General features: G+C 49.7%; 11 protein-coding genes, 4 long non-coding RNA genes and 1 pseudogene across 31 annotated transcripts in view; 5 read left to right on the plus strand and 11 right to left on the minus strand.

Annotated features, from left to right (window-relative positions):
* Positions 1-2,352: 2,352 nt before the first annotated feature.
* ETFB (electron transfer flavoprotein subunit beta) lies at positions 2,353-14,971 on the minus strand. Its single transcript, XM_019980042.2, has 6 exons — positions 14,815-14,971; positions 9,098-9,256; positions 8,777-8,935; positions 7,981-8,043; positions 6,176-6,334; positions 2,353-2,566 (listed from the first exon to the last, which is right to left on the minus strand). The coding sequence occupies exons 1-6, from the start codon at positions 14,869-14,871 to the stop codon at positions 2,396-2,398; spliced, it is 768 nt and encodes a 255-aa protein (XP_019835601.1). The 5' UTR covers positions 14,872-14,971; the 3' UTR covers positions 2,353-2,395.
* A 624-nt stretch (positions 14,972-15,595) lies between these two features.
* On the minus strand, positions 15,596-18,915 carry CLDND2 (claudin domain containing 2). Of its 4 annotated transcripts, XM_070771522.1 has the most exons (5): positions 17,209-18,915; positions 16,754-16,951; positions 16,259-16,396; positions 15,927-16,046; positions 15,596-15,714 (listed from the first exon to the last, which is right to left on the minus strand). In XM_070771522.1, the coding sequence occupies exons 1-5, from the start codon at positions 17,324-17,326 to the stop codon at positions 15,641-15,643; spliced, it is 648 nt and encodes a 215-aa protein (XP_070627623.1). In that variant the 5' UTR covers positions 17,327-18,915; the 3' UTR covers positions 15,596-15,640. The 4 variants fall into 4 exon arrangements, with proteins under 4 accessions (XP_070627623.1, XP_070627624.1, XP_070627621.1 ...); XM_070771523.1 differs by lacking the exon at positions 15,927-16,046; XM_070771520.1 differs by having other exon boundaries at positions 15,596-16,046.
* Positions 18,916-19,047: 132 nt separating this feature from the next.
* Positions 19,048-21,702, minus strand: NKG7 (natural killer cell granule protein 7). Its single transcript, XM_019980195.2, has 5 exons — positions 21,510-21,702; positions 20,312-20,494; positions 20,088-20,234; positions 19,851-19,985; positions 19,048-19,683 (listed from the first exon to the last, which is right to left on the minus strand). The coding sequence occupies exons 2-5, from the start codon at positions 20,466-20,468 to the stop codon at positions 19,625-19,627; spliced, it is 498 nt and encodes a 165-aa protein (XP_019835754.2). The 5' UTR covers positions 20,469-20,494; positions 21,510-21,702; the 3' UTR covers positions 19,048-19,624.
* Positions 20,768-27,033, plus strand: LOC139177170 (uncharacterized). Its single transcript, XR_011561652.1, has 3 exons — positions 20,768-20,905; positions 21,528-26,324; positions 26,460-27,033. It is a non-coding gene; the product is annotated as an uncharacterized lncRNA (long non-coding RNA).
* On the minus strand, positions 26,286-32,623 carry LIM2 (lens intrinsic membrane protein 2). The gene is given in 4 exon segments (XM_070771524.1): positions 26,286-26,347; positions 26,579-26,713; positions 28,036-28,221; positions 32,320-32,623. Coding segments are annotated over 4 exon segments (681 nt in total). The 5' UTR covers positions 32,618-32,623.
* Positions 32,624-33,427: 804 nt separating this feature from the next.
* On the minus strand, positions 33,428-35,635 carry C18H19orf84 (chromosome 18 C19orf84 homolog). Its single transcript, XM_070771528.1, has 2 exons — positions 35,347-35,635; positions 33,428-34,658 (listed from the first exon to the last, which is right to left on the minus strand). Exons 1-2 carry the CDS (start codon positions 35,379-35,381, stop codon positions 33,959-33,961), a joined length of 735 nt encoding a protein of 244 aa, XP_070627629.1. The 5' UTR covers positions 35,382-35,635; the 3' UTR covers positions 33,428-33,958.
* A 6,144-nt stretch (positions 35,636-41,779) lies between these two features.
* On the minus strand, positions 41,780-49,418 carry SIGLEC10 (sialic acid binding Ig like lectin 10). Of its 4 annotated transcripts, none has more exons than XM_070771525.1 (11): positions 49,326-49,418; positions 48,616-48,990; positions 48,167-48,451; positions 47,472-47,519; positions 47,124-47,387; positions 45,727-45,774; positions 45,338-45,595; positions 44,968-45,252; positions 44,366-44,459; positions 44,093-44,240; positions 41,780-42,657 (listed from the first exon to the last, which is right to left on the minus strand). In XM_070771525.1, the coding sequence occupies exons 1-11, from the start codon at positions 49,390-49,392 to the stop codon at positions 42,430-42,432; spliced, it is 2,100 nt and encodes a 699-aa protein (XP_070627626.1). In that variant the 5' UTR covers positions 49,393-49,418; the 3' UTR covers positions 41,780-42,429. The 4 variants fall into 4 exon arrangements, with proteins under 4 accessions (XP_070627626.1, XP_019835682.2, XP_019835683.2 ...); XM_019980123.2 differs by having other exon boundaries at positions 41,780-42,690; positions 49,326-49,414; XM_019980124.2 differs by lacking the exon at positions 49,326-49,418 and adding an exon at positions 49,083-49,212 and having other exon boundaries at positions 41,780-42,690.
* On the plus strand, positions 47,384-53,858 carry LOC139177171 (uncharacterized). Of its 2 annotated transcripts, none has more exons than XR_011561653.1 (2): positions 47,384-48,231; positions 48,687-53,858. It is a non-coding gene; the product is annotated as an uncharacterized lncRNA (long non-coding RNA). The 2 variants fall into 2 exon arrangements; XR_011561654.1 differs by having other exon boundaries at positions 48,710-53,858.
* A 7,025-nt stretch (positions 53,859-60,883) lies between these two features.
* On the minus strand, positions 60,884-64,946 carry LOC109571801 (sialic acid-binding Ig-like lectin 14). The gene is made up of 9 exons (XM_070770236.1): positions 64,864-64,946; positions 64,659-64,698; positions 64,386-64,446; positions 64,215-64,322; positions 63,470-63,748; positions 63,238-63,285; positions 61,686-61,943; positions 61,185-61,320; positions 60,884-60,938 (listed from the first exon to the last, which is right to left on the minus strand). The coding sequence occupies exons 1-9, from the start codon at positions 64,944-64,946 to the stop codon at positions 60,884-60,886; spliced, it is 1,068 nt and encodes a 355-aa protein (XP_070626337.1).
* Positions 64,947-67,716: 2,770 nt separating this feature from the next.
* Positions 67,717-74,055, minus strand: LOC109573089 (sialic acid-binding Ig-like lectin 8). Of its 2 annotated transcripts, none has more exons than XM_019980312.2 (7): positions 73,499-74,055; positions 73,019-73,297; positions 72,742-72,789; positions 69,367-69,624; positions 69,045-69,138; positions 68,688-68,769; positions 67,717-68,372 (listed from the first exon to the last, which is right to left on the minus strand). In XM_019980312.2, the coding sequence occupies exons 1-7, from the start codon at positions 73,932-73,934 to the stop codon at positions 68,340-68,342; spliced, it is 1,230 nt and encodes a 409-aa protein (XP_019835871.1). In that variant the 5' UTR covers positions 73,935-74,055; the 3' UTR covers positions 67,717-68,339. The 2 variants fall into 2 exon arrangements, with proteins under 2 accessions (XP_019835871.1, XP_019835872.1); XM_019980313.2 differs by having other exon boundaries at positions 67,717-68,377; positions 73,499-74,054.
* A 1,492-nt stretch (positions 74,056-75,547) lies between these two features.
* LOC109573060 (sialic acid-binding Ig-like lectin 6) lies at positions 75,548-88,173 on the minus strand. 9 transcript variants are annotated; one of them, XM_019980277.2, is made up of 10 exons: positions 88,036-88,156; positions 86,366-86,454; positions 85,882-86,241; positions 85,468-85,746; positions 85,236-85,283; positions 83,887-84,144; positions 83,518-83,802; positions 82,060-82,153; positions 81,637-81,712; positions 75,548-77,994 (listed from the first exon to the last, which is right to left on the minus strand). In XM_019980277.2, exons 2-10 carry the CDS (start codon positions 86,406-86,408, stop codon positions 77,815-77,817), a joined length of 1,623 nt encoding a protein of 540 aa, XP_019835836.2. In that variant the 5' UTR covers positions 86,409-86,454; positions 88,036-88,156; the 3' UTR covers positions 75,548-77,814. The 9 variants fall into 9 exon arrangements, with proteins under 9 accessions (XP_019835836.2, XP_070627639.1, XP_070627640.1 ...); XM_070771538.1 differs by having other exon boundaries at positions 75,548-77,331; positions 77,770-77,994; positions 85,468-86,241; XM_070771539.1 differs by having other exon boundaries at positions 85,468-86,165; positions 88,036-88,173.
* On the plus strand, positions 86,534-92,578 carry LOC139177174 (uncharacterized). Its single transcript, XR_011561660.1, has 3 exons — positions 86,534-87,626; positions 87,959-88,391; positions 88,865-92,578. It is a non-coding gene; the product is annotated as an uncharacterized lncRNA (long non-coding RNA).
* Positions 92,579-101,234: 8,656 nt separating this feature from the next.
* LOC139177433 (U6 spliceosomal RNA) lies at positions 101,235-101,334 on the minus strand (annotated as a pseudogene).
* A 5,646-nt stretch (positions 101,335-106,980) lies between these two features.
* On the plus strand, positions 106,981-118,056 carry ZNF175 (zinc finger protein 175). The gene is made up of 5 exons (XM_019978739.2): positions 106,981-107,126; positions 108,886-109,147; positions 110,542-110,668; positions 111,059-111,154; positions 115,310-118,056. The coding sequence occupies exons 1-5, from the start codon at positions 107,119-107,121 to the stop codon at positions 117,121-117,123; spliced, it is 2,307 nt and encodes a 768-aa protein (XP_019834298.2). The 5' UTR covers positions 106,981-107,118; the 3' UTR covers positions 117,124-118,056.
* A 12,410-nt stretch (positions 118,057-130,466) lies between these two features.
* On the minus strand, positions 130,467-133,986 carry LOC139177182 (uncharacterized). The gene is made up of 3 exons (XR_011561662.1): positions 133,873-133,986; positions 132,796-132,883; positions 130,467-132,195 (listed from the first exon to the last, which is right to left on the minus strand). It is a non-coding gene; the product is annotated as an uncharacterized lncRNA (long non-coding RNA).
* LOC109571802 (cytoplasmic tRNA 2-thiolation protein 1-like) overlaps positions 132,052-136,256 on the plus strand; it is a 5,035-nt gene continuing 830 nt past the window's right edge. Inside the window, exons 1-3 of the mRNA XM_070771559.1 lie at positions 132,052-132,167; positions 133,495-134,039; positions 135,769-136,256. The exon at positions 135,769-136,256 is cut by the window's right edge and continues 830 nt beyond it. Coding sequence (XP_070627660.1) covers positions 132,052-132,167; positions 133,495-134,039; positions 135,769-136,256 — 1,149 coding nt within the window. The remainder of the gene's footprint in view (positions 132,168-133,494; positions 134,040-135,768) is intronic.

Below are 136,256 nucleotides of genomic sequence, written 5' to 3' on the forward strand. Positions count from 1 at the left end.
GCCTCAAATACTCCTGTCTGATCCTGCTCCTCCTCTGCTCTCTATGGTCCCTTTTTGCCCTCAGGGCTGTTTTGAGTGGCTGTCTTCCACCCAATCAAATCTCCTGAGACCCAGAGCTGTGTCTCCTTGACCCCTAGAACGGCATACACCCTCTGTCCCACTAAACTTAGGATCTTTCCTCTAACCCCACCCTCAGGCATTCTCCATCTCCAATCAGCTCCACCTTCTAGAGGGATGCTGGAAGCCTTTCTCCTGCCTCTCTTCCCCTCACTGCTGTCAATCTCCAGATCCCATACCACCTCCTTGGCCCCCTGAATCTCTCTGCTCCATCTCTTCCTCTCTTTCTACTGGTATGACCCCAGCACAGGCCCTGACTCCTCTCTCTATCCCCTTGCCTAGCCTCCTCCCTCCAGGCCATGGATCCCCAGATGGTCCAAGAGTCTTTCTAACCCCAGAGCTGCTCCCCCACCCGGCCAACCCACACAGCCCTCTATGGCTCCCCAGCACCTGCCCTGGGAAGACAACCAAGTTCCTCATCCGAACATCCAGGTCCTGCATCACGTAGAGCCAGTCCTTTTCCCCTCCAGCACTTACTCTTTGAACACCCCACCATTCTTCAGCCCATCTCTCCCCTCCCAGCCTTGGCCGGGACAGTTTCCTCTGCCTGGAATGTTCTGGCTCACTCCCCTACCCGCTCCCACCTAGCTAAACCACAACTTGTCCTTCAAGTCTCACCTTATTAGGAACCAAAATAATAATTACCCACTTATCATGGACCAGGAACTGTGCAAAATGCTTCTCTGGCATTACCGGCCAGAGCCCCTTCTAAACGCTCTATGAGCTGAGTGTTTACGAACCAGGATACTGTGGCTCAGAGATGTCAAGGGACCTGCTGGAGATTGCCCAGGCAGAGGGAAGAGCTTAGTCTGTGACAGTCAGGCTGCTCACTCCTCCTGAGAGCTTCCCCCCAACCCCATGCTGATGATAATAATGGTCATAATACAGAGTGAGCATTTTCTGCATATCAGGTATGGTTCTGAAGGTGCTATTGTAATTAACCCTTCAAAATCCCATGGGGTAGGTTTTGTAGCTTTAAAATGGCAACAAATGCCACACTTCTTCTATTAAGAAATAGGGTCTATGCCCCGTTTCCTTGGATCTGGGTGGGCTCTGGGACTGTTGGACCAAGAAGGGGTGCAGCACAAGTGGCCCTGTGCGTTTCTGTATCTAGGCCTTGAGAGACTGGCACTGTCCACTCTCTGTACTGTGGGGCACTCCCTCTTGGGAGCCAGCCGCCATGCTGAGAGGAAGCTCAATCACCCCCATAGAGAGGTATGGTGGCCCCTGGCCAACAGCCAGCTCAAGTCAACAGCCCCAGCCAGCTTGCCAGGCATGTGACTGGGGCATCTAGGAGTTCCCATTAGAGCCACCCAAACAAATGCTGCGTGAAGAGGCAAGCTGTCCCTGCTAAACCCTGCCCAAACTTCAGATTTATGAGCAAAGTAATTGTAGGTTTACACCACCACGTTTTAGAGAGGTTTGCTATGCTGTGATGGGTTTCCCTGGTGTCTCAGTGGCAAAGAATCCGCCTGCAATGCAGGAAACTTGGGTTCAATCCCTGGGTCGAGATCCCCTGGAGGAGGGCATGGCAACCCACGCTAGTATTCTTGCCTGGGAAATCCCATGGACAGAGGAGCCTGGCGGGCTACAGTCCATGGGGTTGCAAAGAGTCAGACAATACTGAAGCGACTTAGCACGCACCTTATACCATAACAAACAAGCAGAAAACAGGTATCATTACTGACTCCACTTGATGGAGGAAGAAGCCCAGGCTCAGAGAATAGGAGTCTGCCAAAGGTCCTCCCAGAGCCAGGGACTGGCCAGGCTGGGAGCTGAACCTGGGTTAACCAGGCCCTTAACCACTGTACCAAGCTCTTCCTGTTTCGATCCTCCACATGAAGAAACTGAACATCAGAGACAGGAAGTAACTCACTCAAGATCTCACAACTGGTAAGTATGAGAGTGAGGCTCTAAAATCACTGTCTCTGACTCCAGGGCCCAGCTCTTCATACCCACCCTAGGTTTGGATTGTCTGTTGCTTGTCTGTCTGCCCAACCAGGACCAGAGCTTCCGGCATCATTCCCTCTTGTGTCCCAAGTCTCAGCAAAGGCCGGGCACCCATGTCTGTCCCTCCTTCAACACGGAAGGTCCTCATAGGCAGGGACCTGACATGACTCACTTGGGTCCCCAGTGTCGCCCAGCACAGGACCTGGTACATGGGAGACTTGAGTAAATGTTCGTTGAATGAATCAAAGAATGGATTCCCGGGGAATGAGTTAATGGAGACAGACGTCAGAAGAGTCATGGCTTTATTGCTGGGTTTCAGGGAAGGGGCTCAGATGCGCCCAATCTCCTTCAGTTTGGCCACCAGGTCCTCTGTGGTCTCCACCTTGACACCGGCTGTGCGCTGGGGCGGGTCTTCCACGCTAATCACGGAGAGCTTGGAGGTCAGGTCCACGCCCAGGTCCCCTGCCTTAATCACCTCGATCTTCTTCTTCTTGGCTTTCTGCGCTCGGGAGGCCACGATTTCACAGGGCTGCCCCAGCCCCTGCCCACCCTCTTGCAGCCCCTTTCCATGCGAGCCACACCTGCAGAACCACTCCCGTTGGCTGAACCCTTTTGGATCTGCCCACTGGCCAGGGTACATGTGACCTCTTACAGGGCCACACTTGGTGTGGACAATTCCTGCTGGCTGGGGTGCCCTGGGGAGCCCTCCTATTGTGGAAGCCCCCCTTTAGTTAACCACCGTGGGAAGTCCTTCACTGGCTGGAAAGGGCTGGAAAAGTCATCCTCTGGCAATAATAACTCAATGGACCTTTGGCCAAGATGACCAATTGTACTCTCCTTGTTGGGATGACTCAGTGAACCCTCCCTGTTACATGAAATGACCTACTAAACACTCCCTATTGGCTGGGATGACACATTAAAATTCTATTGGCTGAGATGACTCACTGAACCTTCCCTAGTGGCTGGGATGACACACTGATACCTTCCTATTGGCTGAGATAACTCACTGAACTCACCCATTGGCTATGATGACTCAATGAACTTTCCTTGTTGGATAAATGACAAACTGAATGCTCCTTATGACTTGAAATGACATGCTAAATTCTCCTGTTTGGCTGAGAAAACACAATGAACTCTCCCTATTGGCTGAGATGGTTCACTGAACGTACCCTATTGGCTGAGATGGCCCATGATGTTCTCCATATTGTCTGAGACAACACACTAAACCCTCCCTATTGGCTGAGATGACAGAATGAACCCATGCTAGAATCTAGATGAACAGTGATTTCACCATGTTTGCCAAGAGACCCCATGAACTCTTCCTAGTTAGGCCTAGATGGCCTAAATGATTCTTTCCTGTTGGTAATGATTACCAGCGGAGCCCTCCCTGATGAACCAAGATGATCTAATTGGCTAAGATTACACAATCAACTTTTCCCATATGTTGGAATGACGGGTAACCCTTCCTATTGGCCAGTGAAGCCTTTCTGTTGGCTGAGGTGACCAGAAAACCTGACCCATTCACCAAAACAGTACCCTCTCCCGGAACTCTCACTATTGGCAGAAATGATTCAGTGAACCCTCTGTCTAAGGGCAGGAATCCCTTAGAAGAAATGGAGTAGCCATCATGGTCAACAAAGAAATGCAGTACTTGGATGCAATCTCAAAAATGACAGAATGATCTCTGTTCGTTTCCAAGGCAAACCATTCAATATCACAGTAATCTAAGTCTATGCCCCAACCAGTAACGCTGAAGAAGCTGAAGTTGAATGGTTCTATGAAGACCTACAAGACCTTTTAGAACTAACACCCAAAAAAGATGTCCTTTTCATTATAGGGGACTGGAATGCAAAAGTAGGAAGTCAAGAAACACCTGGAGTTTCAAACTCCAAACTTCAAACAGGCAAATTTGGCCTTGGAATACGGAATGAAGCAGGGCAAAGGCTAATAGAGTTTTGCCAAGAGAACACACTGGTCACAGCAAACACCATCTTCCAAAAACACAAGAGAAGACTCTACACATGGACATCACCAGATGGTCAATACCGAAATCAGATTGATTCTATTCTTTGCAGCCAAAGATGGAGAAGCTCTATACAGTTAGCAAAAACAAGACCGGGAGCTGACTGTGGCTCAGATCATGAACTCCTTATTGCCAAATTCAGACTTAAATTGAAGAAAGTAGGGAAAACCACTAGACCATTCAGGTATGACCTAAATCAAATCCCTTATGATTATACAGTGGAAGTGAGAAATAGATTTAAGGGCCTAGATCTGATAGATAGAGTGCCTGATGAACTATGGAATGAGGTTTGTGACATTGTACTGGAGACAGGGATCAAGACCATCCCCGTGGAAAAGAAATGCAAAAAAGCAAAATGGCTGTCTGGGGAGGCCTTGCAAATGGCTGTGAAAAGAAGAGAAGCGAAAAGCAAAGGAGCAAAGTAAAGATATAAGCATCTGAATGCAGAGTTCCAAAGAATAGCAAGAAGAGATAAGAAAGCCTTCCTCAGGGATCAATGCAAAGAAATAGGGGAAAACAACAGAATGGGAAAGACTAGAGATCTCTTCAAGAAAATCAGAGCTACCAAGGGAACATTTCATGCAAAGATGGGCTCGATAAAGGACAGAAATGGTATGGACCTAACAGAAGCAGAAGATATTAAGAAGAGGTGGCAAGAATACACAGAACTGTACAAAAAAGATCTTCACGACCCAGATAATCATGATGGTGTGATCACTTACCTAGAGCCAGACATCCTGGAATGTGAAGTCAAGTGGGCCTTAGAAAGCATCACTACGAACAAAGCTAGTGGAGGTGATGGAATTCCAGTTGAGCTATTTCAAATCCTGGAAGATGATGCTGTGAAAGGGCTGCACTCAATATGCCAGCAAATTTGGAAAACTCAGCAGTGGCCACAGGACTGGAAAAGGTCAGTTTTCATTCCAATCCCAAAGAAAGGCAATGCCAAAGAATGCTCAAGCTACCGCACAATTGCACTCATCTCACACGCTAGTAAAAGTAATGCTCAATATTTTCCAAGCCAGGCTCCAGCAATATGTGAACCGTGAACTTCCAGATGTTCAAGCTGGTTTTAGAAAAGGCAGAGGAACCAGAGATCAAATTGCCAACATCCGCTGGATCATGGAAAAAGCAAGAGAGTTCCAGAAAAACATCTACTTTTGCTTTATTGACAAGGCCAAAGCCTTTGACTGTGTGGATCACAATAAACTGTGGAAAATTCTGAAAGAGATGGGAATACCAGACCACCTGACCTGCCTCTTGAGAAACCTGTATACAGGTCAGGAAGCAACAGTTAGAACTGGACATGGAACAACAGATTGGTTCCAAATCAGGAAAGGAGTGTCTCAAGGCTGTATACTGTCACCCTGCTTATTTAACTTCTATGCAGAGTACATCATGAGAAACGCTGGGCTGGAAGAAGCACAAGCTGGAATCAAGATTGCAGAGACATTACTTTGCCAACAAAGGTCCGTCTACTCAAGGCTATGGTTTTTTCAGTGGTCATGTATGGATGTGAGAGTTGGACTGTGAAGAAAGCTGAGAGCCGAAGAATTGATGCTTTTGAACTGTGGTGTTGGAGAAGACTCTTGAGAGTCCCTTGGACTGCAAGGAGATCCAACCAGTCCATTCTAAAGGAGATCAGTCCTCGGTGTTCTTTGGAAGGAATGATGCTAAAGCTGAAACTCCAGTACTTTGGCCACCTCATGTGAAGAGTTGACTCACTGGAAAAGACTCTGATGCTGGGAGGGATTGGGGGCAGGAGGAAGAGGGGACAACAGAGGATGAGATGGCTGGATGGCATCACCGACTCGATGGACATGAGTTTGAGTGAACTCTGGGAGTTGGTGATGGAGAGGGAGGCCTGGCGTGCTGCAATTCATGGGGTCGCAAAGAGTCGGACACAACTGAGCAACTGAACTGAACTGAACTGAACCCTCTGTCAGCCAGACTCACCAGGTGGCCCCTTCCTTTGGAGACATCCCTTGGGTCTGCTCTCCTCCCACCTGACCACCAGTAAGGCATTGGGGCCTGCAGCACCCGCCCCTTCCCAGCCCCTCAGTGGCCCCTCTGCCAAGTACTCACCATGATATTGGGCAACGTTGCATAGCGGGGCTCATTGAGCCGCAGGTCAGCGGTCACCACAGCAGGCAGCTTCAGGCGCAGAGTCTCCAGGCCCCCATCAATCTCCCGTTCCACTTTGATCTTGTCCCCTTCCAGTGTCACCTGGGAGGCGAATGTGCCCTGGGGAGGGACAGCATGGGGGGACACAGGGGAGATTAACTAAGGAAGTCCCAGAGGAATCTCAAAAATCCAGGGGAGGGTGTCTTTCTTGGGACTCAGGGTATACAGTTCCTAATATCCTAAACCTACCCACTGGATCTCCCTTTCTTAATGATAATGAACACGTGTTGAGTATGGGACACTGTTCCAAGTGACTGAAATGTACCAAGTCACCATATCCTCCTAGGAACTCTATGAGGGAAGTGCTATTATCCCACTTTACAGATGAGGAAAACTGAGGCAGAGAGAGGCTCAAAAAGATGTCCAGGCTGGTTCAAGGCTCGTGTCATGGCTCATTTACCCATCTTTCTGTCCCCAAGAGCTCCTTTGAGGCCTCTTGACAACAGAACCTCAAGTGTACCTGGATCCTCAAAACATCGTCTGGGGCCCCACCTTCTTCATATAGTGCCCACCCTCTGGCCCAAGGCTCTTGGGTCCTTCAGTCCTGAATCAGCATTTCCAGATGTGACCTACACCCTCTGTCTAAGCAATCTGTTCTCTCTATTGTGTCACTTATTCACTGGACACATCTTTCAGGTCTCACCCAGAATGCCCCATGAGCCTGCTCTTGGATATACACTGTGAACACAACTGATAAGGTTCCAGCTTTGGGGCATTTATCCCGCAGTGAAGACCGCCAATAACCAAGTAAATGCACAGTGGCCACTGGCCACAGGTGGCTTCCGAGCCCATGAAATGTGGTTAGTTCCACTGAGGTGTGGATGGAATTTTTCATTTTATTTCGTTAATTTAGATTTTAAAACCAATAAGCAAGATCCATTATCATAACTGTGGGGATGATTTCACGGGTGTGTAATATATGTGTAACACGTATCAAAGTTCACTTAACTATACACTTTATGTATGTGCAGGATATTTGATGGTTATTTAAGCCTGTTTGGAACAACTTGGGCGTGTGAATCTACTTTTTCAACAATGAGTTTTAGGAATCTAAATATTTCTGATAGAAACTGAGCATCTGAATTGAAATACTCTGTAAAAATAAAATACACACTGGATTTCAAAAACCTCATACAAAAAACCAAAAGAATGTAAAATAGCCCAATATTTTTTCTCTGTGACATGTTAAAATAATATTTTTGATATATTATGTGAACTAAAATAAGATTGAAATAAATTTGGCCTTTTTTACTTTTTGAAAGTGGCTGTGAAAAATTTTAAATGACTCCTGTCATTTGCATTTCAGTTAGGCAGGAATGGGGCTCATGGGGTTGGAGAGGGGACGTATTTCATAGACTGTGGGCAAGGTAGGCCTCTCTGAAGAGGTGAAACCTGAGGAGAAACCTGGAGGTAAGTGAAAAGCCTTGAGGTGATCTGAGAGAACCCTGTTCCAGGCTGAGGAAATAGCAGGTGCAAAGGCCCTGGGGCAGGGCTGAGCTGGGTGTGGCTGAGGGGCAGCAGGATGGGGAAGGGGCACGTGAAGGCCCAGAGGAGGCCTGGAGTCTTGCATATGCGACCCCACTTCTGCCCACTGGAGCAGGCGTCCAGCTTCACACCTGCCTCCCTCCAGAAGGGCAGAGATTGGGTGGCTGTGTTCTGAGCACCCAGGCCTGGCCTTCAGCAGATGGTCCCCACTCTGGCCTCACCTGTGGCCAGTCCAGAAATCCAGCTGTCATCTGCCCTGTTTGGTTACAATCATCATCGATGGCCTGAGTGGAGAAGAGAGAAGATTGTACAATGATGGGGTTTCTCAGGTACCATTTGGGCTTTTGTTCTAGAAAGGAGGCTGGCAGACGTTTCTATAACAGGCCAGGTAAAAAATAAAAACACTCTTACGATCACTCAGCTTTGCTCCTATAGAGGACAAGCAGGCATAGACAATAGGTGTCTACATAAACAAATGTGGTAGCATTTCAGTAAAACTTTATTTATAAAATCAGTGGTGGCCATGGACCAATTTGCTGACTCCTGGTCCACAATGCTCCCGTCCCCTCACTTAGGCCCCGAGAGAGGCAGTCACTTTTTGAGGAGCACATGAGGGGCCCTGGTATGTCTTTGCCCCTTCTCTAATATTCCAGCGATGTCACTCTAGGCATACCCGTTCTGGTCACACAGAGCAACCACATGGATGGCATCTGGGCCAGTGGGAACGCTTTATCTCTGACCCCAGTGATTAATTCAAGGATGGGCATGTGACTCCAGCTGGACCAATGAAGAGTCAGCTCTGAAAGTTTTGCTGGAGTCCTTGTGATAGAGGTTCCTGTCTTTCTGCTGGGGCTCTCAGGCTGCTGGGATGTGAGCCTGGAGCTACAGAGAGTAAAGCCAACACAGAGTTACCGACGGTATAGCATGTGGGTCAAGCTGTGCCTGAAGCTTCCTTACATGAACTAATAAATTTGCTTTTTGGCTTCAGCCAGTTTGAATCATGATTCTGCCACCTACCTGCTTTCCCAGCAGCACCAGGTCCACCTTCTCCTTCTCTGCCAGCTTGGCCAGGACCCGAGCCACCTGCAGGGGACCCAGGTGATTCGCTTCTGCAGCAGGCACCTCCACGTGGATGCCCCGGTCTGCACCCATGGCCAGAGCGGTGCGGATTGTCTCCTGTCGGGCAAAGAAGGGGCTTGACTTGGCTTCTAGCCTGAGGGGGACCCAGGAGCACAGGCCCCCAGCCCCTCCTCCCTCAGACCCGGGGGTCCAGCCCCCGGCCCCTCCTCCCTCTGACGCAGGATGTGGGAACCCAGCCCCTCCGCAGGCCCAGAGCACCTGGCACTGGGCAGGCCCACAGCTGACGGCAATGATTTCCTTCACCAACTTCTTCTCCTTGAGTCGCACGGCCTCCTCCACGGCGATCTCACAGAAGGGGTTCATGGAATGCTTCACGCCATCTGTGACCACACCCGTCTTGTCGGGCTTCACCCGGATCTGCTCAGCCAGGAGGAGAAGGGGCAAAGTCAGCAGGTAAGGAGGCAGGGGCTGAGACACCAAGCTCTACCCAGGCTGGATGGGGACCTCGTGTGTGTGTGCTAAGTCGCTTCGGTCTTGTCCAACTCTTTTCGACCCTATGGCCTGTAGCCCACCAGGCTCCTTTGTCCGTGGGATTCTCCAGGCAAGAATACTGGAGGGGGCTGCCGTTTCCTTCTCCAGGGGATCTTCCCAATCCAGGGATTGAACCTGTGTCTCCTGCTTGGCAGGCGGATTCTTTACCCTGAGCCACCAGCGAAGGCCCCGAATGGAAGTAACTGTCCCACAGTCACATGGTCAGTCGGCAGTGCCCTGGGCCCCAAGCACTCTAGTCTCCTTCGGTACCACCTGACAATCCTAGAGGAGGAGTCAGGAGCTATAAGACAGGATGAGGGGGGCCCCGCCCAGTCTGATGTTGGAGGCTATCAGAGGAGGATTCCCTGAGGCAGTGGCAGTTAAGCTGAACCTGAAAGGGAACTGGCATTGAGGAAGTAAAGTGTGTGGGAAAGTGTCAGGGGTGGGGGGAGCAAGTGCAAAGGCCCTGGGGTTTGAGGAGTCCCAGGGGGCTGGTGCGGCCAGGGGAACGCAGTGTGCTGTTGCAGAGGCTGGCAAGGCCTGGACTGGCGTGATCCTCAAGATGCCCACATCCTAACGCTTGGAAACTGTGACTGTCGCCTGCATGGTGACTGTAGCCTACGTAGTAAAAGGGACTTATGCAAAAGTGCTTACATTCAGGATTCTGAGAGAGGTTACCTGGGATGAACCAGGTGGGCCCAAACGAGTCACAACGTTCCTTATAAGTGAAAGAGGGAGGGGAGAGAGTGTCAGGGTCCAAGAGAGAGACTGAAAATGCTACACTGCTGACTGAAGACAGAGGAAGGGGCCACAAGCCAAGGGATGCAGGGGGCCTCCAGGAGCTGGCAAAGCCAAGAGACAGATTCTCTCCTGGAGCCTCTGGAAGGCACACAGCCCTGCTGACACCTTGAAATTAATCCAGTAGACTCACTGCAGACATCTGACCTCCAGAACTGGAAGAGAAGGAATCTGGGTTGTTGGGAGTCACACAAGTTTATGGTAACTAGTTTCAGAAGCAACAGGAAAGTAATACGACTGTCCAGGGCCCAGCAGGTAGAAGGGCCTTGATCCAAAGAACAGCATAAAGAGGTGAGTGCATCCAACTTGAGTTTGCACAAGGTCATTCTGGATCCTTGGTGGAGAAAACTGGAAAAATGGCAAGAGCAGAAGTGGGGACTGCGTGGCTGTCGGTCACTGAAATCTGAAATGACTGCTTTGGACAGCCGTGACAGTGGTGATGGGGAACTGGATGGACTGGAGGTCTTTGGAGGTGAAACTGACGGGGTGCTGGGGTTGGGGAGGGGGAGCGGTGAGAGGGAGGAGTCGAGTGGACTCTTGGGTTTCCAGTGGGTACATTAGCACAGAGAGGGGGACGCTGAATTGGGCTCCAGCCTGAGAGAGAGATGCCCAGAGGAGCTTGGCTTGGGAGCCGACATAACCTGGCTCAGGACCTCCCTCTCTTTTCCTTGAACAGAGCAGATCCAGGGTGACAGCATGGCCCAGCGGGGGACACTGGGATTCTCTCTCTTATATTTCCCTGCACCGGTTTCTCTGGGCCTGGGGGGTGGGGGAGATGTGGCTGTTCCTCCCATCCACAGGACAGAACTGAGATGGGAGTGTGGGATTTGGGGAGGGGTCTCCCAGTCTGCCTGTGCCTCAGGGACTGGTAACATTAAGAGGAGGAGGGGGAGAAAGAGAAAAAGAACAACCCTATCCCAGTTCTGGAAGAGTCATCTTGGCACCAACAATAGGGCACAGACTCTAGAACTTACTCAATTAACTTTACAGAAAAAGCCATGGAGCAAACACCATGCACTGAGTCCATGTTTTGCTTTTCTTTTCCTACTAGAACCTCTACAGGGTGGATCACACAGGATTTCCCCAGACATACCCTTGGCTCCATCCCTCACCTCCTTCTGCCTTCCCTGGCCTCTTCCTCAAACTGCAATCCTCTCAACTCTGTCTCATCTTTCTCTGTCTCTTTCCATCACAATGCCCAACCATCTGCCACATGACATATGTCAGAACTGTCTTCTCCCCAGCAAAATGTCAACTCCACGAAGACAGGAATTTATGTGCGTTTTGGTCATGACCACATCCCCTGGGCCTAGCACAGCGCCTGGCACGTGGTGGGCGCATTGTAAGTATTTGTCGGATGACTAAATGACAGCCTGCTCACAAGGGCGCCTGTCCGCTGATCAGTCACTTACTAAACAGCATGGAAACGAAAACACCAAAGCCCTTTCCTTCATTAAAAAAAAACAAACAAAATTCAACATAGGAGCCTCCCCTTTATAAACAGGAAAGTGGCCCCCCTAATCAGTACAAGGCCTCACTGGGGGCAGTCAGCGGAGGCCAAGGGAGCGTCCCAGCCTGTTCCAGCCCTGGCAGGACGCCCAGCCACGGACTCCTGACTCCCAGGGAGAAAGAGATGAGTTCTCTGGTAGCGAGGACCCGTGCCAGCTCATCTCCAGGGAAGACCTTTGAAGCTTGAGTTGTTTCCAGGCTTCAGAAACACAGCTTACTTAAATTACTTAAGTCAGGAAACAATGGTTGGCCTGCAAACTCAGTATGGTCTTTTTTTGAATAAAGATGTTTTTATAAATTGAGGGAGATGATTCAATGAAGCTTCCAGGCTTTCTTTTTAAGGTGCAACAAATTAACCCTCAACAGAAACAGGCAGGGAAAGCCTCCAAGGGCTTTATAAGCCTTAACTCGTTTAACTATCCAAAGAACGCAGGAGGCTGGTTACTGCCACTGCCATCCCCACTTGCTAGATGGGGCAACCAAAGCACACAGAGGCGGAGCAGGTGACCACGGAAGGCCTCAGAGGCTAGGTGACGCTGAGTTGAGTCTGGACAGAAGTGAGGAAGCGATGCTGGAAACACAGAGTTGGGTCAGGCCTTGCACACGCCCCGCCACCCACCCCCCGGCAAAAGCTGCCAATCTGGGGGCAGGGGGTGGACATCTGGGCAAACAGAGGATCTTAATTAATCCAGTGTGGGAAGGGCTGAGACCAAGCCCAAGGGGCTGCGGGAGGGCCCAAGGACACATCAGAGTAGCCTAAAGGGATGAGGCGGTGGGGGAGGGGGATTTCCGGGAGGTGGTGATGTCATAGAATCCCTTAGCCCTATTGCAATCCATGAGATGGGAATCAGGCAGGACAAGGGAGGGATAAGAAGCAGAGGTGGGAGGGTGGAGCTGGAAAGGCACCCAAGCAGAAGGCACAGCAGGGGCAAAGGCACAAGGCAAGCAGCAGTCTGGTCTGTTGGGAAAGTCTGAGCAGCTTGGAGCTGCAGAGGCACCGAGGAGGGGTGACGGAAGGCCAGGGAGCCAGGGCTGGACCACAGAGAGGCCTGAGCACCAGGCTGAGGGACTGGGACTTTGTCCTGCGGGAGCTGGGGAAAAACAGGATGATGGTGGGGGCACAGGGTCAGCCCTGGGTGTAGGAAGCCCCCTCCAACTCCAAGGCTGGGAAGGGATGAACTGGAAGGGAGAGACTGGGGAACTGGGGAGGAGACGACACTGAGGGTTCAGGTAGAAGAGGAGGCCTGAACCGCTGGAGAAGAGGGAGCAGGGCAGAGAGATGGAGAGGGCAGAAGGCACTGGGCTGAGAAATGACAGGCTGCGGAGGTGAAGGAAGGAAGCTGGGGTGGTGCTCCAGGTTTGGCCCGGTGCTTAGGGAGCTGGCACTGTTTGAATCACTTTTTTTCTGAACTAGTAACAGTAACAAACACATCCAGGGAGACACCCTGGGGCACTGTGGGAGGGGAAAAGGACAGGAATTCATATAAGGAGGAATTCACACTTCCGCATTCGGCACAAACACCAGAGGCTCCCATGTGTCAGGTCCTGTGCTGGGCAATGCTGGGACCTAAGAAAACATTAGTCACTCAGTCGTGTCCGACTCTTGGCAACCGCATGGACTGTAGCCTGCCAGGCTCCTCTGTCCATGGAATTCTCCAGGCAAGAATACTGGAGAGGTAGCCATTCCCTTCTCCAGGGGATCTTCCCAACTCAGGGATCGAAAACGGGTCTCTAGCACTGCAGACAGATTCTTCACCGCCTGAGCCACCAGGGAAGCCCAAGCTGAAACTAGAGCTGAGTCAAATGTGAGCCTGTCTGATTGGTGAGACAGGCATCTCAGGCCAGGGTCTAGGACTAGCACTGAGGAAGGCTATGGGAGCCCAAAGGGACAGTCAGAGGGGAGAGGACACGAGGAGAACTGGGTTGCAGGACCCCAAAACAAGCTTGCCCCCCAAATGTTGGGGGCAACTCCCCTGTCACATGGTGCCAGAGCTGTTATTAGGCCAAATGGCTGTCAGGTAGAAATGAGAGGAGGCCCTGGCTACCTTTTGATCCTGACTGCTGCTGCCCTGATGGGTGATCCGACAACCAACAGAACCTCCAAGGGCCTCAGTGTCCTTACCTGTCCAATGGGATTCATATCTAGATGGTATTGAAAGGACTGAATCAATTCATCTCTGTCAAGAACTAAGAACCCTGTCTAGTGCATAGCAAGGACCCACTTAACATGAGCTGTCAACAATCAATGAGGTTTTCATGTGCAGACAGGCTTCCAGGCCCTGTGTTGGGCAATGCTGGGGACACAGAGGTGTACTCAGGTGTACTGACAGGGGTGGGGAGGTGGGGACAGACATGGACGGACAGTCACTGCCTTCAGTCTGGTTCAAGCCAACTATTGAGACAAAGTGGCTTTTGTCTGAGGGAGTCTGTCTGATTTACCTCTGTCCAGACCAGCTTCCCTGCGGACAAGCCCGGTCCTCAGGGACCCTGCCCTCCACCCCATCTCGTGGAGGCTGTAAGCTATTTCCATCAGCTTGTCAGACTGGCTTTCATCTTTAGCAAACCTTTCTCCTTCAGAGCTAGAGCCTCCTTGCTCTCCCTGGGGCTGGATAGCTTCTGGGTTCCCAGAGGACTTCCATTATAGCACATTGCCTGTGCCCAACAGTCCTTTGAGTGTGCAACGCAGCCGAGTGAGTGAAATCCTGGTTCATGTTCAAAGGCACTAATTGGGGTGAGGAGTCAGCGGGACCTGGCTAGGAATCCCGGCTCGGCCCCTTCTCAGCCGAGTGGCCTCTCTGTGACTCGGTTTCTTCGTGCGTTAGAGGCCACGGCTCTTCCAGCAGGTAAGAAACAGAGACGTTAACTCGGCCCACATGCAGTTCTCAAGACACTGAGTATAGAACTGGCGGAAGGGGGACGGAGTCATGACCCCAGAAAGGCTGGCTTTAAATGAACCAGGACGGGAACCTCAGAACCTCTCCGTTCGGTGATCTCCGCCCTCAGATGTGACTCGGACGTTTGGGAGAGCGGCAGACACGAGAGGTACCAGAAGACCCTTATACGGTGGGCGCTCGTGACCCCGGAAGTACACGACCGCAGGGTTCAGGGAGGAGGGAGAGGAGAGGGGAGTCGGTCACCTTCACTGCGAAGTCGATGACCCTCTTGACAGCCACGAGGGCGCGCAGCTCCGCCATCTTCCTGCCGCGGCGACCCGCCGGGTCCGAACTCACCTTCTGCTTCCCTGACCGCTCGCCCCGCCCCCCTGCCCTCCTCTGCGCCTGCGCCCCGCGCAGCCAGTCAGCCAACCGCTGCGGCGCCCGCCTCCCCAGCAGACGCGGGCCAGTGGGAAGCGGCCCCTGAGGAGGGAGGCGGAACCCGGAGAAGAAGGGACAGGAGCTTTGGGAAGGGGGCGTGGCCGGGAACTGGGGGAAAGGTCTTGCAGGGGCGGGACGCATCCCAAACTTTTTTTCCCCGAAGCCTTCGGGGGTCGGTCCCTTCCCCGAGATCCCCACCTCTTACTCTCCCTCTCGAGAGTGGTGAGAGCGGAAGTGCTTGTGTCTCCGAGCTCTGAGTCCGCAGGCCCCTCCGTTCTCTCCACGCTCGTATTCCTCATCCCCTGCACGATCGCACCTCTGCGTACCCTCCGGTCCGTCCTCCCCCTCCTCCGCCTCCACTTTCCCCGCAAGTCTGCGTCCCTACCTCCTCTCCACGCGCCCCCTTGTCCCCTTCTGATTCCACAAGCTCCGTGTCCCTGTTCTCATCAAAACCCATGTCCTTGGTCCAACCCACATCGGAATCTCTCTGCGTCCCCCATGTCTCCACTTCCCCTGTAGTTTCGCGTCCTTAGTTCCTCCCTGAGCTTCCAAGTACCCCCGTGTGCGCATCCTCGGGTCCCCCAGAAAGTCATGTGAGGCCGGCTGGCAGTGGGAGCCAATCCTTTATTCTGCCCCCAGGCAGCTGCGGTCATAAGCACACGGGGAATCCACTGATGGCATCCGTGCTCTGCATGATCATGTCCGCCAGCAGAAAGCAGAAGCCTGGTGGGAAGGGGAACGGAAGGCGGGTGGAGCAGGGTGGGTCCTGGCGCAGATGACAAGGAGGGCCCCGGGGACTGGGGTTTGGGGTTCCAAGGGCCCAGAGTGGAGGGTGTTAGGAAGTCCCTGGGAGGGCAGCTGGGAAGTCTCTGCAAGGAGCGGGGTGGGGCCCTCGGGGAAGTCTCCTCTCCACCCTCTTCCGCTGTCCAGGTTACCCGCGAGAATAGAGAAGGGTAAAGCCAGCCACCCCAAAAAATAGGACCAGGAATAGAAGACATCGTCTTTCCATGCATTCTTCACTGTGTAGACTGTCAGGGCGATCAGCAGAAGCAGGCCTGGGCCCCACCCGGCCGCTAGGTGAGCGTGGCCGGGGGGCACCCAGGCCCCACCCTGACCGCGCCCACCGCCCTGGCCACGCCCTTCTCGCCCACCTTCAGGCCCCCTTCTTCCCGCCCCCGCCCCTGACCCCTCCCCCTCGAAGCCTGTCCTCCGGAGCCCCGCCCCGCTCCTGGGCTCTCTCTTCCAGGCCCACCTTATGCCATCTCACCCGAGATAAAGAATACGGCACACGTGGTCTGACCCCGCGAGTAGCCCTCGCTGCACAGAAGCCGCAGCCCCATCACCAAGCCCATGATGCCGCAACCCGCCGCCAGCACCATGCACGCCCGGGTCACCGCCAGCGTGCCTGGGGAAAGCGGACCGCGTCAACAACCTCTGCTGGCGCCGCTCCTGCCCATCACCCCAACCCGTCGGTTCCGGGCTGGGAGCAGAGTCAGGGGTTTGGATGGGGACTCGGAAGTTACATCATGAGGGGAGGTTAATGTTGCAACTGGGAAGCAGGTCCCAGAGTGGGGGTTCGTGGTGGCCTCGGTCACGGAGGGGCCGAAGTGGAAAGAGCAGGGGGGTGGGGGCGCTGCAGGATGTGGTGTCAGGTGAGGGGGCAGCTGTGGTCAGTGCTGGGGGCTGTCTGTTCACGGGGAGGTGGGGGGACGGGGGGGGGGACGGGGGGCGGGGATCTGAAAGCTGGGCCGCAGGGCCTCACTATCGCAGGGGATGTTGGAGCAGATGCCCTCGTTACACTCCTGCCAAAGGCCACTGTGGCCCCCGGAGTAGCGGATCCAGTAGTTGGAGGCAGTGGACAGAACGATGAAGGAGTTGGCCAAGAAGCCCAGCATGGTGCCCCCGCTCTGAAGGCTCCGCTTCACCCCCATGCCAGGGGGACTGCTGCCAAGGATCACGCCTGCAAGACTGACCCATGCCCTGCTCAACCCCAGGTCCCTGGGACCCCCTCCTGCATGCCCCTCCATATCCCAGATGACTACTCCTTCACCCCTGCCTGGGGCTTCTACTTCTGGGGACCCCTCTCAGGCCCCACCCAGACCTAAGACTGACCACCTTCCCCTCAGGCACCACAGCTTAGGAACCTCCCTTCTGTCCAGAGACCTGTGTCCCCTAGTGGGTGTCCCTTCCTAACACCCCACCTCTGTGCACACTCACCTATATGACTCACCCCCAGTTCCCCAGGGTTCTTGGACAGGGCCCAGAGGTGTGAGAGAAGGGAGACTATGTCTCTATGAGGCAGAATTCCAGAACCCCCCCCTCTCCTAGCAGCCATTTAAAGAGATAACCACTCACCCAGATATACACACACACACAGGGGCAGCTCTTCTGGCAAAGTGACAGAGTCAGTGTTAGGTGGCAAGTCCGGGGGAGTCTGAGGGCCTTGACACAGTAGCCCATGTCCTTCTAGAAACTTCCCTTCCCTTGACCCCCATAAGCTCTCCTGGTCCCCAGCTCTTTGTGCCCTCCCAAGCCCCCAGGCAGCCTCCTGCCCCTCCTCCTCCCTCTGCTTCTCCTGGAGAACTCCATTCTGCATCTTCTTACCAGGTGAGCTCCAGGGACGTCTGATGCTTTGAGAGCATCCCAAACCCTATCTCCAGTCTAGGTCCTCATCTGCTTCCAACCATCTCTCAGACCCTGACCCTCAACCACATCCCCACTGAGCTTGGCGTGTGACCATGCTGTGGCTCAGTCCTATCTGACTCTCTGTGACTGTGTGGACTCTAGCCCATCAGGCTCCTTTGTCCGTGGGACTTTCCAGGCAAGAATACTGGAGTGGGTTGCCATTTCCTCCTCCAGGGGATCTTCCCCACCCAGGGATAGAACCAGAGTGTCCTGCATGTCCTGCACTGGCAGGCAGATTTTATTTTATTTTATGTTTTTTTTTTTTTAACCACTGAGCAACCTGGGAAGCCCCATTGAGCTCAGCATCTTCCACCAAACCAGGGAGGCCCCTGGGATCCCACCCAGTTAGTTGGACCACACCCTTGGGCACTCTCCTTGTCCCCTTCCTGCTCCTTGCCCTACAAAGTCCTTGGGTCCCTGAGTCCAGTTCCTCCTGCCCCCCCTCCGAATCTTTTTTTTTAATAATTTTATTTATTTATTTACTTCTCTGTTGCACTGGGTCTTTGTTGCTGTGCTTAGGCTTTCTCTAGTTGCCGCAAGCAGGGGCTACTCTTTGATGCAGTGTCCTGGCTTCTCATTGCGGTGATTTCTCTTGTAGCAGAGCACAGATTCTAAGCACACGGCTTCAGTAGTTACAGAGTGTAGGCTCAGTAGTTGTGGCTCGTGGGCCCAGTTGCTCCAAAGCACGTAGAATCTTCCTGGACCAGGGATCGAACCTGTGTCCCCTGTATTGGCAGGCGGGTTCCTGTCCACTTCTCCACCAGGGAAGTCCCTCCCCCCGCCCCGAATCTTTCTGGCTCCTCCTTTCCTTCTTGTGCCCTGGCCCCAGTGCAACCTTGTCCTGTCTCATGTCCCTCCTGTTGGATTGCCAGTCTTTTTTCTCTCCCCTTCTGGCCTCCAGAGTTGGGGGGAAGGGTGCAGAGTAGGGGGCTTTCTGGCACCCAGACCAGATGCTGTCCCTCCCCTGCTCCACCCTTAGCTCCCCATCACCCTCAAGAGAGTCAACTGTGGGGTTAAAGGTGCTACTTCTCACCCATCCTCATTTCCTGTCACCCCCTCACATTCGACAGTGGACCACAAAGTGCTGTTGCCCATCTTCTGAAAACTCCCAGCCTCTCCATGCCTCCACTTTGGGGTCCCTCTGCCTGCATTACCTTCCCTCGGCCCTGGAGAAGTTCCTAAACACAGTCTCCCCAGAAAGCTCACCCCCACACCCCACCTCTCCCCTAAACACAGCCAGTCCTCCTGCCATACCGGCCCTGGGCTCTGCCTGCCCCCGTGGGACTTGGAGCCCCTGGCAGGCAGGGCCCAGTCTGAGTCACCTCGGCATCCACGGTGGAAGGCGCAGCAGAAAGGATGCGCTCAGGAAAAGCCAGCTGAAGGAGTGAATTTATTAATGAAATGAACAAGGACTAAGGATGAACGGCAGGGTGACTAAATCAGAGAGGGAACCGAAAGAAAAGAACTAAAAAGAGGAAGATACAGGAAAGACTTCCCTGTTGGCCCAGGGGTTAAGACTCTGTGCTTCCACTCCAGGGGGAGCAGGTTCAATCCCTGGTCCAGGAAGTTTGCATGCCATGCAGCCAAAAAGAAAAAAAAAAAGACACAGGGAAGAAAAGAGATGGAAGGACAAAGAAGAGAGACAGCAAGGGCCCTGGGGCCATGCCCGAGCCTAGACTGGTCCCCACACTGGGTAGGAGCTCCTGGAGGGCAGGGCAGGTGGCAGGACTGACTCCCCTCTGGGTGCCCGGCGTCACCCACCATGGAGCTGGCATGTCATCGGTTTATGTCGCAGCTGCATGACCCTTTGAATAACCAGATCCTGGCAAATTTTTGTTGAATGAATGAAGCCACAAAGGAAGAAGCCTGTGCAGGCTGGGAGTCAGGGCAGGCTGGCTGGAAGGAGAGCCAGCTGTTGCTTAACAGAGCTCTAAGGCCATCCTTCGGTTCACACGGCCTCGTAGTCGGGCCGGTGGGTCGTGCAGTGAGCGCCCAGACTCAGGCCACCTGGGGTAGCAGAGAAAAGTTAGATACTTGCTCCTCGCCTGCTCCCTCAGAGCCCCCAGCCAGCCCCATCCCCAGCCTGCTCTCCCCACCCCCCAGCCAGCCCCCACTCCACCCCAGCCAGCCCCTCAAGCCAGCCCCAGAACTCCCCAGGCAGCAATCACAATCACCTGTACAGAGAAAGAGGAGAGTTGAAACCCAGCCCAGGTAGAAGGACCATGAGAAGAAGCTCTGGACCTGGGGGTTTGCAGGCTGGTTCCACCGCTCAATGGTGTAGACCGTCATGGCCACTATCAAGGACAGGGCTGGGGATGGAGACATGAAGGTCGGCTCAGCCCCCCTGCAGCAGCTCCCCCTCCTCAGCACCCCTACCTCCCCATCCCCCAAGCCCAGCACTGAGTCCTCACCTCCAGCAAAGCCCATGAAGGTGGAGACAATGGGGCCGCGTCCAGGGGCAGACAGTGAAGGGATGCAAGACATGACCAGAAAGGCCGTGGAGATCAGGCCCCACAGGATGGCCAGGATGCAGAAGCTCTGCGTCACGTGGATGTAGCCTGTTCGGAGATGGCACCCCTGACTGCCCGTCCCCGCAGGCCTTTCCCTGCACCAAGACCACCCCGCCAGCCCTTACCTGCTACTGAGACTTGATCCTTGCTGGGCCAGAGGCCCGAGTGAGATGAAAACCCGGGCCCCCGGGCCGCAAACCAGAAATTCGTGCTCACGGCCACTAAGAGGGACACCAGGCCCAGGGAGCTGGTGAGGAGGGCCAAGGACCGGCAGGGCTCCATGGGGGTGAAGTCTGGGTTCCTGGGTCCTGGGTGAGAACGACGAAGCTGGTGATCTAGCCTCCTGGGTGTCTGAGAGAGGAGGAAGTCTGTTCCCCCTCCGCCCCAGACTCCTGGGTCCTCTGGTCTCAAGAAAGAGAAACCAGCAAGCGCTAGGGGTGGCTGGGGGGTGGTCTTTGCTCCTCAACGTCAGGCCCGTCCGGTCTCAGCCTGTCCCAGGCAGCTGCTCTGTGTGATACACCCTGCCTTCCTGGCTTGCATCGACACCCGTCCCCCCAACCCCGCCCCTCTCTGAGGTTTCCCTTGCCCTGGACGGTGGTGGCAGGGGTTGGCCTTGAAGATATCGCATTGTCACTGGTTTGGAACTTGTCTGTCTCCACAGAAGCCTCTCTACCTGCTGCCCTTGGGGGCCTCCACACCAGAGGGGCTTCCTGGAAAAGGTGAGAGAGAGAGATGGGGGGTGGGTAGAGGGGTGAGCAGAGGGGGCATGCGGTGAGTGAGGCTGGGGTGTGAGTTAGATGGGAGGGGAGGTGTGACTAGAGGGAGACAGTTGGGGGAATGCATCATGCTTTCCTGTGATTCTGCAATTTTCCGTTCTGGGAGGTGGGGGCCCCCAATTCTAGGGTCTCTGCAAAAAGAGAGGGGGCAGTTGGCAAGGATGCTGGGAGCTGTAAGAGGAAGGTGCTAGAAGCCTAGACTCTAGGTGCTGAACTCAGACTCCCGGCTTCTTGCTTGGAGCTTGTGCTGTGGGGGAAGATAGACAGTGACCACAGTCTGAAAGTTCGCAGAGGGGAAGACATGCCCACATCCTGATACAAATGAGTTCACAAACAGCTCGGCCAAGAGTAAGGCGTTCAGCCTGGTGGGCTTCGTCACCGGGATCGGGGTTTCTGTGGTCCGGGGGAGGAGGGGGGATGGGTAAAGGATGTCAGGGCAAGACTTTCCGGCCCTCCCTGCCTCAACCAGCGTCAGGCCCTGGGCCCCACCTCAGGCATAAGGGGAAGGTGTCATGGCCCCAGGGGGTGGGGAGGCGTAGACCCTAACCTTATCTCTGTGAAGCAGGAGTGACCTGGAACAGGACTGCTGTCCTGAAGAGGAACTGAGCCGACAGTCCCAGGACAGCTATCGAAGGGGAGAATGAGAGTGACTGCAGGAGGCCGGTCCTCTTCCTTAGCTGGAGGGTCCAGTTTGCAGAGTTTGGCCCCCATCTAGATCCTCACCACCTGGGCAACTGGTCACTCCTGAGAACACGCTCCGGAGGCTCCTGGAAGGAGATCCCGGTCATGGGCAGCTGCGGCACCATCTCGAAAGCGGTGATGGACCCGGCTTCTGTGAGGAGCAGCTGGACAGGCTTCAGGAAGTCTGGCCTGAGGGCATGTGATGATCACATGCTCAGAACCCATCTGTGATCTTCTGTTTTTCCTCTTTTTCTCCCCACCACGTCTCTCCCATTTTCTCTTTTGGCCTTACTCAGTGGTTTGTGGGATCTTAGTTCCCCAATCAGGGACTGAACCCGGGCTCCTGGCAGCGAGAGCAGAGTCCTAACCACTGGACCACCAGGGAAATATCCTCCTCTGTGATCTCGACCCCATCCCAAGCCCAACCTCATCCTAACCCCAGCTCCAATCCCATTTTGAGCCCCATTCCTATCCTCCAACCCCATTCTCATTCCCAAACCCAACCCCAAACTCAATCCCATCTTTTCTTTTTGGCTGCACCCTGAGGTTTGCAGGATCTTAGTTCCCTCACCAGGGACTGAACCCAGGTCCCCAAATCCTAACCACTGGACCACCAGGAAATTCTCTCAATCCCATCCTTAACCCCAGTTTCAATCCCAAACTTCCACTCCAACCCCAAACTCAACCCCATCTCAAACCCCAAACATAACCCCATTCTCATTCCCAAACCCAACTCTATCCTCAGCCTGATGCCCAAACACAACCCATATAAAACTCCTGAGTTTAACCCCAACCCTCTCCTCCCACCTAACTGCTTTCTTAATCCCAACCCAACCCCAATCTAAACCCCATCCCCAAACCCAAATCCATCCTCACATTTAACCCTCTTCTCATTTCTATACCTACACCAGTTCTACCCCTACTTCCTTCTTCATGCCTCTCCCCACCCCAGTAATTCCTACCTCAATCCACACACCTCTCCATTTTTACCTTCATCCTACCTCCAGGTCCAAGCCACTGGAGGACTTAGAGCAGAAGGGGGACAAGATATGAATCATGTTTTAATAAAAATTCTTTTAAAAGTCTAAAAACAAAGCGGCAGAAGGTGCAGAGAAAAAGGAACCCTCTTACACTGTTGGTGGGAATGTAAATTGGTACACCCACTATGGAGAACAGTGGAGGTTCCTCAAAAGACTAAAAATAGGACTTCCCTGGTGGCACAGTGAATGGGAATCCACCTGCCACTGGTGGGTGGTGGGGGATGTGAGTTCTATCCCTGGTCTGGGAAGATCCCACATGCCACGGACCAACTAAGTCCATGTGTATTGAGCCTGCACTCATTTAGGAAGATGTTGGTAAGAGCAGATGTGGGGTGTGAGAGAGATCAGGAGCTCAGCTTTAGACTGACATGTGAAAATTGAGATGCTTCTTCGAGTGGGAATGTTGAGCAACTAGTAGTTGAAGCTGTAAGTCTGAAATTATAACATTATTGTTATTACTAGAGTCATTGTTGTTCAGTTGCTAACTCATGTCCAGCTCTTTGTGACCCCATGAACTGCTGCACACCAGGCTTCCCTGTCCATCGCCAACTCCCGGAGTTTACTCAAACTCATGTCCATTGAGTCAGTGATGCCATCTAACCATCTCATCCACTGTTTCCCCCCTTCTCCTTTTGCCCTCAATCTTTCCCAGCATCAGGATCTTTTCCAATAAGTCAGCTCTTCGAATTAGGTGGCCAGAGTATTGGAGCTTCAGCTTCATCATCAGTCCTTTGAATGAATATTCAGGGTTGATTTCCTTTAGGATGGACTGATTTGATCTTGCAGTCCAAGGGACTCTCAAGAGCCTTTTCCAGCTCCACAGTGGGAAAGCATCAATTCTTTGGCGCTTATTCTTCTTTCTGGTCCAGCTCTCACATCCGTACACAACTATTGGAAAAACCATAGCTTTCAGCCCCTATAAATTCCTGGAGTAAGTCTCAGTAAATATTTCTACTTAAATAGGCTTCAATAAATTATAATTAAAGAAGACTTTGTGCTTGCTTTGGCAGCATATATTCTAAAGAGGAAAAGAGGAAGACTTCAATTGCTATAATTACTAGAGGAAGCCTCTATAAATACAGTATTATTGTTATTTGAGGAGGGCCTAATAAATATGTCTAGAGAGTAAGCCTCTATTAATATAACAGTTCCTAACATAGGCTGCAATAAATATTCTTATTATTGGAACTAGCTTTCTAAACAGTCTTATTGTTTTATGATAAGCATTAGTAAATCTCATGGCAGTAGGCATGAGTTTGTTGAATGAACTAACAAATGAGTGAATGAAGAGAAGGTCAAGGTCATGAATGGTGGATGAAGAGGCAGCTGCAGGAGGAGGTGCAGGTCAGACTTCTAGTGTTTATTCTTGGAGGGGCTCATCCATGGAGGGACAGGAAGTTGGGAGAACCAACTGGAGATGGCATGAGTAGGCAAGGAAATTGTTTTTTTCACAGGTTTTTTTTTTTTCCGGCTATGCTATGCAGCACGTGGGATCTTAATTCCCCCACCAGGGATTGAACTCAGGCCCCCTGCATTGGAAGCTCAGAGTCTTAACCATTGGACCACCAGGAAAGTCCCACAGATGTTGTCATCTATCCTATTATCCTCTTGTGATATTGTGATGTATAATAAGTATATTTTGGTCTTTGTCCCCACTTCCGGCATCTAGAAAAAAGAAGTAAGTTCTGGTGGCTCAGATGGTAAAGAATCTGCCTGCAAGGCGGGAGACCTGGGTTCAACCTCTGGGTTGGGAAGATTCCCTGGAGAAGCAAATGGCTACCCACTCCTGTATTCTTGCCTGGGAAATCCCATGGATAGAGGAGTCTGGCTAGCTACAGTCCATGGGATCACAAAGAGTCGAACACCACTGAGTGACTAACATTTTCACTTTCAACTTTCTGGCATTCAGATCCTTAAAGCCTAAAATTTCCTAAATTGTGAGGGCAATCAAGGTGTCTCGTGTTATATTAGTGTGCTGACTGGGACCACCCCTCCTTAACCAAAGGGAGGGGGCTGGTTGCCAGGGGGACCAAGCACTCCATTAGAGGGTCAGAACTTGCAGTCCCAACACCTGGCCTCCTGGGAGGAAAGAGAAGTTGGAAATTGAACTCAGTCACCAATGACCAATGATGTTCTCAATCATAATTGAGTAATGCAGCCTCCATAACAGCCCAAAAGGAGAGGGTTCCGAGAGCTTCTGAGGTTGGTGAACTTGTGCTTTCGGTGGGAAGAGTGACCTACTTGGAGAGAGCATGGAAGTTGCAGGCCCCTTCCCGCTTACCTTACCCTGGGCATCCCTTCCATCTGGATGTTCTGAGTTAGATTCTTTTATAACACACTGGTGACCTAGTAAGTACAACGTTTCTCTGAGTTCTGTGAGCTGCAAATGAATCGAACCCCCTCAGGGGGTCGTGGGGATCTCTCATCTCTTGCTAGCCCTTCAGAAGCACAGGTGGCAACCTGGACGTGTGACAGGTGTCTGTCGTGGGGGGTGGTCTTACAGGGCTGTCTTTAACCTGTGTGATCTGTCAGTTTCTTCAGGTAGATTGTATCTGAATTGAGTTAATTGCTTGGTGATGTGGGGAAAACACACACACAGAACATACGGGGACCTCTCTAGTGGTCCAGTGGCGAAGACTCCATGCTCCCAATGCAGGGAGCCCAGGTTCCATCCCTGGGGAGGGAACTAGACCCAGCATGCCGCCGCAACTAAGACCTGGTGCAGCCAAAAAAAAAAAGAATTGGACTTACATACATCAGCTTCCTAGCAGTTGTGAGTGAGCCTAGGAAATTCCCTGGCAGTCACCCTGTGGTTAGAACTCTATGCTTCCACTGCAGGGGGCCTGGGTTCCATGCCTGGTTGGGGAACTAAGACCCACAAGCTGCCCTCGTGCCTATGTGCTAAGTCATTTCAGTCGTGTCCTACTCTTTTCGACCCTATGGACTGTAGCCCACCAGACTCCTCTGTCTGTGGGATTTTCCAGACAAGAATACTGGCATGGGTTGCCATGCCCTCCTCCAGGGGATCTTCCCAACCCAGGGATCAAACCTGCGTCTCCTAGGTCTCCTGCATTGGCAGGTGGATTCTTTCCCACTAATGCCACCTGGGAAGCTACTACAAGCTGCATGATGTGGCCCCCCAAAAAAAATAAAGAAGAAGTGGAACCTAGTAGCAGGGGCCTGTGTGGTTTATTCTGGTGCCCACCCCTACAGGAATCAAACAGCTTGGGCTACTATAATACAACCACTCCTGCCCCAGTCACCACAATCACCCCTCTTTCTCTCTACCCCAAGCCCTCAGGGACCACATTTCAGTAGTTTCAACCAGTTTTATTAGACTCCAAAAAGCCGCTCTAATGGATATCCCATTTCTCTAACAACCCCCCAGCGGGTGGGGTTGTAGGTCTTCTCAACTGCCTCCCCCAGGCCCCAGTCTTGCTCCCTTCCCCTTGGGACACAGGAGTCAGGGGTCCCCACCCAGCGTCCGGGACCAAGCCCCCTCACGCCCCCTAGGAACCAGGACTTCAGGCCTCTAGGCCCTTCCCCTCCTCTTCAGTGACCAGACTTCTACTTCCAGGTGCAGTCGGGGCACACATTTGGGCTCAGCGGGGAGTGGACAGGCGCCGACATTCATGCATCCGGTAGGCACACATGTAGAAAATTCCTGCATGAGAAGAGACCCCAGTGGACCCCGCCCTAAGCCCTCCCAACCCTCCATCTCCCCAGCCAGCCCAAGATCCCAACACAGTATTCCCTTTCTCCCTGATTGTCTGCAGGGATTGGAGTCTGCTTTCTGGCTCAGTGCTGGGCGCCCTGTCTGGGACTCCCCATCATTTTGCCCTCCTGGGTGCTGCTGGCTGGGACACAGACACTGACCCACCCCCAAACCTGGTACCTGCAAAGAAGGTCATGAGCAGGGCTACCCAGCCCAGGATGTAGGACCAGGAAAAGCGCCAGTCCCCGAAGCGGCGACCCAGAAAGCTGACGGTGACTCCAGTGTAAATGGCCAAGGCCAGCAGGACGAAAAAGGCTGGAGAGGGCGGGAGATGGGGGTGTGTGTGGGAATGGGGTTGAGTTTAGAGATGGGGCTTCCCTGGTGACTCAGAAGACAAAGAATCTGCCTGCCATGCAGGAGACCCAGGTTCGATTCCTGGGTCAGGAAGATCCCCCAGAGGAGGGAATGGCTACCCACTCCAGTATTCTTGCCAGGAGAATCCCATGGACAGATGAGCCTGGCAGGCTACAGTTCCATGGAGTCACAAAGAGTCGGACATAACTTTTCGCTTTTAGAGATGGGAGTTGGAATGAGATTGAGAAGGGGGTATGGATGCAGAGAGGGATAAGGATGAGGATGGGGGCTGAGTTGAAAGTAGGAGTAAAAATGAATGGGGAGTAGGGTTAAGGGCAGGCATGGGGTGGGGTCATGTTGCGTCATAAAGAGTCTGACTAGTCTTCGTCTCTGGTTTCTGGGAGGGAAACTCTAAATCCTTGGAACTTTCTGAGTAATAGGAGTGTCTTTGTTTCTCTTGAGCCTCTCGAATCACACCTGAGTTTATATTGACGAGCAGAGATGACTCAGGGTGAGAGCTGGTCACCAGAAAAACCAACCGTAGGATGGAGGGTTGGGACTTGGAGCCACCTGGGATCACTCCAACCTCTGGGGAGGAGAAAGGAGCTGGAGACTGAGCTCAATCAGGTGGCCCATGATGCAATGAAACCAAAAGAAATGTAGGCCACTGCTGCTCACTGGGGCTTCCTGGTTGGTGAACATGTGGATGTGCTGGGGTTGGAGGGTAGGGTGATGAGCCCCAACTCTGTAGGGAGAGGGCATGGGAACTGTGTGTTGAGGACTCTCTCCAGCTTCACCCTATGCATTTCTTTAGTTGGCTGGTCTTGAGCTGTATTCTTGGTAATAAAACTGAAATGTTTAAGTATTATGCTTTCCTGGGTTCTGTGAGTTGTTCCAGCAAATTTTTGAACCTGAGTGGATCCTGGGAACCCCTGAATCTGTAGCTGAAGATCAAAAGTGCAAGTGGGCTGGGGACCCCACTTGCAGCTGAAGTAGGGGCAGTCTTGTTGGGAACTGTGCCTTTAAGCCTGTGGGGTCTGATGCCAGCTCCAGGTGACGAGTGCCAGAATGGAATGGCAGTACACTTAGGTGGTATAGGAATCAATGAGCGTTAGAAATAGTCATGAAGTTGTTGTTCGGAGTGGAGGTGGGATTCCTGTGCAGGTGGAGTTGAGAGTGAGGAGCAGTGGGGAATGGAAGCAGTGTTGGGGTGGGCATGGGTGGGGGTTGGAGCTGGGCAGGGAGTCAGGGAGAGGGGTAGGTGTAGGGTGCGGTTCACTCACTGGAGGCGAAAAACATGATGCCTGCAGAGAAGGGCCGGGAGAGGCGGGTGAAGGTGGGCTGCTGAGCGAAGGCCACGATGCCCATGATGATGCCGGAGGTGGCACAGAGGGAGGACAGGATCATGAAGGCCCGGGTGGCATTCCAGTATGCTGTAAGAGCACCCCACGGTCATTGCTGTGCTGCCCCTGCCCTCAGAGGGAAGGCTGCTACCTCTGAGGGCAGGAATGCCTTCCCCCTCTCCATATCCCTGACCCAACTCTTCCTTCACTGCTCTTCAAATGGCCCCCTCTTCACCTAGCAAACTCCTATTCATCCTCCAAAGCCCACCTCCCAGATCCCCTCCTCTAGGAAGCACTCCCTCACCCCTCAGGCACCATCGACACTCCCTCCTCTGGTTTGAGACTCTCTTTGTCTATCTCCCTCTCCAGCCTGATTGCTCCCTGAAGACAAGTACCTGGTTGATTCTACATCACAAACATGCCCAGCAGAGGCTTGTCTGAACAGGAGTCTGGAGAAATGTTTGTTGGATGAATGAATGAGTTAATGAATGAATACCAATTTCCCATATCCCCCTGCTACTCACTGTCTACCCTCTCTCTCATGTTCCCTTTCCCTTCCCTCATACCACTTGCCCATATCTAAAAATGTCCCACTTGTTTATTTCTAACTTGTTTATGATGTCTAACTCTCTGCACTGAGTTTTCGGCTCTGTAGGGACAAGGGTCTGGCTTTCTCATTCACTGCTGTATCCCCAGCATCTAGTGCCTGGCATGTAGTAGGTGTTCAGTAAACATGTTGAATGAATGGAGATCCCTGAGAACAGTCTTCATGATCTCAACTTCCACTTGGCAACTATCAAGTATGGACCAGGCTCTCTTTTCCTGTATGACCCTATTTATTCCTTTCAAGAGTCCTATGCTGTGTTTTCCTGCCCATTTTTTTTCAAGTGAAGGAAGGAATAGAGGCTCAGAGAGGCTCAGTGTTTTGCCCAAGGTTCCACCATTAGCAGAGAAACTAGAGTTGAAAGTCAAGCTCAAAACTCTCAGTCTTAACTACTTGGGGCCACCTGCTGGTCATACCCAGCTGACCATGAATCCAGAGAAGGCTTGAAAACCGGAATTTTCAACAAGAGCTGGAGGTCCAGATTTTAATGTAAAATCTCCAGATTTTTTAACACTGGCGTATTATAAAACAAAGACATCTCTTTGCCGACAAAGGTCTATATAGTCAAAGCTATGGTTTTTCCAGTAGTTGTATGTGGATGTGAGAACTGGACCATAAAGAAGGTTGAGCGCTGAAGAATTGATGCCTTTGAATTGTGGTGTTGGAGAAGACTCTTGAGAGTCCCTTGGACTGCAAGGAGATTAAACCAGTCAGTCCTGAAGGAAATCAACCCTGAATATTCACTGGAAGGACTGATGCCAAAGCTGAAGCTCCAATACTTCGGCCACCTGATGCAAAAAGCCAACTCACTGGAAAAGACCCTGAGGCTGGGAAAGACTGAAGGCAAAAGAAGGGGGTGGCAGAGGATGAGATGGTTATATAGCGTCACTGCACTGACTCAGTGGACATGAATGTGAGCAAACTCCAGGAGATAGTGAAGTACAAGGAAGCCTGGTGTGCTGCAGTCAACGGGGTCACAAAGAGTCAGACACAACTTAGCGACTGAACAATGATGACGACTTTGGAAACTTTAAAAATGTTATGAATACACGTCTAAGGTTGGGTTTGGCCCTGGGGAAGCACGCTCAGAACTCCTGCTCTAATTTTGGTGATTGGAGTACATCAGTCATACAATGAAAGAACAAGTTAAACCAGTTGTTTGGACAAATACTCAAAAATCTATTGGGGTGAGGTTGTCCCTGAGCCCCTCAGTCTCAGGGTCATGAAGGTGTCAAATGAACCGAAGACCTCCATCCAGCCTCCCTCTCTCCCTTCCCCGGCAAAGATAAGACAGAGAAGAAACTCAGAGCATCCCAGGGCGGGGGGTGGGGTGGGGTGGTTCCCAGTCTGAATCAGGAGGAATTGTAGAAGTGTGACAATGGATGCAGCCAGAAATGAAAAAGATACATGAGCCTTTTTCCCATGAGATACATGTCCCATGAGCCATCTCCCATGAGATACATGGGATCCTAAAAAGACACATGATTGGCAGATGGGGCTCTGAAACCAGTAGCCCAGGGCAAGTTTTTCCACTCCTCCCGCCTCAGTTTGCCGCTCTAGTGAATGGGCAGGTTTGGTGAGATGGGGTAGATGAAATCTCCTGCCACAAGCCTGTCACATCACAGGGCTCAGGGAAGGTGGGCTCCTCCTCCCAACCCCCTCCCCTTGCAGAAGAATTGGTTTTTCAAGGTCATGTATTCTGTCTTATTCATAGACACAAAGGAACTGCCTTCTTAGTGTTGTTGGGACAACTAAGGGAGTTAATCCAGGCAAAGTACTTAGTATAGCATGTAAGGCACAGTAACAATATGTGCCAGTTATTATCCAGTACTGCCATCACTGGATACATATAATATAGAACATTTGATACACTGTATATCATTAATATATTACATAACACATATTATATATGTGAGGTAATATAGTATATATCTCTATGTATCTCTCTCTCCAGGTATGAGATTCCCAGGTGGCGCAGTGGTAGAGAGCCAGCCTGCCAATGCAGGCGATGCAAGAGATTCCGGTTCAATCCCTGGGTTGGGAAGATCCCCTGGAGAAGGCAATGGCAACCCACTGCAGTATTCTTGCCTGGAGAATCCCTGGGACAGAGGAGCCTGGTGGGCTGCAGTCCACGGGGTCCTAAAGAGTTGAACATGACTGAGCACTCACAACTTCCATATATATGTGTATATATACACTTGACCCTTGAACAGCACAGGTTTGAACTGTGCAGGTCCACTTACACACAGATTTTTTTCCAATAAATACATACAGTACTACACGATCTGGGGTTGAATCCGCAGATGCAGAATTGTGGCTATGGACCCATGGCTGTGGAATAGCAGATACAGAGAGCTGACTATGTGACTTGAGTATCCAGGGGTTTGGGTATCTACTACGGGTCCTGGAACCAATTCTCTGAGTATGCTGAGGGACTGAGGGATGACTGTACATACATACAAATATATACAGATAGGGAAAGAGGTACACAGAGATACATAGTACATTATAATAATTTATCAGAGAAGGCAATGGCACCCCACTCCAGTACTCTTGCCTGGAAAATCCCATGGATGGAGGAGCCTGGTAGGCTGCAGTCCATGGGGTGTCGAAGAGTCGGACATGACTGAGCAACTTCACTTTCACTTTTCACTTTCATGCATTGGAGAAGGAAATGGCAACCTACTCCAGTGTTCTTGCCTGGGGAATCCCAGGGACGGGGGAGCCTGGTGGGCTGCTGTCTATGGGGCTGCACAGAGTCGGACACAACTGAAGTGACTTAGCAGTAGCAGCAGCAGCAATGCTTGAGACTGGGTTCAGTCCATGAGCCAGGAAGATCCCCTGGAGAAAGGAATGGCTACCCACCCCAGTATTCTTGCCTGGGAAATCTCACGGACAGAGGAGCCTGTTGGGCTATGGTCCATGGGGTAGCAAAGAGTTGGACCCAACTGAACAACTGAGCACGCGTGCACATTAGTCCATCTACTGTAAGAACTATTTTTATCCCATTTTTGCAATATATAGTGTAATACATACACTATATGGGCTTCCCAGGTGCACTAGTGGTAAAGAACCTGCTGCCAAGGCAGGAGACATAAGAAATGCAGGTTCTGTCTCTGGGTTGGGAAGATTCCCTGGAGAAGGGCATGGCAACCCATGCCAGTATTCTTGCCTGGGAAATCCCATGGACGAGGAGCCTGGTGGGCTACAGACCATAGTGTCACAAAGAGTCAGACATGACTGAAGCGACTTAGCAGCAACATATACACTATATATCTATATACACATATATACACACACACGTATACATATACACATATGTGTTACATGGCTTGGCTCATAACAAATATTAAAAAATACCTCATCTAGCATAGCAAATTTAGGGTCTCTATTGCTTCTGCATCCTCCTAGTACTGAACAGAGTTCTTGACACATAATATTTAGAAAATGCTCTTTTGTCAGCCCCAGCCCCAACTGCTGTTACCTGACCTCTATTTCATGCCAGAAAATGTCACCTTCCTCCTTAACTTCTAAATCAGTACATCCTGTAATTGTACCAGAAAAGAAATACTGGAATCCCAACTCTGTCCCTTCCCTGCTGTGTGACCCTTGGGCTGGACCCTTTCCCTCTCTGAACCACAAGGTTCTCCATCTGCAAAACGGGGGGCCCTTCTGCTATAAGGTTCTGCCCTGAGGGAGGCTCTGGTCCCACGCAGAGCCCAGACCCCATCCCGGAGCCTCACCAATGCTCTCCGTTTGCAGATAGCACTTGGTACCCAGGCAGTATCGCCACAGGCCCTGGTGGGCAAAGGCCCCTGACAGCCGGTACTGCATCCAGTGGTCTGTCGCCGTGGCCACCACCAGGAGGATGGTCCCCACCCAGGCACAGAAGAGGCCGCCTCCCATGAAGCTGTACATGGTGACCTGTGGGTGAGGAGAGAAATAGGGTCATGAGCTGGACTCCCGGGTCCTGGGGGAGGTGAGGGCTGGGGGATCTGAGTCCTGGTTTGAAGGAGGAGGACCTGGGGACCTAGACTTCCAAATCCTAGGGTGGGGAGAGGGGGTGGGGGCTGGGACATCAGGTCCCAGTGGGAGCAAAGAACTGGGCACCTGGACCCCTGGCTCTGGGGGAGGAGAGCTTGAGGACTTAGACCTATGTGTCCTAGGGGAGACCAAGGCTGGGGGCCTAGACATCCCAGTCCTAAACTGGGAAGGGGCTAGACACTCCCTGCCCCTTGGGGCACCAAGTCTCTGGGGGGAAGGAGAGGGCTGGGGCCTGAACTCCCAGATTCGAGGTAGAAGGGGGCTAGGCTAGGACCCACCAAGTCCCAGGGAAAGAAAGGAGTCCCAGCCACCTATGTTTGGGGGGAGGAGGGGGCCACGCCTAGTCCTTACCTGAGTAGCAGATTCTGCCGAGCCCTCCGTCTGCCTCAGCCCCTCTGAGCAGACTGAGCCTGGCCAGGTCGCTAGCCTCTCGGCTCCCCGGGTCCCCCCAAATCCCTTAAGCCTCCCCACACAATGGCCCCGCAGCCCAGCAGCTTCCAGCAGGCAGAGGCCCCCAGATGGAATTCGCTGAGGCAGGAATCCAGGCCCTGCCTCTCCGCAGCCCCTGGCCCCACTGGCCTCTCTCCGTGACCCTCCCAGCCACCCTGGCAGCCTTTCACAGGCCTGGCTCCCGGCACCCACTGGGTTAGCCCGAGCTGCGTAAGCACACACAGACACAAGACATAGGGACACTCAGCCATTTATTGTGCAAGCCAGTCCCCCTCTCTCAAGGGCAGAAAATGGGGTGGGAGCTGCAGGTGCCTGGATATGTTGGGACAACGGGGTTTTCTGCAAGTAGGGTCACAGAGCATGTCACCTGGGGGGCTGGGACAGGAAGGGGGTTAAGGATGAGGCGGCGCTGGCTGGGGTTGAGGACACGGCTGCGTTGGGGGCTGGAGCTTCAGTGAAATGAAGGATGATGGGGTCGGGCTGGCCTTTAGGAAGAAGGGGATGAGGGAGCTGGGAATGAGACTACGAGGGTGGGTCAGGGCAGAGATGGGAGCAGGAAGGGGGATGAATGGCTGGGGCCATGGGGTGGGGCTGGCGAGAATGGCTCTGGGGTTAGGAAGGGGGCTGGAGATGTCCGGGGGAGCCCCGGAGGGGTTGGGAGAGAAGCGCAGGTTGGCACTGTAGTTAGGGATACTGTCAGAGATGGGAAAGGGCTTGGGTTTGGGCATGAGGTTCAGGGTTGTTTCCCTGGCTTGGGATCCGAAGTCAGGTCCCGGTGTCACCAGCTGACTCGCAGGAGCCCCTCCTGAGGCTGTGGTTTTCAGGGAAGAGGGATGGGAGTGCGATGTTCCCTGGGTATTCTCTAGCAGGGCTGGGGTCACCCCGGGCTCCAAGAAAACTCTCCTGGTGACCTCCAAGGCTCTCTCCAGAATCTGGGATTGCGGGATCCTCAGGGTCCTGGTACTCGGCCTCCCAGTCCTCAGCAGGTGGCGGCTCCACGGGTGGCTCCGGACCCTGGGTGTCCTTCTTCCCATCCTCAGCAGGAGGTGCTGGTGATGGTGGCGTCACCGGCGGGGTCTTGGGGCCAGCCCCACGGCCCCTGGCCCAGCTCCTCTCTGCCTGTTGAGCCCTCCCAAGTCCCCATCTCCGGTGGCCCCGGCCTGGCCTGCGCGGGAGGTCCCAGCCCCCGCGTCCCTTGGGTGGCCTCTTGGCAGTGCCCGGCTGGGTGCAGCATGCCTGGGGGACACAGGGGCAGGAGGGCAAGGACTGCTGAAGCGAGTAGGCCCCCATCAGGGCGCTATGCAGGAGGTAGGAGAGGGCATCCAGGCGGACGGGGACGGTCACAGAGGCCAGGCTCTTGGGGAGCCCCAGGTGGGCTGGATCTGGGGTACCCAGGAAAGAAGTGGGCAGAGCTGGGAAAGATGGAGGCGGCCACGACCCAGTCCCGGGGGATGGCAGATTGTTCCTAGAACGACAAGAGGACAGGTCAGGCGGGGGATGTCCCCGGTCTACACATGCCTTTCCTTTCCGTAGCCTCGCTGCTTCCTGACTTCTCCCAGGCTTTCATTTCTCACCCTCAGGACGGTTTGCCTCTGACTTCTGGCCCCTTACTTTCTCTCTTTCTCTGTTCCTTCCTCTCTCTCTTTACAGACAGGCGGATCGCTCAGCTGGAGCTTCAGCGTCCCATCGAGCATGGTTCCCATTCCAGGCTGCCCTCCTCACCCATGTGTCTGGGAGAAACATTTCCCGCTTCCGAAACTTAAGTTTTCATACCAAGAGAGAACTTCTGGTGGTATCAAAGGTGCCTCTGAAAGGGCTGGGTCTGGGAAGTGTTCAATATCTGGGGTCAATTATTCTTATTATTTCTCCAGACAATTATTAGTATCTTCAATTCTCCTGGTTCCCGCTAGAAACTTCTCTTTCTTCCATTAATATCTGCTTCTAGCTCTCTCCCTATTTATCAGTACTCTCGCTCAGCTCTGTCGCTAAGATCCTCAAAGATTCTGTTTGTGTGAGATGATACTATAGGCTTCCCCCGCCCCCGCCCCGCTCCCGGTACCCTCTCTGGGTCTGCTCAACTCTCTCTCCGATTTTCTCTGTCCCTCCTCATTCTGGGTCACTGTCCTTCCCGCGGGGAGTCTCGTGTCTCTCACCCCTCAGGCCCAGTCTCTTCCTTTCGCTGTTCCATCTTTACGAGGGTGTTTCAAGCCTTTTCTAGCACCTTCACCTCGATTTCTCCAGCGCTCAGAGAAAGGGGAAGGGTCTGGGAGAAGGTGGACGGGACTTTGTTGGGAAGGGGCGTGGCTTGCGGGCGTGCGGGCGAGGCGTGCGGGCGTGCGGGGTCGCGGCTTGCGGGGCGTGCGGGGGCGAGGCGTGCGGGCGTGACTTGCGGGCGGGCGGGGGCCGGTCGCGCGGGTAGTGCTGAGCAGCGCGGAAGCGTGCGAGGTTTGGATTCTGCCGGTTCTAGATGCTTCCAACCGCACGTCTCTCAGGTCTCAGTTCCCACCTCCCAAGTGCAGGCCCCAGCCCCTTCCTTCCTCAGGTCTAGAAGACTCTAGCCTCCTCTTCATCTGTATTCCTGGACCGCGTCCTGGAGGGAGTTGGGGTGGGGCCAATGGTGTTCTCTAGGACTAAAGGGGCATTTAAGGGAATCTGAACATTGGATGTTCCCAGGGGCAGAGGGGTTAGTAGCTGGACTGCGAATCTTCGAGGCTGAATTTCGTTCTAAGCTCTGTCTCTGACTTACTGTGTGATCATAAACCCTTCTAGTCGCTGTTTTTTGAGAAACGGAGTTAATACTACCTTCTAGGATCTCGTGAGGTTTAAAGGCTATATCGCATGTGTAAAGTAGTCAACACGCGATCCGGACTAAAATTCATCTCAACCAATGAGCCTTTCTTATTGTTATTGCTGGTGACCATGGTAGTATTTTATTGAGAAGCAATGGGATTCTTGTATCTATTTATCTAAGAAATATTATTCAGTGCCTGCTATACTCTAGGCGCCAGGTTGGGCGCCCGACAAAACAGATGCACGCTTATGAAACTTACATGCTGGGCGAGCAACACACAAGGCACAGATGGTACATTTCGTACATGAAAGAGGGCTTTGGAAGTGTAAAGACAGGACAAGGGATACGAAGGCACAGGGGATTATTTTAGATAAGATGGTTAGAGAAGACTACTTGTGGGATGGTAGAGAGACCAGCAGGTGCAGAGGTCCTTCAGGGTGAAACAAACAGTGATTGAGGGACTGGGAAGCAATAAGCTAGGAGATGAACAGGTCTATTTTTCAAAAAACATTTTTTAAAATTTGGGAATACCTTCACATTTACAGAAAAGTTACAAAGATAACTTTGTAACTCACCCTGCTTCCACTCTTGTTATTTCCTTACGTGGTCGTGGAACATTTGTTACAGCTAAGAAATCAGCATAGCTCTTAAAAAAGTATTTATTTTAGTTATTTATTTGACTGCACTGGGTCTTAGGGATCTAGTTCCCTGACCAGGGATCGAACCAGGGTCCCCTGCATTGGGAGTTCAGAGTCCTAGCCACTGGACCACAAGGGAAATTCCCTTACATGACTCTTAACTAAAACTCCAGACTTGATTTGGATTTCCCCAGTTTTTACACGAACATCTCTTTTTTTACTGTTCAGAATCCAGTGCAGGGTCTCACTGAATCATCACATCTCAGTCGCCTCTGATCTGCAGCCATTTCTGTCTTTCCTTGTTTTTCACAACTTTGACAGCTTGGAGGTTTTTTCCTTTTAATAAAACAGAAAGTGAAAGTGAAGTCGCTCAGTCATGTCCAACTCTGCGACCCCATGGACGGTAGCCTACCACGCTCCTCTGTCCATGGGATTTTCCAGGCGAGAGTACTGGAGTAGGTTGCCATTTCCTTCTCCAGAGGATCTTCCCAATCCTGGGATTGAGCCTGGGTCTCCCGCATTGTAGGTAGACGCTTTACTGTCCGAGCTGCTGCTACCAGGGAAGTAATAACACAGGTCTCTTTTAATTAATAATTCCAACTTATTAGTCTTCATTTCACAGAGGTTCAAACTGGGCCTCAGAGAGGCTAAGTAAGTTACTCAAGGTCACAGAGCAGGTAAATAGCACAACTGGGATTTGAACCCTACCTCCAGAGTCTGCTTTTAATGGAGACACAAGTAGAAGCTAAATTGTATAATACCTTATAGGCTGCATTGAAGACTATGGAATTTTTAAAATTTAATTCTGGAACATTGAGATGACTTTGAACTTGTGCAGGCAGAGGTGTGACATAATTTATGTTTTAAGAAGAGCTCTATGCCTGCAGTTTGGGGAGTAGATTGTGGTGGGGCATAAGACTGGAAGCAGGAAGCCTAGGGAGAATGCTGTTATCCTCTAGGCAAGGGTGGTGATGACCCCAAGGAGGGTGCGGTTAATGGGAAGGGGAAGATGTGAGTGTATTTACAATGTATTTTGAAAGGAGAACCATCAGGATTTGCTGTAGGGCTGCTGGAGGTGAGGAATGGGGAATCAAGGATGATGCAAAGTTTTCAACCTGAGTGGCTTTCAATATGAATTTTCTTATAAAAGCTCACAACATCCCACTATAAGGATGAGAAATCGGAGAGTAACTCATTTTCCGAGTTCTCTTGAGCTAACTCTACACCATGCTGGGGACTCAGAGTAGATGCAGAACCAATAGCTGCTCTTCAAGGGCTCTCAAGGTTTGGGGGGATGAAATCCATGGTAGCATTCTGGGGCGATGGAAGCTGGGACACTGGCAGGGACAGGACAGTGAGAGCCGGAAGTGGGTTAAATGTAGCCTGGAGGCCAGGAGGTGGAGGGTCAAGTCGGGGGCCAGGAAAACAGTTGCTCGCTCGCTAGAGGCTGGAGAAGAAGGTAGGAGAGGGTTTTTTGTTTGCTTGTTTTTACAGGAGGGGCCTTTGGGCTAGGTCTGGGGTGAATGGATGTAGAAAAAATGGTGCGAGCAAAGGCCAAGTGGCTGGAATCAAAAAGATTTTATCAAGAAACCTGGGTTTCTTTTCTGGCAGCTATGATTAGCATTCAGGTCTCATTAATCCGGTTACTGTCTATCCCAAAGAAGAAGCTTTTGTTGAACAGGGCTCCGAAATGATGGTTTGAATTCTCACTCTGCTTCTTACTAGCTCTTGCCCTAGGACAGGCTAAGTCTGTTTTTTTTTGCAACATAAAACTCAATCCCAGCATAACGGCACTGCTTCTAGTTTTGTTCCGTAACGGGTCCTCCTATTTCTGCGATCAGGGTCCGACCTTGTCACTTATCAAGTTAGTCAGTTCATTCGCTCAGTTGTTTCCAACTCTTCGTGACCCCATGAACCACAGCACGCCAGGCCTCCTTGTCCACCACCAACTCCTGGAGTTTACTCAAACTCATGTCCACTGAGTCAGTGATGCCATCCAACCATCTCATCCTCTGTCGTCCACTTCTCCTCCCGCCTTCAATCTTTGCCAGCATCAGGGTCTTTTCAAATGAGTCAGCTCTTCACATCAGGTGGCCAAAGTATTGGAGTTTCAGCTTCAATATCAATCCTTCCAATGAATATTCAGGACTAATTTCCTTTAGGATTGACTGGTTGGATCTCCTTGCAGTCCAAGGGACTCTCAAGAGTTCTCCAACACCATAGTTCAAAAGCGTCAATTCTTCGGCTCTGAGCTTTCTTTATAGTCCAACTGTCACATCCATACATGACTACTGGAAAAACCATTGCCTTGACTAGACGGACCTTTGTTGGCAAAGTAATGTCTCTGCTTTGTACTCTTGCCTGGAAAATTCCATGGACGGAGGAGCCTGGTAGGCTGCAGTCCATGGGGTCCAGAAGACTTGGACACGACTGAGCGACTTCACTTTCACTTTTCCCTTTCATGCATTGGAGAAGGAAATGGCAACCCACTCCAGTGTTCTTGCCTGGAGAATCCCAGGGACGGGGGAGCCTGGTGGGCTGCCGTCTATGGGGTCGCAGAGAGTCGGACACGACTGAAGTGACTTAGCCGCAGCAGCAGCAGTTTGGTCATAACGTCTCTCCCAAGGAGTAAGCGTCTTCTAATTTCATGGCTGCAATCACCATCTGCAGTGATTTTGGAGGCCAAGAAAATAAAGTCTACCACTGTTTCCACTGTTTCTCCATCTATTTGCCATGAAGTGATGGGACCAGATGCCATGATCTTAGTTTTCTGAATGTTGAGCTTTAAGCCAACTTTTTCACTCTCCTCTTTCACTTTCATCAAGAGGCTCTTCAGTTCTTCTTCAGTTTCTGCCATAAGGGTGGTGTCATCTGCATATCTGAGGTTATTGATAGTTCTCCCGGCAGTCTTACCAAGTATCTGGCCCTTTAAGGCCCTCCCCCGGAGCTAGGAGGGCGGAGGCGGGCTTTTGAGTTTCTAAGGAAATGCGCTTCGTCCAGCTTCCAAAATTGACAGGCAAGTTCTGAAAAGTGACCAATCAACTCCTGCATCGGGTGGGAAGGACGTTTCCGATTTGTTGGGGGAAAGGGCAGTCATCGGCTTGAGCTCCGTCCACTCCTTGTTGCATAGGACAGCGCGAGGCGCCATCCTCAGCTCTGATTGGCGGGTGAACTCGCATTGCTTCCGGGCCCGCTCCCTCCAGCTGTCAGATCCAGGTGGGGCTCGGAAGCAGTGCGAGGCTAGCACCCCAGGAGGGTAGCACCCTCATTCTTTGATTGGCTACGTTTCTGAGCACAAGTCTCTCTCTCGCCCTCTGATTGGCTGTTTCCTTTCAGCGCCAGGGCTGTAACTGAAAGTTTTTCCCTAGTCTTTAGCGGTGTCTCTTGTCTGCTTCTCGGCGCGGTGGCAGCCTAGACCAGGAGATGCTGAGCGAAGCTAGAAAGAGAGAGGGGTCTTCAGGCTGAGGGGAGTCTTGGTCTTCTAGAGAAGCTCATTGGACTTTCCTGATGGCTCAAGTGGGTTAGCACACTTGCCAACACAGGAGCCATGGATTCAATCCCTGGCTCCAGAAGATCCCCTGGAGGAGGAACTGGCAACCCACTCCAGTATTCTTGCCTGAAAAATCCCTTGGATAGTGGAGCATGGCGGGCTAGTGCTTGGGGTCGCAAAGAGTCGGACAGGACTGGGCAACTAAGCACGCTTCCAGTCTTAGGACGAATCTCTTCCTTCTACTGCCCCCTAGAGGCCTCCGACTGTCAAAGTCCCAAGATTCGATCTTCAGAGACTTCTGGCCCACAGGACTCAAGGATTCCCTTAAATTCCTTCAGTCCCCTTCCCTGCAGGAGACCCTTGGGTGCCTTCTTCTCTCCCTTGAGCCTTACCCACTCGTTCAACACCTCCAGCTTAAGAGCCCTTCCGGTCTTGGGGTTTTCCACTATTCTCAGAAATGGTCGGGATGCTTTGGCAAGAGGTTACTGGAGACTGAGTTTAAAAGTTCAGATTTGTGGGCTGAAGTCTGTGCTGGAATGAGTGCCCCTGGGTTTACGTGGCTCTCATGATTGCTTTTTTGCCCCCTAAGATTTTTAAATATTGTTATTTAAAAAAATTATTTGGCTGTGCTGGGTCTTAGTTGTGGTGTTTGGGATCTTTGGTGCAGCATATGGGTTCTAGTTCTCTGACCAGGGATGGAACCTAGGCCCCTTGCATTGGGAGGGTGGAGGTTTAGCCACTGGACCACCAGATAAATCTCCATGATTGCTTTTTAGAGTGCTTGGTAGTCAGGGTTTGCTAGAAAAGTCCGCTAAAATGGCAGTGGGAGTCTGGAGGTGAAGGGCCCCAGAAAGGGAGATCACTGAGATACTTGCATTAAATCATTTAAATTCTCACAATCTTTTAAAAAGTGCTCAAAATATTTTGCATTTGTATTATTTACCTTCTTTCAAGTACAGTAAAATTCACTCTTTTTGGTGTGCAGTTCCGAGTTTTGACAGATGTATAGAGCTGTGTAACTGTCACTGCTAACAAGATCCAGGGTGTTTTTATCATTCCTCCAAATTCTCTTGTGCTGCCTCTTTGTCATAATAACCTTTTTTAAAAAAGTTTTCATCAGTTATTTATTGAAAATTCACTAAAAACTTAACACCAGAATCATACTCTATGTTGGAGGAGTTTATTTTATATAGGTTATAATCATGCTTACTTGAAGGTCTATATGAACTTGACCTTATAGATTTCATGTAAAAGTTTAGTTACTCCAAGTCCTCTTATTGTCTTTAGAAAGTCTTTTTTTAATTTTATTCAAATATAGTTCATTTATAATGTTGTGTTTAATTTCTGCTGTACAACAAAGTGACTCATACATATATGTATCCTTTTTCATATTCTTTTCCATATATATATATATATATGACTGAATCACTGTGATCTACACCTGAAACTAACACAACATTGTAAACCAACTATACTGTAATTTTTTAAATTTTTGTTTAAAGGTGCCTACCATTCCAAAAGAAGAAGCAGAAGAACCAGGAAAGCTACTAAACAACAACAACAAACTTTTCCTAACTGAAGGCTAGCTTTCTTAGGCTTAGCAAGGCAACAACTCCATTCTTCCTGAAATCAGTCATAGGCAATACAGAAAAAAAAATGGGCATGACTGCGCTTCAATAAAGCTTTAATTAGGGACACTGAAATTTGAATCTCAAGTCATTTCCATGCATCATAAAACATCCTTCTTTTGATTTTTTTTTCCCCCGAACCATTTAAAATGTAAAAAACACTCTCGGCTCACAGGTGCCATCAAAGCTGACAGCTTGACCCGTGAGGTTGTCTGGGTGACCTCACAAACAGGCATGCTTCATCCTCTCTAAAGGCTCCCCCAACCGTTGAGAAACTGAGACTGTGAGTAATCAGCTGGGCCGGGGCCTGGGTTTCTCCGAGAAAAAGCTTTTCCTTGCTCAGAAGAGTGTATTTGGAGAAATGAGGGCAGGAGGAGAAGGGGGCAACAGAGGATGAGATGATTGGATGGCATCACCGACTCAATGGACATGAGTCCGAGAAAACTCCAGGAGATGGTGAAGGACAAGGAAGCCTGGAGGGCTACAGTTCACGGGGTCGCAAAGAGTCGGACACGACTGAGCAACTGAACAACTCTGGAGACATTCATCAAGCTGCTCCAGGGTCTGGGATGGGATGACCCATCCTCGGAGGATTAAAAAGAGAGAGAGACAGACCACACTCTGTTCTCATCCCAATTGCTCTGCCTCTCTCCCTGGCTTGCATCCGAGTCCTGTGGCCCAGCAGACCCTCAGTGGAACTGGATTTCAGCGTACTCTGGGTGCGTGCCCTCGGGTCTTTGGGTCTCCCATGGTCTAAGGCCTGGGAAGTTGAGGACAGCGTAATGGAGCTCCTCTTGGTTGTTCTCTGCTTCTGAGGCTTGTAGGGATGACTTGGGTCCTGGACAGTTGTGGGAGACGGGATGGAGCTCCTTCTGATTCTTTCTGGCTTCCAGGGAGTGACCATCTGCAGGAGGAGGCTGGGAAGGACTGCTTGGTTTGGCTTTCTGTTTCTGAGCATAAGAGGGGGGAAAAAACTGACCATCCTGCCTTCCTTCATTCAACAAATACTTGAGCGCCTGCCCAGTAAGTGCCAGGTACTAAGTAAGGAACTGGAGTTACATTAGGCAGTGAAACAAAGACTCTGCCCTCCCTGAGCTCGCCTCTTGTCTCGGGACAGGAACAAACTATAAACAGAAGTCTGTTGTTTAAGCCTCCATCCTGTGGCTCTTTGCTATGGCCGCCCTAGTGAACTGACTAATGCAGGTAGATTGGTGTGAGGACCACCACAAAACACAGAAGGGCTCCATCAACACATACATCTCCCTCCCATATCCATAACCTCCCTTCTCATCTCCTCCCATCCCGGAGCCCTCACAACTACTAACCTGTCCTCTATCTCTACAATCGTAACATTGGGGAGTGTTTTACACAGGGGATCCCGTGTAGGTGATCATTTGAAATTGGCTTTTTTTTTTTTTTCTTGGTCTCTAAGCTCTATCCAACCGAAGTGGGGAGAAGTGGTTTGGATGGATTTGGGAAGAGATGTGCTGATGGATTGATTGTGGGAGGATAAAAAAGAGAAGAGTAAGAAGTGACTTTAAGGCTGGAGGCTTGAGCAGTTGGGCCAATGTGGGCTCTTTGCTGAGATGCAGAGGGTGGAGGAGAAGGGATTTAAGTGGTACTTAGTCACAAGTTTGATTTTGGACAGGCAAAGTTTGAGATGACTGTTAGACATCCTAATAGAGATGCAGCTTAGAGAGTTGGCTGTGAGTCTAGAGTTGAGGAATGAGTCTGGGAAATGTAAATTTTGGAGTCATCAGCATCTACATGTTCACTCCTGAAAACATCCAGCATTTAACCCAACACTTATTAGGTGCCTGGTACTCAATGTTTTATGGGTAGAAAATGAGCCTATCAAATACCCAGAATGAGCCTACATGGTCTGTACTACTATTATCCCCTTTTTAACAGTTAAATCGAGGTACAGAGAAGTTAAGTGACTCATCCCAGAATACACAGCATGGAAAGCAGGAAGGAACCCCACAGCCTGACTTCAAAGCCCTGCCCTTAATCATTACTAGGACATACGGACCCTCAGTGATATTAATCATTGTGGCATCATTAATTATACATAGTCATGTCGTTGGTAGCCGTGATGGTGAAATAGCTGCCATCTATTAAGCAATAACAGGTGCTGTAATCCTCAAACCGGCTCTCAAGGAGGAAGCAACAGAGGCTCAGCAGGAAGGAGGGATATGGTCAAGGTCTCCTAGAAGCTATGTGTCAGAATCAGGGTTTGAATCCAATACCCGGGCCTTTTCCACTGTGAGGAAAATCGGGGACGGGGCTGAAGAGGAGCGCATACAGGAGTCAGAGAAGGGGACCAAGAGGCAGCGGGTTGGGAGCACTCACCAGGGGGCCGGCCTTAGGGATCACGTTGATGTAATCCAGGATCGTGCTCCTGCGTGAGAACCTGGACCGCGGAGCCTCTCCGGGGGCCGGGGCCGGGGCCGGCGCCGGGACCTTTGCCTGGGTCCACTTCTTCCTCAGAGTCCTCACTCTGAGGAAACACCCCACCGCCGCCTTGGTGTGCGCCCGGGTCCCGCCCCCTTTCCCGGGGTGCCCCCAGATTCCACGCCCCATCCCTCGCTGCCCCACCCCCACACACCCCCGCTCCTAACTCACAAGATAAAGATGAAGCAGAGGAAGAGGAGGGTGGTGACGCCAATCCCTAGAGAGATTCCGCTGGCGAAAGCCCCGGAGGCGAGTCCCTTCTCGTCTGCACGGAAAAGGTCAGCCGTCTCTGAGCCCGTCCCATTCACGTGGGTCCTCACGTCCGCCCGCCACTAGGCGCTCAGTCTTCCGGCTCCCATGCCAGAGGTTTTCCCCTGCAGCCCCTTCCCATCGACTTCTTGGAAATTCCACTACACCCCAAGCCCAGATATCAGGCTTTCCGATTTAAATTCCCCCTCTGCATCCCAAGGGGCTTCCCTGGTGGCTCAGACGGTAAAGAATCCGCCTGCAATGCTGGAGACCTGGGTTCGATCTCTGGGTAGGGAAGATCCCCTGGAGAAATGGCAACCCACTCCAGTATTCGTGCCTGGAGAATCCCATGGACAGACGAGCCTGGTGGGCTATACATTCCATGGGGTTGCAGAGTTGGACGGGACTGAGGGGCTAACGCGCCGGCGTGTCCCCGCCCTCCCCCAGCTCCTGATCCAACCACAAGACCCAGTCCCGGTCCCTCTCAGCCCCCGCCTCCACGGGGTGTCCAGTTGACCCCTGACCTGGCAGCAGCAGGACAGACCCGCTCTGGGCCCCGTGGCCGTTCAGGGCCTCGCAGCTGAGTCTGAGGCCGGAGCTGAGCCCCTCGCGGAGGCTCAGCGAACTGTTGGCCCAGGGCCCGGCGGAGCTGGAGGCGACCTCAAAGGAGGCGTTGCTGAGCTCCCCCTCCAGCAGCCTCTCCCCGAGCCGCCAGCGCAGGGAGGGGGCCGGCCGGGCTCTGGAGGAGCAGCTACAGCGCAGACCCTCGTCCTCCTGGGAGCAGGAGGGGCCCAGCAGCTGCGGGGGCGCTGTGGGGAGAGATGGGAGGGATCAGGGGCGCCCCTCCCCTCCCTGGAACCCCGGCCTCCTGTCCCCAGGAGACCCCACACTCACAGACCACGAAGAGGCTCAGGGAGTTATTTTGGGAGCCCAGCGGGTTCTGAGCCCGGCAGGTGAACTCCCCTTCCTGCTCTGTTTGTATCTGAGGCAGCTCCAGGACCCCGGGATCTGAGGGCTGGGAGGGGCTCACAGTCCGTCCCAGTCGGGCCCAGCTCAGCTGGGCAGGGGGGTTGCTGTGAGCGACACAGAGGAGACGCAGGCTTTGGCCCTCCAGGACCCGAAGAGATGCGCCACTCTCCAGGTTTTCCAGGGCTAGGGGGAGAAGAGGCAGGATGGATGAAGAGAGGAGGAGGGCACAGGAACCCTCCTGCCTGCTGATATGCCAGACGTCCGTGCCGCAGTGTGGGACCCAGAAGCCTGGCTCCTCTGATGCCCTTCCCTACCTGTGCGGTTTGCTTGCGAGACCATCACTTTCAGGTTCTCCGGGGCATCTGAAACAGAGACGGGGCGCTTGGCTGTAAACAAGGCAGGGGTTTCCTTCTGGGCCAAGTGAACGTCCCCAGGGATGAAGGGCTCCGAGGGGGGAGGAGGGTTGAATCACCCTCTGAGTGATTCTCCGAAGAGGAACCCAAGGGACCTGACTGGTAAGAAGGGCAGGTCCCTAAGATACAGTGCTACGTAACAGAAATAGGTCTCTGGTCTTCGTCCCTACTCCACACACAGAGCTTCTAAAACTCCTGGATTTCCTGAATGGTAAGCATGATAAAGGTGCCTTGTTATTTATAACAAACCCCTTTCCACCATCCCTGAGTATACCATTATTGAAGTGACTTTTGGAAGTGCCCGAGGCTGAGGGCTTGTTGCCCGGGGAACCGACCACTTGATTTGAGGGTTGAAACTTCCAGTCCCACCCCCTGACCTCTGAGGAGGGGAAAGAAAGGGGACTGGAGATTGAGTTTAATCACGAATGGCTGATTTAATCAAAAGTGACTATGTAACAGGGGCTTCCCAGGTGACTCAGTGGTAAAGAATCTGTCTGCTAATGCAGGAGACCCAAGTTCGATCCCTGGGTCGGGAAGATCCCCTGGAGGAGAAAGTGGCAACTCACCCTAGTATTCTTGCCTGAGAAATCCCAGGGACAGAGGAGCCTGGCCAGTTACTGTCTATGGGGTCGCAAAGAGTCAGATGCGACTGAGCACACACACATGCATATGTAACGAAGCCTCCGTAACCACCTCCCCAAATGGGTGAACAGATGGAGATTTGGGGAACATGGTGCCCAGGAAGAGGGCATGGAAGGTAGGTGCCGCTTCCCCATACCTTGCCCTAAGCATCGCTTTCATCTGGCTGTTGGTGAGTTAGAGTCTGTTATAATAAACTGGTAATCTAGTGAGCAAACTATTTCTCTGGGCAGCTCAAGCAAATTCATGGAACCCAAGGAGGAGATCATGGGACCCTGCAATCTATTACTGGTGGGTCGGAAGCACAGGTGACACCCTGGACTTGTCATTGGCAGCTGAGGTGGGGGTGGGGCCAGCCTGGTGGGCCCCATCCCTTAACCTGCGGGGATCTGACAGACGCTCTCTCCAGGTAGACAGGATCAGAACCGAGTTGAGCTGTAGGACAGCCCGCTGATGTGGGAGAATTGCTTGGTGGTGTGGGGAAAATCCCGCCCCCTCCACTCACCCCCCACCCCCGCTCCTCCCATTAGAGCTAGAAGCAGAATCTTTGGTTCCGTTGGCCTGGGGTTCCAGGTCCCCGTGGAGCTCTAGGACTCTGCCCCCAGCCCCCTTGCCTCCTCCCCAGCCCCCCAACCCAGGCCCCTACCAGTCACACTCACACTGCACTGAGAGGTCCAGGCTGCGGCTCAAGAAGCCAAGCCTGTTCTCAGCCCGGCAGGTATAGCGACCCGCATCCTCGGCCTTCACCCTGGGCAGCGCCAGCTCCAGAGCTGTGGAGCCCAAGGGGTGGGACCAAGAGAGGACTCTGTCCTGCAGGGTCCAGCTCAGCGTGGCCAGCGGCAAACTGTCCGCGGTACAGAGCAGCCGCAGGGACTGGCCTTTCTGGACTTCCAGGTGTGGGCTGTCTCCCCTGGGCTCCAGAGCTGCAGAGAGAGAAAGAGAGACAGCAAGAGAAGGACCGCAGTGGGAAACGCCACTCCCCCTGCCCTCCTGACACCCCCAAGTACCTGGCTCATCGGTGTAGGAGATGCTGATAACCAGGTCTTTGGGGGCATCTGTTAACAGGATTGGGAGTTGGCTTTGGGGAAAGTGAAAGTTGCTCAGTCGTGTCCGACTCTTTGCAATCCCATGGACTATACAGTCCGTGGAATTCTCCAGGCCACAATACTGGAGTGGGTAGCCTTTCCCTTCTCTGGAGAATCTTCCCAACCCAGGGATCAAACCCAGGACTCCCGCATCGCAGGCGGATTCTATCCCAGCTGAGCCACAAGGGAAGCCGAAGAATATTGGTGTGGTTAGCCTATCTATCCCTTCTCCAGCGGATCCTCCGGACCCAGGAATCCAACCGTCCAACCGGGGTCTCCTGCATTGCAGGTGGATTCTTTACCAGCTGAGCTGTCAGGGAAGCCCGGCTTTGGAGAGGAATGATACATTCCCCACCGCCAGAGAGCACTTCCTCAGGGAAAAGAAAGTGTGACAGTCCCCCGGGAAGACAGGCGACGCATGAGTGCCCAAGATGCGCTTGCGGATAGAGGACCATATGTCAGCCGCGTTCCCCTCCCAGGGCCGAGCCCAGCATCGCGAGACTCCTCGCCTTCCTCCCCGAGGGCCGCCAAGAGCTGTCGGTCATCGCCCAGCTGCCTCTCTCCACCTCCCCATCCCTCGAGCCTGGAGCCACAGTCCTTCCCGCCCCCAGACTCACACGCCACGCTAAGCCGGACAGTGTTCTCCGTGCTCACACCCTCTCTGGAGAAGTCCACTCTGCAGGTGAGCTCAGTGTTGTGGTCCTGGGGTCTGGGTGTGAAGGTGAGCTCTGAGAAGTAGGAAGTTCTCGAGCTGGCCTCGTTGGGGGAGACGGTGTTCCCGATCCAGGAGAGAGTAGGGACAGGACATTCGTCAAAGATCCAGTTAAATGCACAGAAGAGTGTCACCTGGTGCCCGGGCTGCAGGATCTCAGGGACGTAGATCTCCGGCTTCTGTGTCAGGGCTGGGATGGACCGAGAGAGGGTGGGATGCCAGCCCCGGATTGGGGGGTACCCTAGTGGGGGTCACACATGGTCCATTCTTTACAGCCCCTCCCCAGTATGAGAAGGTGGGGGAGGGGGTCCCCCCCACCCCCGCGCCCCATTCCGGCTCCAGCCAGTTCCATACCTGTCACTTCCAAATAGAACTTGTATTCCATGAAATTATATTTCACATAATCGCCTCTCTCGAACCGGAAGAAGTACACTGCGCTGTCCTCCAGGTGTGCCTCTCTGATGAGCAAGGAGCAGCTCTCACTGGGATCGCCAAGGAGCTGGAATCGGCCCTGGGTGCTTGTGTCCACGTCCTGATCTGGCTTGTTGGTGGCCACTGGCAGACTGGGCTTGGGAGTCTGGTCTCTGAACCAGAAGCCGTAAGCTGGGGTGGTGGGACTCCATCCTCTGGAGGGGTAGAAGATGGAGCAGGGCACGACCATGCACAGGCCTTCTTGCACCATCACGAACTCCTGCACCTGCAGCTTGAATGAGTCCAGAGCCTGCGACCCTATGGGGGAGACAGAGGTTCAAGCTGCAAGCCCAGCCCGGACCCCAACACCCTAGCCCCCGGGCTCCTCCTGGACACCCCCATCCACTCACCGCCCCACAGCATGGCCAAGAACAGCGGCAGGAACATCTCAGGCACTTGGACCTTCCTGGGACACACTCATTCCCCAGACGCTTTGAAGGGCAGTGGGTAAGGGCAGAAGGCGGAAGCTGAGCCCTGGGGGACTGATGCATGAAATGTGCTTCTGGTGCACAGACCCGCACGACTCTTTTTCCTTTTCTGGACTCTCCCCACCACCACCTGGCACCCACTTGAACTCACTCTGGGGAGCTCACCTGGTGTCTGGGCTCCCTGAGCTGGTCGCCTTTCCCAGTCATCTCTGGGGGAGGGGCTGGAGAGCATGTGTCTAACCTTGGGGCCTGGCTTTGGGTGGGTGTAAGCTAGGGGCTCTCCCATTTGACCCTGAGTCGTTAGGGAAGCAGAAGTGAAAGTCCCCAGTAAGCCCTTTCAGGGTGACCGTGGTGATTTCTGGGGCAGAGGGTGGTGGTGGTGCAGGGCTGGTCTTGCCAGATAAAAGGTAGAATGCCCAGTTAAAATTGGCTTTCAGATAAATAATATTTTTCTTTAGTATAAGTATGTCTCAGAAGTATAAGCATGAGATATTCATGCGTGCGTGCTCAGTCGCTTCAGTCGTGCCTGACTCTTTGCGACCCTACGGACTGTGGCCCACCAGGCTCCTCCGTCCGTGGGATTTCCCAGGCAAGAACACTGGAGTGGGTTGCCATGCCCTCCTCCAGAGGATCTTCCCAACACAGGGATCAAACCCCGAGTCTCTTATGTCTCCTGCATTGCAGGCAGATTCTTTACCGCTGAGCTACCGGGGAAGCCCATGCATGAGATACGCTTCTACTAAAATTATTCACTGTTTAGATCTGAAATTCACCTTTAACTGAGCACTTTGCATTTTTCTTGGCTATATCTGGCAATCCCAGGCTGGTCTCTGTCCCTACCCCTTCACCCTCCCTGATGGGCTCACTGGAGCCTGTCCCCTAAGATCTCTGTCTGCTTCCCAATCTTCCCTTCTGTCCCACAGTTGGATGACATACATTTGTAACACCTGCTGTGAAAAAAAACTCAGGATCCCTGGTGGCTCAGTGGTAAAGAATCTGCTTGCAAGGCAGAAGACTCAGGTTCAATCCCTGTGTTGGGAAGATCCCCTGGAAAAGGAAATGGCAACCCACCCCAGTATTCTTGCCTGGAGAATTCCATGGACAGAGGAGCCTGGCGGGCTATAGCCCATGGGACTACAAGAGTTGAATTTGACTTAGAGACTAAACCACCACCCCAGCCATGGTGATGCCAATGGTGGCATCTTTGGCAGTGTAAGAGGCATGGGAGCTGTGCAATGAGTCAGTGTAACTGCCCCAGATCTTGACTGTTGTTCCCTTCACCTTGAAACTGATTCTCTGTTTTGGTCACATAGAGATGCCATGTTTGTCCTCTTGACCTCCACTCCCTGGGACCTTGTGTGTGGCAGGTGCCCTGCTGTGAAGGGGGGAGGGGGAACACACATAGGTAAATCAGATAGTGTCTGACCTCGGGGGATCCCAGCTTGGTAAACGAAGAGCCTTAGAAACGGAAAAGCATGCTGAAGTGTTCATAAAGGCTCCGCCCCACACGCTGAGACAGATGTCCCAGCCTGGCCCTGGGGAGAGGGTGTTCACTTCCTCCTGGCAGAGTCAGGAGGGGCTTCCTGGAGAGAGTGACATGTTAGCTATCCCTGTCTTTGGATCCGCTTAATCGGCCATGATAAAACCACACAGAATGAGTGGCTTAAACAACAGAGATGTATTTCCTCACTGTTCTGGAGGCTGCAAGTTCAAGGCCAAGGTGTCAGTAGGGTTGATTTCTTCCAAGGTCTCTTTCCTTGACTTGGAGACGGCCATCTTCTCTTCGAGTCTTCAGCTGGTCTTTCTTCTGTGTGTGTCCTTCATAAGGACAGCAGTCATATTGGACTGGGACTCTGCCCTGTGACTTCATTTCAACTGAATTAGTTATTTAAAGATTCTATCTCCAGTTGTATATTCTGAGACACTGGGGGTTAAGGCGTCAACGTATGGACTTGGAGGCCGAGGGAGCGCAATTCAGCTCATAACATCCACCCTCCTCTTCATCTGCTTCCAAGTCCCCACTGCCCATCCTGGGCTTTCTCTAGGGATGCCCTTGCGTCCAGGGACAGAGGGGGAAGGGCCTCCCAGAGGGAGGAGTGAGAAGGAGAGAAGAAGCCTGGGTCCTGCTGGGGGCTTGCCCTGAAGGAGCCGAGAACTGAAGTGCCCCACCCTCAAAGCTTAGATCCAGTCTTGCCCCCGCCTTGGAGCATCTCCATGCCTCTCTGAGGCTAATGGGAGCAGGAACCAGGAGGGTGGCAACATCTCAGGCCTTCCGTGGGTTTCTCCACACTATTCCGTGCTGCTCCGTCAGCCCGAAAAGGGAGAGAGAGAGGACCCTCTGCTACCCTGGAGCCAAAAAGATACCAATCTGTGGCTACCCTGTTCCTCTGAACCAACCCAGAGGTCTCCCATTCTCCCGTCAATGAACATGGGCCATCCATGGGGTTACATATGCCTTCGAACCTCAGCGCTGATCCCTGAGATATGGAGGTGAGGAGGCCTCCTGTACCAGGCTAGGTAATCTGGGCAGCTTTTCATCTGTAGCCAGGTGGGCAGAGGCAGGTGGAAACTGAGAGGGGCCAAGGGACCCTTCAGTGACTCTGCTTGCGGACTAACCCATCCCCTTCTGCAGGCAGCTGCCAAGAGGTTCCTGGAGGCGGTTCTGAGACCTCAGCTCCCCTCCTCCGCTTTCCTGGAAACACCGAGGGTCCACTCTTCTCATCACAGGAAAAGTATTTCCATCACAGGCCCTGCCCTTTCTTTCCTGCCCATCCTGCTTTTCCTGGTCCCATCTTGCCTCCATCCTCACGTCACTCAAACTCTTCCTCTCAAGATCACCGAAGACCTCAAACACTTAAAAGCCCTAGGTAAATTATGTTCTCATCTCACTTGGATGCTGCCCACCCAGCAGCATTTGATGTGCTCGGTGGCCCCCTGCCCGCCTGCTTCTTGAAGCACTGGCTCAGTCTGGCCTCTGTGTCCCCTGGAGCTGTCATCTGAAGGTACCCGCTGGAGCTGGGCTGCATGTAGCAAGCAGAAAACACCATTGTTGTTGTTGTGTTAGTTGCTCAGTTGTGTCTGACTCTTTGTGACCCCGTGGACTGTATGCCCCTCTGTCCATGGAATTCTCCTGGGAAGAATACTGGAGTGGGGTGCCGTTTCCTTCTCCTGGGGGATCTTCCCAACCCTGGGATCGAGCCCAGGTCCATACTTCCCAGGTTTTCCTCCGACCTTTCTAGACACTCTTCCTCATCTTTAATAGTTCTGCCTCTTCCCCTGACTCCTAAATCTTAGAATGTATCAGGATCGCTCTCCCAAGATGTCCTATTTCCTCCATGACCTTAAAAACCTTTGCTATGTGTTTTGTGACTTGCAGTAAATACATATTTTGGTCTTTGTTCATGGTTCCTGGCCCACAGTTCCCCAAACTCTTGGAATTTCCTGAGTGAGAAGAGCAATAGGAGCATCTTTTGTTAAAAAAAAAATTTGGTCTCTTGTCCTCAATTCCTGAAAACACTTTGGAGCTAGAAATGGGTGTCTTGTTATTCTTAACAAACCCCTATCCACCATACCAGAGTTTTTGTTAATGGCGTGACTTTTGGAAACCACAAACAGATGAGGGCTGGTTGTCAGGGGAATGAACCCTGTGATTAGAAGGTTAGAATTTTCCGTTCAACCCCTGACCTAGCAGGAGGGGAGAGGAGCTGGAAATTGAATCAGTCCCCATGGCCACTTATCTAATCAACTGTGCCTATGGAATAAAGCCTCCACTGGGGGAAAAAAACAAATGAAGTATGGGGTTCAGAAGGCTTTCAGGTCAGGGAATATGTGAAGACTCTGGGAGAGTGGTACATGTCCCCAAAGAGAAGGCATGGAAGCCCTGAGCCCTCTCCCCATACTTTGCCCTGTGCACCTTTTCCATCTGACTATTCTGAGTTACATGTCCTTTTATAATAAGCCAGTAATCTCGAAATAGCCTGCTTCTCTTAGCTCTTCTGCTTTTCAGGGGTCCAAAGGTCATGGTTTCTGGTACCAACATCTGCCCATATCCTAGCATCATCCTGATGTCTTTGCCTCAGCCCCATGCACGATCTATCTGCATGACCTATCAGTTCAACTTAAGAAAAATAATAATTTTGTTTCTTTTTGGCTGCACTGGGCCTTCGTTGCTGCGTGGGCTTTTCTCTAGCTGCAGTGAGCGGGGCCTACCCTCTAGTTGCAGCGTGCGGGCTTCTCATTGCAGCGGCTTCTCTAGACACAGAGCACAGGCTCTCGGGCACCTAGGCATCAGTAGTGGCGTCTCCCGGCTCTAGAGCACAGGCTCAATAGTTTGGCGCTCAGTCTTAGTTGCTTCAAAGCATGTGGGATTTTCCCAGACCAGGGATCGAACCTGTGTCTCCTGCGTTGCCAAGTGAATTCTTTACCACTGAGCCCCACCAGGGAAGCCCTCAACTTTGTAAATATTAAAAAAAAAAAAAATGTACTCCCTTATCCCCCTCCCCACTTTCATTCGTTACCCTAGTCTTAGGGGAACACAATTGACATTTTGAGTCAGATAGTCCTTGGTGAGTAGAAGCTGCCCTGCACGTTGTATAGAGTATTGAGGAGCATTCCTGGCCTCCCTACTCACTACTCTTTACTCCCCGCCTTCCCATCCCAGGTTCGACAATAAAAACGTCTCCATGCATTGTCACCTGTCGACAAAATCACCCTTGATTGAGAATGACTATCTAGGTCCTAGTCACCACTACCACTCATCTACAGGACAAAAATCTATCAATGATTCTCCTTGCTTCCTTTTAAAAAAAATTATTGACGTATAGTCGATTTATACTGTGTTAATTTCTGCTGTGTGGCAAAGTGAGTCTGTCGTACACATATGCGCATTCTTTTTTCAGATTATTTTCCGTTATGGTTTATCACCGGATACTGACTATGGTTCCCTGCTTCCATTTTTACTCCCTCCCTAATGCTGTTTCAACACAGCAACCAGAGTTACTGTTAAAATAGAGATTAGGTCATGTCACCCTCTTACTCAAACATTTCAATGGCATTTCATTCTATTTAGGAGAAAAATCTAATCACCTCAACCCACCGAACTTGACCAGGTGTAACCCCCAGTGATCCCTACAAACTCGTTTTGAATCCACTTCACTTTACATCCCGCATTCTCTCCAATGATACCTACCCCTTTGTTTCTCACATTTACCAAATTTGTTTCCACCTCAAGAACATGATGCTAGCTGTCCCCTCTTCCAGGAATGCTCTTCCTGCGGCTGGCGCCCTTTTTCACCATTTTCAGCTCAGAGGCCATCTCTTCCGAAATGTTTTTCCTGAACTTACAATGAAGTTGCCCCAACATTTCCCCACCCATACGCTTTTTTTCCCCCACCCGCATATTTCTGGTGATTCCTTGGACCTCCTCTGAGCTTTCCACCTCTCCTCTGTGTGACCAGAGCATCTCCCCTCTCTACTTTGCAGTTGCCTTCTCATCCAAGCCACCCTTCCCCAACCCTTGGCCAGACAGCAGATGAAGGGTTACCCAAGTCTGGAAGAACCTTTTTTCAGTCATCCTTGTATCTGTCTTCTCTGCCTAAGAATGTTCAGATTGTCTCTGAGTCTAGTCCTTAAAAAAAACAAAAAACACTCTGCAAGCTTCTGGTTTCCTTCTCAAATTCAATAGATGTTGAGCACCTGCTGTCTGCCCCTGAGGTCACAAGGGCAAAGACAGATACTGAGGGGAAGTGAGAGGTGGGTGGGTGGGTAGGTATGGGGTTGGGGAGGTTGAGGAGGAAGAAGAGAGGTCCGTAGGTGTGTGTGTACATGTGGGTAGGTGGGTAGGCAGCTTAAGATTCTGTCCTAGGAAGGATGCTGTGTGTGGGTCTGAGGACTGGACTCAGGATGGATGAATGAAACGGATGTAGGGAAGCATTCCAGGGTGAATGGAGAATCCAAGTCTGGCTATATTTTGAGTTCCTGGGGGTGCTGAGGAGCCTTGGTTGGGAGAAAGGGACTATCTTAGGCAACCCTTTTGTGATCAGTTGGGTCAGACTCTTTGCGGCTCCGTGGACTGTAGTCCACCAGGCTCCTCTGCCCATGGAATTTCCAGACAAGAATACTGAAGCGGGTTGCCATTTCCTCCTCCAGGGGATCTTCCCGACCCAGGGATTGAACCAGCGTCTCTGGCATCTCCTGCATCAACAGGCAGATTGTTTACCTACTGCACCACCTGGGAAGCTGTTGTTGTGCTTAGTCATGCAGTCGTTTCCCACTCTTTGCGACCCTGTGGACTGTAGCCTGCCAGGCTTCTGTGTTCATGTGGGATTCTTCAGGCAAGAATACTGGACTGGGTTGCCATGCCCTTCTTCAGGGGATCTTCCCAACCCAGGGATCAAACCGAGGTCTCCTGCACTGCAGGCAGATTCTTTACCGTCTGAGCCACCAGAGAAGCCCGCACCAGGGAAGCTAGCCCAGGGAAGCTAGACACCCCCTACCTGGTATCTTGGTCTCATTCGGATACACCTGTCTGTCTCAGTTCCCACCCATAGCGCTTGTGCTGCAGTTCATAATGCTGTCCCCAGAGGGCGCTCCACTTCCCCTGGCGCAGAGGAACCCCGTGCCCCAGTCACCAGGATCTGTGCTGTCCAGAGTCCTGAAGAACTGCAGCGCCCTCGGGAATGTTTCCCAGGTTCTGGACACATTCGCAAATGATGCTTGTCCAAAAAGGCTGCATTCAAACTCACTGAACCCAGGAACAAGGAGTCTGCTCCTCTCACTGTGCCTCAGTACAGCCGAGTCTCTGCTGAAAGGAGCATATCAAAGCAAGCACTTAGTTAGCACAACCACCCCACTACCCTTCCTGAAATTTAAAATACCTCAATATCTACCCCCACACACACTTTCACAGTGTCATTCTCAAATGACTTCCACTGAGACACATCAAACCTGTGATGTCTACACAAGAAAATGTTCCTGTGGTGTTTCAGTCTGTTCCTGCTGCTGTATTAGACATACCAAAAGCAAGATCTGAAACCACGAAACTCTTAGAAGAAAATATAGGCAGTAGTCTCTTTGACATTGGTCTTAAAGACATCTCTTTGTCTCCTCAGGCAAGGGAAACAAAAGCAAGAATAAATCAACGAGTTTCTAAATCTTAGAAACTCTAAGAAACTAAAAAGCTTTTCCACAGTGAAGGACAAAACAAAAACACAGCCTACTACATGGGAGAAGATATTTGCAAACAGTATATCTGATAAGAGGTTAATATTCAAAATATACAAAAGCCTCATGTGACTCAACATCAAGAAGAAAAAAAAAAGCACTCTGAATAAACATAGGCAGAGGACATGAGTAGACATTTTTCCAAAGAAGACAAACACATGGCCAAGAGACACAAGAAAAGATGCTCTGTACCACTCATCTTTGAGGAATGCACATCAAAACCAGAATGAGCTACCACCTCACACCTGTCAGAATAGCTGTTATAAAAAAAGACAACAAATAACAAAGATGTGGACAAAAGGGAACCTTTGTGCATTTTGTTGGAATTGTAAATTGGTGCAGCTGTTGTGGGGAACAATACAGAGGTCCCTCAAAAAATTAAAAATAGAATTGCCATATGATCCAGCAATTTCACTTTGGGGTATTTACTCAAAGAAAACAAAAACAATAAGTTGACAATATATATGCACACCAATGTTCACTGCAGCATTATTTACAATAGTCAAGATATGAAAGCAGCCTAATGGTCCATGGACAGATGAATGAGTACATAATATACGTATGACATTACAATATACTCAGATATAAAAAATGAAATCTTGCCATTTTTGACAATTTGGATGAATCTACAGAATATTAAGGGGGCTTCTCTGGTGGCTCAGAGGGTAAAGAGTCTGCCTTCAATGCAGGAGACTCAGGTTTGATCCCTGAATCAGGAAGACCCCCTAGAGAAGGGTATGGCAACTCAGTGCAGTATTCTTGCCTGGAGAATCCCATGGACAGAGGAGCCCGGTGGGTGATGATCCATAGGACTGCAAAGAGTTGGACATGACTGAAGTGACTTAGCACACATGCATGCAGGGCATATTATGCTAAGTGGAATAAGTCAGGTACAGAAATACAAATACCATATGATCCTGTACATGGAATCTAAAAAATAAAGCATACAGACAAAACAAAATGAAAACAGACTCATAGAAAACAAATGGGTGGTTGCTGGAGGGGAGGAAGTGGTGGTGGTGAGGCCAAACAGGCAAAGGAGATTAAGTGCAAACCACCACTTATAAAAACAATAAGCCATAAGGATGCAATAAACAACATAAGGAATATGGTCAATGATACTGTCCTAACTTTGTGTTGGGACCAGTGGTTACTAGACTCGCCATGGTGATCAGTTCATAATGTATGCAAATGTCAAATCACTATGTAGTACACCTGAAACTAACACAATATTGTACATCAATGCTATTTCAATAAAAATTAAAGAGCCCTTAAAATATTGACCCAACATGCAAATAACTTAACTGCCATCAAGAAAAAGACTAGTATTATTTAAAGAAATACAAGACCACGTCATCAACCACATAAAATTGACAATGTCCAGCAATCAGTGAAAAATTACTAGACATAAAGAAGTAGGAGCATATGACACTTAATGAAAGAAAAATGACTCAGTGAGACATGACAGAGGAAACAGATGTAGCAGACAGATACATTAAAGCATTTATTACAAATATGATACACATACTCAAGGACATAAAGGAAAACATTAACACAATAAAAGAAGAAATATGAGATTAAAAACTAAGGAACTTCTGGAGATGAAAATAAATGATCTGAGATGAGAGTTTCACTGAATGAGACTAAGAGCTGATTCAACATTGTGGAAGAATAAGCAGTAAACTTGAAGATATAGAACAGATCCTATTCAAACTGAAGAGTATAGAGAAAAAAGACTGGAAATGGTGAACAGATGCTCAGGGCCAATAATGAGATCGTATTGGGCAATACCACATATGTAAAATTGGAGATGCACAGGAGAATAGGAGAATAGAGACCGGAAGACTAGAAATACATACATATATATATAAAATAATAGAAATATATGTATAATAAAATATATATAAACATTGACTTCAATTTCACAAATTTGATCACAAGTATAAAATTTCATATTCAAGATACTTAACACACTCCAAATAGGATAATCTCTGTCTGTCTCCCTCTCACTCACACACAGATACATACACATTTACACACCAAGGCACATATTAATTAAATTATTTAATTTATTTTTAAACCATGCCTCATGGCTTGTGGGATCTTAGTTCCCCAACTAGGGATTGAACCCATGCCCTTGGCAATGAAAGTGGAGAGTCCTAACCCCTGGATGGCCAGAGAACTCCCTTAATCAAATTTTTTAAACCCAATGAAAAAGAGAAAATGTTAAAACCAGCCAGAGAAAGATATAAACTACAAAGAAAGATGAAAGTAACAGCAGAATTCTCATAAGAAACTAAGCAAGCCAAAATAATTTGAACAACAGAAAGGAGGAAAATTTAACCTAGAATTCCTAATCCAATAAAAGTGTCTTAGGCAAAAACTGATAGGCAAACAATGGCTGAGAGAATTCATTACCAACATACCTACACTACAAAAATATAGGAAAAGACCTTCAGGTAAAAGGAAAATGATACTATAGAGAAAATATTTGGTTTTTGTTTAGTTGCTAAGTCGTGTTTGACTCTTTTGTGACCCCATGAACTGTAGCCCGTCAGGCTCCTCTGTCCATGGGGATTCTTCAGGCAAGAATACTGGAGTGGGTTGCCATTTCCTTCTCCAGAGCCTCTTCCTGACCCAGGAATCAAACCCACATCTCCTGTGTCGGGCAGGAGGACTCTTTATCACTGAACCACCTGGGAAGCCCAGAGAAACCATACTCTTGTCTTAAATTACAAATAAATCTGAGAAACGAGGCTGCTGCTGCTGCTGCTAAGTCGCTTCAGTCGTGTCCAACTCTGTGCGACCCCATGGACTGCAGCCTACCAGGCTTCTCCGTCCATGGGATTCTCCAGGCAAGAACACTGGAGCGGGTTGCCATTTCCTTCTCCAATGCATGAAAGTGGAAAGTGAAAGTGAAGTCGCTCAGTCGTGTCTGACTCTTAGCGACCCCATGGACTGCAGCCCATCAAGCTCCTCCATCCATGGGATTTTCCGGGCAACAGTACTGGAGTGGGGTGCCATTGCCTTCTCCAGAGCCTCTTCCTGACCCAGGAATCAAACCCGCATCTCCTGTGTCAGGCAGGAGGATTCTTTACCACTGAGCCACCTGGGAAGCCCAGAGAAACTATACTCTCGTCTTAAATTACAAATAAATCTGAGAAACGAGGCAGGGTTACCTTAAAGCGAAAGGGCAGCTTTATTGTTCACAAGGTTTGCAAACCAGGGATAAGAAGCCTTTGGCTGTTACCAAAAGTATGTTCCTTGGAGGTGAAGAGGTGAGGGACTCCGAAAAGCACAAACCATGGAAGCAATAGGACTTGCAAAAAGAGACCGGATGGCCCCGGCAGACGGACCACAAGTCCTTGCTGGCTGACCTGTAGTTTCCGATGATGGCTGTCATCAGAGCATGTCCTGAGCGGTTTTTCTAGTAAAAATCTTAGCACAATCAGAAATTCTTACAGTTTTTGTTTGTGGTTTTTCTAAGAACACAGTGTACGTGATTGAACCCTATGTCTGTCATGACTGCCTGGCTCCAGTTTATTTGGGGTCCCTGTTAGCCACAGTGGGTCCATTTTCCATGTTCTCTCCACAGGAAAAGCCTCTTATGTTTTTCCTTGTGTGAAAGTGTTAGTGGCTCGATCGTGTCCAACTCTTTGCGACCCCATGGACTGTAGCCTGCCAGGCTCCTCTGTCCACTGGATTCTCCAGGCAAAAATACTGCAGTGGGTTGCTATTCCCTTCTCCAGGGGACCTGCCTGACCCAGAGGTCAAACCTGCACCTCTTGTGTCTCCTGCATTGGTAGGTGGATTCTTTACCACTGAGCCACCTGGGAAGCCCCCTTAGGGCATGTTGTTTTTACAATAAAATAATGAAGAGCAGCTGAAATTATTCATATATGCCTAAACATATAATAGTTAAAATTTCTAATTAAAAAAAAATCTCCTTTGGGACTTCCTTCATGGGCTAGTGGTTAAGAGTTCACCTTCCAATGCAGAGGGTGTGGGTTGGATCCCTGGTCAGTAAGCTGAGATCTCACTTGCCTCACGGCCAAAAATCAGAAAACAGGAACAAGGGGGCTTCACTGGTGGCTCAGTTGGTATAGAACCCGCCTGCAAATGCAGGAGACCCAGGTTCGATCCTTGGATTGGGAAGATCCCCTGGAGGAGGGAATGGCTACCCGCTCCAGTATTCTTGCCTGGGAAATCCCATGGACAGAGGAGCCTGGCGGGCTACAGCCCATACGATTGCAAAGAATTGGACATGACTGAGCAACTAACACTTTCACACATCATGTTTTTACGGGTCGCATTATGGGCATATCAAACCACTCCAAGGTAAGCACTATTGGAAGTAAGCACTTCTTGTAAGCACAAGAAGAAAAACTATTACGTGTGGCATAGTCCAATTTTGTAATAAGAACATCTATTTCCTCCTTGCCCTCCCAACCATTCCTGTAGAACTATCAGCAAGACACCTGGAGACCAGATGTGATGAGGTGTTATTCCTGGGTAAGGCTTGGGGCCAGGTCCTTTAGCACCTCCTTGTCCACAGACCTCTGGAGCACCCCCAGGGAGGACCAGGCTTACTCACACCTCCTAACCCTACTCCCCCGTGACCTTCTGAACCTGTAAGCGAAACACAGATCAGAAATAAGAGGTCGGTTTGTTGGTTTCTTCACCGGATGTGTTGGAGTCAGTTTCATGGAGGGTTTGCTCTGGAAAGGACAAGACAGAAGGCCACAGGAGGTGTCCCTTCTCCCCCTCCCTCAAATCCAGGGACACCTTGAAAGTGCTTCTCACCTGCTGTAGTAGATCCAGCTGAGGCCACAGGTAAGAAGGAAACCAGCTCCCATCAGGGCGCCCCTAAGCAGGGTGAGGACCAGGGGCCAGGAGCCCTGATTCTCCCCAAAGTCTTGGGGGCAGAAAGAGGAGACACCTACAGGAGGAAGAGAGGAAGAAGGTAGAGGTGAGGTGTGAGTTCACACCTTAGCCCCGCTTACGGCCCCAGCTCTGAAAGAGAAGCATCTGGATGTCCCTGGTGGTTCAGTGGTTAAGACTCCACCTGCCAATGCAGGGGACACCCATTCCATCCCTGGTCCGGGAGGATCTCACTTGCTGCAAAGCAACTAAGCCCGTGTGCCACAACTACTGAGCCCACGCGCATAGAGCCTGTGCTCCACAACTAGAGAACCCACCACAATAAGAAGCCCAAGCAAAGCAACCAGAGAAAGATCTTACACAGCAGTGAAAACCCAGCACAGCCAAAAAATAGAGAACAGGGGCATCATTGCTTCTACTCACCCAGTACAACTAGGTTTAAGGACACGAGGCTGGAGCCGCTCGGGTGCTGAGCTCTGCGGGTGACCTCTCCTCCATCCCCTAAGACCACCCGGGGCAGCTCTAGGACCCCAGGATCCAAAGGCTGGGAGGGGCTCAGGGTCAGGCTTCCCCGGGACCAGCTTACATTGGCGGGGGGGTTGCTGTCGATGACACAGACCAGGCGCAGGGACTGGCCCTCCCAGACTCTCAGGGAGGTGGCATTGCCCAGGATCTTGGGGACTGGGAAGACAGAGAGAGCAGGAAGTGCAGGGCTGAGGGGCCCTTCTCCCCTCTCTGTCCTCCCAGATATAGGACAGTGGCCCTGAGATTTCATCACAGGCAAGGGCAAGTAGGGGTGAAGGCCCCCCAACCCTGGAGGTCAGGGGCGGGGGCAGGAGAGGCAACTCAGTGAACCCAGGACAGGGGGATGGATGTTAGAAGAAGATGTTATCTCAACCTGGGAGATAATATCCAAGGAGGTGGCCTCTGATGTGTGACCACGTGCCGGGCATGGACACATGTGGGTCTGGCCACATGCAGGCCTCACACAGGTGATGAAGGAGAAGGGAGATGGAGGGAAGGAGGAGGGTCAGCTCTGGGCCTGCAGACACCCCTTCGTGGCCCCAGTTATGGCAGGCTGGACAAGGCACGACTAGAGGCTGACAGGCCAGAGGGGAGGCTGCTCCAAGTCCAGGTGAGAGAGAGAATGCGGGCCTGAGCTGAGGCTGTGGTCATGGAGGTGGAGAAGGGGAAGACGTGAGGCATTTTCAGGAAGACAAGCTTGCAAACTAAGTCTTGGGGAGGGTTGGGTGAGACACAGTCTAAAGGAATTTCTGAGATGTAGACTCTGATTACTCAGATCAGAGGCTCCCAACCAAGGGGAAGTGGAGGACACTCAGGACAGAGCTTTGTGAGGGGCTTCAGTGTGGAGGCTAGAAAACTCCAGGGTGAATGAACTTGACCTTGCCCTCCTGCAGAAATGGGCAGGAACCTGCTGTTAGTTAGTGTTAGTCACCCAGTCATGTCTGACTCTTTGAAACTCCATGGACGGTAGCCTGCCAGGCTCCTCTGTCCGTGGAAGTCTCCAGGTGAGAATACTGGAGTGGGTAGCCATTCCCTTCTCCAGAGGATCTTCCTGACCCAGGGATCGAACCTGGGTCTCCTGCATTGCAGGTGGATTCTTTACCATCTGAGCCACGAGGGAAGACCAGGAGCCTGGTACCCAGCTTGGGAATTCAGACTCCTGGCAGGTGGAGATGGCACAGTCAAGAAACTGACAGAGAATCAGGGAAAGGATGGCATGGGAAAGTGAGGGGTGAGGAGAGGTGGGAAGAGAGGGAACAAGGGGAAATGACAGCAAATAGTCACCTAGGAGTCCACAGTGGCCCAGAGAGAGTCCTGCCAGGGGACAGAGTGGGGGACAGGGGAGGGGAGACGCAGGAGCCGAGAGGGGATGAGTGGTGAGGGGCCTGATTCTGTTCAGTCTTCACAGCATCCCCCGATCTGACCTCCATGCTGCCCAGGGATCTCACACCTGTGCTGTTTTCCCAGAAGACCCGAATATCCAGGTTCTGCAGGGAGTCTGGAAGAGAAAGGAATAAAACTCCTGCTGCATTGTGATGGGGGGTCAGGAGTAAGGGGTGAGGCAGAAGTCTCCATCTTCACCCCAGCTTGTCTCCAAGAAGAGTCCCTGAGTATCCCACCCAGGACCCTTCATCTCCTTCCCCTGCATCCTCCAGGACCCAGGCTCTTGGCTCCCCACTCACAGGACACATTGAGCCTGATGGTCACGTATGTGCTCACACCAGCTCCGGGGAAGGACACACGACACGTGAGGTTGGTGCCGTGGTCCTGGGGCTGCAGGGTGAGGGTGAGCACTGAGGAGTGGGGACTCTCGGGGTGCAGGGAGGTGAGGGCGACCCCGGTCCAGGAGAAGGTGGGGGGCGTCCCCCTCTCACAGGCCCATGGCACCGCACAGGTGAGGTTGGTGGGGCGGCCGAATGCTAGGGTCCCCTGGACGTGGATGTCAGGTGTGTCTGTCAGAGCTGGAGAGGCGGAGACGCAGACCCAGGACTGGAGGGGGGACCCCTGTGTGCCCCTCAGAGCAGTTGTTCCCCAGCATCCTGTACCCCTGGGTCCCCCCCAGGATGAGAAGACAGGGTTCCCCTCCCACCCTGCCCTGGGGACCCTCAGGACCCCTGTATGTATGCCCTCCACTTGGCCCCATCCTTACCCGTCACATGGACCGAGAGCAGATGCCATTTATAATTATATTTCACAGTAGGCCCTCTCTCCAACCTAAAGAAGTATACTCCTGTGTCCCTCCTCTGGGCCTCTCTGATGTCCAGGGAGCAGTCTTTGGTCCGGGGGTCTCCAAGGAGGAGGAATCGGCCCTGGGTCTCGCTGAGCACTGCATGCGCTGGGTTGTTTGTGGCCACCACCGCGGATCTCCATCGGTATCCACCCCTTCTAGGAACCAGTAGCCATGAGCTGCGTCGGAGTCTTTCCAGCCTTCCCTGGGATAGTAGATGGAGCAGGGCACGCGGATACACAAGCCCTCCTGCACCGACACGGACGGCTGCACGTCCAGCCAGTATCTCGAATTATAAGCCAGGGACCCTGCGGGGAATTGAGGATCAGCCGAGCCCCCGCCCCGCGACCCCTGCCCCGCCGTCCACTCACCCGCCCACAGCAGCGGCAGCAGCAGTGGCTGCATGTCTGAGCCAGAGGGTGTCTGGGCGTCCTTGTGTGAAAAGAGAAGGGAAGGGAGAGGGAGGTATGGCTGCGGGGAGACCCATGGGAAGCTGGGGAGGAGCAAGAAACTGTTCACAGAAGAGGAACTTCAGAGCCGGAGCTCCTCCCCCTCCACGCACAGCAGACAGGACACCCCTGGGCCCAGAGACCCCGGAGACCTGCCCAGAGAGGAGCAGACAAGCAGGGGCCCCCTGTCCTGACCCCCATCTGGGGCTCGTCCCTCCAGCACCAGAGCTCGGACCTGTGAGGGCACGGAGGGCTGGGACTCAGGCGGCCTTCTAAGGTTCTCCCATCTGAGCTCCACTGTCTACACCAGGGCGCTGCTCAACTCCACTCTTGACCTGGAGAGTCACAGCCTCACGGAGACCCTTGGGTGGTAATTCCTGTGAGATGCAGGGCTCTTTACGGTCTGTGGGAGTGTCTGGAGCAGAAGACAAGAAGGGGCTCCTGGGTGGAGTGAAGGCAGCAGCCAGCCACCCATTCACGCATCCCCCCAGCAGTGAGCGTCTCTGGGTGGTGACCTGGAGACCAGAAGGGATACGACTCACCTGGTCCCGGCTGGAGAGATGCCCCCTACCCGGGGCCCTCACTTTCTCCCCCGACACACAGCACTGCTCTGAGACGTGTCACAGGTGATATTGCTGTGTGTCCCAGCAGCATTTTGGGAAGTTTTTTTTTTTTTAATGAGTACCTGCCTTCTGAGAAATCTGTATGTAGGTCAACAAGCAACAGTTAGGACCTGAAATGGAAAAAGGGACTGGTTCCGAATTGGGAAAGGAGTACATCAAGGCTGTATATTGTCACCCTGCTTATTTACCTTCTATGCAGAGTACATCATTCAAACGAAATGCCAGGCTGGGTGAAGCATGAGCTGGAATCAAGATTGCTGGGGAAAATATCAATAACCTCAAATATGCAGATGACACTACCTTTATGGCAGAAATCGAAGAGGAACTAAAGAGATTGTTGATGAAAGTGAAAGAGGAGAGTGAAAAAGCTGACTTAAAACTCAACATTCAAAAAACTGAGATCATGGCATCTGGTCCCATCACTTCTCAGCAAATAGATGGGGAAACAATGGGAACAGTGAGAGACTTTGTTTTCTTGGGCTCCAAAATTAATTCAGATGGTGACTGCAGCCATGAAATTAAAAGACACTTGACCCTTGGAAGAAAAGCTATGGCCAACCTAGACAGCATATTAAATAGCAGAGACATTACTTTGCTGACAAAGGTCCATCTAGTCAAAGCTATGGTTTTTCCAGTAGTCATGTATGGATGTGAGAGTTGGACCATAAAGAAATCTGAGCACCAAAGAATTCATGCTTTTGAACTGTGGTGTTAGAGAAAACGTGTTGAGGTGTAGAGAGTCCCTTGTACTTCAAAGAGATCAATCCAGTCAATCGTAAAGGAAATCAGTCCTGAATATTCATTGGAAGGACTGATGCTGAAGCTGAAGCTACAATACTTTGGCCACCTGATGCAAAGAACTGACTCACAGGAAGAGATCCTGATGCTGGGAAAAATTGAGGGCAGGAGGAGAAGGGGACAACAGAGGATGAGGTGGTTGGATGGCATCACTGACTCAATGGACATGAGTCTGAGCAAGCTCCGGGACTTGATGATGGACAGGGAAGCCTGGTGTGCTGCAGTCCATGGGATTGCAAAGAGCTCAAATGACTGAGCAATTGAATTGAACTGATGGTTTTATTTTTTAATCCAGTGATAAAGAAAGATAACTGTTTTGAAGATGAAAACGTCGAAACTCTAAATACCAAATCCAGATTCCTTTTTCCTCACATCTCCTGGCGACCACAGTTTTATTTTCTATCTCTAGGAATTTGACTACATTAGGTACCTTGTGTAAGCGGAATCATATATGGTTATCCAACTTACATAATTTCCTTAGTTCATCCGTGTGCTAGCATGTATCAGAAATTCCTTCGCTTTTCAGGCTGAGTAACATTCCATGATTTTGTCTGTCTGTTCAACTGTTGATGGGCACTTGGGTCACTTACATCACTTGGCTATTGTGAACATGCCAGTATCTCTGAGACCTATGTGCAAATGTCTCTGAGAGCCCCTGATCCCAGTTCTCTTTGATGGATATCAGAAGTAAAATTAATGAATCAGATGTTCATTCCATTTTTAATTTTTGAGGAGTACTGTTCCCTTATCATTCCACCAACCCACACCCCCTTTTCCTTTTATCTCATCTGTGATCATCTTATCTTAACTATACATTTGAAGGTCTCTGTCTTGGAGCCCTCTCCTGATCTCCAGACATTCCTGTCCAGCTCACTCCCTGGCATCACAGGTGCATATCAAGGGGCTTCTCAGAAAAAAAACATTGCATTTCGAATCCCTACTCTCTGAAGTCTTATACAGTCCATGGAATTCTCCAGGCCAGAATACTGGAGTGGGTAGCCTTCCCCTTCTCCAGGGGATCTTCCCAACCCAGGGATCGAACCCAGGTCTCCCGCACTGCAGGCAGATTCTTTACCAGCTGAGCCACAAAGGAAGTCCAAGAATACTGGAATGGGTAGCCTATCCCTTCTCCAGCGGATCTTCCCGACCCAGGAATCGAGCCAGGGTCTTCTGCATTGCAGGTGGATTTTTTTACCAACTGAGCTACCAGGGAAGCCCCTGAAGCCCTCGACATAACACAATTCCACCTGCCCAGTTGTTCAGGAGAAACATTTCAACATCATCTTCACTCCTCTTTTCCCCTCACTTACCACCACTAAAATATTTACCTCCACTAAAAAATTTCAGGTACTTCCCTGGTGGTCCAGTGGCTAAGACTCCCTGCTCCCTAGGCAGGAGGCCTGGTTCAATACCCCAGTCAGGGAACTAGATCCCACAGGCTGTAACTAAGAGTCACATGCTGTCACTGAAGATCCCACATGCTGCAACTAAGATCTGGCTGGGCAAATAAATAAATAAGCATGGTAAAATAAAAAAGAAATTAGCTTGACTTTCACAACAGATCCAAATATACCCTCCCTGTCTACACGGCCTCCTTGGTCCATCGCAGCATCACCTTCTGCCTGGAGTACCCAGCAGTCTTGTCACTTCTCTTTTTTGCTGCCCTGGATCCTCTCTGGCTAATTCTGAGCTAAACAGCCATTCAGATCCTGCACCTTTCCTTGTGTGATTTTCCTCCAAACATGTGTGATTAGCTGATGCGCTCTAATTTTATTCATAATATATTTTTAAAACTTCTTGTCCACATAATGACAGCACCATGAAGACGGAAGTGTTCCTCATTCCTTTTGCTTTATTTCAGTAAAATACTCATAAAATAAAAATCATTTTTAACATTGTATACAGTACACTTTAGGGCTTCCCAGGTAGCTCAATGGTAAAGAATCTGCCTGCCAAGCAGGAAACTCAGGTTCAGTTTCTGGGTGGGGACGATCCCCTGGAGAAGGACATGGCAACCCACTGCAGCATTCTTGGCTGGGGAAAACCCATGGGCTGAGGAGCCTGGCGGGCTACAATCCATGGCGTTGAAGAAAATGGACATGACTCAGCAACTAAATAACCATGTGTTACACCTGAGTGGCAGTAAGTACATCACCATGTTAGTGAAACCATCACCACTGTCCATTTCCAGAATGCTTTCATCATCCCAGACAGAAACTCTGGGTGGAGAGTCAGCAGGGCAGAGCCCGCCAGGACTTAGAATCCAGCCTGTGGTGTGGGCCGCTCCATCCCCTGCGTGGGGAGGAAACAGAGCTGCTCCGACTGTGCGGGCAGTGGACGGAACCGTCTCTGGTGAGTCCTCTGACCCGAGGGCCGTGCTTCCCAGCGAGAGGAAGCAGGAGATGCATGGGTTCAGCGACTCAGGGAAGAGATGAGGCTGCTGGAAGGACCAGGGTCAGGACCGGGAGGAGATGGGCTTCAAGATGAGCTGTGCTTAGGGGGAAAGTCGGGGAGCCTTTAGTAATTTGCTGGATCCATAGAAGGGGGCGGGGATTAAAGGCGGGCAATTTCGCCTAACACCCTGGCCCGCCTTGCCCTCTCACCCCTCACCCACCTTGCGCCCCATCCCCTTCTGGCCTTCAGATGGGGGCTGTCATCGACGGGACAAGAAACCCAGTAGAGCAACGGGTTTGAGAAGGAAAATGGCAGCTGAGTTTTGGCCGCCCCGAATGTAGCAATCCCAGGAGCCATCCCAGCGGAGGTGTGCACTGGGATGTCGGTGGTGAGATGCCCCATCACTCACCTGAGGGGTTAAAGGGGGGGTTTCCTTTGCCTCTGACACGCCCCCTGCTGGCCTGGCTGAAGTCCTTGTGCAGCACCTCACTCTGCAGGACAGACCAGGCTCTTGGCAGTCTTTTCCGATTGGGATTCAACCGGGAGGCGGACTCACCCCCCGCCCCCCAGCCGTGGTTCAGGGACAGAAGGGGTGGGACAGGGCGGTTGGCCCCACAGCAGGGACCTCTATCCCTGACAGTGGGCTGGGGGGGCGGCGGTGTGAAGCCGGTCCCCAAGCGGAATCCCCAGGTGCCCCTGGGGAGGGGCCTCCTTCCCCTCAGCCTCCTGCCCTCCCCTCAGCCTCCTCTCCCGGGGCAGTACTCACAGGAGGCCCAGGAGAAAGAGGAGGAGGAGCAGGGTCTTGACAGCCACTTCCCAGATGGCTACCAGGACCGCCTCTGCCGGGCGCGCTGACCGCCCTGCGGGAGAGTGGACGAAGCCCCGTCACCCGCTGGTCCTCAGCCTTGTCCTCCCGCTCCCAGGTGGACTGCGGTCCCTGGCCTTCCAGGCTCCCCTCACTCACCGGATGGAGGACCCCACGTGCCCGCATCCCCCCACCCCGCCACCTGTCCTCCCAGCAGTTGTCGGGGGCACTCGTTTGCCTGTGGGCGGGGGTGGGCCTCCGCGGGCAGCCCCCGGACACCCACTCTGCAGCGAGAGCCTCAGGGAGACGTGCTGGGAGCCGAGGGCGTGCTGAGCTCGGCAGGTGAACTCCCCTTCGTCTCCTGTGAGCACCCGCGGCAGCTCCAGCATCTCTGGGTGGCTGGGCGGCGAGGCGCTGAGGGTCAGGCTCCCCCGGGCCCAGCTGATCCTGGCGGGGGGGTTGCTGTCAACGACGCAGACCAGGCGCAGGGACTGGCCCTCCGAGACTGAAAGAGAGGATCCGTTCTCCTGGGCTTTGGATGCTAGAGAAAAGGAGACCGAGAGTCAGAGACCCAGAGACTGGGAGGAAGAGGAAGATATACTTGGAAGCCGGCTGAGAGGGAGCAGCCCACAGACAGTGACTGGGAGAATCACAGACTCTGTGAGAGGGATCCAGAGAGACAGAGTGAGCGTGGTCCCTCAGCACCGCTGTGTGCTCAGTCGGCGCTAATGGGCTCTGCCTGGTGGATCCAGTCCCCACGAAGCAAACAGGGAGGCTCTTGGCCTACACAGGACATCCCTAAGTGCTGTCAGCCCTGCCGTTAATTCCACATGCCCTTCATTTAGAACCCACATTGACTCTGAAAACTCTTATCCCTTATTCATGGTTTCACTTGACACCAATTTACTGATTTAACAAGCTGTCTCCAAGTAGGCTCAGGCTTCCCTGGTGGCTCAGTGGTAAAGAACCTGCCTGCCAGTGCAGGAGATGCAGTTTCAATCCCTGGGTTGGGAAGATCCCCTGGAGGAGGAAATGGCAACCCACTCAAGTATTCTTTCCTGGAGAATCCCATGGACAGTGGAGCCTGGTGGGCTAAAGTCCATGGGGTCACAAAAGACTTAAGACATGACTTAGCGATAGGAACTAAACAAGGAGGCTCACTCTTAGAAACAGTCTGGTGAGGAACTCGGGCCCAGGAACAGGGGCTCACAACACCACATATTACTTATGGTGGCAGTGACTCTGGGTGGCAAGAGCCCCTGGGTATGGCAATGTGAATGCTACTGTCAGCTCCAGGAGGGCGTCCTGGAGAAGGTAACATCTGCAGTCAAGTGTAAAAAGGAAAGCAGGGACGGCAAGATGATGATGAAGGGTTGGAAGGGCATTAAGGGAAGGAGGAACAGAGCTTGCAAAGATGACCAAGGCCTGTGCATATCGGAAAAGCACAAAGACTTGCAAGGCTGGAGGGAAGGGGTTGGGGTGGGTGGGGGGGGGCTTTCAGAAATGAGGCCACAGGACGAATAGTGGCATTTGTTTTTTTAAACTCAAAGTGGGAGAAGCAAATGTGATTGATAAATGTAGCTGCGGGTATGCACACATGCTAAGTCACTTCAGTCGTGTCCAACTCTTTGCGACTCTATGGATTAGCCAACCAGGTTCCTCTCTCCATGGGATTCTCCAGGCAAGAATACTGGAGTGGGTTGCCATACTCTCCTCCAGGGGTCTTCCCAATCCAGGGATTGATCCCAGGTCTCCCATATTGCAGGCAGATTCCTTGCCATCTGAGCCACCAGGGAAGCCCAAGAATACTGGAATGGGTAGCCTGTCCGTCTAAGCACTGTGAAAATCACTGTGTATGTATGCTCAGTCGCTCAGTCATGTTGGACTCTTTGTGACCCCATGGACTGTAGCCTGCCAGGTTCCTCTGTCCATGGAGATTCTCTAGGCAAGAATACTGAAGTAGGTTGGCATTCCCTCCTCCAGGGCATCTTCCCAACCCAGGGATCGAACTCAGGCCTTCCACATTGCAGGTGGACTCTTTACCATCTGAGCCACCAGAGAAGCCCACTATATTCAATATCCCATGATAAAGCATAATGGAAAGAATATAAAAGAATATTACAATAGTTACAAGATAACTTGTGCAGTGTTTCGGTTAGTAGAATAAAAGGAACACCACAATTTCCCACTGATAGATGCACAGGAACTCAGAATTCATCTATGCACTGGAGCATTCCACAGTCCTGAAGAAGAATAGGGATGTCTGAACTACTGCTATCAAAGGATGCCTAAGGTGCTTTAGGCAAGCAAACCAAGGCTCAGAGCAGCTCATGGACACAGGTAACTTCCCACGAGGGGACTGGGTGTCTGAAGACAGACTCTGCTGAACATTTTGAATTTTTGATTCTGTGAAATACATATGACAAGCCTAGACAGCATATTAAAAAGCAGAGACATCACTTTGCTGACAAAGGTCCATATAGTCAAAGCTATGGTGTCTCCACGAGTCATGTACAGATGTGAGAGTTGGACCATAAAGAAGGCTGAGCACTGAAGAATTGATGCTTTCGAACTGTGGTGCTGGAGAAGACTCTTGAGAATCCTTTAGACTGCAAGGAGATCAAACCAGTCAATCCTAAAGGAAACCAACACTGAGTGTTCACTGGAAGGACTGATGCTGAAGCTGAAGCTCCAATACTTTTGCCACCTGATGCGAAGAGCCGACTCAATGGAAAAGGCAGCAGGAGAAGGGGGCGACAGAGGATGAGATGGTTGGATGGCATCACTGACTCAATAGACATGAGTTTGCGAAAACTCCAGGAGATAGTGAAGAACAGGGAAGCCTGGCGTGCTGCAGTTCTTAGGGTTGCAAAGAGTTGGACATGACTGAGTGACAGAACAACAATACATAACCTGTCAAAATAGACGTAAATTACAAACTATTGGGAGAGGACTCCCCTGGTGGTCCAGCAGTAAAGAATCCACCCGCCAACGCAGGAAACATGAGTTTGATACCTGGTCTGGGAGGATCCCACACGCTACAGGGCAACTAAGCCCGTGTGCTACAACTACTGAGCCTGTGCTCTAGAGCCCAGGAGCCACAACTACTGAGCCCACACACCGCAACTACTGCAGCCTGCACACCTAGAATCCGTGCTCTGCAACAAGAGAAGCCACCGCAGTGAGAACCCCTACAGCGAAAGCAGAGTGTAGCCCCTGCTTGCCACAACTAGAGAAAAGCCTGTGCAGCAATGAAGACCCAGTGCAGCCAAAAATAAAATGTTAAATGTAAAACTATTTAAATAAAAAATGTTTTTAAATGTAAAACTATTGGGAGGAAATAAACAGCAGAGCTGAAGGAGTCAGGTCGTGGGTGGTGAGGGGCTTTGAGGGGTGGGCTCTGCCCTGTGGATGTCGCCCTGCTCTTGGGGAGCGGAGGAGGAACTGGACAAGTCCCAGGGGAGTGAGGGGAGGTGGGGACAGCTGGGCACAGCGGCCACGGGGACAGAGGAGGGGCAGGGACCACTGGGTTCACCCACTAGGGGGCTCTGGTCACTGGGGTGGGTCCAGAGTGAGTCAGGGACCAGCAGAGACCAGCCCAGCCCTGAGCCGGAAGCAGCCTCGCTCCCGACAGCCCAGGAGGGGACCTCCTTCCTACCTGTGCTGTTTCCTTGGAAGACAGTCACAGTCAAGTTCTGTGGAGGGTCTGGGACAGAGAGACATGGTGGATCCACGTCACTGGCGAGGCCTTGGTGGATCTGGGCCCAGTGTCCCCAGGAGCTGCAGAAACGGGGAAAGGGTGGGGGTGGGGGCGGGCGTCCTCCTGACCCCCTCCCAGCCTGGATTCCAGAACCCGGTGTCTGAGGCCCTGGTGCCCCCTTCCCCTCTGCCCTCCAGCCCCATCAGGGACCCGGGCGTCCTGGTCCAGATCTCACAGGACACGTTGAGGTGGACGACCGTCGCTGTGGTCACTTCAGCTCCAGGCAAGGTCACCTGACAGGTGAGCTTGGTGCCGTGGTCCTGGGGCCGTGGAGTTAGGGTGAGCACCGACGAGAGGGCTGTTGTGACAACCTGGGAAGAGACGGTGGCCCCCTTCCAGGAGAAGATGGGGGGCGTGCCCCGCTTACAGGCCCAGGGCACAGAGCAGGTCAGGTTCCCGGGGCGGCCGGACACCAGGGTCCCCGAAATGAGGATGGCAGGTGTGTGGGTGAGGGCTGGTGAGAGGAGGGGGGAGACAGGGGATCAGGAGGAGGGTTTGGGGTGTGGCCCCCGAGAAGCCTCAGGCTTCGGTCCAGCCTCTCCCCCTGGGCTGCCACTTTACCCCAGACGCCCTCCCAGGAGGGGCTCCCATCCCAGCCCTGCCCTGGAACCCTCCCTGCGACCTCTCCTGGACCTCCCCCCACAGCCCGCCTTACCTGTCACATGCAAGGAGAGCTGGTTAGACATATAATTGTTTTTCACACTTCCTCGTTCCATCCGAAAAAAGTATGAACCATTGTCCCTCCTCCTGGCATCTCTGATCTCCAAGGAGCAGTTGTAGGCCCGGGTATCCCCGAGGAGATGGAATCGTCCCTGGGTCTCCTCCTGTACTTCTCTGTCTGGGTTGTTTGTGGCCACAGGAGCATCCTTGGATGTTGCAGCCCCTTCCCGAAACCAGTAGCCCAGAGTTGAGGTAAAGATGGCCCAGACATCCCAGGGGTAGGAGAAGGAGCAGGGCACGTGGACACACAGGCCCTCCTCCACCGTCACCAGCTCCGGCACCTGCAGCTTGTAATTCTCCCCAGGCCCCATCTGGCCCTCGGCTCCCTCCCTCCGCCAGAGCAGGGCCACCAGCAGTGGCAGTAGCAGCATGTCTGTAGTCGGCGGTGGCAGATTCCCTCAGGGCAAGCCTCTTTCTTAAGTCGCAGGAAATGGAAGTGGAAGTTGCGAGATCTAGAGGAGGCACCAGCAGGAAGACGAGGGTGAGGTCAGAAGAAACCTCTGTTGGAGGAGGAACTTCACACCAGAGAACACTGGCAGCGGAAGAGCCCTGAGGGATCCACCACCCACCCACCACCTCACGTCCACTCCTGGGGACACTGGGCCAAGGAAGGTGAGAGACTTGCACAGAGTCACATCCCGCGCTGGGCCAGAGCCCCACCTCCCGCCTCCCTGTCAATGCCCTTCCCCTCGGGGATCATTTTCTGCAAAAAGACAGAGTCCCTTCTGGCCAGACCCCCTGAGTCACAGCTTGTAGGTGTTTGTGAAGATCGGTCCAGCCAGGGTGGGACCTAAGGACATGGGAGGTGGGGGGCGAGGAGGTCAACTGTACACCCTCCCTCAGTGTCACACACCCTTGAAGCACCGTCCAGTGGAGAGCCAGTAAGTGTCCCAGCATTTGGAGCTCCCTGTGAAGAGGAATTGTAATTCTGTGAATATTTGTTTTATGGATTTTGAGGCTCCATTTGTAGATGCATACATGTTTAGAATTTTATATTTGAAGGGAAGAGTGAATTAAACCTTTGCTCTTTATGAAGTGCTCCTTCTTAATGCCTTTGGCATCAAAAACTCACCCAGGGAATTCCTTGGTGGTCCAGTGGTTAGGACTATCACTGCCCAGGACTAGGGTTCAATCCCTGGTTGGGAAACTAAGATCCCTGCAAGCTGCACAGCACGGCTAAAACAAAACAAACGAACCAACGACAACAGCAAAAAGCCTTCTCCATTTTATGTTGGGATAACAACATCAGCTTCTCATGCTTAGTACTTGCACCATGTATCTTCTGACATCTCGTTTCAAACTTTCTGAATCCATAAGTTCTAGTAATGTTTCCTGTAAATATGGGGAGACAGATTACCTTCATTTGTCCTGTCCTGCATTCCTCGAAAAGCACAGAGATGTACTCTGCATGCTCCTGAGAGGAGAGAGCAAGGTGAACTTGACACACCAAGACTTTCTCCTCACCCGCCAGCAGGGAGCTGGGCGGGGCATCAGGAACCTAGAAACCTAGGAGTTGGCAGGAGAGGTGTGACCAGGAGCCTCAGAGTGGGAGGTCACGGGAAGTAAGTGGGATACTGCGCTTAACCCAGCAGAGTGTCTAGAATATGGTGAGGCCTTGGAGGTGGCTCTGATTGTTTTTGTGGGTTGGGGTTGTAGGGTTACCACAGTGACCCCATGCTTCCGTGACTGGTTGCCACATAGCCCTTCCCCCTTTCCCCAGAGTTACTTCCTCTCACTGTTCCAGTACATGACAGGCTCTGTCCTGCCTCTTGGGCTTTGCTCATGCAAACCCCTCTGCTGGGGGGCTCTGGTGCTCAGGACACATAGAATTAGGACTGCCAGGCTGGGAACCACCCACCACTGGGAACCATCAGGATCTGCCGGGCGAGAGTCTTGCTCCTGAACACGGGGAAGAGTGTTCCTCTTGTGTAGCTGGTGGGTGTGGAGGAAGTGGTGGGAAAGAAGGACAGGCACTGGAGAGGAGGCTCATTAAATAGGTTTATTGTTGGTTTCCATAACGTCCTGGACATTCCCATTGTTTGCTTTCTTTATTTTTCTGAAACACATTGCTTTGTCTTGAGTTTAAAATGCACGATCCTTTCCTTAGATACAGTCTTTTTATCCCCTCTGCCATTTTCCAAGATCCTTCTCTATTCCCTTCTCCCCAAGCCAACCGTACTCCTTTCCATGAACTGCTCTTCTTAACTACAGTGCGAAGAGTGAAAATAGAATTCAATCCTCAGGAAAGTATGCTGGGTATGAAGAACACACTAAAGCATTCCTCTTCAATACTTGAAGTATCTGTGGTCCCCTTTCTAGAGGGGCTGGGACTTTGTAATACTGAGGGCACCTACGAATGAGCGGATCGTGTAAAATCGTGTTAAGCTCCTTCCCAGCTCTAATGACCTACGATGCAATATATTCCATGTACATTTTAGAATCCAGCTCATCAAGTTCTACCAAAGCTCTCACTCAGAATTTGAGATTGCACTGAATTTATCCATCTGATCTCCTAACAATGATGAGTCTTCCAATCCATGAACATGGTACATAGCTCCATTTATTTAGGTCTTCTTTCATTTCTTTAAGCAATATTTTAATGTGCTCAATATACAGGACTTACATACATTTCAATTCATTTCACATTTCATGTAACTGTAAACTGCATCTTTAAAAAAATATTCAATTTCTAATTGCCTTTGGCCAATACATAGAATTACAAAGGAACTTTGCAATTTGAATAAGTACCTTAACACCTGGCTGAACTCTATCCGGGCTTCCCAGGTGGCTCACTGGCAAAGAATCTGCCTGCCAATGCAGGAGATGCAGGTTTGATTCCTAGGTTGGTAAGATCCCCTGGAGAAGGAAATGGCAACCCACTCCAGTATTCTTGCCTGGGAAATCCCATGGACAGAGGAGCCTGGCGGGCTACAGTCCATCAGGACACAAATGAGTCAGACACAACTTAGCAACTAAACAAAAACAAACTATGCTTGGTCTTAGCAGTTTCTTTGTGGATAACTTTAGAATTTCTAGGCACACAATTATTACATCATCTGTGAATAAGGACTGTTTTACTTCTTTTATGAATTGGATAGCTCTTATTTCTGCTTCTTGCATTTATTGCACTGGAGAGAATCTACAATATATTGCTTAATAGAAGTTGTAAGAGCAGCCACCATTGCCTGATTTCCAGTTCTGTGACTCTGGGACTGACTGGCCCCTCCAAGCCTTAGGAGAAGTTGTCAGCAAAAAATTTATGTGTTCAGAGTCCACAAAAAGCTTTGCGTCAGGATCTTCATTACCTGTTTTCTGTGTATACTTTCACTGCTCTTTCACAACAGTCTAGCTACACAGGAATGGTGTCCCTGCTCACAGAACAGTAAAGCGAGGCACAGAGAGAGGAAGTGACTCATTCGACGAGTGACATAAATGAATGTGAACTCAGTTCTTTTGGTCACAGCCTTCCACTCCTGGGCAGCAGACTGGACAAAGGTCCATCTAGCCAAAGCTGTGGTTTCCCCAGCAGTCATGTACGGATGTGACAATTGGACCATAAAGAAGGCAGAGCACCGAAGAATGAATGCTTTTGAACTGTGGTGCTGGAGAAGACTCTTGAGAGTCCCTTGGACAGCAAGGAGATCAAATCAGTCCATCCTAAAGGAAATCAACCCTGAATATTCATTGGAAAGACTGATGCTGAAGCTGAAGCTCCAATACTTTGGCCACCTGATGCGAAGAGCTGACTCAATGGAAAAGATCCTGATGCTGGGAAAGATTGAGGGCAGGAGGAGAAGGGGGTGACAGAGAATGAGATGGTTAGATGGCATCAACGACTCAATGGACATAAGTTTGAGCAAGCTCAAGAAGATAGTTAGGGAAGATAGCCAGGGAAGCCTGGTGTGCTGCAGTTCATGAGACTGCAAAGAGTTGGACATGATTTTAGCAGCTGAACAACAACAACTTTTAGTTACAAGTCCTATGGTCTTCCACCCACACCAGGGGATTCTGACCATCGCCAAGAAGGCCATTTGTTTTTAAATGATTGGAGACTGAGTGTTACAGGCTGAAAACTCATGTCCTTATAAGAAGAATGAATTAGGACACAGAAACACACAGAGGGGAGGCCGTATGAGGACATGGGGGGAAGACAACTGTCTCCAAGCCAAGGAGAGAGGGCTCGGAGGGAACCAAGCCTGCCGACACCTTGATCTCAGACTTCCAGGCTCCAGACCACGAGAAAAGAATTCCTCACTTGCGTATCTTGATCTCTGAGTACTCAGTGTGAGTGCTTTCCTGTTTCTGAGGCTTCGGCTTGTGAAATCGGAGGAAAGCATAGTGAAGCTCTTGTTCATTTCTTGAGATGGGGCCAGCCCCAGCGGGGGCGGGGTGGTCTGCAGGGGTGTCCGTCCAGAACTGGGGCTGGCGTTCCTGAGAGGAAGGAGGAGAAAGGATTCAGATCCAGGCAACAGGGTCTGGGAGAACTATGGAGTCAAAGACGATGGAATGGAATTGGAACTGATGGAACTTTTATCATTTGTCCATTCATTTGTTCAAACATAGTTAATTCAGATTGACCGACCCTTCGTGAGTGTTTACATGAATCACATATTGTTGAAAAATGCTAGGAGAGAATACTATTATCATATGTGTCTTAGAAATAGTAAAACTAAGGCTAAGAGAGATTATACACATTGTTTTCCTGAAGACACACATCTACAGACGCACCCCTGAGCCAGGACTCGAAACCAGTTCTTTCCAACTAGGGCGCTGTCCTTTGTTCAGGCTGTGTGTGTAGGAGGTGCTGTGTGTGGAGTGATGGAAAAGCAGGCATAGTCGCTCATATTATGCAGTGTGTGGTTTTATATTATATGTTTTTTTTTTCCTTTTGAGGGGGTGGTTTTGTTTGTTTTAGCCATACCACACAGCTTGCGGAATCTTAGTTCCCTGACCAAGGATCAAATGGATGCCCCCTGCCATGGAAGCTTGGAGTCTCAAGCATTGGGCCGCAGGGAGATCAGGGAAATCCTGCTTATGGTTTTCTAGGAGAGGCAGTTAATAGACAAATACATCTCAAGTTCTAAATTTGATAGGAGATATTTTGAAATATAAAGCAAGGGCGGGGGTGGGCAGGTTCTAGAAGACAGTAGAGATCAGATCCTGCAATAAAAATGGTAACCAGATACCCTCACTCATATCTGCTCCCTGCCTGCAACACCCTCAGGCTATAGGAGCATGAACTAGAAACCCTCAAACAGCGGCGAGGAGAGGCAGACAAATCATTCTCAGATTAGGAGAAAATGGTTGCTGCGGTTGTTTAGTCACTAAGTCATGACTCTTTTGTGACCCTATGAACTGTAGCCTGCCAGGCTCCTCTGTCCATGGGATTTTCCAGGCAAGAATAGCGGAGTGGATTGCCCTTTCCTCCTCCAGGGGATCTTCCTGACCCAGGGATTGAACTTGTATCTCCTGCACTGGCAGGCAGATTCTTTACCACTGAGCCACCTGGGAAAGTAAAAGTCGCTCAGTTGTGTCCAACTCTTTGCGACCCCATGGACTATAATCCATGGAATTCTCCAGGCCAGAATGCCGGAGTGGGTAGCAGTTTCCTTCTCCAAGGGATCTTCCCAACCCGGGGATCGAGCCAGGGTCTCCAACATTGCAGGTGGATTCTTTACCAGCTAAGCCACCTGGGAAGTCCGAGAAAATGGTTATTTTACTTTATTTTTTTGGCACGCCACCCGGCTTGCAGGATCTGAGTTCCGCTGACCAGGGGTCAAACCCAGGCCCCCCTGCAGTGAAAGTGCCAAATTCTAACCACTGGGCCACCAGGGAATTCCCCTGAAAATGGCTATTTTAGAAGATAGGGGAAGGCTGCCCATATTAAGGAAAAGCAAGGTGAAAGTAAGTAAGTTAATAGCTTAAATCTACTACAGCCAAAACACAGAAAGGAAAAAAATGTGTCTGTTAATAACTGTGACTAAAGTATTTGTATACAGATGAACCTCATCAATCAAAAGAGAGACAGCGACTTTTATTAGCAAATGAAATTCAGCGACATAGTTAATTAATGATTTATTCCAGGAATATTGTGCACCTACTGTGAGTTACGAGCTAGGCATTCCTCTAGGCATTGGGAAGACAACAGGGAATAAAGTAATAACAACAGCAACAACCTCACTCCAGTACTGTTGTTTGGAAAATCCCATGGACATTGGAGCCTGGTGGGCTGCAGTCCATGGGGTCGCAAAGAGTTGGACACGACTGAGCGACTTCCCTTTCACTTTTCACTTCCATGCATTGGAGAAAGAAATGGCAACCCACTCCAGTGTTTTTGCCTGGAGAATCCCAGGGACGGGGGAGCCTGGTGGGCTGCTGTCTATGGGGTTGCACAGAGTCGAAAACAACTGAAGCTACTTAGCAGAGGAGGGACAGGTTCTAATTGGTTATCAGGAGAACTTGCTTCATACATACCAGAGACTCTTCTAATCATGCCTTATAACTACTCTGATCTTTCCTGGTGGCTCAGATGGTATAGAATCTGCAGGCAGTGAGGGAGACCTGGGTTTGATTCTTGGGTCAGGAAGATCCCTTGGAGAAGGGAATGGCTACCCACTCCAGTATTCTTGCCTTGTTACAATAAGTTTTAACCAATGGACCACCAAGGAAGTCCCAATATTAATAATATTCCCATGTCACAGAAAATAGAGGTCAGAAAGAGGACATCATTTGTCCAAGGTCACACAGCTTGTAAATAAGATAGGATCTGAATGCAAGCAGTCCAGCTCCAGAGTACATGTTTTGAACCATGATGCTATACTGACTCGATGAGACACTCACTAAAAAAAGATAAAAAGAAGGTGCCTGAAAATTTGAAAGTAAAATTACAGAAAAGATATCTCATGATTTCTGACAAGATGGGGATTGAACACACACTAAGGATTCCATTACCCAAGATTAACCAAGAAGAAACTGCAGGGGGAAATATGTAAACTAAATTTAAAACCTGATTTTCTGTCTTCTTGTTCTGCCAGTTCCTGAGAGAGGAGTTTTGAGATAATCAACCCTAACTGTGGATGTGCCTATTTCTCCTTGCAACTCTGTCTGAGTTCGTTGATTTATTTTGAGAGACAATGCTCCATTATTGGGGGCATCCACACTTAGGATTTTACATCTTTTAAAAACACTAGAGGCCATATAGAGAGAGTGAGCATTGCGTGATTCCATTTATATGACACTCGAGAATGGACAAAATTAATTAATAATAATAGAAATCAGTGATTGCTGGAAAGGGGTGGGGGCTGAATGAGAAGGGGAATAAAAGAATTTGGGGCCCTGATGGAGCTGTTTCCTATCTTGATTGGGGACATGGTTACAAGATGTATGCGTTTGTCAAAGTTTGTTTAACTTCGTACTTAAACTGTGTAAATACCTCTATATGGGCTTCCCTGGTGACTCAATGGTAAAGAATCTGCCTGCCATTGCAGGAGACATGGGTTCGATCCCTGGGTGGGGAAGATCCTCTGGAGAGGGAAGTGGCAACCCACTCCAGTATTCTTGCCTGGAGAATCCCATGGACAGAGGAGCCTGGCGAGCTATGGTCCATGGGGTCACAAAAGAGTCAGACACGAGTTCATTACTACACAACGACAATGTCTCATTAAAGTTGAAAGTAAATAACAGGGTGGTAGATTTGAAAGATACCCATCAGGAGAGATGAACTGTGGCGCTGGGGTGCCCCAGGCTCTCTACCTACTTCCTAGTCCTCAGTGAGTCTGACACAGGCTAGGTTTGGGCCAATTCTCTTCCCCATAACAACGTGAGAAGAAAAGGCTAAAGCCCTAGGAGAATATGATAATCTGACATACCAAACAAAATACCCCCCAACCAACCAAAGTATCTACATATTTCATCAGAAGCAGCAGTGCTAGAGTAGTTGAATCAGTAGTTTTAAACAACCCCATGTGGAATTCCAGGGAGTGCTCGATGTTAATAGGGAAATGCCAAGGGCTTGGACCAGGGATACCACCCACAAGGGATAAACCAAACGGGACCGCCTGCCCCATTACTCACCCTGGAGCCTGAGCCCCCGGCCTGGTTCGTATCATCCATGCTCTGCACTGGTTGGGTCTTTCTGTGCATCTTCACTCTAAGGGAACAGCCCCGGGTGTTTCAGCCTGCTAATTTGGGGCATGGGGTAGGCAGACCATCCCTTCCTCCCTATGAAGAGCACAGAATGAGGGAGGAGGTGGCAGTGAATCCAGTGTCCAGGTGCTCCCACCTGGACAACCCAAGAGCTGGACTGGGGCTGGGGAAGAAAGCCCCAGTCTTGGTCCAGGTGCTTACGGGCTGATTCACACTATCACTCAGCCTTCTTTCTCTGTCTCGGGGCTTTCCAGCCAGTCCCCGGCCCTCCAGCTCAGGTTTTCTGAGATTCCATGACCCTGAGCCCTTCCCACCCTGGGCTTCTCCCTCCACTCTGGCGCCCCCTCTCACCTGAAGATGAGATACAGGCAGAGAGAAAGCAGGACCGTGATGCCAGCTCCCCCAACAGCTCCCAGGACCTTGCCAGCCCTGGGCTGTGGTTTACCTGTAGACAATTTGAATCTTGTTTAAACTCCAACCCCAATACATGGCATCTTCCCAACAGGCCACCCTTCTCTGTGTTCGGTCAGTGTACCCGCCTCCCCCTTGACTTCCCACCCAAGACTCAGCCACTGGACGTTTCCATCGCCCTGCAGACCCTGGGGCCAGCCCCTTCCCCTGGACTCAGGCCTGAGAATCTTCCACCACCAGCCACACCAGCTGGGGCCCTGGGGTGCCCCTCCTCCGAGCTCTGTCCCTCTGGGGCTGTTCAGGTTGACTTGTGCTTCCCTCCCCCAGGTTCATATGTTGAAGACCTCTCACCCCTAGTCACTCAGAATGTCACTTTATTTGAAGAGGAGATCTTTACTGAGGTAATCAAGTTAAAATGAAGGCCCAGCAGGGCCCCCTGGTGGCTCAGTGGGAAGGAGTCCGCCAGCCAATGCGGGAGACACAGGTTCGATCCCTGGTCCAGGAAGATCTCACATGCCTCAGAGCAGCTAAGCCCCTGCGCCACAACTATAGTCTGTCCTCTAGAGCCCGAGAGCTGTAACGACTGAAGCCCCTAGAGCCTGTGCTCTGCAACAAGAGAAGCCACGTCAGCGAGCACCACAACTCAAGAGTAGCCCCCGCTCTCCACAATTAGAGAAAGCTCCCATAGCAACGAAGACCCAGCACAGCCAGAGATAAATTATTTAATTAAAAAACACGAGATCAGCAGGGGCTAATCCAATATGACTGATGTCCTAAAAAGGGGGAATTTGGACAGACACATGCGGGCAGAATAATGCCATGTAAACATGAAAGCGGGGATGGGGAGGCTTCCCAGGTGGCGCTAATGGAAAAGGACCTGCCCCCCAATGCAGGAGACCCTCATGCAGGCAGAACCTGCCCCCAAATGCAGGAGGGGTCCGGCAGCTGCGGGGATGCTGTGGGTTCAATCCCTGGGTCAGGAAGATTTCCCTGGAGGAGGGCACTCCAACCCACTCCATGGAGAATCCCATGGACAGAGGAGCCTGGTGGGCTGCAGTCCACGGGGTCACAAAGAGTCGGACACACCTGAAGCGACTGAGCACTCACACATACAAACATGAAAGCAGAGATGGGGGTGATGATCCTACGAGCCAAGAACACCAAAGACTGCCAGCAAAGCTGCCAGAAGTCGCGGGGAGAGTCCTGGAACAAATCTCACAGCCTGCGATGATATCAACCCTGCTGACACCTCCATCCTAGGCTTCCAGCCTCCAGAACTGGGAGGTGTATCTGTTTAAGCCCCCAGTTGGAGGTGCTTTGTTCTGGCTGCCCTAGCAGACTCATATAAGGATTCAGGCTCCTCTTTTCTCGGGCATCAACCCTCAGCAGACCCCTGACCTGGCAGCAGCAGGACAGACCCGCTCTGGGCCCCGTGGACGTTCAGGGCCTCGCAGCTGAGGCTGAGGCCAGAGCTGAGCCCCTCGCGGAGGCTCAGGGAGCCGTTGGCCCAGGGGCCGGCAGAGCTGGAGCTGATCTCGAAGGAGGCATTGCTGAAGTTCCCCTCCAGCAGCCCCTTGCCCAGCCGCCAGCGCAGGGAGGGGGCTGGTCGGGCTCGGGAGGAGCAGCTGCAGCGCAGACCCTCGTCCTCCTGGGAGCAGGAGGGGCCCAGCAGCTGCGGGGGCGCTGTGGGAGAGATGGGAGGGATCAGGGGCGCCCCTCCCCTCCCTGGAACCCCGGCATCCTGTCCCCAGGGGACCCCACACTCACAGACCACGGAGAGGCTCAGGGAGATATTTTGGGAGCCCAGTGGGTTCTGAGCCCGGCAGGTGAACTCCCCTTCTTCTGCTGCCCCTACGCAAGGCAGCTCCAGGACCCCGGTGCTTGAGATGGGGGTGGCCTCCAGGGCGGGAGACCCCCGGAACCAGCTCAGCTGTGCAGGGGGGTTGCTGTCAGCAACACAGAGCAGCTGCAGCGCCTGGCCCTCCTGGACGGGAAGGGATGAGGTGTTCTGCAGAATCTTGAGGGCTTCAGGGGAAGAAAAGGGCAGAGACAGAGATGGGCTGGGCAAAGCTGGCACCTCTCTTCTCCTGCAATGTCCACACTAGCTCTGGGGAGAGGACTGGCAGAGTCTGAACCACAGGAATTCAGAAGAAGCCCCAGTAGTTTACCTGGAGCTGCCCAGACTGTCCATCAGATGGGGCATAGAGGGCTCAGGACAAGGATGTGTGTGTTTGAGATGCTCAGTCATGTTCGACTCTTTGTGACCCCATGGACTGTAGCCCTCCAGGGTCCTCTGTCCATGGGATTCTCCAGGCAAGAATACTGGAGTGGGTTGCCATGCCCTCCTCCAGGGAGCCTTCCTGACCCAGGGATCGAACCCGGGTCTCCCATATTGTGGGCAGGTTCTTTACCATCTGAGCCACCAGGGAAGACCTGGTGGACAAGGATACAGTGAGCAAACGTAGTTATGGGACAAAGAAGAGAAAACAGAAGGCGGTAAAACATCAGAGAGGGATTTCCTTGGTGGTCCAGTGGTTAGGACTCCACACTTCCACTGCAGGGGACACGCGTTCAATCCCTGGTCAGGGAGCTAAGATCCTGCATGCTGCATTGTGTGGCCAACTGCTGAACCCCCGTCCCCCGCCAAAAAAAAAAATCAGAGAGAATGCAAAAGGAATGTGACAGCTTCCTTTGAATTTAGCCAAAGAAAGCTGTGGGTGAGCTGAAGGTTAGCTTCAGGGAGCTGAGCTTTTGGGATTCCGCTCCCCCTCCCCCACCGCAGCTCTCCCTGTGTCTGACCTCAATAGCTGGGCCCTCAAATATATTCCACTTAGCCCTCTGAGGGGGCTTCCCAGGTGGCACTAGTGGTAAAGAATCTGCCTGCCAATGCAGGACGCAGGAGTCGTGGGTTTGATCCCTGGGTGGGGCAGATCCCCTGGAGGAGGAAATGGCAACCTACTCCATTCTTGCCTGGGAAATCTCATGGACAGAGGAGCTTGGCGGGCTACAGTCCATGGGGTCGCAAAGAGTCTAACAGGACTGAGCAAAAAGTCCTCTGAGGTCCAACGAAGCTCTGGGTTCCATCCCCAGTCTGGAGGGAAGAGGTTTCTTCCTACCTGTCCTGTTTCCTTGGAAGATGCTGATGGCCACGTGCTGTGGAGCATCTGTGACAGAAGGATAAGCAGGATCAACATTCGTGGCCAGGGAGTGGGCGGGCACTGGTGCCATGGAAACAACCGAGCGGGCGGCCCTTCCTGTTCAGGGGCAAGACCCGGATGTCAAGCCCCCCCACAGCTTCCCCTGCCCGCACACCTTCAGGCCCCCCCAGCATCCTTACCCCTCACTCACAGGTGACATTGAGCAGGATGGTTCGCTCCACCATCACCCCGCTTGTGGGGAACTTCACCTGACAGGTGAGCCTGGTGCCGTGGTCCTGGGGCCGTGGGGTGAGGGTGATCACCGACGAGAAGGGGGTCCTGGGGCCCAGGGAGCTGGGGGCAGCTGACGTCCAGGAGAAGATGGGGGGCGTGGCCCGCTCACAGGCCCAGGGCACAGAGCAGGTCAGGTTCCCGGGGCGGCCGGGCTCCAGGGCCCCCGGGCTGCGGACGTGGGGCTGGTGGGTGAGGGCTGGTGAGGGCAGAGAGAAGGATAGGGCGGGTCCCCTTGGCATCTTGTTGGCCTGCCCTGGGGTCTTGTCGTGGCGCCCCCATCCCAGCCCTGGTTTCCCGTGCCCCTTTCTTTCCCTGAGCGACCCTACCGTACCTGTCACGTTCAGAAAGAGCATCTTGTTTAGATATGCGTATTTACTGAAGTGTGTCTCGACTTGAAAGAAGTATGTCCCGCTGTCCCCTGCGTTGACATCCGTGATGCTCAGGCTGCAGTTTCCGGCCTGGGGCTCCCCGGGGACCGAGAATCGCCCCTGGGTCCCCTCACGCAGCTTCTGTTCTGGCTTGTTCGTGGCCACCGGGGGATCGCGTTTTGTATCTGCCCTTTCCCGGAACCAAAACATGTAGAACTTTCCAAAGGAAACCCAGGGCAGGGAAAATCTGCAGGGTACGAAGACACACAGGCCCTCCTGCACTGTCACATTCTGCCGCAGTTCCAGGCGCTGAGCTAGGGGTGCTGGGCAGAGGGAGAAAGTCAGCCTGGAGCTCTAGTGCCTGCCCCAGTGTGTGAGTGTGTGTCGGGGCGGGGGCGGGGGCGGGGGGTGAGGGGGGGCGGTCCCTGTGCCCCTCGGCCCACTCACCTCCCCATACCACTGGCAGCAGCAGCAGCAGCAACAGCGGCATCCCTTCCCTGATGTCCCCCGGGGCAGGATCCACCTTCCGGATCCCTCTGAAAGAGAAGGCCAAGCTGCAGATAAGGGGCGGGCGGAGGAAGCTCAACCAGGAAGCTGCGGTGAGGATACCAGGCCACAAGCCCCTAAGAGGAAACTTAGAGAGTCAGCTGGCTTAGAGAGTCAGCCGTGGTTGGCCCCGCTGAGATCATTCTGTTGTTTCTGCATATTGGAAGGTGACCCCTGAGGACGGGAGGAGGCACAGGACTTGCCCGAGTGAGGCAGCAAGGAAGGATGAGAGCCCCCGAGTCCTGCCTCCTGGGCTCCTGCCCTGTTTTCTGCACTGGATAAGGGGGTTCCCCTATTTAGCTCCCCAAGAGTCATGGTCTGGGGAATCCTTGTGGAGGCGGCCTGTTAGGGATGGAACTGGAGATATCCTATATGAGCACCAGGGGCAGAAGAAGGTATAGATGAGGCAAGAGAAGCAACACATGCCTTTACTTCATTCATTCACAAACTAACAAAACAGGACAGATTTGGGACTTCCCTGGTGGTCCGGTGGTTAAGAATCCACCTTGCAGCACAGGGGACGTGGGTTTGATCCCTGGTTGGGGAACTAAGATCCCACATGCCGTGGGGCAGCCAAGCCCACGTGCCACAACTACTGAAGCCTGTGTGCTCTGGAGCCTGCGTGCCACAACTAGAGAGTAGCCTGTGTACCACAACGAAAGAGCCTGTGCGCCGCTGCTAAGACCCAACACAGCCAAAATGTGGGTTTTTTCTTAAACAAAAAAGACAGGTTTGAATCAGTTCTAACCCTCAACTAGCTCAAACAGTAGGGGAAGACAAACAAACCTGAGCTTTATTTAAGGGCAACGGGGAGCCATGGAAGGTTCTTGAGTAGAAGCAGGACAGAGTCATATAGGTATAACATGATCTCACTGAAGCCAGTGTAGGGAACAGCTGGAAGGGAGAGGCTGGAGGCCAAGAGGAAGCTTCTGTGATTGGGAAGAAGAGAACCACGCCTTCAGGGAGATAGCAGCCTGGGGGATGGAGAAGGGACGCCACTGAAGACACTTTGAGGAAGTGAAATTTGAGGGGAGGCGTGGGGGGCCGGGGAGAGAGAGGCCTCTAGAGTGACTCTCTGAGCCCTGACTCCAGTGACTGGGGGGTGAGGGATGGAAGTGCCACCGCCAAGAGCAGGATAAATGTGCAGACGGAGGCTGAGAAGGTAGCAGAGCTGCCCCAGGAGGTGGACACATAGACACACTCACTGAGCGGGGGGCAGAGGGCCTTGGGCAGGGCAGTGGGAACCTGCACGCCTGCATGCCCACACGCCCCCAATTAAGCTTAACTGTGGGGTGTAGGGAGAGCTGGTGGTGGTGACCAAGATGGCCTGGTCAGGAAGAGAACATGTGGTTATTGGTGACCCAGGTGAGAGTTTTGCCAGGGAGGGGAGAGAGGGGCAGCAGCCAGACAGCAGGGAGCAGAGAGGCGAGGCGAATGCGGGGTGGGGCGGGTTGTGGAATCCCACTGACCGCCTTTAGCCCTCTCCCACTTAAGCTTGAAGACCCCACTTCTGCCCTGAGCAGTAGGAACAGCCCCTCCATCACTGCCCCAGAGGAGCGCTTCCTTCCTACCTGTGCCATTTCCTTGGATGGGGGCCAGTAGCCCAGGCTCTTGGAGCATTTGGAATGGAGATAAGAAGGTATTTTCTCCTTCAATCATGGGGCGAGATGATGACTTTAACTCTGGCTGGATCTGCAGAAGGGTGGCGAGGCAAGAATACTGGAGTGGGTTGCCATGCCCTCTTTCAGGGGATCTTCCTGACCCAGGGATCGAACCTGCATCTCTTACGTCTCCTGCGTGGTGGTGGGGGACTGTTGTGGTTTCTTCTCCCTTTTCAGGCCAGGCTTCTGGCCAAGCATCACCTCCTACAGGCGCTGCGATTGGGCCCCTCCTCAGGGACCCAGGTGTCCTGACCAACACCGAGAAGGTATGCTGAACCTGATTGGGGCCAGGAGCTCAGCTGAGTGGGGAGAGACAGCCTGAGCTGCTAGTGTCAGAGGCAGCTGCTTAAAGCAGTTGAGTCAAAATGAAAATAACAATTAAGCCTTTAATCACCTATTGTGATGATATAAGCAACAGTCTAAATGGAAAAGCAGTGACTCCCCCATGTTCCGGAATGGTTGCGGGGGTGTTAAAGAAAAAGATGTGATTCTAATTGTTAAGGGGAAAAAAATTATTCTTGGCACTTCTTTTTCATTTTTTAAAAAAAATTGGAGTATAGTTTTATACTGCTATGTCTGTTTCTGCTGTTCAGCAAAGCGAATCAACCATATGTTTACATATGCCCCCTCTTTTTGAATTTCCTTCCCATTTAGGTCACCACAGAGCAGAAAGTAGAGTTCCCTGTGCTGCACAATATGTTCTCATTAGTTATTTGTTTTATACACTGTTGTTGTTTAGGTGCTCAATCACATCTGATTCTCTGCGACCCCATGGACCCCACCAGGCTCCTCTGTCCATGGGATTCTCCAGGCAAGAATACTGGAGTGGGTGGCCATGCCTCTTCCAGGGGATCTTCCTGACCCAAGGATCGAACCTGCATCTCTTACATCTCCTGCGTTGGCAGGTGGGTTCTTTACTACCAGTTCCACCAGGGAACCTGACACATTGTAGTATATATAGGTGAATCCCAATCTCCCAATTCACCCTACCACCCACCCTTCGCCCCTTGGCAACCACACATTTGTTCCTTCCATTTGTGTCTCTGTTTCTGCTCATGACACTTAAGGAACCATGAAGCAGACTTCATTCAGGACCTTTGTCATAGGTTCAGGGACTCCCGCAATGGGGGTTTGCTGCAGGGGAAAGAGACCAGGCTCAACTCTGACAACGATGAGAAAGACTGGGGATTTATTGCCAAAGAGGAGGGTGAGGGGTCAGCAGATGGAAAATTACTGAAAGGAAACATCGGGGGAAAAGGGGGTTCTGGCTAAACCGACCCACCAGGCTTCATGCTGAAGGCAGGACAGGATGACCAGACAGCAGCTGGGGGCTGGAGGATGAGGAAGCCCATCAGATATGGAGGGTAAGGGACGTGGGTTGCACTGACTTCCCTGGTGGTGTGGTGGGTAAGAATCCACCTGCCAGTGCAGGGGACATGTGTTTGATCCTTGGTTCCGGAAGATTACACGTGGTGCAGGGCAGTGAAAGTCCGTGCACCACAGCTACTGAGCCTGGACTCTGGAGCCAGCGAGCCGCAACTCCTGAAGCCCGCGTGCTTGGCGCCTGTGCTCCACAACACGAGAAGCCACCATGAAAGCCGGTGCACCGCAACAAGGAGTAACCCCCGCTCTCTGCAAACAGAGGAAGCCTTCACGCAGCAATGAAGACCCAGCACAACCAAAAATAAATCAGTTAAAAAAAAGAACTCGAAGAGCCTGGCTAGAGTTGAGCCAAGGGGAGAATCTTTGTCAAGGGGTCTAATGGGCCAGCACAGGCATGAGGGTCATTTCATGTACCAGGGACCCAGAACAAAAAACTGCGACAGATCTATGGATCCTGGGTTGGGGCGTGGGGGTAGGCGTGGAAAAGTACCGAGCCCTGAATCAGAGTGGGGCAAAGTGTCTTCAAGTTTTCCTCCTCCTCCCCCTGCATTAGAAGGCCTCGGAAGAGGTGCCTGAAGACCTCTGCCCAAGGCTTCAGATAGACAGACCAAGAATGAGCTAGGAATGCAAAAATGTAAAGAGTATGACAGGCCAGAGCAGTCTGAGTCCTTCTCTGCAACTCCTTTCAGAGACTGCAGTGCGCAGACAACATCCCCATGAGGCCAGCCGAGGAAAGCTTTCGCGTTTGCCTATGATCAGGTCAGAAAAATCACCTGTAGGTTTGTAGCCATGAGCTGAATTCCTCGGATGGCTCTGTGCACAGACCTTTCGCCTCCTGTGGCTTTCCAGGTGGCTCAGTGATAAGGAATCTGCCTGCAATGCAGGAGCTGTAGGAGATATGGGTTCGATCCCTGGGCCAGGAAGATCTCGTGGAGAAGGAAACAGCAACACACTCCAGTATTCCTGCCTGGGAAAGTCCCATGGATAGAGGAGCTACCCCTGTGGGCTACATACAGTCCATGGGGTCGCAAAAGAGTCGAACACAACTTAGCAACTAAACAGCAACATCTGTCACCTCCTAGGAAGGTTGCCTGAAAACACAGGGCTGGTGTCGTGATGTCTTCTTTAAAATTTATTTATTTTTAATATTTTCATTGGAGTATAGTTCATTTGCGATGTTAAGTTTCAGGTGTACAGCAAAGCGAATCAGTTGTATATATGTATCTTATATATAATGTGTGTATCCTGGTGTCTTGTTCTTGGGACCCGAGCATATGGGTGAATAATAAGGAATGGGGAGCCTTGGGTCCCGTGGAGGAGAGAAGTATCTTCCTACTGGACTTTGAGCTGTTTAGACTCTAAGACAGTTGGGCTTCAGGTTAAAGGGATGTAGATTTTGGGATATTCTGGTATAAGGTGGAGAGAAGGAAAAGATTCAGACCTCAAAAAGGAGATCCTGAGAGTCCACCTCAGCTTCCCCTGGGATCGTGAACGCTTCTCCCCACCTTTCAGATAAGAAGCACCTGTGTTCCTGTCTCTAGGGTCCTCTGCTGGGGATCCTTGACTGCTTGTCACATTCAGATATATAAGGAGTCGTGCACGCGTGCTCAGTCACTTAGTTGTGTCTGACTCTTCTCGACCTTTGTAGCCCTTTAAAGTCCATTGTCCATGGGATTTTGCAGGCAAGAATACTGGAGCGGGTTGCCATTTCCTACTCCAGAGATCAATCCTGTGTCTCCTGCATTGGCAGGCAGATTCTTTATCACCGGGCCACCTGGGAAGCCCCATATTGGGAGTCATTTTTCACATGATATTTCTCTACCTGAAAGTATTCTCACTTTCCTGCACCTTGGCAAATCTAATGCTTAGAGAGCAACTGTGGGCCCCTGGGCCCCACAGAAGGTTGGACTGGCCCCAGAGAGTTTCTTCCAGATTTTGATGGGGGTCTGTGGGTGGAAAGGGATTACAGTGTCTGCTGGACACCTCTGGGATCTGAAGGTGGATGTTGAGTGGGCTAAAGTCAGTCCAGAAAACCCAAGGGTTGAAGTGAACAGGATGGGAAGCATGAGTCCTCCTTCACCACCCTCAGTGAAGGTTACACCTGCACCACCCTCCAGGGACCACTGCAGGAAACAGAGCCTCTGACTGCAGCCCCACCCGGAAACCACCTCCTCACATCTGCTGCCCTCCCAGCTGCAGCCACGGTGGGAGCAACATCTCTGGGCTCCAGAGGCTAGTCTGGAGTCACCTGACACCATCTGATTAGTCTCCTAGCTTAGAGGTGGGGGCGACCATGGGGTGGCAAGAGAGCTGGGACACTTCTTGGGTTGAAGTGTATGACTTCTGTATCAGTCTTCTCTCCAGCAGAAATACCCCTCTCTCCTTTGCGCCACCGGGGAGGGGGGTCGGGGGGAAGTGAAAGCCGAGCTCTTCTCTCTTGGGGCCACAGCTCTCTTATACCCTGAAACCCTGACTTTCACCCCCGCAGACCAACTCCCACTTCCCTTAAGTGAGATGTGGAGTTTCGGGGTCTATTTTCCCCACATAGGTTTCTCGGAGCCTGGTTAGAACCTAGACAGGGAGGCTTTTATCCTGTTCATTACCAGTCCCCAAGCCCGTCCCACTTCTTCACATCAGAACGTACCCACAGCGGGATCGCTCTTTCCAGCCAAGAGAGCATGTGGTCCCCAGAAGCGGGTGTGGCGCTGTCCGTGTTGCTGACTCTGGGTCGGGTTTGAAGCTTGGGAATCACTGGATTATGCAGAAAGGTCTGACTAGACACGAATCAGATCTGGACCTCAGGCCAGGAAAGCAGCTGAGTCAGAAGGGTTTGGCCTGCCGAGGAAGGAGAAGATCAGGGAGGGGCCGACCCTCTGGTCTGGGGGCTTGTCTTTCCCTGAGGCTCTCCTTCCTTCTTTACACTCTAAAATCCTCTGGGTTCTGTCAGGCCACTGGATTATAGTCAGCTGCAGCTCCCACCCCCCTCACCTCCCACTGACATCTTGTTTTGAGAGAAAAATAAAGCCCTATTGGTTAAGGTTCCTGAAAGTCAGCTTTTTTTTTTTTTTAAACTTAGAGTGAAATGCATTTCTAATTGATACAGTCCGTGGAGACTCCTCCAATTCCATTTAAAGCCAACACGACGTTTTCCAAAAGTGCCCTACTCTCATGAGAATGCATGGTATGCCTGACTTTTTTCACTTTTGCTAATTCAAGAGTAGAGAAACAGTATTATATCTTTTCTTTGCATTGATGTGATTATAAACAACTTTTCTCATCTTTTAAAATTAACTGTAACCCCCGTCTGTGAATTATCTGTTCAAAGGGGGACTTCCCTGGTGGTGCAGTGGATAAGGATCCACCACCTGCCAGTGCAGGGGACATGGGTCCGATCCCTGGTCCAGAAAGATTACATATGCCTCAGAGCAACTAAGCCCTTGAGTCACAACTACTGAGCCCACATGCTGCAAGGACCAAAGCCTGCACACTCAGAGCCTGTGTTCCACAACAAGAGAAGGCACTGCCATGAGACGCCGCGCACCGCAACAGAGCAGCCCCCGCTCACGGCAACTAGAGAAAGCCAGAGCAAAGCAACGAAGATTCAGTGCAGCCAAAAATTTAAAAAATAATAAAAAAATGTCTTAAATCTACTCAAAGGGTTTACACAGAAGGACTGTGGCGTTTTCCTGATCAACCTCTCTAGAGACTCTGATCTCATCCCTATTACTAACCTTGTGTGCTGTGCTAAGTTGCTTCAGTTGTGTCCGACTCTATGCAACGCTATGGACTGTACCCACAAGGCTCCCTCGTCCATGGAATTCTTCAGGCAAGGATACTAGAGTGGGTTGCCATGCCCTCCTCCAGGGGATCCTCCCAGGGATCAAACCCGCCTCTCTTGTGTCTCCTGCATTGGCAGGTGGGTTCTTTACCACTAGCCCTACCTGGAAAGCCCACTTTATTATTTATTACCTTAGAGGGTAATATGTTTACCAATGAAACACATACCCCTAAATTTCAAAGTTATGGTTTTATAAATACTGTTTTTAATGTTTATGTGATTGGCATCCTACAGTACACATTTTCTTTCCTGGCTATTTCCACTTGATGTCAGCTGAAAATTTTTTTATGGTGAAGTGTATAATGTTCAGAAGACAAACGGGTAAGTGTGCACTGTAGTGATGTACCACACAGCAAATGCAGTCAGTTCACAAAATATCTCCAGTTTGAAATATCAAGTATGGCCAGTTCCCCAAATAGCTCAACAGTCTACACTCCCACCATAGAGCATGAAGTTCTATTTTCTCACATCTCTGCAACACTTGCTGTTATCTGCCTTTTGGGTTTTCCAATCTGACATGTGTAGAGCAGTATCTGGTTTCTGTGTGGTGTTTTTCCATTACCAGTGTGTTTGAGCATCTCAATGTGGACTTGTTTTCCATTCATATTTCCACATTTCTGAAATAAATATTCATATTCTTTGCTATTTTTATATTGGCTTGCTTTTCTTCTTGTTGATTTGTGGAAATTTTGGTGCATTCTAATTAAAAAGCTCTTGTGAGCTTAAATGAAGGAAATAATTGCTCCCATTCTGCCATTTCTCGATTCAATTTATCTCCGTTGTCCTTCATTTTGATGTGATCAAATCTATGTGTTGCGGGTCACAGCACTGTGGGATGCAACAGTGTGTACTCCTAAAAGTGTCCATGATTGTGGCTTTCACATGAACCATTTCCATGTTTTCTTTATAGTTTTATCACCAATGAATCCCTAGAAAGTACAGTTCACACAAACCTATTTTTGAACTTTTTATAAGTATAATCATATTACATGTCATTACCTGTGTCTTGCTTCATTTTTTTTACTGTGGTATAATTTACATATAATGAATACATATTTAGGTACATTTGTAAATAATGGATTTATACCCAACAAGTAATTTTTAAAATAAGTAATAGACTTTATTTTTTTGGACAGTGTTAGGTTTACAGAAAAATTTGAGCAGATACTACAGGCAGGTCCCATATGTACCTTGACCCCCTCACATTCTTCCATCTTGCATTACTGTAGAATATTTGTTACAGTTAATGAACCAATACTGACACATTACCATCAACTGAAGTCCATAGTCTTCATTGAAGTTCTCTCTTTGTGTTATCCAGTTCTATGGGTTTTGACAAAAGCATAATATCATATCCACCATTACAGTATCTTACATATTTTATCATATATGGAAGATATACACTTTATATGACATACAGATCTATATATATAATAAGTAATTTTTATATTATGTATTTATGTATACTGCACATGTTTCAACGGGTTTTGATAAATGGATACATCCACCTCAACCAAGATGTGGAATATTTCCATCACTGCTCAAATTTTCCTTATACTAGCCCTCGCCTGTGGCAGCCTTCCTATCACCATAGCTTAGTTTTAGCCATATTAGAACTTCAGAGAAATGGAATCGTAATCACGTACTCTTTCACAGCTGGCTTCTTGGGATTCTTGCATGAGGTTGGCCCCTGCGTTGGCAGTTCATTTCATTTCATTGCTGAGTAGACTCTCCAGAACAGGAGGTCCAGAATCATCTGCTTCCCGTGCCTGCCCTCAAGTTCTGGAGAACTGTCCCTGGGGTGGGGGTCGCTCCTGCTTATCTCACATGCTCCATCAAAGACCTGGGGCCTCTGGGGCAAACTCACATCAGCAGCAAGTCCCCTCTGGGCTTCTGCTCTGACAACTCCAGGAGCCCAAAGATGGTGGGCATCAGGAGGCTCCAACCAGAGCTGCAGGAGAGAGTGGGGCTGGGCTGGGAAGGAGAATCCTGTAGCCTCGACAATGTGGCCTGACCCAGGGGCTCTGCAGAGGCACCGAGAAGCCCTTGAAAGGCAGTGACCATATGGCCACTCATCCACCTTTCTCTCTACATCAATTTCTGGGGACCCATGGAGAAGGTCATGGGGCTAGGCACTGATGGTAGACAAAGATCAGGAAAACTGAACAGCAATAAAACAAACAAACAAAAAACCCCACAAGAGATTTGGACTACACTTAATGAAACTTAATCACAGGTCTGCCACCTTATAACTGTGAGAATATGAACTAGTTGTAGTTTCCAAAATGTGGAGGAAGGTACTAATCACAGAAGTGAAAGTGACATTCGATGAGGCTTGTGAAACCCTGAGCATCTGCTTCGCACTTGACAAACACTGGACCCTAAATAATCCCTAATTGGGGGTTTCAAGTAACTCATTCCAACAGGAAACCATCATCAATCTGCTCATCAGCCCATCACTGACCCTTACCATGTCCTCAGGCACCCAAGGAGATGCCAACACTGACCCACTCATCCATTCACAAAGGACCTCAACACTCACTGCCCAACGTCTCTAGTTGAATGGCTCACATATGCTTCCCTTAGTCCCCCATTTTACTGATTTCATAGGTCCTCAATCACTGGCCCCCTGAATGTATTACAATGTAAACCTCAAAGCCCTCTGATTCCTGAAGCTCCCATTACCAATCAGTCACTGCTTCCTACGGTCCCCTAAGCAGTGGCTCACTTCCCCAAATGTCCCCCGGCCCCAGGAATGGTTCTCAAGAACCAGGGGACAGACACAGGAGGAGCAGATCTGGACTCCCTGTTCCTGAGACAAGCTGGATCCTCCTGCTGAGAGCAAATCACAAGGGGCCTTCTTTCCTTGTCCACAGGCCTTCTGTATTACCAAGGAAACCATGGTCTGGCTGATGAAGAAGTGTGTGTCTGTTAGAATAGATGTGCTGGGGAGAGTGATGGGAAATCTGTAGGATGAGTATTGGGGGTGGGTCCAGGTGAGTGATGGAGGAGATTTACAGTGGGTCATAGGGGGCGGGGTCTTTGAGGAGAGTGATCTCCTCCAGGGCATTGGGGAGGGGGGTGAATGATGGGGGCTGTGTAAGGTGAGTGATGAGAGGGTCTTTGGGCTGTGTGACAGGGAGTCTGTGGGGTGAATGATGAGGTTCTGAGTGTTGGGGGCAAGTTGGATGTATGGTTCATGAAGTTTAACCCTCTCCTTTTGTTTTTCTGTATCAGTGCATCAGTACTTTTGTAACCATTAAACTCCAAGTGTAGTTTTACTGTTGGGTTTTATATCATTGGTTCATGAGACCTGCTCATCTGAGGACAGTGAACATGCATCTGAGGAGGGACTCAAGTTTTGAAACTTACAGGAGTTGAAGCTGGTTGAGCCCTTAGCACCTGCCGGGCACATAGTAAACAGTGAATAAAATAAAAGTCAGGTATCAGGTACCATGTTTAATTTCCACATAATCCTGTCAGCTAACTATTACGTTCATTATTATACCCATTCTGTGGATGAGGAAATGGAGGCTGAGTGCTGTTACATAACTTGCCTTAAGGCCAAAAAGGAAGTAAAAGGATGTACAGGGAATCAGTCCAACATCTGCCTCATTCTAAACTGCACACAATCGCCACTATCCCATGTGGTTCCCTACATGACCACCATTTCCATTTCCTGTTGCCTTCAGACAGCTTCAGTTTTGGAGTGGCCATGTCTGTTGTGCCTACTCTGAGCTACTGGACATTTCACTGCCTATCCATGACTCCCTACATAGCCCAGCCTTTCCAACAAAGATAAAAGTTAAATTCACCATACCCAACCTCGCACCATGACCTGGAAAACCCACAGATCTGTATCATATCAGGACACTGAATCACTGATTATCTCCTGTCTGAAGATAAGGCTGCCAGAGGATCCTGAAATGCCCCTGAATCACTGACATGGCCCAAGCTCTGACATCATTAATCTATCTTATTGCTACTAATTTCACAAATCTTCAAATAATCCCCCAAACAAGGCTCGAAATATGGCATTCCAATGGAAACCCATCAAGAATCTGTTCAACTGCCAGTCAGTGACTTTTAACACATTCACTGGGACCCAAAGAAGAGCCAACAATGACCATTTCCCCAAAGACTGTCAACACTCACCATTTGGAAGGAATGCAGTCACAAACTCCCATCACTGTCTCCTACACCTCCAGTCAACTGGCCTCAACATGCTCACAATTTCAGCTCTCCTCAGCACTCCATGCTACCAACTCATTACCACTCACTGGCCCCCCAAGTGTGCTACAACATGACCCTCAAGTCCTGCAGTCCCTGAAGCTCCCAGACTCTCAGTCAATTCCCAAACCCTACAGTCTCCCAAGCCATGAATCATTTCCCCACATGTCCTCTAATACCATCCACTAAGGCGGAAGGAGAAGGGTATGACAGAGGATGAGATGGTTGGATGGCATCATTGATTCAATGGACATGAGTTTGAGCAAGCTCTGGGAGTTGGTGATGGACAGGGAAGCCTGACGTGTCCATGGGGTCGCAAAAAGCAGGACATGACTGAGTGACTGAACTGAACTGAACTGAAGGTCCTCTTAAGATACATGTTCATTGTCCTCAAATGAGCAAGCCCCTAGGAAAGAACAGTTAGAACTGGACATGGAACAATAGACTGCTTCCAAATAGGAAAAGGAGTACGTCAAGACTGTATATTGTCACCCTGCTTATTTAACTTATAAGCAGAGTACATCATGAGAAACGCTGGGCTGGAGGAAGCACAGGCTGGAATCAAGATTGCTGGGAGAAATATCAATAACCTCAGATATGCAGATGACACCACCCTAATGGCAGAAACTGAAGAAGAACTAAAGAGCCTCTCAATGAAGGTAAAAGAGGAGAGTGAAAAAGTTGGCTTAAAGCTCAACATTCAGAAAACTAAGATCATGGCATCTGGTCCCATCACTTCATGGCAAATAGATGGGGAAACAGTGAAAACAGTGGCTGACTTTTTCTGAGCTCCAAAATCACTGCAGATGGTGACTGCAGCTATGAAATTAAAAGATGCTTACTCCTTGGAAGGAAAGTTATGACCAACCTAGACAGCATATTAAAAAGCAGAGATATTACTTTGTCAATAAAGGTCCATCTAGTCAAGGCTATGATTTTTCTGGTGGTCATGTATGGATGTGAGAGTTGGATTATAAAGAAAGCTGAGCACCGAAGAATTGATGCTTTTGAACTGTGGTGTTGGAGAAGACTCTTGAGAGTCCCCTGGACTGCAAGGAGATCCAACCAGTCCATCCTAAAGGAAATCAGTCCTGAATATTCATTGGAAGGACTGATGCTGAAGCTGAAACTCTAATACTTTGGCCACCTGATGCGAAGAGCAGACTCATTTGAGAAGACCCTGATGCTGGGAAACGTTGAGAGCAGGAAGAGAAGGGGACGACAGAGGATGGGATGGTTAGATGGCATCACCAACTCAATGGACATGGGTTTGGGTGCACTCTGGGAGTTGGTGATGGATAGGGAGGCCTGGTGTGCTGTGGTTCATGGGGTTGCAAAGAGTCAGACACGACCGAGTGACTGAACTGAACTAGGAAAAGACAAAATAAAAACTCATATTAAGCTACATTTGGGATTTTAAAATTACAAAAACAGCATATATGACAATTACCAAAAGTACACAAAAAATATACAAGGTTAAAAAGTAATGAACTTATCATCCAATTTAAGCTACAGAAAACACCCCCTTCACACACCTCACAGCTCCTCCATCATTCATCCTGCAAATGACCCCGGCTGACCTCCTATCACTACCCCACAGAACTCCCATCACTCACTCTAGAGACGCACCCATTATTCAACTCTCAGACCCCTTTCCCCATTATTCTCCCCACAGAATCGTCACCACTTGCCACAAACAGACATCCCATCACTGAGCCCCCAAAAGCCCCCAAACAACCACGCTATATCACCTCAGCTTCCCTCAAGCACTGTGTGGGTGAAAAATCTGTGGTAACATCAGTGAAGCCATCTCTCTAGGCCACTTCCAGTTTGTGTCAGAGTCCTAGCTTGACCTCTCTGACCACCATCTATCAAAACATATGTTCACTAGCATTTTTGAAGCTACTCGCTGCCAGTAGTTATCATGGCTAATGACAGGTTTTCTCTATTTCCTTTGTTCACATATATTCAATAGTTTCATCAGGCAAACAACTTGATCCCACCGATTTGAACTAGTTATTGGAGGCTGCCATCTTCAAAGTGTTATTCCCTACAGCCAGGGGAGGAGTTTGGAGTCTCACAGAGGATGCAGTCTTCGGGATTCTTTATTTAACTTATATGTAGAGTACATCAAGAGAAATGTTGGGCTGGATGCATCACAAGCTGGAATCAAGACCACAGGAAGAAATAACAACTTCAGATATGCAGATGATACCAGTTTAATGGCAGAAAGCCAAGAGGAACTAAAGAGCCTCCTGTTGAGGGTGAGAGAGGAGAGTGGAAAAGCTGGCTTAAAACTCAACATTCAAAAAATGTAGATCATGGCATCCATTCCCATCACTTCATGGCAAATAGGAAAAAAATGGGAACAATGAGAAACTTTATTTTCTTGGGCTCCAGAATCACTGTAGATGGGGACTGCAGCCATGAAATTAAAAGACACTTTCTCTTTGGAAGAAAAGCTCTGACAAAACTAGACAGTGTATTAAAAAGCAAAGTCATTACTTTGCCAACAAAGGTCTGTATAGTCAAAGCTGGTCTTTCCAGTAGTAAAGAATGCCTAAGAATTGGTGCTTTTGAACTGTGGTGTTGGAGAAGACTCTTGAGAGTCCTTTGGACTGCAAGGAGATCAATCAGTCAACCCTAAAGGAAGTCAGTCCTGAATATTCATTAGAAGGACTGATGCTGAAGCTGAAGCTGAAGCTCCAATACTATGGCCACCTGATGTGAAGAGCCAACTTATTGGAAAAGACCCTGATGCTGGGAAAAGCTGAGGGCGGGAGGAGAAGGGGGCAACAGAGGATGAGATGGTTGGATGGCATCATCAGCTCAATGAGTTTGCAAAAACTCCAGGAGACAGTGAAGGACAGGGAAGCCTGGTGTGCTGCAGTCCAAGGGATTGCAAAGTTTTACATGAATTAACAACTGAACAATAACAACAAAGGGGAAAATATAGGTATTTGGGAAAACGCCAGCAACTCCAGTTGGGCAGAATTTTCAGGTGATTTTTCCATCACCAGAAGCAATAGTGGCCATAAAGTCACAATGAGGCAGATTTCAGGAAATGCAGAGTGGGTCAGAGTGAGGATCTGAAGCAAAGAATCGGAAATGACTCTCCTCATTTATAATAACATGAAGCATTTCAGGGTCATGGGAAGGATAGGAGTTAGAAAAGAACTGCAAGGAGCAGGAATAACATCAGAATAACTCAGGTCTACAAACTGATGATTGCACAGGAAATACATTTCAGACTAAGGGGGGATGGGGATGCTTGGGAAGTGAAACAAGAATGAAAGATCTGGGATGAAACCCAAGACTGGTAATGAGGCAGGAGATAAACAGACCCCAGGATGAGCAGCTGGAGTTTGTCTCCTGTGAATAGATACTCCAAAACCACAGCACGTCTTCTCTCTTGGGAGAAGCTCAGAGGTGGGGTGCAGTCACTGCCAGAGAGGTTGCACAATGCAAAGAGAGGGGAAGAAAGAAATACCCTGGATTTTACATTTTCTTCCTTGATGTATTTTTTAAAGAGAAAACAGGATGGTTTAATTTGTAGAGCCTAGTTATTTGTTCTTGATTACAGCATTCAACATGTAAATTCAAGTCACCTCTTGGTACAGAAAGGGCCCTCTTCTACTTTCTTGGGACAGTTAATCCAAAATATACGGAACGTTTCATGAGTTTGCGTGTCATTCTTGCACGGGGCCATGCTAATCTTCTCTATCATTCTGATTTTAATATCTGAGCCGCTGAATCTCGAGCACTTCTTCCTTGATTTTATTAAAAAATTTTTTTTTAATTATTTTTTTAATTTAATATATTGTATTGGTTTTGCCATATATCAAAATGAATCTGCCACAGGTATACAGGTGTTCCCCATCCTGAACCCTCCTCCCTCCTCCCTCCCCCCTCCCCATACCATCCCTCTGGGTCCTCCCAGTGCACCAGCCCCAAGCATCCAGTATCGTGCATCGAACCTGGACTGGCAACTCGTTTCATATATGATATTATACATGTTTCAATGCCATTCTCCCAAATCATTCCACCCTCTCCCTCTCCCACAAAGTCCAAAAGACTGTTCTATACATCAGTGTCTCTTTTGCTGTCTTGTATACAGGGTTATTGTTACCATCTTTCTAAATTCCATATATATGCGTTAGTATACTGTATTGGTGTTTTTCTTTCTGGCTTACTTCACTCTGTATAATAGGCTCCAATTTCATCCACCTCATTAGAACTGATTCAAATGTATTCTTTTTAATGGCTGAGTAATACTCCATTGTGTATATGTACCACAGCTTTCTTATCCATTCATCTGCTGATGGACATCTAGGTTGCTTCCATGTCCTGGCTATTATAAACAGTGCTGCGATGAACATTGGGGTACACGTCTCTTTCAATTCTGGTTTCCTCAGTGTGTATGCCCAGCAGTGGGATTGCTGGGTCATAAGGCAGTTCTATTTCCAGTTTTTTAAGGAATCTCCACACTGTTCTCCATAGTGGCTGTACTAGTTTGCATTCCCACCAACAGTATAAGAGGGTTCCCTTTTCTCCACATCCTCTCCAGCATTTATTGCTTGTAGTCTTTTGGATCGCAGCCATTCTGACTGGCGTGAAATGATACCTCATAGTGTTTTGATTTGCATTTCTCTGATAATGAATGATGTTGAGCATCTTTTCATGTTTGTTAGCCATCTGTATGTCTTCTTTGGAGAAATGTCTATTTAGTTCTTTGGCCCATTTTTTGATTGGGTCATTTATTTTTCTGGAATTGAGCTGCAGGAGTTGCTTGTCTATTTTTGAGATTAGTTGTTTGTCAGTTGCTTCATTTGCTATTATTTTCTCCCATTCTGAAGGCCGTCTTTTCACCTTGCTTATAATTTCCTTTGTTGTGCAGAAACTTTTAAGTTTAATTAGGTCCCATTTGTTTATTTTTGCTTTTATTTCCAATTTTCTGGGAGGTGGGTCATAGAGGATCCTGCTGTGATGTATGTCAGAGAGTGTTTTGCCTATGTTCTCCTCTAGGAGTTTTATAGTTTCTGGTCTTACGTTTAGATCTTTAATCCATTTTGAGTTTATTTTTGTGTATGGTGTTAGAAAGTGTTCTAGTTTCATTCTTTTTTACAAGTGGTTGGCCAGTTTTCCCAGCACCACTTGTTAAAGAGATTGTCTTTAATCCATTGTATATTCTTGCCTCCTTTGTCAAAGATAAGGTGTCCATATGTGCGTGGATTTATCTCTGGGCTTTCTATTTTGTTCCATTTTCTTGATTTTAATCTCCAGCATTTGACTAACGGAACCTAGTGGGAGGCTAGCTAATAAAGATATCTGGAAAATGTAGCCTGCAGGGGTAAATCCCATTAGGTCAGAGCAGTGTAGGGGAGGGACCAGGACACCAGGCAAGGACTGATCTGTACATCCACCCATCCTCTCCCATGGGGCCAGTTCAGGAGACCAGACATGAAACTGGACAGAGGTTATTTCTGGCTGAGAAAAGTCAGCAAGTATGACCTGATGCACAGACGTGAGCTGTAGTGAGGGAAGTGCCTAGGAGACAGAGACTCTGTCCATCTGAGCTTCCGTGTTCTGCCTCTCACCATGGCCAGAAGAGAGACAGTGTTTCAGTCCACAAACCCAACCATGCAACTCTTGGTGTTCAGTCACTCAGTCAGTCCAACTCTTTGCGACCCCATGGACTGTAGCATGCTAGGCTTCCCTGTCCTTTACTATCTCCTGGAGTTTTTGCAAACTCATGTCTATTGAGTTGGTGATGCCATCCAACCATCTCATCCTCTGTTGTCCCCTTCTCCTCCTGCCTTCAGTCGTTCCCAGGTCTTTTCCAATGAGTCAGCTCTTCACATCAGGTGGCCAAAGTATTGGAGCTTCAGCTTCAGCATCAGTCCTTCCAATGAATGTTTAGGGTTGATTTCCTTTAGGATTGACTGGTTTGATCTTCTTGCTGTTCAAGGAACTCTCAAGAGTCTTCTCCAACACCACAGTTCTAAAGTCTCAATTCTTCAGCACTCAGCCTTCTTTATGGTCCAACGCTCATATCTGTACATGACTACTGGAAAAACCATAGCTTTGACTACAGCGCCTCCAGGACCCTCCAATTTTGTGGGGAATTGTAAGAGGAAGTTATGGGCTAAGACTACAGAGAATTCACCCTGGGGAAGACAGACAAGGCCAGCCTCCCTTGGGATTTGGGGGCTTAGGTGTAGATCATCTGAGGAAGAGCTTGCTCACCTAGATTCAGATGATCCACAGGTGAGTATGAAGCTGGCCCCAAGAGGATCCCTTTAAGCAGAGTCAAACCCAGGGGCTATAAAACACCTTGCTCTACAGATATAATAATCATCTAAGCAAGAAGAGAGAATGAAATTGAAGAAACAACTGTGTTGAGAAGTGGCCTTGGATTTTCAAGGCACAGACAATAATCCTAAAAGGCAAAAGGAAAGGAGTGGGCATGGATGTGTGGGGGGCAGAGGCGAAGAGAGGAAACCTTGGCAAGATTACATGTAAATATAAATCCAATATAAACATAAATGTAATTGTGTTTGTGTGCATATGTGTATACATTATAATACATACATCATCAATCTAAATAAACCTAGGAAGCAATGAGCAGGCAGAAAGCACTTATTTGGGATCAAAGACTTGCAATTTGGGGCACACAAATTCAGGGAGCAACGAAACTGTGTCCCACATGGGAGTAAAAGTCAGGGGGTTTTAAAAGCAAAGAAGGGAGATTTGCATTACAAAGAATTTTCACTGGAGTTGGAGGCAGGATCTAGTGTTGGCTGAACATGCTTGACTGCTAAGGCTATAACTAGAGGGTGGAAAAAGTTCGTTGTTGTGACAAGTCACAGGTGTTCTTGCAGAGTTCTTGAAATATCTGTGGTTGGCCCAGTTGAAAAGTTCAAGATTCCACCTGGTGGCGATGTGTGTAAGGTCCACCCCCTTAATGGCCTCCTAGCTCCATTAAGGAAAAAAAAATACCCTTGACGTAAGTGACTCCATTTTATGTCACATTTCACAACATCATATATATTCTCAGAGTTGGAAATGCCAGAGTGATAAGCAAATAGTTAAAAGCTTTAAAGCTTTCAAGACATAAGTTCACAAATTTATTTATACATTTAAATTTATTTTTTATATTTATATAGTTCAACTATATAAAACAAAAAACATTTACCTTGGATAGGTAAATGAAATCAGAAGACAAGAATAAGCCAGGAGAATATATTTACCTTGGATAGCAAATCCAAGGTAAATGAAATCAGAAGACAAGGACAAGCCAGGAAAATATAGTCATAATCCTATTATAGACTAATGATTGTAGTTCCTATATAAAAGAATTATCCAAATTTTTAAGAAAGAAATATACACTAATAATCATGAGACAGATATGAACAGCCATTGAATGGCAGAACAGCAGAAAAGATTGTTGTTGCTCAGTCATGTCCGAGTCTTTGTGATCCCATGAACTACAGCACGCCAGGCTTTTCTGTCCTTCACTATCTCCCAAAGTTTACTCATACTCATGTCCATTGAGTCGGTGATGCCATCCAACTATCTGATTCTCTGTCATCCCCTTCTCCTCCCACCCTCAATCTTTCCCAGCATCAGGGTCTTTCCAATGAATAGGCTCTTCACATCAGGTGGTCAAAGTATTGGAACTTCAGCATCACCATCAGTCCTAATGAATATTCAGGGTTGGCAGAACAGATTAGAATGGAAAGTAGTAATCATTATGAAACCTACTTAAAAATACTTTACTTTCATGTCTATAATGAGAAATTCTAGTTAAAACTATAATGGGTACATTTTTCATTGGTAAGATAGAAAGATCCAAATCAGTGCTAATGTACACTGCTGTTGAGGTTGGAGAGAAGCAGAGATGAGTCGCATTATAGGGGATGGTGATGCAAATTGGTACAACCTCCTGGAGAGTCATTTGGCCATACTGTATTCTATCAACACTGGTAATGTGTGTGCCCTCTGACTGAGGAATTCAAATTCACACAGACATTTTAGCAGACAGGCATACCTGGGGATAGTTCAAGTTCATAATAAAGCAAATACCTTAATAAAGTGAGGCAAACAATATATTTTTTTAAATTTTCTGGTACATAAAAGTTATGATTACACTATATTTTTACATCACACGGTGCAGTGCATAGCAATATGTCTCTAAAAAAAAAAAAAAATGTACAGGGCTTCCCTGGTGGCTTGGTGGTAAAGAATCCTCCTGCCAATGCAGAAAACACGGGTTCTTATCCCTAGTTCAGGAAGATCCCACATGTCACAGAGCAACTAAGCCTGAGCACAACTACTATGACTGTGCTCTAGAGCCCGGCAGCTGCAATTACTAAGCCCATGTGCCACTACTTAAGTCCACACACCAAGAGCCCGTGCTCCGCAAGAAGAGAAGCCATTGCAATGAGAGAAGTGCAAACACCACATGAGAGAGCAGCCCTTGCTCACCTCAACACCTCAAGGGCTTTTGCTGCAGTCCTTGCAGCAACAAAGACCCAGTAGTGCCAAAAATAAATGAAAATAAATATTTTTTAATGTACAAAGCTTAATTCAAAAATACTTTTTTGCTAAAGTAGGCTAACTATCACTTGAGCCTTCGGAGATTTGTAATCTTTTTAATAGTAACATCAAAGATCACTATCACAGATCACCATAAAAATATAATAAAAAAATGGAAATACTTCAAGAAATACCAAAATGTGACTCAGAGACATGAAGTGAGCAAATGCTGTTGGCAAAACGGCACTAACAGACTTGCTCTACACTGGGCTGCCCCAAACCTTCAACTTGTTTTTTAAAAAAAAGCGGGGGGGGGGGGGGGGGCAATATCTGTGAAGCACAATGAAGAACAGTAAAATGAGAAATGCCTTAGCCCTCTCAAAAATCACCTCATTAACGTCACACGATTCTTTAAAGGCTCTCATTACTAAGGAAATCACGAAGCTTTTAGGAATTCTCTGCCAAGTTCTGCACCTTTGGGCTCCCGACAGATCTCTGACCATCTGGGCAGCCTTGACAGGGAAGAGGCCAGATAGTGAGAAAGGGGCTTTTAATCAGTGTGAAAAGTACAGAGAAAGGATATTTTTCAGAATATGCAATGCTATTTCTCTCCTAGAACTATATCTACACACATCTTTAATTGGTCCCTCGCCAATGGGAAACACCACCAAGACTTCAATTCTATGAAGATTGCCTAGTGCGTTCCCTGGCTGTACGGAATGGAGAGTCTTTGAAAATGGCGTCCTCCCTAATATAATCCTTATGGGCGGGGCCATCTTGTTCTCCCGATACCGTCCCTGAAGGAAAATGAACCGCGGAACAGACCAACGGACTTGATACGCCATGATAACTATTGGCAGACCGTGGCTTCCAAGGTGCTAGTGAGCATGAGCAACGTTCAAACACAGCCTCCCAAATCCTGACAGGGATTCGAATCGGAAGTGGCCCAGAGCGGCCATTTCGCTTCTGTTGTCAACTCTTCTAACCTGTGAATCGCCTGTGGGATGCTGAGGTGATTTGGAACATTAGCAATGGGGAATCTGCGGGGTCGATGAGGGGGGTAATCCGCTTGGTGTGAGTGATGTTGGGAATTGGGGGCCGAGTGATGGGGGTCTGTGGAATGAGTGATGTCGAGTCTGCGGAGTGAGTGGTGGGGTTCTTAGTGATGGGAGCTATAGAGTAAGTGGGGTTTTCTAATTTAAGTTTACTGCTTGGCTCGTTGATTTTCACTCTTTCTTGCCTTATTTCTGTATGTATATAAGTATTTTTGTAACTTGAATTCCAAGTGTACTTTAATTCAGAGTTTATATGTTGGCCCATGAAATTTATTTATATGATAGTGAACATGGGTCTTTAAGAAGGCCTTGGTATGGTACTGGGAACCACCTGGGGAAGTGGTCCACTGCTTGGGGGACTGTAGGAGGCAATGACTGACTGGGAGCAGGAGCTTTGAGGGTCACATTGTAACACACTCAAGGGAGACAGTGATTGAGGGAGGATCAGTGAAATCAGTAAAGTGTTTGGGGTGCTAAGGGCAGCATTTGGGAACCAGTTGATGGGAGACCTAGTGGGCCAGTGATGGAGGTTTGTGAAGCTGATTGATTTGCTTTCTGGGCAGTGAGTGTTGTCCTTTGGAAATGAATGAGTGGGTCAGTGTTGGTCTCAACTTGGGTCTCTGTGGACATGGTTAAGGATAAGTGACTGGGTGTTGAGCAAATCAATGATAGTTTCTTCTTGGGGTGCATTATTTGGAACCCTATATTGGGGGTTATCTAATGGTGATTGGGAGTCCTAGTACATGTCTGCAGGTTTTCCAAATGAAGCTGGGATTCCATACATTGAATTTGAATTTTGTCAGAAAAGGTTGAGCTGTCTGTATTATGGATGGGCACTGAAATGTCCAGAACCTTAGTTCCAGACATGGGCTACTTGAAGCCTAAGCTTTCTGAAGCCAACAGGAAATGTAAACAGTGTTTCTGGAAATTGACTATGTAGACCACATGGGATAGTGGCAACTGGGACGTGTCAGAATTCCCTTTGGAGACTGAGTGACCTTAAGGCAAATTAGGTAACAGCAGTCAGCTTCAGGTTTCCTCATCCACGAAATGGGTACGAAAGTGAAAGTGAAAGTTGCTCAGTTCGACTCTTTGCCACCCCATGAATTATACAGTCCATGGAATTCTCTAGGCCAGAATACTGGAATGAGTAGCCTTTCCCTTCTCCAGGGGATCTTCCAACCCAGGAATCGAACCGGGGTCTCCTGCATTGCAGGTGGATTCTTTACCAACTGAGCTATCAGGGAAGCCCTCAAATGGGTATAATGATGATATTTAGCTGACAGGGTGGTGTGAGAATTACTCAAGGTATCTGATACCTGACTCAGCAACTTGCTGATTTTTATTCAGCATGTAATAAAATAATTTTTATTTTATTTTTTATTGTTTATCATGTGCCTGGCAGGTTCTGAGGACTTGACAAACCTCAACTCATGGAAGTTTCTCATTGCCTATTATAAATACCTTCCTCTTCATTTTGGAAACTGCCACTAAAATAATCTCTCTCTCTTCTCATAGTTAAAAGGTGTGTCAGAGCTGCAGTTAAACCTTCATGAACTTTAATCCAAATCTTTTCCATCTTATTTTTTACCCCAATAGATTCCTGAGTTTTGTTTACCCTCATGTTGTGAACACAGTGACTTTCACCTAATGGCCCTCAAAAATTCCTCTGGCGTGGATATTAGATGAGTAATGATGCGTTTACTGCCTTTCCAGGATTTCCAGTGTCCCTCCAGAGCCCCTGGGTCAGGCCACATCACGGAGACTGCAGGATCTCCCTACACAGCTCAGGTCGACTCTTCCTAGCAGCTCTGATTGGAGCCTTCTGATGCCCACCCAGCTGCAGGCTCCTGGAAAGAGTGGAGTTGTCAGCAAGAGAGACCAAGAATTGAAGCCCAGAAGGGACATGCTTGCTGACATGAATTTGCCCCAGAGGCCCCAGGTCTTGGGTTTAGAGGAGCAGGATGTATCGTGTGAGGTAAGCGGGAGCCACCCCCACCCCAGGGGTAGTTCTACGGAACTTGAGGGCAGACAAAGGAAGCAGCAGACTCTGGACTCCTTGTGTCAAGACAATGTGGATTCTCCGGCAGAGAGCAGAGCACTGATAGCTAATGTTTCCTCATCCACAGGCACTGTGTCTTATAGAGGAAACTGAACTGACCGATGCAGGAGGATGTGTAGGAGAAGAGGGTTGGTCCTGGGGCAAAGGAAGAAGAAACCATAGCTCCAGCCACAGGCCAGGAAATACTCACTCCTTCCTGCTCAGCACAGGCATCCTTCACCCATATGTTCATCCTCCATCCACTGCTGGGTCTTTGCATTGTTTCAGCTGATCCCCACCTGACTCCTCCTCACTGGAGATTGGCTGGTTTCTCCTCTGTCCTCAGAATTTACAGTCACAGAGCAAGAACTAGCTTTTAAGGACCGTGTGGTTTTTCCTCTTTTAAAAGATGAATAAAAGTGCTCAGGAATAATGTAGACATTGATATTTGATATTTTGGAGTGAGGAAGCAGGGTTCTTGGTTATACTCAAGATTTCCTGAAATTCCAAGTTGTTCTATGTATTTCATGACCTTTCGTGTGTTTTTAAAATAACAATGACCCACTCTAAGGACCTCATTGCTATTGCTAAGTCACTTCAGTCGTGTCCGACTCTGTGCGACCCCATAGACAGTAGCCCACCAGGCTTCCCTGTCCATGGGATTCTCCAGGCAAGAACACTGGAGTGGGTTGCCATTTCCTTCTCCAATGCATGAAAGTGAAAAGTGAAAGTGAAGTCACTCAGTCGTGTCCGACCCTCAGCGACCCCATGGACTGCAGCCCACCAGGCTCCTCCATCCATGGGATTTTCCAGGCAAGAGTACTGGAGTGGGGTGCCATTGCCTTCTCCGAAGGACCTCATTAAATCCTGTGTATCTCCAAATACAGACACATTTTGAGGTTCTGGGGGTTAGGACTTCAGCATATGAATGAGTGGGGGGGGTGGGGGTGGGGGCACAATTCAGCCCATAATAGTGGCAAACACTGCCTTGTAGAAAAATGTATTTCATTTTGTGTTGGAGTTGGCTGAATTTTAAGAGCACTTCTTGTTCAGCTAAGGTGTTAAGATGCATGATATTGGGTTGGCCAAAAAGTTTGTTAAGGAACATATAGAAACCACAAACTTTTTGGCCAACCTAATCCTTATTAGCTTTGTTCTTATTTTAATATTAAAAATATTGTTTTCTTGCCCTGATTCTGATTTCATACAATATGAAACAGGTAGTTAGTGGGAAGCCATATATATCATGGTGAAGTCATTAAGAACACACCCCTGTATGTAAGTTCACCAATGATGACTAATTCTCATTGAGCTGGGGTATGTTGTTATAGGGGTTAGTGTCTTTTGAGGATGTGACCATGGACTTCAGCAGGGAGGAGTGGCAGCAACTGGACCCTGCCCAGAGACACCTGTATCAGGATGTGATGCTGGAGATCTACAGCCACTTTTTCTCTGTGGGTGAGCACAGCTGACCTGGGACTCTTGGACGGGCCTCCGAGATGTCCCTCCTTCTTGTGGCATGCAGTGGGACATCTGAAGAATGTAATCAGTTTGTCCTGGGCTTGTCCCAAATTGTTCATTCCTCTTGGTCATCTTTGAATGTTACTTTGTTCCTAATGAAAGATGTGTCAATGAAAGAAAGCTTCATTGAATGACCTCTGAAGCCCAATGTATGTCTTGCACGCTAAGTCACTTCAGTTGTGTCCGACTCTTTTTGACCCCATGAACTATAGCCAATCAGGCTCCTTTGTACATGGGATTCTCCAGGCAGAATACTAGAGTGGGTTCCCATGCCCTTCTCTGAAGCCCAATACCACATCCTAATGCAATATCCTTTCTTATTCACAGGGTATCACATTCCCAACCCAGAGATCATTTTCAGGATTGAAGAAGGAAAGGAACCATGGGTGAGGAAGACTGAACTCCCATGTCAGAGGTATCATGGTGAGTGACTGTCAAGTCGTGTAGATCCATGAGGGGCCATATTCAACCTACCACACTTATCCATTCCCCAATGGTGGACACACGTTATCTCCTACTCCTTAAAACTAATGCTGCTATACATTATTTTGTAATGTATGTCATTAAGGCTAATGCTGCCATACATTATTTTGTAAATGTTCTATAGGGGCCAACATAAGAATTAATCAGAGGTGAATAGTCAAGGGGGATTGCCTGATCACTGGATATGACTACACTTAATCCAGCTAAGTTAATCATTTTTACATCTTGCTTCCCAACATATATAATATTTATCAAATTTCTCATTTATGGCCCATGTTATGATAGAGCTGTTTTCATTTTTCTGGGAACAGAGCATCTCATCATATCTGTTATCTGATTGGATTTTCCATCTGTATGTTGCTTTTGTCGTCTCATTTTATCCCTTTGTGGAATTTCCTGAAGGCCTTTTTTTTAATTTGTCCTCTGAACTCATTTTTTTTCTGCACTGAATCCTTCTTTATTCCTAATTGTGGTGCCTCCAACTTGGGCCCCTGTACTTCCCTCTGGCTATCCCTTCATAGAGGAATTACTTTAAAGGACCCTTCTATTCTCAACACTTAAGGCCTAATTTTTTTTTTTTTCCTGATGATCCTTTATCAGTGCCTCCAGTCCCCATGCCTAAACCATGTTCTCTTATTTAGCTTTATGGTGGACAGTTCCTGTGGGGTGTCTCATTTCCTTTAAGGAAATCAGAAATTGGAATCATTATGCACATCAGAAATTCTTCTCACTTTATACGTTTTGTCCAGAAGATTCTTCTGTTTCTTGGCTCTCCCATCTTAGTCTTCTAACTTGTTATGTTAGAAATTCTACTATATATATATATATTTTAAAAGCACAATTTAGTTGACTCTTTTTCTTAATTCCAGGGGTATCACCATAAACCACGTATTTTCTCATGCTTGGGTTATTTTGTTCCTAATGGGATTTGTGGATTCCCAGTCATCATGAGTTCAGTCAAGATGACATTGATAGATTACCCCAAAGATTGATTTATTTCTTTTTCTCAGATTTTAATGCTATCAGTTCAGTTCAGTCACTCAGTTGTGTCTGACTCTCTGCGACTACATGAATCGCAGCACACCAGGCCTCCCTGTCCATCACCAACTCCCGGAGTTCACTCAGACTCACGTCCATCGAGTTAGTGATGCCATCCAGCCATCTCATCCTCTGTCATCCTCTTCTCCTCCTGCCCCCAATCCCTCCCAGCATCAGAGTCTTTTCCAATGAGTCAACTCTTCGCATGAGGTGGCCAAAGTACTGGAGTTTCAGCTTTAGCATCATTCCTTCCAAAGAAATCCCAGGGCTGATCTCCTTCAGAATGGATTGGTTGGATCTCCTTGCAGTCCAAGGGACTCTCAAGAGTCTTCTCCAACACCACAGTTCAAAAGCATCAAGTCTTCGGTGCTCAGCTTTCTTCTTCTGGAGAAGGCAATGGCACCCCACTCCAGTACTCTTGCCTGGAAAATCCCATGGACGGCGGAGCTGGTAGGCTGCAGTCCATGGGGTTGCTGGGCCCGGAAGGAGGCCATCTGTGGGGTCACACAGAGTCGGACACGACTGAAGCGACTTAGCAGCAGCAGCAGCAGCAGCAGCAGCAGCAGCAGCAGCAGCTTTCTTCACAGTCCAACTCTCACATCCATACATGACCACTGGAAAAACCATAGTTTTGACTAGATGGACCTTTGTTGGCAAAGTAATGTCTCTGCTTTTCAATATGCTATCTAGGTTAGTCATAACTTTCCTTCCAAGGAGTAAGTGTCTTTTAATTTCATGGCTGCAGTCACCATCTGCAGGGATTTTGGAGCCCAAAAGAATAAAGTCTGACACTGTTTTCACTGTTTCCCCATCTATTTCCCATGAAGTGATGGGACCAGATGCCATGATCTTCGTTTTCTGAATGTTGAGTTTTAAGCCAACTTTTTCACTTTCCTCTTTCACCTTCATCAAGAGGCTTTTTAGTTCCTCTTCACTTTCTGCCATAAGGGTGGTGTCATCTGCATATCTGAGGTTATTGATATTTCTCCCAGCAATCTTGATTCCAGCTTGTGCTTCTTCCAGCCCAGCATTTCTCATGATGTACTCTGCATACAAGTTAATGCTATATATATATACACACACACATACACATACATACCTACTAAAAATGGTAAAAATAAAGCGCATTCTCATTTTTTAAAAAAAGTGATAGATGACTGAGGTTTGGGAACAGGACAAGGGTCTGGGATAGTTTATCCAAGTGATTGAAAGAGAAAAGAAAACAAGACGTGACGGTCTTAACCATACTCAGTATTTAAATCTCTGATAGGATAAAGTAATAGTAAAATTCAGCCACCTTTTTAAAAAGAATCTGTTATGTCTTATGTTCTTACTAGTAAACTGGATGATCAGTGACTCCTGTTCTTAACCAAAAAATGGTATATTGAGTAGCATAAAGCTGAAAGTTATAACAAAGAGACCAAGGTCCAGTAGAATAATTTCCAGAATAATTCTCCTCCTATAAAACACTTCTAAAAGTCAGTTCAGCAGGAAGCCTTATGTTTTGTATTCATTCAGGTGTTGAAATTTTTCTCTTGTCATTGCAGTACCATCTTTTATGATGCTGTCAATCTTTGGGAATGAGTGCATTGCAACCAAAGCCAGGTTCTATTAGGCAGAAAAGGGATGGAGGGTACTGAGAAACTGTGATGTGTTTCTCTAGCTAGAAGTGGTGCATAATGTTGTATGCCCATTTCGTCAGCAAAAACAGTCTCACTGTCACATATCACTGCAAAGGAAATTGTGAGTCATTATGTGGCTTGGCTGCCATGTGCCTGGCCATAGTTAACCTCTGTGGAAGAGGGTGAGACAGCCTCTAGGGGACAGCCTGTTTGTCCAGTCTTCCAGTTTACCCTTCTTGGGATATGTACTAAGTTCAGGGAAACAAACTTTAGTTTCATAGAATTGAGAGTTTGAGTATAGGTATTCTTTCACTGCTTGGCTATGTCAGGATTGATGCTTTAATAGTCTATCAGAGGATATCTAGGGCTGAATGATTTTTGTATTGTTTCTAACAAGTAGGAGGAAGCTGGGAGATTAATCACAATGTAGATCTTTAATGAAAACCTATACAGATGGTCCCTGACTTGTGATGGTTCAATTTACAATTTTTCAACTTTACAATGTTGTGAAAGTCATACACATTTAGTACAAACTATACTTTGAATTGTAAATTTTGATCTTTTCCCAGGCTAGTGATATATAGTACTATACTCTCATGATGCCAGGCTCCCAGTCAGCCACATGATCATAAGGGGAATCAACCAATACACTTACTACCCTTCTGTACCCAGATAACCACTCTTTTTTTCACTTTCAGTACAGAATTCGATAAATTGCATGAGATATTCAACACTTTATTATAAAATAGGTCTTTTGTTAGCTGCTTTGGCCCAACCTTAGGCTAACATAAGTCTTCTAAGCACATTTAAAGTAGGCTGGGTTAAGCTTTGTTTAGTAGGTTAGGTGTATTCAACTCATTTCTGATTTATGATATTTTAAACTTATCATGGACATATCAGGACATAACCTCATTGTAAGTTGAGAAAACTCTGCACTCTGAACCCCTCCTTCAAGCTTTGGCTGTGCACAGATGCTGCCCTATGACACTCTTGTCTCTTTTATCCTGTAGTCATTGCACTAGGTCTGGGTATCTAGATCACCTGCATGAGTGGGGTCAGGTTGCCTTTGTTAAAGTCTTAACTTTCCCCACGGCTGGGCAAAGTGATTTTGGTTAATTATTTAACCATTGTACTTCCTTTGTTTCATGTGGAAAACCAGGATAATAAATAGTTACTTCCTGGGATTGTTGTGGGGATTGAATGAATTTATGTGTGCATCACATAGAACATTGCCTAGCAAATGCTAAGTGCTATACAGCTAAGTGGCTGACATATAGTAAGGGCTGTGTGACTTCTCTCTTGATCACCATCAGCATGACCATTGGTATATGACTCAGCAGTTTCTCCATGCACAATCTCAGTCAGCTCCATGTGACTTCTCCTCTATCCTTTGCTAATTGTTCACTGTATCTATTTCATCTTGTTCTCCTTCTAGAAGGGGAGTTTGGGCTTGAAACCCCACAACGGGAAATTTCTGAAGAAGCTTCATTTCACAATGAGATGATGGGTGGAGTCACAAGAGATGGTTCATGGTGTTCCATTTTAGAAGAACTGTGGAAACAAGCTGACCAAACAGAGAGGGATCCTAAAAATCAAAATAAACCTTCACATCAGGGGGCTTTCTTCAATAAGAAAACACTGAACACAGAGAGGGACTGTGACTACAAGTACCCTGGAACAGTCATTCAGGCAAAGCCCCACCTTGTTTCTTCACAAAAGGGACCTCATAAACGTTGCTCAGTTGCAAAAAGGTTGAAGCCTAACCTAGAAGCAACTCATCAAAATCAAAGCAGTATCACAAAACACCTTGATGATATGGTTGGATCTGGTCAGCCAGTTATCCATAGCTCTTCCAGTGCCAGCTGCAAGAATACTCACACAGGAGAGAACTTCCATGAAGGTAATACATGTACAAAAGCCTTCAGCCAGAAACAGTTACTCACACAGCATCAAGTTCATGCTCAGGAAAAACCAGATAAGTGTACTGAATGTGGGAGGGACTTGACCCACAAGTCACACCTCCTTGAGCAACAGAGATTCCATAGTGTAGAAAACCTCCAGGAATGTGGTAAATGTGGGAAAGCCTTCACCTCACAACCAAAACTCGGGGTCTGTGTGACAGATCATACAGGTAACATACCGTATATATGTAAGGAATGTGGAAAAGTCTTCATTCAGAGGCCAGAATTGGTTACACACCAGAAAACTCATACTAGAAAGAAGCCCCATAAATGCCATGAATGTGGAAAAACTTTCTTCCAGATGTTATCTCTCTTCAGACATCAGAGAACTCATACAAGAGAAAGACTCTATGAATGCGGTGAATGTGGGAAAGGCTTCTCCCAGAATTCAACTCTCAGTATACATCAGAAAATCCACACTGGCGAGCGACAGTATGTATGCAGTGAATGTGGGAAGGCCTTCACCCAGAAGTCAACACTCAGCTTGCACCAGAGAATCCATTCAGGGGAGAAGTCTTATGTGTGTATTGAATGCGGCCAGGCCTTTATCCAGAAGGCGCACCTGATTGTACATCAGAGAAGTCACACTGGAGAGAAGCCTTATCAGTGTCACAGCTGTGGGAAATCCTTCATTTCCAAGTCACAACTTGATATACATCATCGAATCCACACTGGGGAGAAACCTTATGAATGCAGTGACTGTGGGAAGACCTTTACCCAAAAGTCACACCTCAACATACACCAGAAAATTCACACTGGAGAAAGACACTACGTGTGCAGTGAATGCGGGAAGGCCTTCAACCAGAAGTCAATCCTCAGCATGCATCAGCGAATTCACACCGGAGAGAAGCCTTACAAATGCAGTGACTGTGGGAAGGCCTTTACTTCCAAGTCACAGTTCAGAGAGCATCAGCGGATCCATACGGGAGAGAAACCCTACGTATGTGCTGCATGTGGGAAGGCTTTCAATGGTAGATCAAATTTCCATAAACATCAGATGACTCACAATAGAGAGAGAACCTTTGCCTGTTACAAGTGTGGGAACACCTTCGTTGAGAAATCAGAGTTAATCACACATCAGAGAACACATATTGGAGAGAAACCTTATGAATGCTGTGACTGCGGGAAATCCTTCAGTAGGAAACCACAACTCAAAGTGCATCAACGAATTCACACAGGAGAGAGACCTTATGTGTGTTCCAAGTGTGGGAAGAGCTTCAACAACAGGTCAAATTTTAATAAACACCAGACAACTCACACCAGAGATAAATCTTATAAAAGCAGTTAATCTGTGCAAGGCTTTACCCAGAAGTCAATTCCTAGTATGCATAAACATCATAAACATCAATGAAACTAACTGAATTTCTTGAAGAAAAAACATGAGGCAGATATAATCATATATTATAGAATTCATGCTTCAGAAAAGCTCTAGGGAGGCACTGCATGTCTCCAAGTTACACATATTTTATGTGAGGGAAATAACTCAGGAAAGAACTTTTAAGGATGAGTGGAAATATCTATATTTGTACTAGCTTCATTAAAAGTTACAAAATTCATTTGAGGAAGAAACCCTAATACATTGAGAAGAGAGTTTCTATAGAGTAAGACAGATGGTTACCAGATTATAGGAAAATTTGTGGGAATATAATGATAACCCTGTTTAATGTGGAATATCATTATTTTTAGGCTGCCAGCAAACTAAATGATGACTTGGCAATATTAAGTATGTGTGTGTGTATCTGTATACTTATGTATGTATGCATATTTATATCTGCAGGTCAGTGTGTATACACACACACACACACATACTCAATTCTGTAGTTTTTGCTACAGAATTCACTGTGTAACCAGAGGTGTTGATTATATATTTTTAAAAAGAACCTAACAATTGTTTTATCATATTTACTCCCTATTGAATTTACATCCTGAGGTTGCACAATTATTATTAATTTCTTTATGTACACAGACAGATGAATGTACTGTTTTTGGTAAATGCATAAATGTGATTCTGATATTCCTAGTGTAGTTTTTCTCTTCTTTCATGATTAGTTCAGCTCTACTCTCCCCTTTCCACCTCCACCATCTATGGTGAACCTTTTAGTATGGAGTCTTTTATATGTTTATACAGGCTACTAATCACCTATGTCAGGAGTCAGCAAACTGTCCATCAGCCAAATCTGGTTGGCCACACATTTTTTAAATAAAGTTTTACTGGAACACAGCCATGTTCATTTTTTTGTGTGATGTCTGTGGTTGCTTTTGTGCTCCAGTGGCAGAGCTGAGTAGTTGTGGCAAAGGCCGTATGGCCTGCAAACTGAAAGTATTTACCCTCCAGCTCAGAGAGAAGTCTGCCAACACTTGTTATTCCCACACACTCATTACTATGCTCATAAGCATACACCTATATAGGTACTCTTCCCTCTTTGTTTTGTAAACATCAAATCATATCACATACCTTGTGCAGTTGTTCTTTTCAGTCTACAACACAGCTGTTCAGTGACTGCATCAGTATTCTATCAGTATGAGGACATGCTGTAATTTTTTCACCTACCCTCATTTTTTTTTTTTGCCATATCCAGGAAATTAGTTCCCTGACCAGGGATCAAACCTGTATCCTCTGCATTGGGAATTCAGAGTCTTAACTGCTGGACTGCCAGGGAAGTCTCCATGTATTTTATTTTTCTTTCCCACTCCCCTCCTTTTTTTTTTTTGCTATAAGAAAGAAGTAGAACAGCATAGTTTGTAAGTAGACAGGCCCAGGAGCCAGGTTCCTGTGCATCAGTGCCTGCTCAGTCATGTCTGCCTCTTTGCAACCCCATGGACTGTAGCCCATCAGGCTCTTCTGTCCATGGGATTTCTCAAGCAAGAATACTGCAGTGGGTTGCCATTTCCTCCCCCAGGAGATCTTCCTGACCCAGAGGTCAAACCTGCACCTCCTGTGTCTCCTGCATTGGTAGGTGGATTCTTTTTATTTTTAATTGAAAGAGAATTGCTTTGTGATATTGTGTTGTATTCTGCCATACATCAACATGAATCAGCTATAGGTATACATATGTCCACTCCCTCTTAAATCTCTCTCCCACCTCTCACCCCATCCTACTGCTCTAGGTTGTCACAGAGCACAGGTTTGAGCTTCCTGAGTCATACAGCAAATTCCCACTGGCTATCTATTTTACATATGGTAATGTATATGTTTCCACACTGCTCTCTCCATTTGTCCCACCCACTTCTTCCCCCATTGTGTCCACAAGTCTGTTTATGTCTGCAACTTCATTGCTGCCCTGCAAATGGGTTCATCTACCAACTTTCTAGATTCCATATATATGCAGTAATGTACGAAGTTTGTTTTTCTCTTACTTCACTCTGTGTAATAGGCTCTAGGTTCACCCACCTCATTAGAATGGACTCAAATACATTCCTTTTTATGGATGAATAATATTCCACTGTATATATGAACCACAGCTTTTTTAATCCATTCATCTGTCGACAGACATCTAGGTCGCTCCCATGTCCTAGCTATTGTAAACAGTGCTGCAGTGAACATTGGGATACATGTATCTTTTTCAATTATGGTTTTCTCAGCATATATGCCCACTAGTGGAATTGTTGGGTTATGTGGTAGTTTTATTCCTGGTTTTTTGTATTTTTTTAAGGAATCTCCATACTGTCTTCCATAATGGCTGTATCAATTTACATTCTGGCAGGTGGATTCTTTACCACTGAGCCACCGGGAAGCCCTTGGGTTCCTTACTTGATTCTATATCAATCAAGCAAGATATTTATCTGCCCCTGGTCTTCAAAAGAAGATGACAGTAGTGCTACCCACAAGTCCTTGTGAGAAATAAACAGGTGAATAAGCATTAAGCACTTTAACTGTGTGGAAAGAACCAGAGCATGGTCAATTTGAGTGGGGCCCTGTGTGACCAAATGAATGGCAATCAAAGGATGGGGATTAGGGATGGCAGAGAGAAGCCAGTAAAATAAAGCCTCCTTTAACAAGAAACTAGGTGGGATGGTTGAGGGGATTCTTTCCAGGCTCCAGATACCCCTCAGCCTGGGGGCTTCTGGAACTAAGGGGCCGATGTCCATGGTGAGGTTGGTGTAGAGGGGCCACAGCTTCTTGGAGAGCAGCCTGTATCCTGGCGAGTTGGCAGCATCGTGCCGCCACTTCCGGTGGATCTGGGCCAGAAGGCCAGGACTGGAGGGACTGAGGGGGCAGCCGTGCGAGCTGAGGGCTTGGGAACAGGCCCAGGACTGGCCACCCCTGCCCCACACCCTGACTCACCTCTGGGAGCTCTGCTTGCAGCTGGGGTCCTGCCCCTCCTCCAGAATGTGGTAACAGCCAAAGAGCAGATGAAGCCATAAGAGGACCATCCCGCTGAGTTGCAGCCTTACCGGGGAGAGGACGTGAGGCCAGATGCCTGTCTCCTTTGATAGGGTCCCCATCCACACCCGGCCCCTCAGGCCAGAGTAGCTTGTATCTCCCGCAATCCAACACAGTTCACATTCTCACTCAGTCTTGGGCACCCCGTGGCCCCCGCACCACAGAGGGGCCTGCTGCCCTGAGCGAGGCTCCCCACAGCAGCGCCCCCTACCTGGCAGTGATGTCACTGTCTTCCTGATTCCCGCCCTAGCTGGTGTTGGGGAAGCCACTGATCCTCAGGTAGTGAATGGGGTGCAGGGCAAACACCCCTCCATGGTAGCCTCGGTAGGGCAGCCTACAGAGGCAGGGAGAGTTGGAAGCACAGGGCATTTCAGGCAATGGGCCCTGGCCCTTTGCTAGCCAGGAGCACAGGGTTTATTTCTGGGTTATCCATTCCCCACTCTCTCCCTTGGTAACCTCTCCCTGACCCCTAGGATGTCCCTGTGCCTGATCCTGGGGCAGCCCTGCCCCTTGAGATGACCCCTCATGTAACCCTGGAAATCCCCTCCCTGAATCATCTGACAGGCCCATCTTGTGACCCCATCAATGGTCCCTCCTGTTATAAGTTCTCCTCTGACCTCTGTTACAACTTCTCTGCCTACCACTTTATTAAATGCATCCTGACCCCCCCAATGATAACTAATCCCACTGTCATTTGATACCCACACCCAGGAGGAAGCTTCTCCCCATCTATAAGGCCTTTCCCCAGGCCTCTTCATCCTCTCCATCATCAGCCCCAGGGATCACGGCCTGGACTGTACAGATGGGCAGGGCCTGGCCAAGAGTCCCCCAACAGGAGGTCCCCTCCCTCCACCTACATGTCGTTGAACTTGTTGATGGCCATGGAACAGGGGCAGGGAAGATGTTGCAGATGAAGAGGTTGTGGTCATCCTCTGGGAGCAGGTTCACATTGTGGAAAAAGACACGGTCCCAGTCCTCCTCCTGCATGGCCTCCCAGAACCCCACGTTGCACAGGCTGCCCCAGTTGAAGGTGGTGGTGTTCACCTGGGGTGGATGGAGATACTCACCACAGGTAGTGGTATCCCTGCCACTTGCCAGGCCCATCCTCTCTCACCTTTCCAAGTGCCATTCTCCTGCCTGGAACCCCTTCTTATTCCCAGACTTGTCCAGGAAGGCTCAAAGGTTACCCCGCCCCCCCCAGGAAACTTTCCTTGGATCCCCACCCCCATCCTTGGCAGACTCAGCATCTTCAGTTTCTCAGCTCTCCCTTCTTGGCCATTTTCAGAGTTCTCAAGGATCATCACCTTCAAGGGGTCGTCTGAGGGAGGCAGAGGTCAGGAGAGACTGGGGACCGTCTGTGTTTCTCTTCCTGCTCCTGCCAGACAAAGACTAGGTCTGATGCTCAGGATAAGATCTGCCATTCCTCCTTGTCCTCCTCTATCATCATCTTCATCACCATCTTAACCATAACCATCATCACTTATCATTACCATGATATTCATCATCACCATCACCACCATTATCACTATCTTCATCATCTTCAACATCATTAGCAGTCCCCTAACCTCCATCATAACTATTACATCATCATCATGACCATCAGCACCACCACCACCACCACCACCACCACCACCAGCATCATCACTGTCACTTATTAAGCATCTAGTATGTGCCAGGCACTGGCCTCATTGCTTTACACTCATTATCTCATGAACCTTGGACTCATGAATGAGAAAACAGTAGCACAGAGCGCAGATTCCCCAAATTTATACATAGTCATACTGAAGAACAGTGTGTTGAATGAATGGATATATGGATGGAGAGATGAAGACTGGTCCCAACCTCACGCCACACAAGCAGTAATGGGCAAGGCCAAGATTCAAACAGGCATCTAACAGACCTCAGACCCAGCGCTTTACTTTACCCCTTGGGTTGCTGCCCAATCCAACAAGCTTTGGTCTCAGAGACCCAGACTCAGTGGGATGAGCCCTTCCCTTAATCAGCTACTCAAACAGAGCCCAGACTAAGCCAGTCTAGACCAAACACATAGCCCTTGGTTCTGGTCTTCCCCAGTCCAAGTTCTTCTTGACTCATCAATCCTACCCTCTGGATACTCTCTGGCCCAGACACTCTCAGCTCAGACACTGACGACTCCAGCCCCGACTCTTCAAGGCCAGGCTCAGACCCCTCTGCCCTCTTGCTCCTGTGCCTCCTCATTCCTGCTGCACCTGCTTCACCACGTAAATGGCACAGTGCAGTCGCTGGCACTGTAGGAAGGAGTGCACGTGGGACAGCAGCTGGGCCTGCCCATAGTAGGGCACCACTACTGCCACGTGGGGTCGCGCCCAGCAGGGACCTATCCCAGAAACCCCCACTACTCAGGTGTACCGGGTTAAATCATGTCTCCCCACAAATTCACTCCCACCTGGAACTTCAGTACATGATCCTGTTTGGAAAGAGGGGTTTTGCAGATGTCACTGGTTAAAATGCGGGAAGGTGAGGCTGCAGCAGTGGTGGTTCTGGTAGAGGAATGCCCCCACCAGCAGCAACTGCGCCCCCAGAAGTAACAGCAGCATCCCCCTCTGCTGTACCATTCTGGGGAAGAAAACAAAAGGTCATTCCTCCCGTCTTGTAAACCCTTTACTTCAGCCCCAGGGGGCTCCAGCCCTGTCTCCTGCTCCCATCTTTCCCCACCTGGCTCTGCACACTGCACAGAGGGAGAACGAGAGAAAGACTTGCTGAAGCCACTCAAGGTCACACCACCTGCTCTGAGGACCTGCCATGCACCCACCTCCAGCCTCATCACTCCTACCTCCTGGGCACACTGGACGCTGGCTTGGTGCTCCTCTGGCTAAGTGATTAATCTCTCTTGGGCTCGACATCCTTATCTGTAAAAAGGGGCTTACAGCTTGTTGTTCGAGGACCTGCAATGTGCATAAATCAAGGGGTTGGACTGGACTCAGCATTTTCCCAGGACAGAGCCAGGTTCTCTCACATTTCCAGCATCCTGAAAGGAAGGGACCTACTCCACTCCTGCTCATCCTGGGTGAGCCCTCTCCCCTTTGCCACCACAGGCACCAAGCAGCCCCTCGTGGCTTCCGTAGCCCCTGTTATCTCCCTCACCCATCATCTGATCATCATGGATTGTGACTGTCCGTGTCAGCCGCCATCAGACGAGGGGCTTGCTAAGAGCAGGGTCCAGGACTGACTCAGTTCTAGGTGCCCAGCATTTCCACACACAGGAGGCCCCAAGAAGCGAATGAATGAGTGAATCAATGAATGAGATGCTATTCTCCACCTGGTAAACTCCTGCTCATCTTTCATGTGCTCCGCATCCAGGGACTCTTCTCTAAGTCCCTCACTCCTGTCTACTCTTGTCAGGACCCTCCCAGTCCCTGGCATCTCTGCTGCCACAGCTCTGGTCAGCAGACCCGGACTGATCCAAATCCACTCTCTCCCCGTCACCAGCCTGGGAACCCTGGGAGGGTGGCCCTGGGCATGACTCATCTTTGGGCCTCAGCATCATCCATCGTCCTGGTCACTAAGTGGGCGAGTATATTTTTAGATGAACTAGAAAATGATCTCAGTACAGAGGCATGCTCCAGACCAAATCTCAAAGGCGGGGCAAGACAGAATGTGATCAGGGATAGAAAATCCTTCAACTTTGGAGCGTTAAGGAAACAAGAATCCAATTTCTGTAGCAAAGTGGGTCAGGTATTTCTTGCAGCCTTTCAGCTGGAAAGGCAGCTTTTAAAGGAGCATTGTGGACTTGCCTGGTGGTACAGTGGGCAAGAATCCTCCTGCCAATGCAGGGAGAGGAACAGGTTTGATCTCTGCTCTGGGGAGATCCCACATGCTACAGAGGAATTAAAGCCCATGCACCAAAACTACTGAGCCTGTGCTCCACCCTAGAGCCACAAATACGAAGCCTGTGCTCCACAAGAGAGGCCACTGCAATGAGAAGCCCCAGCATGACAACCAGAGAGCAGCACCCGCTCACTGCAACCAGAAAAAAGCCCGCTTGCAGCAACCGAAGACCCATTGCAGCCAAAAATAAATAAAGAAGCACTGTTTCAGAGAATACCACCCAGGCTTTGAGTGGCACAGGTAGATTTAGACACCCCTCTTTTAAGCAAAATGAGAATAAGACCCCACAGTTATGGTGGAAATACATCCCATTCACACACAGAAGAGATTCAACAGTCAAGAAGTGTGTTAGTTACTTAGTCGTGTCTGACTCTTTGGGACCCCATGAACCGTAGCCCCCCAGGCTCCTCTGTCCATGGGATTCTCCAGGCAAGGATACTGGAGTGGGTTGCCATGCCCTTCTCCATCAACAGGCAAGAAACACTGCGGGAACTTCAGCTGGATTTGGTGCTGTCCTTTGGGGACCAAGACCAGTCTTTGAAATACCCTGGTAGAGTTGGCCCAGCAGCAATTTATGGATGCGTTTGCTGGGATGAAAACAGCAGGGCTTGTCATAATCCCTATCTCCCGGATGGGAATGCTGTGGGTGTGGACCACGCCTGAGTCATGTCACAGGGGCTGGTGTCCAGCTGCTCTGTGAACAGGAGGTGCCAACAAAGCCTTGATGGTGTTATTTCCTGTTCTAAGGCAGGGAGTCGGTGAGCTTGGAGGAGTGGAGTCTCAGGTGAGGTGTGTCCTCTCAGGAGCATGATACTTCATGCAGGAGTCGGAGGCATAGGTGGTTTCCGGGGAGTCACCAACAGATCAAGTGTGTTAGTTACACATCACATTGGTTACAGAGTGCAGATGCCCAGACTCACGTTCCCATCCTCCTTGTGCTGGGATGGGAAAGGCAGCTGTTATTCAAATGATTTGTCTTTAGAAAAATCTGGTAAAAATGACCCTTCAGATTCCACAGGATACATGGGAGGCATGTATTTTAGAGCCTGAGAGTCTTATAGATCTCAAGCGATTGTTTTCTTACTCCTGTTTTACAATTAATCTCTATTGTACCCACAGCGTTTGTGATTTAGTGCCACACACTACTACTGCATTTGGGGTCCGTGAAGGCCAAAGTTTAACTATAAACAATTTTTCAAAAGAATTTGGCAGTATTATCATGAATATAAGTATGGAAGCATAAAGGTGTGTTGTTGTTCCTTCTGCAGAAGATATCAAACTTTGACCTTGGACTTCTGGCCTCCAGCATTATGAAAAAATAAATTTCTGTTGTTTCATCTAAAAAAAGAAAAAGTGCATCTCCATTTCATTACTGATGAAAAGATAAATTTTATGTTTTGTTTCTCAAAGTCATGTAAGATTTCATGAAAAAATTCTGTCTTAAACTAGCAGCAATGCTCATCCATGTTACCCGCTTCAAATTAAGAAAGTAAACAACCATGTTTCACAAGTGACATGGTACAGCTTGCACTAATAATTATGTATTTTCATAGCCAACAGGGAATGTGTGGAAAGCAGACCATTGAGAAACTCCCCTTTGCAAAGAAAATCTCACATTAGAAATATTAGTGTGTCTTAAGGATGAAAACCATGTTTCCACCCAGGGGTTGAATCTTCAACCCCTGCAGTGGAAGTTCAGAGACCTACCACTGGACCTCCAGGAAATTCCCAGAATATCTTTCTGGCTACATTTGTTAGGCTCAGAAGTCCATGCCCAAAATCAGATCGTGCTTTTTGTTCTAAGGCCATCCCTAAACTTCCTGACTTCCAAGGAGGTAAGAAATGTCTTTGAGGATACAGAAGCTGTTTTAACAAGGCAGAAGTCTTCCAAGTGGGACATGTACACAAAACTCCCTGTGCGGTAAGGTGTTCTATTCTACTCATCTTGGTGAAGGCGAAGCTTGGCTCATGTTGGGATGTTCTGTTTTCAGAACAACCAAAAGCATTTCAATTTAGTGAAGCTAATTAAAAGAAAATTAACTGGAATGTTTCCAGGGACAAAATTATCAAGTTACACTGAATATAATATCCAGGTAACTGGTTAGAATTGGTGCACATTCTTCATTAAGATAATTAAAACTTATCTGAGTGATGTAATGAAATAATTATTCCATGAACAGCCTACCCTCATGTCACCTTATAAGACGTACGGTTTCTACCAGTAAATAACATAAATGTCTTCATGTTGAAATACTTCAGGTGTCGACTTAAAATGAGTGAGGTAGTGGTACAAAGCTTTTCAATATATAATATAAATATATAATATAATATATGCCTATACCTAAAGGGCCTCCTGATGAAAGTTAAAGAGGAGAGTGAAAAAGTTGGCTTAAAGCTCAACATTCAGAAAACTTAAGATCATGGCATCCAGTCCCATTACTTCATGGCAAATAGATGGGGAAACTGTGGAAACAGTGGCTGACTTTATTTTTGGGGGCTCCAAAATCACTGCAGATGGTAATTGCAGCCATGAAATTAAAAGATGCTTACTCTTTGGAAGGAAAGTTATGACCAACCTAGACAGCATATTGAAAAGCAGAGACATTACTTTGTCAACAAAGGTCTGTCTAGTCAAGGCTATGGTTTTTCCAGTGGTTATGTATGGATGTGAGAGTTGGGCTATAAAGAAAGCTGAGCAACAAAGAATTGATGCTTTTGAACTGTGGTGTTGGAGAAGACTCTTGAGAGTCCCTTGGACTGCAAGGAGATCCAACCAGTCCATCCTAAAGGAGATCAGTCCTGGGTGTTCATTGAAAGGACTGATGTTGAAGCTGAAACTCCAATACTTTGGCCACCTGATTCGAAGAGCTGACTCATTTGAAAAGACCCTGATGCTGGGAAAGATTGAGGGCAGGAGGAGAAGGGGACAACAGAGGATGAGATGGTTGGATGGCATCACCGACTCAATGGACATGGGTTTGGGTGGACTCCAGGAGTTGGTGATGGACAGGAAGGCCTGGTGTGCTATGGTTCATGGGGTTGCAAAGAGTCGGACACAACTGAGCGACTGAACTGACTGAACACACACACATAACTCAGACTTCTTACGTCTTAGCTAGTTTCAAGATTTATGAAAAGCTGTTTTGGCCATTTCCTAAATCACAAAGTGCAAGTTGCTCAGCAACCCCATAGACTATACAGTTCATGGAATTCTCCAGGCCAGAATACTGCAGTGGGTAACTGTTCCCTTGTCCTGGGGATCTTCCCAACCCAGGAATCAAACCCAGGTCTCCCGAGTTGCAAGTGGCTTCTTTACCAGCTGAGCCACAAGGGAAGCCCTCCTACATCATAAAATAGAGGCTAATGGGAAAAATTCATTTATTAGATCAGAAGTACACATATTAAGCTTCTTGATCAAGGTCCCTTGCCCTGGGGAGTAGAGTGACTTTGCTATTTGCTGAGACTCACTTGTGGGTCTCTGTTATCCAGCATAATACAAGTCACAGATGGAATTTAAAATTTCCTACTAGCCACATTTATAAAGTAAAAATAAATGGGTACAATTAATTTTTAATATTACATTTAAAAAAGATTACCATTTCAACATGTAATCAAGATACAAAAATTTTTGTGAGATATTCCATGGTTTTTGCACATAAAGTATTCTAATCTGATATATTTTTACCTTTACAGCACAGCTCAATTCAAACTATCCACAGTTCAAGTGCTCATTAGCCACGTGGCTGGTGGGTACCATTTTGAACAGCCACACCTTGGACCTCTGTACATAATCTGCATGTGCCTGGCAAAAACCTATATTCTCGCATCACTGGGTTTCATTTCAGTCACTGAGTGCAAGCTTGTGAGTGGTCATGTTCAACTTTTCCATAACTTTAATGCCGTCAATTAATTAATGAGAGATGCAGTAAAATGTCACTCACGGTTCTTCTGGAATGTGTCAATTTCTTCTTGTCCTCCTGTTAACTTTAGTTTTACTTCTTTTGGGATTATGTTGTTAGGTGCATCTGAGTTTAGAACTGTTTCATCATCCTGGTTATTCCTTTTTCATCTGTGATGACATTTATTACTAATAGTGCTTTTTGATTCAAAATGTTTTGTTTGGTGGCTCATGTGGCTAAAAGGTTTCTTGAGTTAAATTCCTAGTATATCTTTCCCCACCCTTTTGCTTTCATTTTCTGAGTCTTTATTCCTTAGAAGTGGGTCTCGTGAACATAGCATAACATCTTTCTTCTTAACTTTCCTTGTGCTACAGATAATTTTGCTTGTTCCTATTTTTTCTGCAGTAAAACATATTTAAAAGCATGTTTCTTAACAATTTCCCTCAATCTAAACCACCACTAAGCCTTTAGGTTTTATTGACTCTACATTCCACAATGGGAGTCCTGACATTAATCAAACACTTGCCTGGTGCTGGTCCATTTCATCCTCAAAGCCATCCTTTGGTTTCATAGAAAGGGATACTGAGGCTCAAAGTTATTCAGGTGTGAAAAGAGCATGAGTTTGAGTCCCGGTTTGTATGTGTTACTCCAAAGAGACACTGCCTGACTGAAGGTGTGTCTTAGGGTTACAACGGTGGTAGAGGTCAGGGAAGGCTTCCCCAAAGAGGTAACATCTGGGTAGGTCCTAAAGGACAAGTACACATCTAAGCCCCATTCAAAGCTGGGGGAAGGGTATTCTGGGCAGAGAGGTGGAGCAACAGGGAGCTTGGTGTATGCAGTCATAGAGCATACTAAGTCACTTCAGTCCTGTCTCTGTGCAACCCTATGGACTGTAGCCTCCTCTGTCCATGGGATTCTCCAGGATAGAATACTGGAGTGGGCTACTATGCCCTCCTCCAGGGGATCTTCCTGACCAGGGATCAAACCCGAATCTTGTGTCTCCTGCCTTGGCAGGCGGGTTCTTTACCGCTAGTGCCACCACGGTAAAGGCAGCTAATTATCTAGAGTGCTTTCTGTGGCCCGAGAGCTGTTCTAAGCACTCAGCATGTATCTCTTCTCAATCTCAGCACTACTGACATTTTGGGCAAGCTAGTTCTTTGCCATGGAGGCTGACCTGTGTGTTCGAGATTTAGTAACATTGCTGGTCTCTGCCTACTGGATGCCAGTACCCCAACCCCAGTTGTGAGTCAAAATCATCCCAAGTTGAGAACCACTGCTCTACTCCTCTGAAGGCTGGACTATTTCATCCCCTATAGGTGAGGAAATGTAACTTAGCCACATTCACACAACCAGATCCCAGGATCTGAACTAGGCTGCCTCCCTCCTTAACCACCACATTCCACAGCAGCAATTTTGTGCCTGAGCTCAGTGTTCCTTGGGGTGCAGATAAAAGGAGGAGGCAAGGAAGGAGAGGTAGGCCAGGAGCAGCTCAGGACAGGCCATGAATACCTTGCCTGCTCTGTCCCAGGCCTTCTGCATGGGGATGCTATGGACCCAGATGCAAACCCAACCAAACCCTTCTCTTGGAAAGTACCCAACCCAAAGAGACAGTGAAACAGAGACAGCCACAACCCAAGGTGACAGGGCCTCTGACAAAGCAAGGGACCAAGGGCCATGGGAGCCCAGAAGTGGCTTGTTAAACCAGGGCAGGGGAGGAGGGGTCCTGTGGGCTTCCTGGGGGAAGTATACCCACATGGCCATCTGGATGAGAAAGAAGAATCAGGGTGTTGGGGGAGGAGGGGTGTGGGACAGAGAGTCTTCAGAAGAAGAGACAGCGTGTGCAGACATCCGGCAGAAAAAATTCTTCCTCTGGAAAATATGGGGGCCTGCCAGAGATGCAGGGTGAGAGGTGAGGCTGAGAAGTCATCAGGGGCCAGGTCACTAACACGAAGCTGAGGGACTCAGTCTTTACCCTGCAATGATGAGAAGCTGCAGCCATCCTCCAGAAACCCCTGACAGCAACTCAGTCTTTCCCTTCAGAAACAAAGTTAATGAGTACTAAGCTGCAGCCCCAGGAAGAGACATAAAGAACAGAACACTGCCCTCCGCTCTTTTCACAGCACTTAACGAAGCACCAGGCACAGTTTGGGGTGCTTTGAAAATATGAAATCATCTAGTTCCTCCAACAGCTGCTATTTTATCATCCCCACTGAATACAGGAAGCCCTGGAAGGTCAAGTCACTCACTCAAGGTCACAGAAACTAAGCAAGGGGCACATGGAGTCACCCTTGCAGGCCAGCTTTCACATTCACTTTCTTTTTTTCAATGGCATCCAGTGTAAGACAAACTTTTTTTTAACTAACTTCTCACTCAAAAGTATGTGAGTGGTGTTGGAGAGCTACTAAAATACTTAAAACAAAGAAACTTTCAAAGCCTACAGGAACACCTGAATGTGCATACTGATTTGGGGGCTGAAAACCAAAGCACAGAATACCTCTTAAGTCAGGGCCCCTCCGCCTCAGCACTACTGTTATGTGAGGCCGGATGATTCTGCGTTGTGGAGACCATCCTGTGCAGCATATGTTTACCGGCAACCCTGGCCTCTGCCTGCCGGGTACCGGCCACACACTGCTCCTTGCATCATAGTTGCAACAATTAAAAATGTCTCCACACATCACCAAATGTTCTCTTGGGGATAAACTCACCCTCAACTGAGAATTGCCTTAGACTCTCTGTAGGTTGGTTGTCTAAGGTTTTGAAATGCCCAAATCAAGACTTCCTTTAAAAGAAAACTTAGACATGTTCCAGAAATGGGAGCCACGACCAGTTATGAGAATTAAGTGAAAACAAACAAACAGAAAAAAGTTTTTTGTTTTTTTTCCCCCCAGTAAACACTCCCCTACTAACTCATTTATTTTCACACACACTACGACGCACGTACCATTATCATCCCCATTTTACTGACCAGGAACTTGAGATAGTGCGAGGGACATGCAGGGGATGAGTGTCTGGCACACTGCTGACTCCTTACTAAGTGTAGTCCCGCTCCCTTACCCCCACCCCATACCCTGGTCAGCAGCACCTGTCACCTCTGGACTCCTGCAGCACCGGTCATCTGCCCCTCCACATCAAGCTTTGCCATCCTTATCTCTCCAGCCAGGCCTGGTACGCCCAGAGGATAGTACCTGGCACGCGGGAAGCCCTAGGAAATGACTGACAAATGAATGAACCCGATGACCACGCTTCAGCCAATAGGTTCAGACACTCAAACGTCCCCCATCCCTACCCTCTCAAGGGTCTCACAGGCGTAGAGATAAGAAAATGTCAGACTATAACAGCTAGGAAAGGGGGCAGTTTGGGGGCTGGAAAGAAGCTGAGAGCCTGGACCTTGGGTGCAGGGCTCCGGCTGATTCTTGGGAAGGTGCTCCGGCTTTTGATTTCGGGGACCCTCCGTCTCACGCGTCTCACCTGCCCTCCATCCGGAGCTCGACCTTCAACTCCAACAGGCAGGAGGCGTAAGCAATGAGCCCTCACCAAGCCTGAGCGTAACTGCTCACCGCGTTCTTGACCTGAACCCGGTGCACGCGTGTAAGAACCGCAAACTGCTATATTTCTGCTCCGCATAAGCATAACACCTCCAGGCCGCACCGCGGCAGCCGGGGCCGGGCGCGCGCGCCCAAGAACCCAGACTGTAAGCCCGAACCTTGGAATCGGTCCAGCGCCCTCGCTACCTCTCCCTTTCGCACCCCATCCCCATCATACCCCACTCCGACGCCTCTCCACCCCCACCACAAATTCCACCATGCTTCCACAAGAGCACAAAACTTGAAAAGCACCCATCTTTGGACTAAACCACACACGGCGCGCTACGCAGGGAAGCGCAAGAACCACAAGAACCACAGACCGTACCCACTCCTACGCAAGCGCACAAGGGGCTCTCGCGGGACCGGAAGCAAGGAGCACTCTAGGAGCTGTGGGCGGAGCTAGAGACGTCGCCGCGAGGACCGCCGGGAGTTGTAGGCCCAGCTCGTCCGAAAGCAGTAAGCGCCACCGACTCAACCGCCGCATGGGTACCTGGGAGTTGTCGGCGGGCAGACCACAAAGCCTTCTGGAAGTCGTAGTTCTATTACCTGCTTCTGCGCTTTCTCGGAGCCTGGACCTTCCCGCGTGGGTTCTATTCAGGTGAGTGCCTCCTCCCACCTTTGTAGCACTGCAGTGGAGGAGTTGACGGTCTTAATGGGGAGACAGCACTCCCCTCAATAAACCCCCAAAGCCTGTCTCCCGGCGGCCCTCCAGGCAGGAGTGCCCTACACAGCTGGCGTTCCTGATTTGAACTCTGCCGGCCGGGTCTGACTCCTTGTTCCCACCCACCCCCGCCCCAAGCTGGGTGCGGTGCGAGCGCACCCTCTTTAGTCCCGATTACAACCTAGAGTGGTCGGGGCGCGGGTAAAGGAGGGGATTAGGTGGCCGTGGAAATCTAGAGGCGGCAACACACCCAGCTCAGGGTTCTGAAAAGACTTCCAGAGCAAAGAACCTCAAATCTACCATGCCCAAACCCCACCTCTCACAGTATTTCCTCATTCTTCCCTAACCCCCACCTCCTCTCTACTAAATGGTCCCACTACCTTCCAAGTGCTCAAGTCAAAACAAAACCTGAGGTCCTGGGTCCTGTTTCTTTCATCCACTGCCCCCGCCCGCCCAAGGCTTGTAAAAGTCCCATCTGCTCTGTCTCCGCAACAGATCCAGAATCTGACCACTTCTCTCCAGTTCCACTGTCTCCACTCTGCTCCGAGCTACCGCTGTTGCTTACCTTGATCACTGCAGGAACCTCCTCACTGGTCTGCCCATGTCAGTCCTTTCCACGCTCCACCCTCCATTCACACGCAGGCCAAGGAATCCTGTTAAAAATTAGATTCTGTCACTATAGAGCTTAAAACCGTCCAACCGTTCCTATTTCTCTCAGAATAAAAGTCCAAGCTCCTTACCCTGCCAACCTCCAAGGCCCCGGAGCCTTTCCCGCCTTCGACCACAACGCACTTGAACACAGACAGGACCTGCCCTTTCATGTCCTGTGCATTTGCTGTTAACTCTTATCAGGAAAATCCTTCCCACTGATCTAATGCCTGACTCCTCCTTATGGCCTTAGCTCAGAGAGTAATTCCCTCATATTACTACTTTTCATATCTGGAAAGTATCTTGAGTCGGCTCTTCCACTAGAATTTAGTGCCTGCAACCTTTCCTGTTTTGCTCATTGCTGTGTCCCCAATTCCTAGAGAACATTGGGCACCTTGAAGGTACTGAGTGGATATTTGCTGAATGAAAGAATGAACGAGTGATTGAAAGGCTAAGATGAGACTTGAAGGTGCCAGGCCTGCACAGTGCTGCGGGAAAGAGTGTTACAGACAATGGGTTTACTCTGGGTACTATCTGGGCAGCCTCCCGGGAGGCAAGCAACGACCCCCGCAATCCCAATCCACATGTAACCCGCCTCCCCTCTCCACCCATACAGGAGAAGCCGACCCCTCCCGCCTCTCCAGGACCCCACGATGCCCGCCCCGCAGTGCGCCTCTTGCCACAAGGCGCGCGCCGCCCTCCGCCGTCCGCGCTCGGGCCAGGCGCTCTGCGGCGCCTGCTTCTGCGCCGCCTTCGAGGCCGAGGTGCTGCACACGGTGGTCGCGGGCCGCCTGCTGCCCCCTGGCGCCGTGGTGGCCGTGGGCGCCTCGGGCGGCAAGGACTCCACGGTGCTGGCGCACGTGTTGCGCGAGCTGGCCCCGCGCCTGGGCATCTCGCTGCACCTCGTGGCGGTAGACGAGGGCATCGGCGGCTACCGGGACGCGGCGCTGGCGGCTGTGAGGCGGCAGGCGGCGCGCTGGGAGCTCCCGCTCACCGTCGTGGCCTACGCGGACCTCTTCGGGGGCTGGACTATGGACGCCGTGGCCCGCAGCACGGCTGGCTCCGGCCGCAGCCGCGCCTGTTGCACCTTCTGCGGGGTGCTGCGGCGCCGCGCGCTGGAGGAAGGGGCGCGCCTCGTGGGAGCCACGCACGTCGTGACCGGTGAGCGCAGGCGCGGCCCAGAGCGGGCGTGGTGGGAGGGGCGCATGCGCAGGATAGGGCACCGTAAGGGCGCTGGAGTGCGTGCCCAAGTGGTAAAATGGAGGCTTCGTGTGTCTTAATTGGAGAATCTAAATAGCAAGAAGGGGATATGCACGCTCACTGAAGGTTCATGGGCATATCGTGTGCACATCTTTACAAGCTTTTGAGTCACTGCCATTATCTGGTAACATTCATGGATGCCAAGTCACTTCAGTCGTCTCTCTTTGCAACCCTATGGACTGTAGCCGACAACAGCCAGGCTCCTTGGTGCATGGGATTCTCCAGGCAACAATACTGGAGTGGGTTGCTATGCCCTCCTCCAGGGGATCTTCCCAACCCAGGGACAGAACCTGCGTCTCCTGTGGCTTCTGCATTGCAGGCGGATGCTTCACCGCTGAGCCACAGGGGCTCACATGCTGGCACACACATGCTGGCACACACATGCTGGCAAATAGAGGGGTGGAAGAGTACTCTCTGGGGCTAGGGCTGTGGTTTTCTGCAGTTTTTTTTTAAATGACATTCTCTGTGTCCCTTTTCATAAAAGGAGGGGCATGGCGGGATATCGCCCATCAAAAGCCATCTATAGTCTGAAACGCAACTGTGTCTTTTAACTCCTTTTGTCTTTCATTCTCTCTCTGCTAACTTTTTCTCTGTCCCAGTCATTACTTCAACAAATAATTATTGACCATTTATTTTGTACCACATGCGGGCTATGTACCGGAGAACAAACTACCTAACCTCAGTTTCCTCTCCTATACAACAGGGCTATTAATATTATCCAGATCCTAGACTTCCTGGGACTTAGATGAATTATGTATGAAACACTCAGACGAGAGACTGAGAAACAGTAAACCTATAAACATTTGCTGCTACGATGATGCACAAGCCAGTGTCTGATCCTGTCCATTTCTCACATACATAATTACAACCTGTAAGTGCAGCTAAGGCAAGTGATGCAGGAAGACCTAGTGAAGGGAGAAAGGAAGAGTTTCCTGAGTAATCAGAGACCTGAAGGCTGAGTGGGTCCTTAGATGAAGGACCAAAAGGGGATTGGGAGAGATTCTGAGCAGAGGAAACAGCAAAGGCCCTCAGGAGGGAAAGTATGGTCGGGTTGAGAAGCCCTAAGACCCATTTTTACTGTAGACTCAAGTATGAGCATTCCATAGACAGAAGCGCCTGGCGGGCTCCATGGGGTCGCAAAGAGTCGGACACGACTTTCACACACACATACAAAAATAAGATGACAAGTTGCAGAATAAATTGAGCTTCAGTTTTACGGTGACTGTTGTGTAGATGCGCACTTACTGCCTCCTGGTCTTCTAAACGCCATGATCTGCATTCCCAGAGGCACTTGTGTCAACAGCCCACTTGGGAGTCTCCATCAAAGGCCATGTGGACGTCTATGCAGTCTGAAGTACACTTTTCACTGAGATTGAAGTGAGATTTGTTGCGTAAAGCACTTCTACTCGATACATGAAAGGGCGCCTAGCACGGGGCCTGGTCTGCGATAAGTGGGGGATAAGTGAGGCACCCCGGGTTGCTCCACGGGAGCCTGGGTGTGTCGCCCTCTCGTTTCTCGCCGGGTCCCCCAGCAGCCTCCCGCAGGCCACCCCGCGGTGCCCCGGGGTCTCCTCCCGAGGCCCCGCCGGCCCCGGCCCCCTCCTCACTGCTCCCGTCTCCCCTCCCTCAGGACACAACGCGGACGACATGGCGGAGACGGTGCTCATGAACTTCCTGCGGGGCGACGCGGGCCGGCTGGCGCGGGGCGGGGGCCTGGGCTCCCCGGGCGAGGGGGGCGCCCTGCCGCGCTGCCGCCCGCTGCAGCTGGCGTCGCAGAAGGAGGTGGTGCTGTACGCGCACTTCCGCCGCCTGGACTACTTCTCCGAGGAGTGCGTGTACGCGCCCGAGGCCTTCCGCGGCCACGCGCGCGACCTGCTCAAGATGCTGGAGGCGGCGCGGCCGTCGGCGGTGCTGGACCTGGTGCACTCGGCCGAGCGCCTGGCGCTGGCCCCGACCGCGCGGCCCCCGCCGCCCGGCGCCTGCTCCCGCTGCGGGGCGCTGGCCAGCCGCGCGCTCTGCCAGGCCTGCGCGCTCCTGGACGGCCTGAACCGCGGCCGGCCCCGCCTGGCCATCGGCAAGGGCCGCCGGGGGCTGGACGAGGAGGGGCCGCCACGGGAG

The sequence above is a fragment of the Bos indicus genome, chromosome 18 (genome assembly GCF_029378745.1).
Source record: "Bos indicus isolate NIAB-ARS_2022 breed Sahiwal x Tharparkar chromosome 18, NIAB-ARS_B.indTharparkar_mat_pri_1.0, whole genome shotgun sequence".
Classification (NCBI taxonomy): domain Eukaryota; kingdom Metazoa; phylum Chordata; class Mammalia; order Artiodactyla; family Bovidae; genus Bos; species Bos indicus.

What these genes read in the sequence shown, in the direction of transcription:
- C18H19orf84 (XM_070771528.1), bottom strand. Translation starts at nt 35,381, where the DNA reads ATGGAACAGCGAAAGGAAGAGACTGGGCCTGAGGG. An exon ending in GAAGAGACTGGGCCTGAGGG is followed by an intron (nt 34,659 to 35,346) that starts GTGAGAGACACG and finishes TTGTCGTTCTAG; the next exon opens with GAACAATCTGCCATCCCCCG.
- LOC109573060 (XM_070771538.1), bottom strand. Translation starts at nt 86,408, where the DNA reads ATGCCGCTGTTGCTGCTGCTGCTGCTGCCAGTGGTATGGGGAG. An exon ending in CCTGAGCCTCTCCGTGGTCT is followed by an intron (nt 83,803 to 83,886) that starts GTGAGTGTGGGG and finishes TCTCTCCCACAG; the next exon opens with CGCCCCCGCAGCTGCTGGGC. An exon ending in TGCCTGTATCTCATCTTCAG is followed by an intron (nt 81,713 to 82,059) that starts GTGAGAGGGGGC and finishes CTGTTCCCTTAG; the next exon opens with AGTGAAGATGCACAGAAAGA.
- SIGLEC10 (XM_019980123.2), bottom strand. Translation starts at nt 49,392, where the DNA reads ATGCTCTCCAGCCCCTCCCCCAGAGATGACTGGGAAAGGCGACCAGCT. An exon ending in TCAGGGAGCCCAGACACCAG is followed by an intron (nt 48,991 to 49,325) that starts GTGAGCTCCCCA and finishes TCTCCCCCATAG; the next exon opens with GGTCGCAGGCTCTGGACTCA. An exon ending in CTCGCAAGCAAACCGCACAG is followed by an intron (nt 45,596 to 45,726) that starts GTAGGGAAGGGC and finishes TTCTCCCCCTAG; the next exon opens with CCCTGGAAAACCTGGAGAGT.
- LOC109571801 (XM_070770236.1), bottom strand. Translation starts at nt 64,946, where the DNA reads ATGCGTGAATGGGTGGCTGGCTGCTGCCTTCACTCCACCCAGGAGCCC. An exon ending in CATCTACTATCCCAGGGAAG is followed by an intron (nt 63,749 to 64,214) that starts GCTGGAAAGACT and finishes CCGCCTCTCCAG; the next exon opens with CTCTGACAGACACACCTGAC. An exon ending in CATCAGGCTCAATGTGTCCT is followed by an intron (nt 63,286 to 63,469) that starts GTGAGTGGGGAG and finishes TTTCTCTTCCAG; the next exon opens with ACTCCCTGCAGAACCTGGAT.
- CLDND2 (XM_070771520.1), bottom strand. Translation starts at nt 17,326, where the DNA reads ATGGCTGCTAGGAGAGGGGGGGGTTCTGGAATTCTGCCTCATAGAGAC. An exon ending in ACTGGGGGTGAGTCATATAG is followed by an intron (nt 16,952 to 17,208) that starts GTGAGTGTGCAC and finishes TCAGTCTTGCAG; the next exon opens with GCGTGATCCTTGGCAGCAGT. An exon ending in CTCCAACATCCCCTGCGATA is followed by an intron (nt 16,397 to 16,753) that starts GTGAGGCCCTGC and finishes CGCTTTCCCCAG; the next exon opens with GCACGCTGGCGGTGACCCGG.
- ZNF175 (XM_019978739.2), top strand. An exon ending in AGCAGGATGTATCGTGTGAG is followed by an intron (nt 109,148 to 110,541) that starts GTAAGCGGGAGC and finishes ATGTTGTTATAG; the next exon opens with GGGTTAGTGTCTTTTGAGGA. An exon ending in CCCATGTCAGAGGTATCATG is followed by an intron (nt 111,155 to 115,309) that starts GTGAGTGACTGT and finishes TTCTCCTTCTAG; the next exon opens with AAGGGGAGTTTGGGCTTGAA.
- NKG7 (XM_019980195.2), bottom strand. Translation starts at nt 20,468, where the DNA reads ATGGAGCCCTGCCGGTCCTTGGCCCTCCTCACCAGCTCCCTGGGCCTG. An exon ending in GGATCAAGTCTCAGTAGCAG is followed by an intron (nt 20,235 to 20,311) that starts GTAAGGGCTGGC and finishes ATCTCCGAACAG; the next exon opens with GCTACATCCACGTGACGCAG. An exon ending in TCTCCTCTTTCTCTGTACAG is followed by an intron (nt 19,684 to 19,850) that starts GTGATTGTGATT and finishes CTGCTACCCCAG; the next exon opens with GTGGCCTGAGTCTGGGCGCT.
- ETFB (XM_019980042.2), bottom strand. Translation starts at nt 14,871, where the DNA reads ATGGCGGAGCTGCGCGCCCTCGTGGCTGTCAAGAGGGTCATCGACTTC. An exon ending in TGGTGCTGCTGGGAAAGCAG is followed by an intron (nt 8,044 to 8,776) that starts GTAGGTGGCAGA and finishes TTCTCCACTCAG; the next exon opens with GCCATCGATGATGATTGTAA. An exon ending in GATTTCTGGACTGGCCACAG is followed by an intron (nt 6,335 to 7,980) that starts GTGAGGCCAGAG and finishes GTCCCTCCCCAG; the next exon opens with GGCACATTCGCCTCCCAGGT.
- LOC109573089 (XM_019980312.2), bottom strand. Translation starts at nt 73,934, where the DNA reads ATGCTGCTACTGCCACTGCTGGTGGCCCTGCTCTGGCGGAGGGAGGGA. An exon ending in GCTCTCCTTGCATGTGACAG is followed by an intron (nt 73,298 to 73,498) that starts GTAAGGCGGGCT and finishes TCCTCTCACCAG; the next exon opens with CCCTCACCCACACACCTGCC. An exon ending in CGTCCACCTCAACGTGTCCT is followed by an intron (nt 72,790 to 73,018) that starts GTGAGATCTGGA and finishes TCTCTGTCCCAG; the next exon opens with ACCCTCCACAGAACTTGACT.